The 130,029-nt window shown below is 36.1% G+C and overlaps 1 protein-coding gene across 1 annotated transcript; it reads left to right on the top strand.

Annotated features, from left to right (window-relative positions):
• Positions 1-29,630: 29,630 nt before the first annotated feature.
• Positions 29,631-90,967, top strand: VAChT (Vesicular acetylcholine transporter). Its single transcript, XM_067763289.1, has 2 exons — positions 29,631-30,363; positions 85,660-90,967. The coding sequence occupies exon 2, from the start codon at positions 86,326-86,328 to the stop codon at positions 88,117-88,119; it is 1,794 nt and encodes a 597-aa protein (XP_067619390.1). The 5' UTR covers positions 29,631-30,363; positions 85,660-86,325; the 3' UTR covers positions 88,120-90,967.
• The last annotated feature ends 39,062 nt before the right edge of the window (positions 90,968-130,029 follow it).

Genomic DNA, 130,029 nt, shown 5'->3' on the forward strand with positions numbered 1-130,029 from the left:
TCGGACCATGACCTAATTTTCTGTTCGTTTGGCATTAAGTTTAATGACAATGATATAGCTTCTAGTCCGCCCCTTTTCTCAGATTACCGAATGCTGAACGTAAACAATATATTAAATGACATTGCTCACATTAACTGGTCGGTTTGTTGGGGTCTAAGCTCGGTACATGAAACATTAAGATTTTTGAACGGTATCCTGGGAAATCTCTATACGGCTCATGTTCCGGTACGTGCCTATCTGGGTAAACCATCTTGCCCTTGGTTCAACAGATCAGTTCGAACAATGATCATCAAGCGTAATAAAAGATACTCCGTTTGGAAAAGGAACAGCAATGAAACCAATTGGCGTAAATACAAGCTTGTCCGGAACGAGACCACTGCTATTATAAAGCGGAAGAAGTGTAAATATTTTAGTAAAATGTTGGACACATCATTGCCGAATTATGTTTTGTGGCGTAATTTAAAACATCTTCGTGTACATGTAAGTGACAGTTCTGATTGTTCCCTCTGCCCCGACCTCCTAAATAATGCATTTGTTTGCCGCGTCTCCCAGTCTTGTGTTAGTACTAGTACCCCCTCTTATACTTCCTCTGTCGTGCCTGTGTGTCGAATCTTTGAGTTAAAAACTGTGTCGGAATATGATGTGGCTAGATGCATTTACAATATAAAATCGAATGCAATTGGTGAGGACAACATACCAATTAAGTTCGTGAAATTGATTGCACCTTACATTTTGCCAACACTCACCCATATCCTGAATTACAGTATCACAACTTCATGCTTCCCTGATGGGTGGAAAGTTGCCACGATTCGACCCATCGCCAAAACTAAGTCTGCATATTGTCCCAGTGATTTTCGGCCAATAAGCATCTTGCCTGCTCTCTCAAAGGTCTTCGAGATATTGCTGTTCGAACAAATACTTGACCATATTAAAAAGTTTGCCCTCTTGTCACCATATCAGTCAGGCTTCAGAGCTAGGCACAGTTGTTCCACGGCTATACTAAATATTTTAGATGACATTAGGGGATCCTTCGACAAAAATCAACTGTCTTTACTATGCTTACTTGACTTTTCAAAAGCGTTTGACTCGGTGAATTATGACTTGCTTTGTATGAAGCTAAACAACTACTTTGGTTTTAAGGATTCCGCAATGCATCTCATGCGGAGCTATCTGACGGGTAGATCCCAGCGTGTCAAAATGGGCTCCGAAGCGTCTAGTCTAAAACCGTTACTCACTGGGGTACCGCAAGGATCTATTTTGGGGCCGCTACTATTCAGTATTTTTATTAACGATATTTTCTATGTATGCCAGCATGTACACATGCATGCTTATGCTGACGATATACAGCTATATCTATCCGGGAATCATGAGGACACAGGTGATATATGCTCGAGATTTAATAGGGACCTAACATCCATTTCTGACTGGGCGACGAAAAATGAACTATGCCTAAATAGTGATAAATCGTATGTGCTGCCCATAGCTAAAAAGCGAATAGATTTTCAAAATATACCACCTGTGTACATTGCCGACAAAAGCCTAAAACTAGTACCCAAAGTAACCAATCTTGGTTTCATTATCAATACTACTTTGACTTGCAACGACCATGTGAACTCTGTGGTTAGTAAGGTGTATTATGTTCTGAGGAACCAGAGAATGTCTGCAACCTTTTCCCCCGCTAACATTAGGAGAAAGCTTGACATACAATTAATTATGCCGATACTTTGCTACTCTGAGCTAGTGTACAGCAAGTTAAGTTCCCAGTCTGCACACAAAATTGATGTAGCATTCAACCATGTCACCCGTTATGTGTTCGGATTAAGTAAGTTTGACCACATATCTGGTTGGAGATCGCGTTTGTTGGGCTGTGAAATTTCTAATTACCTGAAAGCCAGAAACTGTATTTTTGTCTATCGACTTATTAGTTATAAAGAGCCAAGCTACTTATAAGATAAGTTGGTTTTCCCCAGATCTGCCCGAATCAACGATTTAATACTTATAACTATTTAACTTCGGCCCGGCTATTCTTTGTCAATGCTATTCGTACATGGAACTCTATTCCAGCACCTATTCGAAGTAGTCTTAATAAAAGAAACTTTATAAATATTATTTATACTTATTTCAGTTAACGTAAATATGTATATCTGAGTTTTCGCTATCTACACTATCTTTACTAGTCAATGTGAATGAGCTTTCCGACTATGTTATTCTCAAAGTGTAATAATTTATTTATTTATTTATATATTAACTATAGATACTAGTTTTAAATAGAATTTTCCTATTAAATTTTTTTATTTATAAATTTGAGTTTGTTATTAAGTTTGACATAGTTCGACTTATTTTATTATTTTTATTATTATAAGAGTTATTCATCTTGGTTGTACTATAAAATATCCTAGATCTTATTGTACTAATAACTTGTCAATAAATACATACATACATACATACATACATACATACATACCTGCGTCGTTAGCATAAATAATGCCAATTCTACTTAGTAGCCGAAAAGCATACCAAATTGAGTGACTTTTTTTACATTTTCTCATTCTTACCATTTCCTCGCTAAACCAATTGAGCGTTAAAAAGTTCTAAGAAAGTAAAAGGTAGCAAAATATTTAGATACATATAAATAAGTATGTACAAACCCAAGTTAAAATGAAGGTAGAATGAACAAAATTGGAAAACGACATAAGCCAACCAAATAAATTATGCAATCGGGTTCGGAGTGTAGTAAAACTTCGGCAGAAGCGGAAATTTGATGTCAACTAAAATGACACATTACTTGACAGGTAACATCGAAAAGCGCTTATACTCATACAAATTTTTATGTAAGTAAGTAAGTGATATTACCATTTTCTTATATTTTCAGCGCAATGTACGAGTTCATTGTTCAAGGATGAGCAAAAAATCAGATAGGAAAGTAAGAGAACGAGAAAAGCTATGTACAAAGCGCGAACTCATTCATATAAAAGATAATGATATAAGCGCCAGCGGTAGGCGTATCAAATGAGCCATGAAAAACCACACGCAATGCTTGACGTAATAAACTTTTTTTACTTAAATACATAAGCAATTATTAAAAAAAGTGTATGCAAATTGGGGTATTGGGGTATCTCTCTTTATAAACATCCAACTAATTAATTATTTAACTAAGAAAAAAATCAAGATTGATATCATCAATCACATGTGAGATTCGACCAAATGTAAAGTGCTGAAATTCGCAAATTTCGATGTATGAATCTCATACATAAATATATTACAGCCACTGTGGTGTGGTGGTTGCGTGCTCCGCCTACCACACCGAAGAGCCTGGGTTAATGCAAAGCTACATCAAAAATTTATAAAGAGCACGAGCGATGGCTGAATAAATTTTCAATAAGGCGCTTAGCTAACAGTTAAAAAACCTATCGGTTTAACAGAGTAACGAAAAAGACAACGCACTTATAATTATTAATCACCAAGGCTTAAGGCCCTGGGGCAGCTTGAGCGTAGGCCGTATGACCATAACAGTATAGCAGCGCCTTATATACGGCAACTGACTCTGAGACCCACATTAGCGTCGGAGGGTGAGCGCAAGGGCGCAGAAGCGGCAGAAAATACTATAAATTTATATAGTGATGGTTCCAAGGATAGATCGGGTCATCAGTTTACTGTGTCGATGCATAAAAAAATGGATATTATAGGCTTTCAGATCACTGTAGTGTTTTTCATCATTTACATTGATAGTTAGGCGGCCATTAAGCCTTCACAATATTCTGTCAAAGAGTGTTCTGGAATGCAAACAAGCATTGGAGAGACTTCGCTCAGACCGGACCATACATCCGTACTGGGGTTCGGGTCGTAAAGGGGAAGAAAATGAAAAGGCCGATGAGTTGGCAAAGGACGATGCAGCACTCGAGGAATCGACGGTAGACGTCCCAATTTGCTTGGGGGGAAATCAAAAGGAGACAGGTATTGCATATCATCTATCAAGCAGGAAAGGCGTTAGGATAGCTGCAGATTCTATGATACTAGATTTACAAATATATATCATATCTTTATGGAGCGAACATTTAAGGCTCATTATGAGCTCATAAATAAGACTGTCTTCTGGCATCACATGCTAATAAGTTAGGCTTCGTCAGTAACAGCAGACGTAGGCGGTGCAGGCTGCAGGAAGAAACGGTTGATGATGTGTTGTGTGTTGTCTAGGCCCTAGAGAAGTTCTAGTATTTGCAAATAGGATAGAAATAATTTACAACATAGATACGTGGACACCTGCAGTCTAAGGGAGATCTTTATTCAATCTAACCTATTTTATACTTATAAATATGTAGCTATACTTTTTTGAAAAATGAAAGGAAGGGCTCTCAAGCCCATTGGGAACGGTTACTTTCTAATCATTTTAATTTGACTAATAATACGAACTCTATGGGTCTTATAAATCGAGCGCAAACAACTTTAGAATAGTGGGCGTTCCACCTCTGTATCACTTTTGAGTTCCTTTCGTTATACTTTGGTGACGCTTACATAATAATTTTTGGTTTATTTACTTGTTGACTTGAAACCATTAAAGCCGCATTTCAGGACAGTTTTTAAATTGTTTTCGGGATCATCGGGGTCTGGTCAGTTTCAGGATGATTTCTGTATCATTTCGGAATTGCTTTGGGATCATTTCGGAACACTCTCAAAATCATTTTGGAGCAATTTTCAGTATCACTTCTATCTATCAGCTCTTAGATTATCATAGGATAACTGAAGACAAGACCTTGGTATAGAAAGCTCGTATAATTTAAAATAAATCAAAAAATATATACAGAAATATTTAACACAACATAAATCTCAGCTTTAGTAACAGTTTCCTGTGCCACTTTTGCTATCAATAATTTAATAGCTAAGCAAACATACATATGTATGTAGGTACGTATGTATATTTGCATGAATATTTGAATATTTTTTATTTACTAGTGTACATTTAAATATACGTAAGTTAATACATATTTACCGACTTGTTTGTAAATAAATGCAACCCTGAATCCGAAATAAGCAAATATTTATTCATTACTAAAAATAAAAAGATTACACAAGTAAATCCAAACACAATTTGTACAAACACTCAGTGGGAGGCCGTAGTGACCACCCGCACCAATACTATCACACGCAACAAACATTATGTCTTGGAATGTCAACATATTTGAATATTAGGCGTGAACTACCCACCGTGAAGCCTTTAACCCTCAACGAACTCAACATTAAAGGGCTGGTGCAAAAACAAAAATCAAACAAAACTAATCGAAAGAACTCTGATTTTGTGCCAATCGATTTTTCGTGAATTTAAATTCTTTTTCTTATCGAAAATTACAATCAAGATTTGGGTATTTCATGTATGAGCAGTTTTGTGGGTGTGAAAATTGCTTTGTACATACCCAGCGGGAACTGACTTGTACCTTGGTGTTTTAATGTATTTTGAAATGTTGGCCTTTTATCCCTATTCCGAAAGGCATCTGAAAGGCAGATGAGTTTTCACTGGGAAGCTTTCCATGGTGTTGCTTTGACCCGGGCACGAGCCCAGAATCTTCGGTGTTGTATGTGGAGCGCGCTACGACCACAACACGGCGGCCGCCATTTGTCATTTGCAATACATGAATCTGGCTCGCTTCGGTACTAATATCTTCCGGTAGAAGAAGCTGCCTCGCAGCTGAAATCTTCAAGGCACGTAAACCTAAATTTTAGATAATTTATTGGTTTAAGCAATTGTTCAAAATTTTTTGATCTTAATAAGAATACTTTAAATTTACTATGATGTTTATTAATTTAATTCCGTTTCAAATATAAACAACACTAAATTCTTAAAATTGTTTTAAAACAAAACCTAAAAAGTTGAAACAACACCCAAAAGATTTAAAAATCTTAAAAAAAACTCGTAGACACTTCTGGTTTTTAAACAAAATCTGAAATTTTAAATTTTAATATGCCGGCTCTGAGTGACTGACAATTGTTATAGAAAATTCCAATCGTTGCTATAATTTGTAATGTTTTAACGAAAACAAAACTGTAACAAATGTTCATAATCGAGCGCCAGAATATGGGTGTCAGTAACATTTTGTTCGTAAATCTGCTACAAGTCATAGATTATATTTCCAGACGCGTAAATCGGTGGTAAAAGTAAAAGCTAATTATATGGGAATGCAATTCAGCTGTTTTTAAAAGGTGCTGAAAATTGTGAGTGATCAAATCTGCGAGAACATTCTCAACTTTCAACAACGTAAAATCAACTTTTAATTTTCATATATCGTGATACGGTCTTATGTTCATTGATACTTACATATATTGTTAACTGATAAAGGTTGTTGTTGTTGTTGTTGTAGCGATAAGGTTGCTCCCCGAAGGCTTTGGGGAGTGTTATCGATGTGATGGTCCTTTGCCGGATACAGATCCGGTACGCTCCGGTACCACAGCACCATTAAGGTGCTGGCCCGACCATCTCGGGAACGATTTATGTGGCCACATTAAACCTTCAGGCCATCCCCTCCCTCCCCAACCCCAAGTTCCAGAAGGAGCTTAGGGTCGCCAGAGCCTCGTCTGTTAGTGAAACAGGATTCGCCGCGGATAGGTGAGGTTGACAATTGGGTTTGGAGAAGCTATATGTTGCGCTGGCAACCTGCAGGGTTGCGCTACACAGCCCCTTGAATCTGGTATTTTAGTCGCCTCTTACGACAGGCATACCTACCGCGGGTATATTCTGACCCCCCCCCCCCCCTAACCCGCTGGGGGAACTGATAAAGGTGAAAACGTTCTATGAAACTGTTAATGTGCACACTAAAATAAATAGACTACAGCCATACATATCAATATAGCACTAAAAATCAGCGTAGCAATGCAACCACCAAATGGTTTTTGTTGTACTTGTAGTTTAAAAGTAGTCAAAAAACCAGAAATGTGAGCGAGTGCTTCAATTTACAACGCTAATTGCCAAAAGGCGCGTTGAAGACGAAATATTTCACCTTTTACCATTCTGAGCTAACACCCCCTACCCGTTCACTGCCTCCTACCACTTTTTTACTCCCACTTCGCCTTTTGTGCAATACACATTTTACTTTGTTGTTATTTTCGTCATATTCACTTGCTATTTTAGTTTTGTTTTACAGTTTCAGTGTCTTTTGTATTACAAAATTCTGGGACAAGGTGGTGGGTGATGATTTCTTATTTGGCGATTGTTTGGCGGTCTTGTGCTTGCTATTGTTGCAAAGGTGCTTCAAAGTTATTAATTCCATTTGATTGAAATATAACTACACAACTACGTACATGCAGACAAAAATAGATAAGCAGTTCTGTACTGCTGCTAAGTTGATTCAGATAACGATGCTCAAATATCAAAGTCTTCATTGTGGTTAGCTAACAAGAAAATTATAATTGAAAATAAACATGGCATAATTGATATTTCAACTAGCGATGACAAAATTGTGTGCAAACATACCCAAAATAAGAATGTATAAGTCATACCAATGTTCTGAAGTTTATCTGAAATTAAAAAGGCAGTAATTTCGAAACTATTTAAGCACTGTTACACGATTGCTTCGAGATTGTTTTGAGTATCATTTCAGGAAAACTTAGGAATAATTTCAAGAATTTTTCGGGGCAATTCTAGGTATAATTTTAGAAAGTTATCCTGAAATTGCTCTTAATTTGTACCGAAATGGTCTCGAAACTATTTCGAAAACAGTGTCGCAATGATACAGAAGTTTTCCCGAATTAATACCTAAAGTAAGTAATTCAGAAGTGTGCCTAAAATTATTCTAAAATGGTCCCGAAATAGTCTTCAAAAGATTCCGAAAATAGTCTGTCCTAAAATGGTTTTGGAATGGTCTCCTGAAATAATTCCGAAGTCACCCAAAATTCATTTCAATTTCGAAAATAATCTCGAAGTAATCCTGTAACTGTCCTGAAATAGTTTCATCTGAAATAGTTTTATTCTGAAATTGCATGGAAATAATTTCGAAATGAGCCTTTAAATAACATCGAAGTGTTTCTGAAGTCATCGCAAAATGTTCACCACACACTTCCGAAGTAGCTCCAAAATCGTCCAAGAATACACAATGCCATCACCTTCAAAATTTGATCGAAGTCCATCAATCGGTTACTTATGAATATATAAAGGTGGTATTAAGGTCCATATTTGTTTATATATATACATGCGCATCCCCCTTTACTGAATAACATGATGTTCCACCTTTTATTGAATTATCTAATATGTATTACTCTTATGAGTAAAAACGATGTGTCATAAAAAAGGCGATAATCTCGTTTTATTGCCTTTTTTCTTTAACGGTACTTTTACGGATATGTTTATAATTTTCGCTTTTATTAATTCCCGCTTCGTCTTAATAAAATCCCGCTTTTACTGCCGACCGCTCATCAATTATTATACTCAGCTGAGCACAGCTCACAGAGTATATTAACTTTGTTCGCATAATGGTAATCAGTAACGGCCTAAACTAATCGAGATAGGTATAGACTTTTATATATCAAATGATCTGGGCGAAAAAAGAAATTCATTTAGCCATGTCCGTCCGTCCGTCCGTCCGTCCGTAAACACGATAACTTGAATAAATTTTGAGGTATCTTGATGAAATTTGGTATGTAGGTTCCTGAGCGCTCATCTCAGATTGCTATTTAAAATGAACGAAATCGGACTACAACCACGCCCACTTTTTCAATATCGAAAATTTCGAAAAACCGAAAAAGTGCATTTTATGACGATAACTGTTTTCTGTGGATATGGGCGAAATCGGTTGAAGCCATACCCAGTTTTTATACACAGTCGACCGTCTGTATTGCCGCTCGGCCGTTAACACGATAACTTGAGCAGAAATCAACATATCTTTACTAAACTTAGTTCACGTATTGATCTGAACTCACTTTATCTTGGTATAAAAAATAGCCGAAATCCGACTATGACCACTCCCACTTTTTCGATATCGAAAATTATGAAAAATGAAATATCAAAAAAGAGATGAAACATGGTAATTGGATTGATTTATTGACTCAAAGTATAACTTTAGAAAAAACTTTGTAAAATTGGTGTAACACTTACCATATTAAGTAGAAGAAAATGAAACAGTTCTGCAGGACGAAATCAAAAGTCCTTGGAATTTTGGCAGGAATACTGTTCGTGGTATGACATATATAAATAAATTAGCGGTACCCGACAGCTGATGTTCTGGGTCACTCTGATCCACATTTTGGTCGATATCTCGAAAACGTCTTCACATATACAACTAAGGGCCACTCCCTTTTAAGACTCTCACTAGTACCTTTAATTTGATACCCATATCGTACAAACAAATTCTACAGTCACCCCTGGTCCACCTTTATGGCGATATCTTGAAAAGGCGTCCACCTATAGAACTAAGGCCCACTCCCTTTTAAAATACTCATTAACACCTTTCATTTGATACCCATATCGTACAAAAAATTCTAGAGTCAGCCTTGGTCCACCTTTATGGCGATATCCCTAAATGGCGTCCACCTATAGAACTATGGCCCTCTTAAAATACTCTTTAATACGATTTTTCGTCATCCCTTGTCAAATTTGGTTTTGAGACAAACCGGTTTCGGCGTGGTGCCATCATCAGTGTCCGTAGCGAGATCTTAACTAATTTGCAGGAAAAAAGGCGTAAATTCAAAATATAAAAGTTAGTAATGGGAAAGAATTGCAGTTAGACTGAGGAATGACAGTTTTTTCATAGCTGAGTCTGGCTGATAAGTTGGTTGGTGCGCGTCTTAAAGCGATAAAGCACTTGTTAAACGGTTTTAATTAGCTTGACTCTTGAATTTTGTAATTGAAATTTAAACAACTTCCCGATAAGCAACAAGCTTGAAACTTGGAATATAGTTCAGAACCCGATGACAATGCAATAAAAAGAAAAAAAGCTCCGCTAGGTGGCGCAAGGAGCGAAATATTCAAAAAATTATATTTGTGGTGCGATTTGGAACAAATATTATTAACGAACGCACGGTGGGTATTTGATCAATCTAGCTGGCCAAAAGCCGATTTTTCAAAATATTAAAATTTTTTTTTAAATATACTCCCTGGCGTTCCTAGATGTCCACTGAATAGTATACATACCCCAAAACCCATCTGCAACGTCAACAGAGCTAACCGCGCACATCTAAAGTTGTATAAAAATTGTGTGCCGTTTAATGTATTTTTGGATTAAAAAGCAATATACCCTTCTAACCTAAATACTTTTTCACTTGTTTAGCCTTAATCAAATCTAGTTACATTTTATTTTAGGGCAGGTAAATGTGTTTTTAATTCATATGTTACATTTTTTTATACCGCATGTTTTAACTGAGTTATTCTACTTGTAATACTACTACTTTTGCAAACAAAAAGATATATCTTTTTTCATGGCATGTCATGTCAGTAATTTTTTGGCAATACATAAGTTTGTGTCTATTTCAAAGTTTAATAACAAAAACCGCTGCGCATACCTGCGATTTTTTGAGTGGTGATCAATTTTGTAAGAGACTGATACCTTTATTGGCAAAAGGTGGCAACCTTGTTAAAACATCCTCAGTGGCAACACCTAGATGAAAAGTCTTAAAATGCAATACTATATCGATGTACCAAAATTAGATTGGTTAAGCCGTTTCCGAGATGGTAGTGGATATACAAAGAAATAAAAAAAGAAGGTGAGGTGGCAACCCTAAGTCGCAACCCTTCTTAAAAATGTCAATATAAATGCGGAGTAAAATATTTTTCCTTTGACACCCATATTGACATATCTCATGTAATACCAAAAAATTACCCTCGGTCCATCCGCAACCGGAGGTCCGATCCATAGTAATTCTGCGCGGAACACCGTGAATTTATTGTCAAATAGCACCCAAAGGCTTCTTCCTACAGCCGGAATTTCCTACTCTGCTGTTACTGATGAGGCCTAGTTAATATGCATGTGAAGACAGCGTTCAGTTTGTATCCCCATCAAGAGCCTTAAGTCTTCTCTCTGCAGAGTTAAGGGCAAATTTGTACGTCTGGTAGTGTTTACCATAGATTGTTTTGTCAACTCGTTGGCCTCTTCGTTACCTTCTATTCCTTTATGACCGGAAACCCAGTATAGATACATGATCCGGCCTGAACGAAGTCTATCAAATGCCAACATAGCTCTTTATCCATTCACGGAATATTTAGTAGAAAATGAATTACAAATTTATTATCACTCCTAATATACTACTAAAGGTACTTTTCTACTACAATTTTCGCCGAAGGGGATTGAATTATACGCCGTTTTCCTTACTTCGTAAAAGCAAACCGTCCAGATTCTTAAATTTGGGAGTGTCAAAGCTCTGCCATTATTGGAGAAAAAAACCTCTAGTAATTGAATCATAGTTTGCAGTAATAATTTGAAGCTCAAAACTGCTCGCTTGAAAAAACGACAACAAACTTAGGCGGTTATGACTTATGACCACAGATAGACATACAACATATTTTATGTACATATGTATATGAATAAAGGCTACCTATGTGCAACAAGGACAATGCATTTTATAATAGAACGGAATGAGTTGAATATTAATTTTGTATTGTGTTTTGTTACAAAATGTGTGTAATTACATTCTAGCAATCGAGAGAATTGAAATTAGAGAAAACAGTGAAGTTTTGACGAGTTTCTATTCATGATACATTATGTACATTGTCTGAAATAAATATGACCTCCCTTAACCCTAAACTGTTTTTAAGCAGAATTTGTATTTAAGAAATGTTTTTAACATTTTGTTGTTTTTCTTTTTTGTGATGTTGACCCTCATATTCAGGTGAAGCAGGCATTCAATATTTGTAACAGAGAGAGTGGGCAAACCAATTAAATGTGGGCAAACCAATTTTCCGACAGAATGAATTCTGGCCGGTACTTACGCTAGTAAAGTATAATAAAAAAAAAAAACAAGTAAGGACGGGACTGTCTTCGGATGTGCCGAAGACTTCATACCTTTCATGAATGGGGCTGAACAATAATCTTATCCCGTTCGTAGTCTCCAAATAATCGGATGTATAAGATAAGAAATATATAGTGAACAGATGTACATACCTAAACGATTTTTAAGATAAATATAAAATAAAAAATGGCAAAAAAACTTATCTGAACGATCGGTTGTATGGGATATATATTATATATAGCTCCGATCGAAATGATTTTTACTGGAAATCTTCTATGATATATTAAAATATATATCACCGAGTTTCACGTTTTTACATAACATAACATTTATTTAATTAATTTCATTGTACAACTAAGACTAGTCAGTCTTTTATATGTACATCAGCAATGGGATACATTCTATTATTTAGTATTTATATTTAAAAAAAAAAAACATTACTTAAAAGATAAAATAAAATATTTGATTCAAGCTTAATACTAATGCAATGGCACTTAACAATTTAAAAGGCAGTAAGTGATATAGATAGTAAGTGAAATTTAGAAAATAGAGAGAGACAGAAAATAGAGATTAAGATACTAGCAGCTTATTTGTATTTACGAGGCCAGCGTCATATCAAGGTCACTAAAATATTTGTATATTAGCTTTCTGAAGTTGCTTCTATTTAGTTCTGATTTTAAATTTTCTGGAATCCTGTTCCACATTTTAATTGTCCTAATGAAAAACAGCCGGCTAGATGTTAGTGTACTATATTTCGGGATTATTAAGCTGTTTAGTCTCTGAGATCTGGTTAATTTAATCTTGTCATACAGATATTTAGGGGTTTTCCATTCTAGCAACTTAAACATGAAAATACAGTTCCTGGCGGCCAAATATTGCATAATACTACAACCCAAAATTTTGTCGTGCCATGGTGATATGTGAGCATAACGACTTATGCCATAAACATACCGTGTAACATTGTTGAAGGCTACATTTACCTTATTTGCTGATAGCGAGTCAAGTTTACTATATACTAATTCCGCGTACGTAAAATGGGGCACAATCAATTGTATCGCGAGTTTTTTACGTGTCTCTTGTGGCGTTAACGCTGCAGACATTCTCAACCTACGCAGAATAAAATAAACATTGCTTACCAATTTGTTAACATGATCACCACAGCTAAGTTTATTATTTATTAAAAACCCAAGGTTCTTTATTTTGTGAGTGATCTCAAGGGTGGATGTACCGATTACTAAAGGCGGTATATCATCAGGGTCTATTTCGGTTTTACATATGGGTACAACATATGATTTACTTGCATTTAAACACAAAACATTTTTTTGCGCCCAGCACAATATAGCAGACAGATCGTTATTTACTTTGTAACATAAATCTTCTACAAGACCGATACGATTTGAAAGATATAACTGAATATCATCAGCATACGCATGCGCACTAACATGTTTACACACTGAAAATACGTCGTTAATAAACATACTAAACAAGAGCGGGCCAAGTATTGAGCCTTGCGGGACACCTGTTTTGATAGCTTTGAACTGAGATGAGGCATTACCACATATAACACGTTGAACCCTTCCCGTTAAATAACTTAACAACAGTTTCGAAGAGCTATCAGAGAACCCGAAAAAATGCCTTAGCTTCCAGCATAACAGAGAATGGTTGACTGAGTCAAATGCCTTAGAGAAATCTAAGAGGCAAAGTATAGTTATATCTCCTTTATCAAAAGGCGTTCTTATGTCATCTACAATTTTAAGCATAGCAGTAGCACAACTGTGCCCAGGCCTAAACCCAGACTGCAATGGAGAAAGCAAATTATTCTTTTGAATATGCACCGCAATTTGGTCAGCCATCAAATTTTCACACACTTTGGAAAATGATGGCAGGATACTAATTGGTCTATAGTCACTCGTGTTGGACGCAAGAGGTTTTTTAGGAGTCGGAAAAATAATTGCCTTTTTCCAAGCATCCGGAAAATAGCCACTTGTGAAGATATGGTTAATAATGTGAGTGAGAGCTCCTACCATATACGGAAGTAAAATTTTAACAAATTTCATGAATATACCATCATTTCCAACTGCGTAAGACTTGATCGCCATTACAGCTTTGTACACTTCATTTTCGCTGACGCAGATGAATTCAAAGGGGTTTTGGATTAAAAGTTGTGAGGGCAACTCTGTGTCGTCACTAATACTGACGGAGCTTACATTCTCAGTGAAATTCTCAGTGAAATAATCGTTTATAACATCAGGGTCAATTTCACATTGCACATTATTCTTTCCATGGATGTGCAGACTTTTCAGATTGCTCCACAGCTTCTTAGATGGGAGAGACGGATTCAATTTTAGTTGACAGTACCATCTTTTTGCTTGCCTAGTAACAACTGTCGCCGAGTTGCGGGCAACTTTATACTCACACCATGATGCATTCGTCTTTAGTCTTCTCCACTTTGCATGCAACTTATTTCGTTTTTGGATTGCAGCACTAACTCTCTTGTTAAACCATGGGCAAGATTTATTTATGACTTTAGCACTACGTAGGGGCACATGTCGATCAAAAAGGAAAGTCAATTGACTATTAAAAAACTCGAGCTTTGAGTCTACCGACTCATAATTCCAACACTGATTCCAATAAATGGCGTTACAATCAGAGAACAAAGCACTGGTATCTATAGAACGGAAATCACGGTACGAGAAAGTAACACCAGCAGCAGGACGTTCTAACACTACATCAACAGTACAGAAAAGCAAATCATGGTCCGATATGAAAAATAGTTGGTCAAATTTAAGAACTAAGGCCAGATCAGTGGTAATAAAAAAATCTAGAAGGCTTGGCCTAGCGTTATTAGCGTTTCTTGTAGGTATATTCTCATTAACAATAGTTAGTCCAGCTGCTGATATTTGATCACGCAGTTTGATACTAATCGAATCTTTGACAAGTAAGTTTACATTAAAATCACCACATATAACATACCACTCATACTCAATAACATGAACAGATAAATCAGAAAAGTAGCCATCTAATAATAAAAATTTATTCGGGTTGTATACGCATGAAACAAGTATTTTGGTGATACCATCTGTAACTTCTGAAATAATATATTCAGTACCACAACCTTCAGATTTAACCAGAGTTTTGATTTTAAGCGATTTTCTGCAATATATAGCTACCCCACCCCCTTTTTTGTGCTTTCGATCATTTCGCACAACATTATAGTTGCTAATGCAGCAATGAAGGTCAGTGACATGTTCACCGAACCAGGTCTCAGATATACAAATAATATCTACCAACGAATTATTAAAAATATATCTAACATAGTCCATCTTATCAGAGCACAGGCTCCGTGCATTAAAGTGAACTACGTTAAGACCATTCGATTGTTTACACAGTATATCCAACATCACCTTGTGTTTATCATTAGAGCCGAATATTTGTTGAACAGTCACGTTAAATGATACACAACTTCAATGAAAACATTTCTAATCAGCAGTAAAACAAACATGCAAATTTGCCTAGTAATACAAGTAAGGTAAAGATACGCCAACAGAGGGCAAGTGAATAGTACAGGAAAAACAAGTGTAAGAAGAATTGAAGAAGTAAACAGGAAAAAGAGGAAGTGTAAGCAAAAATTAGAGCAAATAAGAATACAGAAAAAAGCAACACCAGAGATTGAAAAAGCAATAAGAGATGTGAGAGAAAAATGCTTAGTGAAACTTAAATTAAACATAACAAATAAATCACTGCATGAGAGAATCATTCTTCCTAATCTATGATGTGCCGACAATTTCATCAATTTCTTGTTTACCATTTACACAAGTCGCCTTCTCCCCGTCTCTTTTACGTACAAACACTTGCCCGCGTATCGAGAAAGCAGCTGCCAGATGTTTTTGGCGTTTGAGCTGGGCTGCATAATGCATTAGCTCACGTTTTGCTCTCGACAAACTTTCGTGCAGGTGAATGTTCGCTGCACCTTCAACAGCAATATCATATAAAGTAAGAGCTCTCTTATTGGCTTTGCAGTAGCTAGCTACTGACATGAAGAGTCTACTGCGAGCGTAAGACGAGTGAAGTTTCACAATGATGGGTGAGGAAGTCGACGTCGAAGTGTGTGGGGAGCTGCTGCCACGGTTTGATTTCGTATCAGGTACTCGGAAAATTTCTCTTACTGCTGACATCTCATGTTTCACTGCTTTGCAAATATCAGAAAAGATCTCCAAGCAACTCTTATTTGAACAATTGGGTACGCCGTTAATTATAATGTCAGTAGCAGCAGCTGCGTTCTCTTGCTTTGCCAACTCATTTTTCAGCAAAACCACCTCTGCCTTAAGCGCGGCAGTTTCTTCACACGCTGCTTCTACAGCAGTCAACCTCACATCAAATAGTTTGACAGTGGTCTTAATACTTTGCAACTCTACTGCAATGTCATTGAATCGCTGCATAAGTCGCTCTTCGCTGCTCTTTATGTTTCCACTTATATTCGCCACCAGGCTCTCCAGTTTACTCTCCATTTGTTTCATTTGTTTCAGCCATTGCGCCGTTTGTGGGCTCTCACCGTCTCTAACTTTGCCATGAAGCGGGGTATTACCCTTCGGCGGGGATAACTTTGTGCTTCTTGTCACTTTTTTATCAACCGTAGACATTAGAAAAAATTATGAAAATCAATATTTACGAGCAAAAAAGTTAACTATAATATAATATTTCAATGCCCGAAAGACAAACAACAGATTAGCACTCAGTTTTTGGCTACTTTACGTGCATATACAAATTATAATTACAGGAAAAAGTGACAAAACCAGCAGCACAACACAAACACGTCTACACTTGCATATTATTATATATATTGGAAACTAAGGGAGAAATGACCAAAAATCTTTCTATCTGAACGATCGGTTGTATGGGATATATACTATATATAGCTCCGATCAAAGTGATTTTTTCAGAAAATCTTCTATGATATATTAGAATATATATCACCGAGTTTCACGTTTATACTTTCACAATTAAGGGAGAAATGGCCAAAAATATTTCTATCTGAACGATCGGTTGTATGGGATATAACTATATATAGCTCCGATCAAAGTGATTTTTTCAGGATATCTTCTATGATATATTAGAATATATATCGTCGAGTTACACGTTTATACTTTCTAAATTGCGGCAGGAATGACCAAAATCATCTTATCTGATCGATCGGTTGTATGGGAGATATATGTTATAGTGGTCCGATCCTACCGGATTCGACAAATGTCTAATATAATACAAAAATACATCCTTGTGACAAATTTCATTGCGATATCTCAAAATTTGAGGGATTAGTTTGCGTTCAAACAGACAGACGGACGGACGGACAGACGGACATGGCTATATCAACCCAGTTCGTCGCGCTGATCAATTCGGTATACATAATGGTGAGTCTATCTTCTATATTTCTCAACGTTACAAACATCGGAACAAAGTTAATATACCATTTCATGTTCATGAAAGGTTGAAAATGTTGGAAATTTTTGTACTGAATTTGTAAGATAGGTCTTGATTTTTGATTTACTTTTTCAGTTTGGTCGTTGAGCAAACTTCTTGGGACAGCCCTTCATTTTACACTTTAAAGGACAATATGGACAAAGGACAAGATGTTTCAATGCTGCATTGTAATGAAAGGAAGTTTTCACGACGAAAATCCTATTTTAGAAAATAGCAGCAAAATGTGTTTCTGGCAGTTTCTGATATGAATATTTTGAAATATAAAATAGTACCCAAAACATTATGTAACCGAATATCGTTATCAGTTCTTTTATCCGCTATTCTGGCCCAAGTGGTAACGCTGTCATCACCGAAAAACTCACCAGTGTCTGCAGAGAAATTTGAAAGGTAGTTTTCTTCGCTTTCACGGTTGCCACTTTGGTCCATTTGGACCAAAAATGGTCCCTTCCAACCCCATTTGGTCCGCTGGTCCCTTTTCTTCAATTTGGTCCTTTTTAGGCAGTAGCCACGACTGGTACTTTTCTTTCTTCTTCACTCAGGTAAAAATTCACAATATTGCCCAAAAATTCGCCCACTTTCGTTAGCCCCCATATAATTTTGAATTTACTTCAATGGAAATCTCACCATAAAAAATTGCTCAGTCAATAAAATGTACCAGAACAATAACATTTCACCTAGGATGTAATTTATGCCAGGCATTAAAAAGAAAAGTATTGGCAAACAAATTGTCGTTAAGTGTTGATGAAATAACCGATTAATCAAAAAAAAAAACTCTTCTTTTATAATAATATTAGCTGTGTTTTTTTTCACATCTATATACGTTTACGCTTAAACTTTATATGGACTGCTAAGCGACAAACTTTAAATACACCTCTGAAATTGGTACGCATAAAATTAGTACTACTAAGTTTCACGCATTATACTCAGATGTAACTGAAATATGTGTCTATGTTTCACCCTCTCCACTAATTCTATATATGCTATGCGCGTCCACTATTTATCACAACTGATTCAGCTATATGTTATACTCAGAAATACAACAGAGGGTTGTGTCTCCGCTTTTCGGTACACCCTGTGCTGTAGCTAGTTGTTTAACCACTGTCGCTAGATGGATCTCCTAAGCATTATCTAAGCGAGAATAGGCGTTTTTTTTTCACGCGCTAACGAAACGTATACGCGTGTAAAAAACACGGCTATTAATAACAGCTAGATATTTCGATCGGTTATACAACACTATGTAAAATATATGAAAATAAAAATTGCTTCTCGCATAGCATAGCTTATGGCGAGCATTCTGCCGTGAGCCTAACACTTTCAAACTTTATACAAAGAAATTCCATGCATTACTTCTCATTTGGCACGTTGATATTTAAATCTTTCTCACCCAGCTGTGAGCAATGAGTTCAAGGAATTTCAGGACTATTGTGATGTTAAGCCACGCAAGGTAATCGAAAACTAAGTATCTTTGCGCAAGAAATATTTTAACTCGAAGAGAGAAGGAAGCAAATGCAAAAGAGATTTGATTTCGGAAGAAATGTTTTGTACAAAATTATTCCCGTAGGTGCTAGCAGAACCCCTGAAGCCTGGGATCAAAACTCAAACTTACTGAATCTAGGCTCTGTTATGAAGTTTAAACGTTAAGGGAAAAAGTAAGCGTCTAAAAAATAGCACTGACAAAATTGCCTAGTTTCATTTAGGATTTACTGAGTTTTCCACATACATAGTTCGGCAACACCAGAACGCAAATTTTGAACCGTTTCAATGCTACAACCACATAATGCTAGAACCAAGAGCTTTGTGACCAAAACTAGGTTCACAACGTTTGGTTGGTGAAAGACATAGACTTATCCTATGTCAAAATATAGTACCATTTTTGGTTGTCTGTTCAGCTTTAATTAAAGGAAAGTCTTCACTATGTTTAGTAAAATTTTAAATGGAAAGATCCTAAAATTTTGTATTTTATACTAATATAATAAAACAAAAATTTGTTCCTTTTTTTCGATGAATTTTGGTTCCAAATGAAAACATGGTGTGGCAACCGTGTTCGCTTTACCGAAATTGTAGATACGAGGAGGTCAACGAATAAACGGGACGATGTGTATATGCATATTATGCATGAAAAATTTGTACATAGGTATATTGTAATTTATTCTGTGAAAGTACATAATGTAAACAAATATGTATAGCAAGAGGAAACACCTTTTTACTATTATCTTTACTTATTTGCGCTTACAATTCTTTATTTTTCAGTTTTGTCTTTTTCTAAACAACAGCTGTTGTGTGGTTATTTCGATGTAACCACCTACTTTTGTGGGTAAAAAATTATTCGGCTACTTTCGCGGTTAGAATACCAGAAGGGTGTAAAAGTTGCCACATGATTTCATTACCGTGGTGAAGAATGTTGTTACCACACTAGAATCGGGGCGTAAATGAAGGGTTATGTACGTTTTGATTAAAGTCAGACCATATATATGACTTTTCAAACTATCTCGATCCGTGCGCCATTTAGCAGAATATTTCCAATTTATTTAAGCCAGTGGTGGAGCACCTACCACACAGAAGGCTCTGGGTTCAAGTCCCGGCCTATGTAACATCGAAAATTTAGAACAAAGTTTCTTTAATTGGAAAGAAATTTTCAAGACGGCAGTGGTTTGCAAACTTTCTGAGTGTATTTTTGCCATGAGAAGCTCCTCAGTGAAAGTTGATCTGCAAGTGAAGTTCAGAGTCGGCATAAGGGGTAAAACTTTTAAATTTTATTCTTCTAATTAAGCCAGTGCCACACCCTTTTCCAAAAATCTTACTAAATTTTGTGCTATGGGTTGACCATCCATCCCTTACATAATTGGTATTTAGTGATTGAATATCGAATTTTTCGCCCGTTTTCAATACAAATCTATTCTGGGTGCAGATAAGCCAGTATACCGAAATTCGTTAAGATCAATCAGTTTTTACTCAAGTTATCGTGTTAACGGAGGGAACCACGGATGGATGGGCATTTGTTTGCTGATAATTCTGATATATATAGAAGTCTGTTTCTATCTCAATTCCTTTCTGCCATTACGTGTAACCGTTAGCCAATCACAGTTATAATAATAATACATTGTGTACAAATACAAGCTGGGCAAAAAATTAAAAAAAAAAAAATAAAATCCTGTGAGATGTGTTAAATTATTTTTAACAAAGTGACTCGAAACTTAGTTAGCTTGAGATTTGTGCAAACATTTTGATTTGACAAATAACCATCCTGATGCATAATAAACTAGTAAATCACAATAATTGATGATGACCACGATTTGGTACTAACACAAACTTTATATTGAATTTTATTTATCATATTTATTTATATACAAACAAATTAAACCACAGTTTATACATATTTGTTAACTTTCGGCTGGTCGCCTTCCACATCATTTGCATGTTAGCTCATCATTTTCTTTGCACCATATTCTGTGCCATTGGTGCATAGGTACCTATACTCTCGTAATTCATTACACTGACCTGTAATTTGTAAAAAAAAAAAATTACAACCTTGTTGCTCTGCACTTCAAGTTAAATGACTGAACGCATAAAACGCTTTAATAAACGTCGACCACTTACCATGCCACTCGTCCTCGCATATGTCATCTCACACTCTTCTAATTTACTCATACGCCACGTGAACACGGCCACCTGCCCACGTTATACATACATATATTACACAAATTCAGGCATGTACTACACATATCTATGTATATACATACTTATGCAGCTTTGTGAAGTAATGTTTGTACAAAGCATGTAACATGTAACATTCGTAAATGTACTTACAAAACATTCGTGTACGAAAGAAAAGTCCTTTGAACGATATCGATCCATTTTTTCGGAAACGACAAGGAAATGGGCATCCTTGGTACGCGCACATGAACTATAAAAGTGAATGAATGAATGTATGCAGGTTTGTACATATGTACATATGGATATGTGATTGCTTATATGTATACTTACGTCAATATATATTTTTACTGTGCTAGTATGTAACTACCGAGTTTCAATAGAAAAACATTCTTTGCATGTTCTAATTCCCTGAAGGCAATCTTTTATTTGCTCTAAAATTCTAGAATTGATTGATTAAAAGGTTAAGCTGAATATATGTATGTATATACGTATCAGTGGTGTGGTGAGGGGGGCGGTAGGGGGGCATCTTGCCCCGGACGCTACTCACAGGGGGCGCCAAATGCTCCGCAAAGCAGAACTTCCTTTAATTTGTATTTTTATTATTTAATTTGTATTTTTATTATAATTGATTTCTGGAAAAATTTCTATAGTAATGCATGCATAAACACTTGCGACAGGTTGTAGAATAATTGAAAACATACATAGTTTTTTCTCACGTTCAACGTTACGATGGGAATTATTAAAAGATGTTTTAACAAAAACTGTCAAACGTGAATCCGAAACACGATGGTGCGCCAGAATACAAGCGGTTAGCTTTATCGTCGATGGGCTAGAGTATGTAATAGAACACTTAGAACAATTAGCAGAGGACACTAACACCACAAGTGACACCAGAAGCAAAGCTACAGTTCTGTTGCGAAATATACTAAATTTTGGTTTCATAACATTAGTTCATTTCTGGTATGAAATCTTAAGGAGGATTGATCGTTTGCAGCTCAGATTTCAAGATCCGGGGATGATTTTTAGAGAAGCGTATCATGATATAAAATCATTAGCGACTGAACTATCCGAAATTCGAGACACTCTCTGTGAAGAAGCAATAGAAATAGCGAAGTCTCTTTTTGAAAAATGTGATATTGATATAGTAAAACGTGTAAGAAGGCTCCGCAAAATGCCCGGCGAATCGGCAAGAGATATTGTTCTTTCCGCAGAATGTGAAATTTCTAACGTTATGAAAAGTGTTTTCGATCGTCTCCAACAAGAAATACGTACAAGATTTATACGACTAAATGACCTTAATTTTAAACTTTGATTTCTCTCAGACGTTGGAAATTTGTTAAACAAGGATAATAACGACTTAGGAAGAAATTGTAAGAACTTGGTGAATTTTATAATACAGATTTCGATGGAACACAACTTTTTATCGAAATATGTCACTGCAAAATGTATGTTCGCAGTAGAAAAGGTATTGAACCTAAAACTTCGTTAGAATTACTTACTTTTAAAATCTCGTATGGAGAAGATGTGTTTCAAAACATGCAAGTGGCACTTCAAATACTCTTGACTACCTCAGTATCAATTGCTAGCTGCGAACGTTCATTCAGCAAATTAAAACTGATTTTGACATATTTAAGATCAATGATGTGGTAAGGTTGCCTAAGTGACCTAACATTATTAAATATGGAAAAAGAAAAATTTGTAATTATAAAGTTTAGTGATATCATTAATATATTTGCTCCCTCAGAGGTAAAGAAAATTTGCACATAGATATTAGTTTTACTAATGGTTTATAATCATATTATTATTAAATATGTATGCCAAAAAAATATTTGCCCCGGCCGCAAGAAAACCTCACTACGCTACTGATACCTATACACTCGTTTCTAATTTATTTTTCGAACATGCAATGAGAATATGTTATCCACTAATTTTTACAAAAATTATTTCTATCAGATGTGGTTGGATAAGCACACTTCCATTCACTCACACAAATAAAAGGTACTTAACTTCCAGTGAATGGCTTAAGAGGAATCGGTATGTCAAATTCTTATAAAGCATATTTAATACTGTAGAGAAATTAAGGAAATTCTCGATGATTGTGCATCTTCTATTATCACGAATCGCTGAACTGTCAAATAAATAAACGCAAATGTACTGTATATTAAAGCTCTTTATTGAACAGCAATATTATTGTAATAGATCTTAACAATTTAATGTATATTCGCGCATTTCACTTATAGCGTGTTAAAATCATTGATTCCTATCACATGAATTGTGCCGTTTTATACTCTCAGTTGCTTCGATCGCCTATTTCAGCGTCTAGACTTTTCGCGAACAGCCTTTTCGATTATTTGTTAATTTACTTCTTTCATTTGAGGCATCTCATATTTGCTGTATACATATGTATATCAATAGTTTATTTAAAGCAGAGCCGGCCACACAAATACTAAAACAATTGCATAAGTGTGTGTAAAAATTGAGTGACAACTCCCTACAGTGTGCTAATAGAAAATGTGGACTGTGAAGTTTGAAATTAAAAACGACTTTGGTTTTTTGATTTCAAGCTATATTTACTTATATTCGTATAACTAAGAACGCGGAGGTCGAGCTAGTCTGATAAAACTTTTTTATAAAAGAAGGTATGGTGTTTATTCAATGCAAAATTTACTTAAAAGAATTCACTTTTTCATTAAAAGAGAACTATAAAACACAAGTAAATGTAAAGATAGAAATATATGCTTTCAAAACATAGTTATTCAATAAAAAAATTTATGATAATTAATAAAACTAAGTAGAACGTATGAAAATATATTTATATTAAATTGTCAATATTTATTAATAATTAATTAATTAATTATTAATAATTAATATTAAAATTGTCAATATTAATATATGTGTTCAGAGGTACTTAATAATACTAACTAAAACGAATTAAAAGTCACTTTAACATTGCAGCATATCGTTTTTATTATGTGCCCAAAAAGTAGCATGGACTTTTCCTTTTGCATTCACTGTTGATTTTAGTGAGTGAGAAGCGAAAGCAAACGATCGTGATCGCACATCGTTAGTGTCTGTGTGAAAATACGAACTCAAATTGCACAATGTGCAACTTTTGGCCGGCTCTGATTTAAAGTAATATGCGCTCTTGGCTGCTGTTTAGATGTTTGTGTGGCTGTTTTCTATCCCATCTGAATGCCTCGCTGTTGTTGTCCAGCATTTATTACTAAAGGCATAGGGGCGTATCGAAACTGTTAATGTTCGGCATAATACGTATGTGAATGGCTACATTGCTAGTACTCGCTATGGACCAAGCGAAATATTTACAGTAAAAATGTACTAAAGCGGTTAAATCGCCTTGTTTTATATAAAAGATTTTGTAAAAGTGCGTAGGTGCAGGTAATAACCTATTTCTAGTAAAAGTTGGAAAATTTCCTTAATAACCCTGCCCTTTTTTGTAATAACGCTTTTTCGTACAATGGTACTTGCGTGTTTATATTTATTGTTCTGTTATATCTTTATTTTAAAATAAACAGTAGTGAAATTCCCATATCTGAAGGAAAACTGCATTATTTCCCGCTCGATGTCATTGGTGTTAGCCTCTGTATCCTTTTTGCTTCTTTTAAACGAAAATTAGTTCAGAATAGAACCATATGTATATGTATTATTGCGCAGTCTTGTAACACTATTAAGCACACAAAACAAACAACAACAGCATTTCAAGTGTACAGCTGGGTATGTAATGTTCGGTTTCACCCGAACTTAGACTTCCTTACTTGTTTAACATAAATTCAACCCACATTTCAAGTCGTATAACTTAATCGATCTTTGGCAATGAGTTATCGCGATTTTTCCATTTTCCAAAATTTCGAAATTTCAATATTGATTGTTTTTAAGTGGGCGTGGGATTATGTTAATTTTCACAGAGTTCGAAATTTCAACTAGATGTCTTTAAATGCTTTTTATTAATGGCTAAAAAAATCGTTTACATTACCTTCTTCTAAATGTAGGTGGCGCCACTCCTGTTTTCCAAATGTCATCAAATTTATATTTCTCATGATAGCGTCAATAAAAATTTCCGTTTCATCACTTTATCTGTATTTGGTAATTAACTATCGCATTTTATCCATTTTTCGAAATTTTCGAGATCGGCGTGGTAATTTTTCGATTTCGCCCATTTTCAATACCAATCTATTTTGGACTCAGATAAGCTTGTATACTAAATTGAAGAAAATTGTTGAGGAAAATTTTCTCTAAATGTTATATTCATAATACAAGGAAAGGGAAAGTCAATTGTGGTCCTAGATTTCAGTTATAGCTTTTCCCCATTGCCGACGGCAGGACCAAGTCTTCCTCCAGTTGTTCCTTTCAACTCAGTAAGGGTGTCTTTTTTCCTTTGCTTACAACCATGGTTATCGATAGAAATACTTTCTGGACCAAAGTTTCTTCATCCGTACTCATACCACGATCTGGCCAGCGAAGCTTTTGGGCTTTCATTCATTGCACTCTGCTTAAAGTTCATACATCTCATCATTAAACCTCCTTCCATACACGCCGTTGCCTTTACGAATGAGGTTATACATTTCAGGAAAAACTTTTCTTTTAAAAACAGGTTAGATACCGTGAGAAAATTTAAGAGGAGGATTTTGCTCCGCTACAGCGAACTTCACTTCTTAATTGCTTTGGTACGAACACTAATGATTATTCTTTTCATTTCAAGCTTACATTGTTTTTCCATTTAGTTCTGGCTCACAGATAGACGATGTCCTGTACAGTTTCGAATTTATTTCAGCCAACAACTGCGTGGATTCCGAGATGCAAACCCTAATTCTTTGTTTGGTGTTAGCAAAGCACTGCTTCTTGTCCTTGTTCCTGCCAGATCACGTTTTTCGTCTTATTACTAAAGCCAGGGAAGGCAATATCAAACGCCAGTAGTTATGGTACCCTTCGTTTGGGATTGTAAGTTTCTACAGTTATTGCCGCCGGCATTAGGTTCAAAAAGTTGCGTGCGTGGGGTAGGCAGATGAAATCTTACATGCCTTTTAAAAATAGTCCACGTTAGATGACTTCTCTAAAATATCCGTGAAATCTATTACTGGCTATTATATAACACATCCAGTATTTACTGTCACACTTAATGCAAATCTTAATGCAAATCCTTTTGAACATTTTCCTATTAATGTTGATATATTAGCACACTTGTAAACAATTGAGTATTGATGCTAAAATATTAAAATTCATTACCAACAATTCAGCAAACGTTTATCTTTGGACCTTGTACGAAATCTAATCATGACAAATGTTGTCACAAACGCTGCCCTTTTGATAAATTACACCGGAATTGCAAAATTATGGTACATTTGTTGTGCAATTTGTGCTAATTCACTAATACATACACGCAAGCTATGGTCAGTCGATTTGATACATGGACTGTGCGTAAGATAGGAAAAAAAGAAAGCTAATATTAAATGTCGTTTCATGCACAAAGACGGAAGAAAGCATGTGGGCGAATAAGAAATAAATAAATGTATTATACTAACATTTTTACATAATTTTTTTAACACGTTTATATAGAGGAAAATTATAGATATAAACAATGAAATATTTTTCGGGCCTGTAGAAAAGTGGGAATCATATTTGGTGACCAGCTCTACCGACTTTTTTGGTTGTTAAATCATTTTTTTTTTTCGTATATACAGCAGAAATTGTGAGTGACGTCTCTACGATCCAGAAAGTATCTACATCCGCTCTTCTCGACATTAAATAGTTAGGATATTACTAGGATATACCTACTTCGACAGTTTCTATCCCCTCATTTCCTTCATCATGAAGCCGTCGATGTAGTCTTGTTTACTCGCAGGCTGGAACCATAGTATTATTGCTGCCCTCAAACTTCATTTTGCAAAGATAATAACGTGCGGACATTCACCTGATATTTCTGTAGTTTTTCCAAAAACCTTTCCACCACGCTTTACGCAAGGGGCATCCTGTCACCCTTGCGGTGGAGCTTGGAAGTAGATGAACTCCTTTAAGAAGCTCTCACGGAACGGATTTTACTCTCAAAGGTTTTTTTTACGAGGAGGAAGCATCGAAAGCCTCATAGTCAGTGTGGGACTTTAACCGCACTAAACCTCCTACCGTCTGAGTACCATTTACCCCCCGGTACTATCTTCAAGTAGTTCCGCGGTATTCGCACGCCCTGCTTACGACCTCAATGTGCTTGACACATACCACTTCTACGAATATTTCCAAGCACACCTTAACACTGTGCATTAGGGTGGGTCGATTTGTATGGATGAAAGTTAGCCAATTTTACTGTCAGAGGTATTGGACAATATTGTCCTAATTACAAGATTTGAGAGCACTATTTGTGATTGGCATTGAAGTTGACAAAAAAAAAAATGATGCATAAGGCAAATTGTAATTGATGGACTTCGGTTGGAGCATGGGACTGAGGTGAGGCACTTGGGAGTCAATTTTGAAGCTAAGCTAATGTAGAGAAAGAACGTCGACAAGACTATATCAAAGGCAAGAACGGACGCATAGAAGGAAAATCCTGTGAGATACAGCCCCAATATCCGAAGGTAGATGTACACGCGTGGTAGTTAGACCCATCATAGTGAATGGAGCAATCTAGTGGGCATCAAGAGAAACACTAGTGATTGTATAAAAATCATTCACCAGGCTCCAACTCTTAACTAGTGCCTGCATTATGCACATGCCCAACGCGATGATGAAGGTGTTGCTCGAGCTTACGGAACAAATTGCATTAGATGAAACAAAGTTGATTAGGTTTAAAAAGTATTTAAGAATAGAGAGCACTTGCCGACAAAAGGCGCTCCACCACGATCACACTCAAATATGATATACTGATGGCTCTCATATACTAAAGGGCATCAGAGAGTGGACCTTTGGTCCCAGAACCAAAATGTTCATACTACTCCAATAAAATCTGAGAACTTTTCTGGCCGAGGCTGTCGCCATAAGTCGATGCGCAGAGATCAACCTGCAAGAAGGTTACACCAATGAATTAGTTGTTATACTCAGCGGCAGTGAGGGCGCGCTCAATGCAATATGAGATAAGATCAACAGTGCTTAAGTGCCATGAGGAGTGGATGGAAACAAGCAGCAGATGGGGTGTTGGTCCGGGACAGCGAGAATAAGACTACAGAACATATTCTTCTCGAATGTGTTGCCCGTCGAGAAGAAGAATAAAATTAGAAACTAGACACATACATACACTCTCTAAGGCCGATCACCATTATCGATTCCTTTAGGAAGCTTGGTTTAGACGAGATGCTGTGAAGTGAATGAGGGCACAATACCCCTATAGGTAGCAGTGCATAGCCTCACAACAATCTACCTACCTATCTATTCTACCCTGGCAAGTTTGCCTTCCGTTAATATCAGTAACACTCCATCCAGGTTCGTTTAATTCCTATTATTTGCGCTTCTTGCTCATGGTATTCCGTACCCTATAAACTTATGTCAAGTGCCTGTTTTGATGATCTTGTCCATGATCATGATTCATTAGGTCTTTTTAAATGTAAATGCCCTCAACAGAAAATGTAATCTAAAATATGAGTCGATAGGCCATAAGATATCGCACCTTTCGCTAGTATGTAGTTGTAGGAAATACACAAGTGCTTATACTTTCCTATGTATCAACTATACAGTTCTCCTTTTTTTGTAAAAAGTCGGACGAATTGAATTGCATCGAATTTATGTGCGAGAAGAACTGAATTCACTCATTGATGACTGCATTAAAAGTCGCAATAACACTGCATGTGCTCAACAAAATTATCACCAATTGCGAACAGGATTATAGAGGTATTCATACACCTCATACATTGCACACACACACACATACACACGAGTTCACGTAGATGCAGGATGATGGAAATTAGAAAAATAAAATAATTTCAATACCATTTTGTATGAGAACTCAACTGAGCGTGAGTAATATGCATGTGAAATAACGGTGCTAAGGTACTCACAAAGCCAATTGGATGGACGTACGCATTTATATAAGAACCTACATTTACATATGTACATACTTACACTCTGACATAACCGATTAAATTGTAATAAGAAAAAGGAAAAAAGTAAAAGAAAACTTTAAACGCCAGGATGCGCATGTCACGCAGCTGAAAAGCGAAGAGAGCGAATTGACGCGCGCATAAGAGTGCTTGTGTATGTGAAGTTGAGTGCAGAGTGAGAAATGTTGAACAATTTCAATTACTTGCCAGGTTAAGCATGCACACAAAAACACATATAGTTTAAAGACAACAATAAATCTAAATGAATTACAACAAATACACACTTAATATTGAGTGAGTACAAAGTGCGCTCCTTGGAAAGTCCAAAAAGGGACTGTATGTTCCGTTGGATGTCGCATTTTGCGCAGGGTTGAGCGTTTGCGGATTTTAAGCTTTCTGTGGAGCACTCACAGGTACTTGCTGCCGCTGGAATTCCAGGCTGCATAGCACTACACAAGCGCCAAGGTATACACAGGCATGTTGGTTATGCATTAGGCGAGCGCTGCCAGACAAAAGTTACCTTTGCTCTGGCCTGGACGATGCACGGAGGTCGTCTGGTATAGCAATTTTTTTCAACTTTTCAAGTGTGTGTGTGCAGGATTTTTTCAATAAATATTAAAAAATAGGCAAAGAGAATTAAAAAAAAAATGTCTATGAAAAAAGTTTAATTTCGCTTAACAAACAAAACGAATGTACATAAATTTAATATAAAAGTGTATTAAACAAATGAAGAAATTTAACTTTTATTTTTGCGGCAAATTTGAGTATTTCTAGAAAATTTCACGAGCAGTGGTTTAATTAAGTTTAAAATTGCATAAGCAAATGGAATTGTGAATTGGTGTGAAAAAAATTGCCGATAAATCCGGAAAAAAGTCGAACATTTTTTAGAGCATACATTTTGGCGTTTGCTCGCAACAAAAGCACTTAGCTTTCATGGAATAGAACTTGAATAAAAATAAAATTAAGCATCTTAACTAATGCAGTTGCAAAAGTAATTTTTAACTACAAGTAATATAAAAAAAGTTTAAATTTTCGCAAATCGCCAAATTGCTTCACTAATTCAAGACAGTGGCGTCGAACGCGGGTGCAAATAATAGCGCTGCAGGCAGTGCTGCTGATGGTGGTGCTGGCACAAATGGTGAATCGTCCGCACTGTTCTTCAAATTGCGAAGTTTCCCCATCGGCAGTGGCCCGAATTCGCCACAACGCGTAGTCTCAAATCTACGCGGTTATCTAACGAATCGCTTTGGCAATATAGCACAGGGCGATAAAGGTGAGTGACGTTAGCAAGTTTTTTTTTGTAAATTTTCAAAAATACTTATGTATATACATATTTGTGATTAACTGGTGCTTGAATTCAAAATCAAATAACGGTGTTCACGAATGCAATTAATTTCATACGGATCGTCAAAAACAGTCTTGATTACATCATTGATTGAAAAAATATACGAATACATCCTTATAAGAAACGCACATGCATATACATACATACATTGATCTGGTAACCTTGCCGTGCGCGGACGTGTTTTTGATCGCTCTTCGAATTGTTATTCTTTTTACTTTGTAAACAAGTTTTATCTTTCATAAATATTTATTCATAGAATAGAAAACAGTTTAAAAGTTTAATTTCGTATTAAATCTTTACACAGTGCAATATACATAGTGGCTTTTTGTGCAATTTAAACATTCAGTCTGTGTGTTCATATATCATAGATTTTCACAAAAATTTGTGATAACTGCATACCTTTTTGTTGGTAGCTGCTATTAGCAAGTCATTGTGTGCCCTTTTTGCTTTGTGTTGTGTTCGCTGCTAGCTATACGCTGTCTTGCGATTTGCATCCAGTGCTCCAAAATAACTCTTGCCCATAATTTCTGAACAGCTGTTCAATTTATCTTACACTTATAGTTTCTTTTGCCTATTTTTCTTTTGGGTTTGTTTAACTTTGCAATTATGTTGGATTGCTGTGTCAAGAAGTGCACCAATCAAAAGAAAATTTCCCGTGGTGATACTTATGTTTGTTGTTGGCTCTGTGATAATATGGCTCATGTTATCTGTGCCGGTTTCTCTCACATAGGTGGTCGGGTTGTTGACCTAATATCCAGCAAAATTGGACTGAACTGGACATGTCATGATTGTCGTTCTGTAGAAAATGACATGCGAGCTTTTATGAGGCAAACTCAGAAAGAGTTCAACAACATTTTTATTGGGTTTCGTGACCTTAACGAAAGATTCAAAACGATGGAGGCTCACTTTAAAAAATTGAAAGTGATATCTGAATCCCCAAAACGAAAGAAATGTATGCCCAACAATGACGCCAACTTGTCTTCGAGTCAGGGGCAAAGCTGTCCTCCTACGAATGTCGCTTCAACCGCGTTGACTAATACGAACAGGCTAACCAAAGACGTTATGAACAATGCAGCTCAGAAATCTCCACAAGAATCTCCACAAGGTTGTGCCGAGACTTCCAGTGAGACGATCTCTGGCAAATTAAACGATGCACGAACTAATAGTGGTACCTTTGCGGCTGTTTGTTCTACGTCACCAATGTTGATTTCGCTGGACTCCCCAATTCATCCTACACCTCCACCGGTATTTTTAGCTCCAACAATAACAGTTACCGATACTGGGGTTGTTGCTAGCGATGCAAGTGTACCTGAAAAAAATAGTACGGGCTCGATAACCAACGCTATAACGGCCGCACCTTCCCAGCTCTCTGGTGCGCTATCCGCTACTCCTTTGCAGGTGACTGCCGTGCCACCTCGTAGGGCTGTATTTGTGTCCCGATTACATGCCTCGCTTACCGAAAATGACATTGCTCATTACGTTTGCTCTAAACTTGGTGTTGCACCCACTAGTAACATCAATGTGTATAAATTTAACTTTAAATATGAGAGAGACATCTCCTCATTTAAAATATCCCTTTCAGATGAATATTTCGATAAGGTACTTGATTCCTCTTTTTGGCCCAAGCATACTGTGGTTCACTTGTTCACGAGAAAGGTGAGGGCCGAACCTGTTTTATTACAGCCAAAAAACGGTATGACGAACACAGTAATAACAACACAAAGGTAATTGCTGATCTGTCCCGTCTTCTCATTAATTATCAAAATGTTCGTGGTTTACGATCAAAACTTGTTCCATTCTTCCTTAATTCTTTCAACTTTTCTGCACAAGTTGTAGCTTTTACGGAGACCTGGCTAAAGCCTGATAATTACAATTCTGAGGTTTTTTCAAATAAATATGCTGTTTATCGGCGTGATCGCATCTCTAGAGCGGGAGGTGTCCTTATTGCTGTTGAATCTAACCTATCGTCTGAGTTGATTTCGCTGGACAATATCTCCCATATCGAATTCATAGCAGTTAGGCTTTCATTCGGTAGCTATAGCGTAATTGTTTGCTGTTCGTATATACCACCTCGTTCGGATATGGATGTTTATGCTAGTCATAGCTCGGCCATCTGTGATTTGCATTCGCAGTTGGGAGATAACGATAGACTTGTTGTTGTTGGTGACTTTAACTTGCCAACAGTTAGTTGGGTTAATATAAGTGATTCAAACTTTTTAACTCCCACTGCTCAACATGAGTTTCTCAATTGCTTGTTAGACTCATCTCTTTTACAGATTAACAATGTTCCAAATAGTGGAAATAAAATGCTGGATTTAGTATTTGTGGATGGCTCGGTGGGTACTGCCCTTACGCAAATACCACCTTTATCCCTTCCAGAAGACCCTCTTCACCCTACGCTAGAGATATCACTTGATATCAGCCTACCCCGTAGGATTCAAGTACAGTCTCGTCCCCGATCTAGATGCTTCTACAAAGCGAATTTCATTATGCTCAATGATCTGTTGGCTTCCCATGATTGGTCGGATCTCTATGCTTGCACTGATGTCGATTCGGCTATCTCTATATTTTACAGTACGCTTGATAGCTTCTTTGATACCTGCATTCCTACTCGCTATACCCTATGTTCGAATAAGCCCCCTTGGTTTTCAAGGCAACTTATCAGACTTAATAACATCAAATCTAGGCTTTATAAGAGGTTCAAGAAATCTGGAGCATCTGCTGACCTCTCTAAATATCTAATAGCTCGTTCTAAATTTCACCGTCTTAATCAGCTTTGTTATAAAAATTACTTGAGTTGTTGTAAAGCCCATTTTTTTAGAAATCCAAAAAAGTTTTACAGTTTCGTAAATTCAAAGCGGAAAACTTCTGGGTATCCTTCCTCATTAACCTTTGGAGGTAAAAAAGCTTGCACTGATGACGACGTTGCTGAACTATTTTCTGAGTTCTTTAAGTCCACGTATTCATCCAGTGGTTTACATTCTGGTCAATATCCCTATCGCTTAGATAGCTCGAATTACATTAGGAATCCTGCTATTGATGGTAATATTGTTCTTCAGAGTCTTCAATCTTTGAAGCCCACCTTTTCTCCGGGACCGGACGGTGTTCCTAGCTGCGTGCTTAGGTACTGCGCCGAAAACATGTATGAGCCTATTTTAAAATTATTTGAGCTATCTCTGGGATCTGCGTCATTCCCGGCACTTTGGAAACAGTCTTTTATTATACCCCTGCATAAAAAAGGTAGTAGGTCAAAAGTTGAAAACTACAGGGGTATTGCTAAACTTTCAGTCATTCCTAAAGTCTTTGAACAGATTGTCACCAATCAACTGCAATATCAGTGTTCTAGTCTTTTATCTCCATGCCAACACGGTTTTATTCGTCAAAGGTCAACCACTACAAATTTGCTTGTATTCACCTCTATAGTTATGGAAGGATTTTTAGCGAACAAGCAAACGGATGTCATCTACACGGACTTCAGCAAAGCATTTGATACCGTCAACCACGAGTTGCTTATTCATAAGCTTGATTTACTGGGCTTTCCGTTTCACCTATTAATGTGGCTGAAAAGCTATCTTTCTAACCGGACCCAAAAAGTCCTGTTCAAGTGCAATCTGTCGGAATCGTTCGGAGTTTCCTCTGGCGTACCCCAGGGAAGTCATCTAGGCCCTTTGCTCTTTGCCCTTTTCATTAATGACTTGCCACAGACAATATTATATTCCCATACTATAATGTATGCGGATGATGTAAAACTTTGCTACACTTACTGTCCTACCGATTTGAGTTCCTTGGATCTTCTTCAGGCCGACTTGGACTCGTTCCAATGTTGGTGCACAACAAATTTATTAGCTTTAAATTGCTCTAAATGTAAGCATATGACATTTCACCGAGTGAAGCCAGCATTGAAATCTTATGTAATAGATGGTACGCCTTTGGAGCGTATATCTATTGCAAATGATCTAGGTGTCCTTTTTGATCCGAAATTGAATTTTAACATGCATATTTCATCTATAGCCAACAAAGCGTTGGGTTTACTTGGATTTGTTAAAAGATGGGCTAAAGAGTTCGATGATCCGTACCTCACTAAGGTTCTTTACACATCGCTGGTTCGTCCAATACTCGAGTATTGCTCATGCGTTTGGTCCCCTGTTTCTCAAAAGCATATAAAGCGTCTTGAGTCAGTTCAAAAGCAATTTTTGATATTTGCATTGCGCGGCCTTAATTGGGACTCAAGTCTCCACCTTCCTCCATACAGAAGTAGACTTCTTCTTATTAACTTACCCACTCTGGAAAATCGGAGAATATTACTGGGGGTATTGTTCATCCATAAGCTCATTATTGGAGAAATTGATTCCGCGGACCTCCTCAGCCGCTTGTTTTTTGCGGTTCCCCCTAGAGTATCCAGACACTACGTTCCTTTCTATTTACCCCTTTGTCGACGAAACTTTGCTAAAAATAATCCTCTTCTTATCTGGTGCGCGCACTACAATGACTTGTATAGCTGCATCAGTCTTGAATGTACTTTTGCCACTATACGTAATGCAATACTTGCCTATCTAATTTAAGAGATACAAGCTAATTTAATTTGCCGGCATTTATTCCTTCGATAAAAAACAGGAACTATCTCGCTTAAGGATGGAGGAACATTTATCAACATGTCTCATTAAGAAGGAACAAGACAGTACTGTGTTGATTGGAATCTGGTGCATTCCAACAACGTAAAAAACATGCTTTTTCAAGAGTCACTGACCGGAATCGTATGCATTCCGGCAGTATAATCTTATGGGTCAGGCATCGAGCTGATTGGAATCCGGTGCATTCCAACAACACAGGTCATGTTACTTTTTTATGCCTTGTGATGGCGTATCCTCATTACACTACTCTTAGCACTGCCGGATTCCCATGACATGCTGATTGGAATCTTGTTGCATTCCAACAGGGAGATTGGAATCCACTGCATTCCGAAGTCATGCTGAGCGGAATCTGATGCATTCCGCCAGTATAAGATTTCGGCATAAGATCTTATTTCTGCTCATACTTCTTATTATTATTATATTCTGAAATTAAATAGTAATGTTCATTAATATTTCTTTGTTTGTAATATAACATTGTTGAAAGCTCGATATATCTTAAATTTTATCTTTTGAGTTGTATATTTATATATCTTTTATATTATGCAGTCGACCATAGTTTGTCGTCGACTTTAAATAATAAATAAATAAATAAATAAATAAATAAATAAATAAATAAAATGTTTCAAATGCATGTGTATGAGTGTGTGTTAGCGCATCGCTGGAAAAACTGTGAAAATCGTTCGTTTTTATGGGGCGAGCAGGTGTCGGTTACATAAATTGTATCTACCTGTGTGAAATACAAGCTTACAAACATACATACATGCAAAATACATACAAACCTTCGAAGTTATCGCTAAATTTTTAGCTTGATGATGATACGCTTTATGTATGAGGTATCTTTTTGCTTAATGCATTTCGAAATTTTAATAAAATTACCCTCGTTAACACAATTAGTAACTCCCAAAGTAATTTGAAAAGCTTCAATCGCATATTTTTTTCGAAGCTTGGAAATCTACATAAGAACTTATTAAATGTTTTTCAAAATAAAAATTTTTTTCTCTCAATTAAACTTTTTTTAATACAATAATAGTAAAAGAAAAATATATTCGGTATTATGTAATTTTTTTAAAAATTGTTTTCTGTAAAAATTATTTTAAGAATGGATTTCATAAAATAAAAGAAAAAATGTCTCAATTATTTATTATATAACGAGTTTTTCCTTGAAAAAATATCCAAAAATTGATTTAAAAAATTGGAAAAATCTCAATGGAGCTTGTTTTCCCTTTTTAAGAAGAATTTTTTTAAAGAAATTTATGAATGAAATAAAACAAATATACTGTGTACTATTTTTTTCTCTCTTAAATAATTTACTTCCTCTGCGAGTGCCCAGCCATCGCAAATTTTCGGTCCCGAACTCTTGGCAATTATGTGTTGCCGGACTTAGGGGCGATGTCAAACTGCCGCATCAAGGACATCAGTAGGTATATTGTTTTAACCAAGTGGTTTGAGTAAAACTATACGCAGGCCTGAAAATTTAATTGTTTCCAGCAGAAAGTGCAACAAAATGGCGCCTAGAGCGCTACTTGGGCCCGACTCCATAACGAATCTAACGATTTTTGCTTAAAAAAAAAAACAAAATTTTAAGAACAAATTCCATAAAATATTTTTTTTTTTGGAAACTCCGAGAAAAACTAAGAATTGCACCGTCCGACAAATTATTTTGCCTAAAAATTTGCCTCATTTTGCTTTTCTTCGCAACGAGTGGAATAAAAAAAGTAAATATCAATATATCAGAAGTGTAAAATTAACAAGTAAGGACGCGACTGTCTTCAGTAGTGCCGTTGAAATTTCAAAAAATTCATAAAATCTGATCAATGAGTTGTTATATGTAAACATCTTGTGGAATTTCAAGCTTTGTTGAAACGAGAAAGGAATTACGTTAAATCTCTTATCCGAACAATAGTTTGTTTTGGATATCTGATATATTTAATCAATCTTCTAGTGGTTAAAACGCGGAATAAATGACCAGAGGCCTCTTTTTCGAAAACATTTTCGAAGTTTACATTCAAACAGACAGACAGACGGGCTTAGCTAAATCAGTTCTACTCGTCATCCTGATCAATTCGGTATACTTATTGGTGGGTCTATCTTGAGATTCGTGACAAACTTAATATACCATTTCACTTTAATGAAAGGTATAAAAAGTGTTTATGAGGAAAATGCTTGAGCTTTGTATATGTAGTTGTTGTTATTGTAGTAGCGATATGGGCATTCCCTGAAGGCCTTGGGGAGTGTTATTGATGTTGACCGACCATCTCGGAAACGATTTGGCATGACCACATGCAACCTTCTAGGCCATACCGCCCTCCCGCCCCTACATCCATCAGGAGTTCGGGGTCGTCAGAGCCTCGGCTGTTAATGAAACATGATACGCCACGAGTAGGTGAGGTTGACAATTTGGTTGGAGAAGCTATATATTGCGCTGGCAAACCCTTGAATCAATTGGTGTTTTAGTCGCCTCTTACGACGGGCATACCTACCGCGGGTATATTCTAAGCCACCTAACACGCTGGGGCAGCTTCGAATTTTTTAATGATAATTAGTTTTCTGGAAAAATTACGTACCGAATGGAACCGAAAAATGTGATTTTCGTATCGTATGTGAGAATATCTCGAAAACAAGAACCAAATTGAAAAATATGATTCGGTATTCAGATTAAGCGAACCGAAGACCTTTCGAAAATTAATAGCTCAATTGTGGGTGTGGACCTTTTTCAAATTTTTTGGGGTTGTGTTATTAGTTTCCCAATTATACCGATTCAAATTTTTTAAAACAGATGTGGCGACTGCACGCAATTTTTTGATTCGATGTATTTCAGAAACGGTGGCTTTTTGGAAAAAATAATTTATATCTTTTTTGTCTAAACATTTTTTGAATGAAATCATTAGAAAACCATTTTTTAAACTTTTTCCATGTACCGCATCAATGGGCAATTTTGAAGTCTTATTTTTGATTATGCTGTGAACATTTTTATTCTTTTACAGCTTGTTGAGATTTATGTAACATCGAATGTCTATATTGACCGGTCTATGAGGTTAGGTTAGGCGGTAGCTGCCCTGATAGGGGAGCAGTTATAGCTACTTATAGAATCGTAACATGGCAATCATATAGTTTACAACGAGGCCGATCTCAACCTTTGATAAATCCTCCTGAAATTCAAGTGAGTAACGACGAAATACTTTCGTCCAGCTCAACATCCTTCATACAGCACCATTAGGACGGGGCTTCCAGTATATTGCAACGTACCGCATGGAAGCCTTTGGATAGTGCCTCGTCAAACCCCCAACTATTTCGGCAGACCTTGCTACCCTGTAAGAGCTGAATCGAGGCCCATCTATGCAGGAGTAGACCACAGATAGCCAACGAAATCCCGAAATCCCTAAAACCATCTGCCCAGATATTAAAGTCTTTCAAATTTTATGAACTATATGCAGTTCTTCAGCAAAGCTAGTATACAAGGTTTTGCATCAGCTTAATTATTTTTGCTATTTTTCTATAAAAATTTCTATCAATGTTTAATGAGACCAATATAAGTGAAATTTAAAAACTTTACTCAAAATTCAAGGAAATTCGACGAGTAATGTGTGAGTCCTAATCCCCAAAAGGACTACTTATTTTGGCAATTTTTTTCTACACAGTTACACAGCGCCTTTGATAAAAGGTTGTTGAATTCCTCCAGCTCATCTACGGTGGCAACCTCTTTGGATTATCCAAGTCTTACTTCGACACGTTTCTGAAATTAGTATGAGGCCGTTTCTTTCCAAAGTTTTTCCCCATCTCTTTAGCTGAATGCTGACGGTGATATATGCATGGTCTAATAAGGATGGCGCGTCAAGTGCGCAGAACTCATACCCTGTTATATCTGAACCCAATGTAATATCAAGAACATTACTTCACGTCGGCCCATCATACCCCTGGTAGAAACCTTTAGGTTATATGTACTGAAAGAAATGACGTTGGTGAAGTCAACAAATCAGATTTGTCGTTCTTGAATTAACAGACATTCAGAAAAATGGATCTCATTATTACCAAAGAAAAACTTTTCCTCTCAAGCTTACAATTAAATTAATTTACAATACTCTTTAAAAATGTTATATACTGAAACAACTGATTAGTCATTTCAATAAAAAACAACTGCCAATATTATGCAAATGCATCAGCTTATTTTAAAGAGATGCCAACGCTCATGGTGCTTACAAATTTGTTCTTATGCCTATCGTGCCACAAAAATCGCTGTCATATCAATCGCCACTGTTCTAATATTGACAGCCGCTACATAGCGGTACCGCTTTCGAAGAAACCAAGCCTTAAGCATTTCCATTATATCTTAACCTTTTTATTAAACTAAGTTTTCATCTAATATTGGAAGAAAAAATAAAATAACTTGTGTGTGATCTCTGAACATCAATGCCGTGCGGTTGACTTTTTAACACTAAAAGCAAAGAAGTAATAATACTTCAAATTCTTACTCAATTACCTGCTTGCACAAATATGAATAAGCGTATCTGGGAATTTGTTGTTTTTAATTAAAAAGAATCTTAATTGATTTTTTATCTGAATACTGTGGCTACGAAGAAAAATATTATGAATTAATATCACCGTCCTTTTGACAAAAAGCAATAAAAAAGCTCATGTCGATGCCTGATAAGAGCTAATAATACTTTATAACAAAAATTTTACTCATTCAAGGTTCGAATCGAATAAAGAACAGATGTAAGCCCAAGTGATTTCTCAAACCCTTCTCATACGTACATATATTCTCAACTTAAGTATGAGGTAAAAAACATTTCAAAGGAGTGTTTATGCCTCTAGAACCTAAAGCGTACTGATGATGAAGGCTTATCACCCTTCGAAATTGATCTATCTGCGCAGCTATGGAAGGTTGTCTGAACAATTTTCTACTTACTATTCCAAAAACAAAATACAATTTTTCAAATTTAGAAAGATTAAAAAATAACAATAATTATCATTAGAAAAAAATTATTGTTTTGGCCTTGAGCTCGATTCGAACCTTGAATGATTTATCAATAGCCCGATAAAAACAAAAACAATTGTTTACAAAAATTTTACGCAATGTATCTACGAGGAGATCAAGGCCGAGATTTTCATTCAATTTGAGGCGTGCTTCATATAAATTTGTTTCTATAATTTGGCAAACCGAAGAAGATTTGACGATGAGCTGTACGAGCTATATGTAGACATCAACATGGTCCAGCAGCGGCTGCGCGGGCTAGGCTATGTTATGCGAATGAAAGATGACGCTCCGGCCAACAAAGTGTTTCTATCGGAGCCTGCCTATGGAAGAGGGTGGCCCCCACTCCGTTGGAAGGACGATTTAAAATCCCTTGGTGTGCCCAATTGGCGTCGGTTGGCAGAGAGAAGGAGCGACTGGCGCACCTTGTTGGACGGCCATAACCGGTTAAACGGTTAAACGCCAATTACGTAAGTCAATAAGTAATTTGGCGAACTTGCATATGTTTGTACTTTATGCTGCCACCGAAAGTCTGAGTTTTCGTCGAGAAGCTTTTATGGCAAAAATACATTCGGCGTGTTTGCCGAATTACGGCCGAGAGGCTATCTCGCTGTGAAACAACTTTTTATATATTTTTGACTTGAGCCCAGGATCTTACGTGTGTCAGGCGGAGCACCCTACCACCAGACCACGGCGGCCGCCACGGCTTAAGAAGTATGAAGAGAAATATGGCCCAGGTAGCCCCAAATTTTATTTAACACAAAATGTAGATCAAAGGCATGCCTCAAATTCTCACTCAATCATAGATTTTTAGAAGTGCGAGATGTTGGACGCTTTCAGCGAACAGGTTGTAAACATGTTTTCGTCAGTGGAGTGATAGAAATTTTGTTTCATAAAATTTTAAGCGAAAGTAGATGCCTCTTAAATTATTATTCACACTTCACCACGACATTATGAGGAACAATTTTATTCATAGCCAACATTTGAAAATGTCACAGAATTGCCAGCCAGTCGAATACACGATTCAATCACTAGAGGTTTGTTCTCCAATGATGACAGAGCTTTGACATTTCCAAATTTAAGAATCTGGACGGGTTGCTTTTACGAAGTAAGCAAAACGGGAAATAATTCAATCTCCTTCAGTAAAAATAGTAGCAGAAAAGTACCTTTAGTAGTATATTAGTAGTGATAATAAATTTGTAAATGCCAACAGGTTTCGGAGGAAATAATTAATTTTCTACTAAATATTTCGTGAATTGATAAAGAGCTATGTTGGTTTGGTCATTCTTTCAGAATTTGTTTGAAGAATGCCATACGTTACAATTTTATTCAAAAATTCACTATTTCAAAATTTGTTTCTAAAACTCCCTATCAGAACATCAGCTCAATGCATTTGGACATAAGGGGGAGTTAATGAAAAGCATTCTGAGATAAGGCGTTCGTCAATCTAATTATAATATAGGGCTTTTTGTTACAAATCATGAAATGAAAATTTTTTGAAAAATTCAAATAAATTTTGTTACCAGAAACAGAACTATAAATTCTCGCAGATTTCGACATGGTGCACCCAAATCTGGTGTCGGAGCAGTCAGGCACTTTAAGATTTCGTAATTGGTTTTATTAGAAAATTTATAGAAGTTTTTTTAAATTATCTTAAATATAAAAGGAAGAATTTTAATTCACGAAATTTGGTAACAATCGTTACTGCTATTTTCGTGTACGCTGCTGTACTTACATACAATGGCACTGAAATACAAAATGTCATAAATCAATTTTACTTACTATGGTATTTAGCTTTTCAGGTGATGATATGTATCAGTGTGTATGTTATTCTAAATCCACATTGTGAGCATTGCTAGGAAACGAAACAATAGGATTGCGGCTCACAAAACAGTTGGCGCCACGGACGGAAAATAATAATTTTTTTTTTTTCGGAGTCGAAAAATTTCGGGTCAAAAAATTGTCCTAGGTGAAAATTTTTGAGTTCCCAGGTATCCCTATAGCAATATCATGTCGAATCATGCATCCTTTTTATTTTTCGAACTTTTTCCATAAAAGTCCACATATAAAAGTAAAATCTGTATTTTTATTTTTTTAGTCCGATAGAACTAGTTAATAATAAAAGTCCTGAAATAAAAGTTGAATCAAGACTTTTATTTTTTAAGGCCGAAATAAAAGTCCCGCTTGATAACAAAGAAACGGCTTATCCGAATTAAAAAAAAAAAAATTATTTCGGATAAGCCGTTTCTTTCTTATCAAGCGGGACTTTTATTTTTAAAAGTCCGAGTTTAGCTAGTTCTATCGGACTCAAAAAATAAAAATCCGAAAATAATTTTTACCTTGATCCAAATATATTTAAAGTCCAAAATTAATAGTTTAGCAAGGACTTATATTATAAAAGGAATAACAGTTTCAGCCCCTGGTTGGCGCATTGCGGTAAAAATCCAGTACTTGGTAACTGTTTGCAATTTACTGTTATAACAAACTTTGAAAAGCGGAAAACGGATCTATGTTTGAACAAATTAAGCGACAAAAAACTTTTTGTTTTCTTTACTATTTTCTCAAATGTAAAACGTTGTCATCTTTGCCTGAATTATCAAAAGCAACATATTTTCAAATTTTTCGGAGTTGATAAAACCAAAACGATGGTGAACTTGTACCACGACATAGCAGAGCATAGACACCAATATTTTGTTGCACTTCACCTTGATTTTACTTATCTAACGTAAATGGCTTGCTGCTATGTTTTTTTCAATTTTCCTAATGACATTAGAGGGTTTCATATTTAATTAATTTTCTTCATTATGGAATGTCGTAGCTCGTTTTATCATTTCATACGATAATCAGTCAATTAATTGCGGAGTATGAGTAATTCGATTATTTATAACTGTTTAAGTAATTTACTTTGTGTCGCTTAGTTAACGGAGCTTGGCTGCAAAGTGTTTTGTCTGTAAAGAATGTCGGTAATATTAAAGAATAATTGGTGGTCTTGTAAAATTAATTAATTTCGGTGAGGCGAAATTGCGTTTACGTTTCAGTTATCTTTAGCATGTTTCCTGTATGAGGTGGCGCTTCGTTTTTTCTTTGACATACAGCAGTGAATAGAAAAATAGCAGTGGTAATTTTTAATAAATTATGTTAACCTAGTAAATCCTTTCTTCAGTTACGATATATAAAAAAAGTCTATGAATTTTCCGATTGAAACTATGCAAACCAATCTCAAACCCGTTTTTGAAAAAATTCGAAAAGTCGAAAAAATTTTACGAAAACTTCGAGTTTTTTATTTAGAGCTTTTTGATTCTTTTTGAGTATGCAGTTTTGTAGTCTAATAAGTTTTAGTCTAACAAAGTACAAGTAATAGGTTTGTCAAATTCGCACTGATTTTTGAGATTTTTTTTCGAAAGGAGTTTTAGATTTTGCCACGTATAAAGTGTTTATTTTTTTTTACATGGAGGAAAATCTAAAACACGCTTTGGAAAAATAATATTTCAAACATCAATGCGACTTTCGAGATACCTAATACATTTACTTTGTTATACTAAAATTCATTGATTAACAAAACTGACCCCAAAATTTCAAAATTGTTTTGATTTTTCGAATTTTTTCGAAAATGTTTTTGCATAATTTACGAGGTGATAGCTGTTTCGATTATACCCTCTAAATCTCTTCAAAGCCAAGAAAATCCAACCTAATTGACGAAATTTGAAAAAAAAATACCACTGCTATTTTTCTGTTTGCTGCTGTAGGCCCAAATGAGCCTTAGCATCTGCGGTCTGGGTTACCTCGCTTTCCTGGCAGAGTTATTGCCCAGTGTTTACAGATCTAATCCAGAGCACACTACTACTGTCCAGCGGAACTGGAAATCCCTTGAGCTCAAATAGTGATTCGAAGAATCTGCGCCGAGTACTATGTGAAGTTGTAGTGGCTACGTCAAAACAATTCGTGGCTATCGAGTGCAAGACCAAGCATATTCAAATCAGCCTCTGTTACACGCTATTAAACTGATCTGAGTTGAGATCAATATTCTCTCGCCCTTATAAACTTTCGCGTGATGGCAGAGGCTGTTTTGCGGGTTCGGGTAGAAAATGCCAAATGTTCCATAATTGTTGCCGTCGAAGCAACCGTGCATCCGTGGCATTAAAACGTACCCTTTCCAAACTGTCGCCTACCCCGGTACTGCTGTCACATAAATTCATGTAGCATTTCGCCTTTCTCGTGTTTTAAGAGCCTTCTGTTGCTCCTGCGTCCATGTTCTCTTTTTTGCTCCGAGTGTTGCTTCTACGAAGTGGCTGATTTGTTGCCACTCTTTTGGTGCGCTTGTTGTTTTTATAGCGATAAGGACACTCCCCGAAGGCTTTGGGAGTGCTGTCGATATTGATGGTCCTTTGCCGGATACAGTCCCGGTATGTTCCGGTAACACGCACCATAAATGTACTAGCCCGACCATCTCGGGAACGATTTGGTATGACCACATGAAACCTTCGAGGCCATACTGCCCTCCCACCCCGTAGATCCATCAGGAGTTCGGGGTCGCCAGAGCCTCGGCTCTTAATGAAACAGAATTCGCCATGGGTAGGTGATATTGGCAATTGGGTTGGAAAAGCTATATATTGCACTGGCAGCCCCTTGAGAGGTTTGCGCTATATTTTTTGCTGTAACATTATCGATTGTGATTTGACCGACTCTTTGCTGGAGTATATGTCGGTTCGAAAGAAGGTGTGTAGCAGCATTGCCTTCATCTATATCTCTGTACTCAGGCTAATAGGATGATGTGGATTTATATATGTGGATTGCTTACATTTCCGCTTGATATACGCTACAATAGTCGGTAAGGCGTACAAATATATCTTGTTCAGGCTGTGGAGAAATTATACCTTATTTTTATCAACCTTAAATCTATCGGTTTCGGTCGGTCTAAACAGCATTTTGTCTTTTTGTCGGGTGAGAGTGTACTAGACATGCAAAGTGAGTTTTGGTATTGAAATGAGGTGTTGTGGTGCTCAAAATCGTTGCACAGCCATTTCATCCCTGTTTCGCGACAAATGACACCCATATCAGTGGAGGTATCCCCCTTCCTCTGCTTCCAAATACGGATACCGACAGGACCATACATTTCTGCAGAAATTTTATCCCGAATACTACGAAAGCCATACCATATTCCCTTGGCATCGGCCATGATTCACAACTTTACATTCCGAACTTTTCTTTTCAATTGCCTACTCTTTCTAAAGTAGTATGCTGAGAAGGCAATTTCTGTTGAATTCCCAGACAACGGATGCAAGCCCGCCTATCCGGGAACTAAGGGCACGTCTCCGTAATAATAACTATAGATTCATTAGAAAGCCCTTAATCTCATAACCATGCGCCAGTTTACTTGGATTTCCATTATGTATCTATATTGGGTCCCAGGCATATGGGATTAAAAGGAAATGAAAAACCGGATGAGCTAGCTAAAAGGGGGCTTGCGGCGTATATCACCAAATTAGATTTGGTGAGATTAAAGGGCGGCGAGAGTTCCACATGGTTGCACGTGGGTGCAAAGTGTCTTAGCCTAAAAAAGTCACCCTTATCATTAAAAAGAGGGAACTAGAGCTATAGGCTCATGATATGTATTCTGAGAGGACACTCCCTTCCGGCGTAAGATGCTTTTAAATAGGGCCACGTGAATGATAGAAGATGTAGGAAATGCTCGTGCCCTCCGCGCGACAGGCTAGTACTCCATCTAAAAGGAGTGATACAGCTATGATATCTAAAAGCAGTAAGTAGCATAAGTCCTAGGATGCTTCTAGAGTTTTTATTACACAGGTCCTGGTTTATGTTTGGTTCTGGCTTTCAGTTTGGTCGATAAACAAACTTCTTGTAGTACAAAGGAATAATTTAGTCTATGTAAGGTCCTCAAGGACAGGCCAATATAACCAAATCTAACCTCCGTTAGAGTATGTGGTCCCGTTTATTAGATAGGGCTAAGCACGGATAAAATAACAGTGCCGTATTTACATAAGCTAAAACTTTACACGAAAAATGGATATCTGTGCTAATGAAGTTTTAAAATAAGTGATGTGCAAAAGTACAACAATACAAAATTAAGCAAACTCACTTTACCTATCTGTGCTCTTTACGTATGGGCCCATTATTATGTACAAATGTTTTATACCCGCAAAGTTATTAAACCCACAACGCCTCCCAAACCTTAACAGCTCAATTTTGTTTGGGATGACAAAGGCAATAAATACATATAAATTTCACTGTCTAAAAAAGAAAAAGAAAAAAAGGAACTAACATCAAACAACAATAACAACACAAACACAGTGTGAATAACAGCATCAACATTAGCATTACCAGCACTTCTAAAAGTAGCTATAATTCAACAGAACCCCCTCGAACAGCAAACTGAAATATTTATGTATATGGATGTAACAACAACCCACAGACATAATCCCATATCCTACATCCCCCAAAACCAATTTTGTTTGCATGTAAGTACTGAGTGTTTGTATATCCTTGTTGTTGTATCTTGATGTGTTCATAGCGGTTTTATGTCAAAACAAAAGGGGCATAATCACCCTGAGCTATTTATGTGTGTATGTATGTGTGCTTGTGTGTATGAAGTTGGAGACCTGGCGAATGATGCTACAAAAGTTACGCATTTTTCTTCTTCGGAGATGCTAGCCAGATAATATTATTTTGTGGAAATTTGTTTCCTGCCTTGGGGCATGTCAAGCGTGTCACTCACACACACACACGCATAAAGTGAATAGATGTTGCGCTCAAAGGAGGATTTTTATTAGTGATTTCGTTTAGAACGATTTTTGTTCGACAATGCAGGAACATTTGGCAAATATCATACTAAAACGAAAAAGGCATTTGCACCATTTCGTGTTAATGGTTTTGATGATTGGTAACGATACGTGAACGTAAATTATTATGAGTTTTTATGCCACGCTCTATATTACATATATATATACCTACATTATGCCTACTCAACATAGCCAGATGACAAGCCGGATGCTGTGCAGAATATTAACGTAAACATAGATGAAACTGGGTGGGCTAAAAAGGGGAGAAATATTATGACCACCATATAACTAGCATTAGAAAATCTAAAAACAATAATTTCTTATTTATACTTTATTAAAAAATCTGCTTTGTTAATTATGTTTATCAGTCTAATAAAAAGTTTATTCTAAATTTTTAGATTGAACTTAAAAACTGGAACTGTGGCTCGGTTGGTAAGAGTACTGTTATCGTATTGGTAGTGGTTTAGGAAAGACGAATGCACAGTCTCAATTGCCCTCTCATAATTTTGGGTCAAGGCTTTGTTAACTAGCTTGCTGTTTTAAATATAATACGTAAATATGATATCAGAATAGTATTTATAGCATTAATCCACCAAAAATGTTGTATAAAATATATTGCTTTCAGCAATTGCAATAACAACCCATACTTGGCGCACGGGTTGATTTATTTTAGAAATTTGTTCAAAACTTAGTAGTGAAATCTTATTTTCAAACTGGGCTAAGATAGTTAGTAGGCAGATGCCCGGAATACATCCAAGTTCCGATCACATCATGGTCATACTCTTAAAATAGTTCGAAGTTATTGCAAACGAGATCAGCCACTTCCATAGCCGCTTTCAAGTCGGTGCTAAATTCCGTTATCTTAGTAGCACTGAACATCATCCGGTTCACTGCTATCTAGGGTCCTACAGGTCGCTACGTCCGGTTTAGTTGTACCCATGTGGTCTAAAACAGCCGCATGACAGTTTTTCGGAATACAACTATGGCCCGATCCCAAGGTGATCATAATTTTAAAACAAATCGATGAATTCGCGAAAGAGGTGAGGCAGTTTTATAACCGTCCATATCATATCTCGAAAACTGAGCAACAATCGGGCCACCGCCCCTTACTTGTGATATCTTCAGCATAGACATCAAAGTTACAAATAGAATATATCATCTGATTTTCAAATAGGCTATCGATCTTCATTTATCACCCGCTGAAGGTGTATGCATCGCAATATTGTCCATTCTAACAAATTGCTGCCAAAACGCTAAAAAGTAGCAATATTGAACATTTTATCAAGCAGTTTACGGGTAAGGTATCACACTGGTTCGGAGCTCGATAATAATGCTGAGATAAAAAATGCCAATACGTAGAGCATGGATCAAGATATTTATATATAATTGGTCGGCATTTTTGTCTTAGTGTTATTTTTATTCGTTTTCGTTGTTTATGCGTAAATTTTTCCCCCAGCGGTTAAGGAGGCTTAGAATATACTCGCGGCAGGAATACCTGTCATAGGAGGCGACTAAAATACCCATATTATTCAAGGAGTTGTTTAGCGCAACCTTTTAAAGGAGTTGCGACCGAAATTAATAGTTTCTGCAACAAAACGGTCAACCTCACCCACCCGTGGCGAATACTCCTTCTTTAGCAGGCGAGGTTCTGGGGTTCCCAATTTTCTCATGGAGCTAGGGAGTGTGTGCGGGATGACTTAGAAGCTTCAATGTGGTCATATTAAATCGTTCCCGAGATGGTCGGGCTTGAACCCTAATGGTACAAGTAACCGGCACGTACCGGGTTCATATCCGGCAAATCTCTTAGGGAAGTGTCTTTATGGCTACACCAGCAGCAACAACAAGTGCAAACTTGTTGGTGTTTATAAATTTTTGTTACTGCTGCTTCTGTTTGTATTGATTTTGTAGATAATGACTTAATAACAAGAGTTCTTGTAGATTCCGAATATCTACTATAATAAAAACAAAAAAAATTAAATACAACAAGTAAGGAAGGCTAAGTTCGGGTGTAACCGAACATTACATACTCAGTTGAGAGCTATGGAGACAAAATAAGGGAAAATCACCATGTAGGAAAATGATCCTAGGGTAACCCTGGAATGTGTTTGTATGACATGGGTATCAAATGAAAGGTATTAAAGAGTATTTTAAGAGGGAGTGGGCCTTATTTCTATAGGTGGACGCCTTTTCGAGATATCGCCATAAAGGTGGACCAGGGGTGACTCTGAAATGCGTTTTTACAATATAGGTATCAAACGAAAGGTGTTAATGAGTATTTTAAAAGGGAGTAGGCCTTAGTTCTATAGGTGGACGCCTTTTCGAGATATCGCCATAAAGGTGGACCAGGGGTGACTCTGAAATGCGTTTTTACAATATAGGTATCAAACGAAAGGTGTTAATGAGTATTTTAAAAGGGAGTAGGCCTTAGTTCTATAGGTGGACGCCTTTTCGAGATATCGCCATAAAAGTGGACCAGGGGTGACTCTAGAATTTGTTTGTACGATATGGGTATCAAATGAAAGGTGCTAATGTGTATTTCAGAAGGGAGTGGGCTTTAGTTCTATAGGTGGACGCCTTTTAAGATATCGCCATAAATGTGGACCAGGGGTGACTCTAGAATTTGTTTGTAAGATATGGGTATCAAATGAAAGGTGTTAATGAATATTTTAAAAGGTCGTGGGCCTTAGTTCTATAGGTGGACGCCTTTTCGAGATATCGCCATAAAGGTGGACCAGGGGTGACTCTAGAATTTGTTTGTACGATTTGGGTATCAAACGAAAGGTGTTAATGAGATTTTAAAAGGGAGTGGTGGTAGTTGTATATGCGAAGATGTTTTCAAGATATTGACCAAAATGTGGACCAAGGTGACCCAGAACATCATCTGTCGGGTACCGCTAATTTATTTATATATGTAATACCACGAACAGTATTCTTGCCAAGATTCCAAGGGCTTTTGATTTCGCCCTGCAGAAATTTTTCACTTCCTGCTACTTGATATGGTAGGTGTCACACCAATTTTACCAAGTTTTTTCTAAAGTTATATTTTGCGTCAATAGACCAATACAATTACCATGTTTCATCCCTTTTTTCGTATTTGGTATATAATTATGGCATTTTTTGCATTTTTCGTAATTTTCGATATCGAAAAAGTTGGCGTGGTCATAGTCGGATTTCGGCCATTTTTACACCAATACAAAGTGAGTTCAGATAAGTACGTGAACTAAGTTTAGTAAAGATATATCGATTTTTGCTCAAGTTATCGTGTTAACGGCCGAGCGGAAGGACAGGTGGTCGACTGTGTATAAAAACTGGGCGTGGCTTCAACCGATTTCGCCCTTTTTCACAGAAAACTGTTATCGTCCTAGAATCTAAGCCGCTACCAAATTTCATAAGGATTGGTAAATTTTTGTTCGACTTATGGCATTAAAAGTATCCTAGACAAATTAAATGAGAAAGGGTGGAGCCACGCCCATTATGAAATTTTCTTAAATTTTTATATTTTATTGCAACATATCATTACTGGAGTCGAATGTTGACATAAAGAAAGATATTAAATTTTTTGTTAAAATTTGACTTTAAAAAATTTTTTTAAGGTGGGCGTGGTCGTTCTCCGATTTTGCTAATTTTTATTTAGCATACATATAGTAATAGGAGTAACATTCCTGCCAAATTTCATTATGATATCTCCAACGACTGCCAAATTACAGCTTGCAAAACTTTTAAATTACCTTCTTTTAAAAGTGGGCGGTGCCACGCGCATTGTCCAAAATTTTACTAATTTTATATTCTGCGTCATAACTGCAATTCACCTAGCAAGTTTCATCGCTTTGGTAATGAATTATCGCACTTTTTCGGTTTTTCGAAATTTTCGATATCGAAAAAGTGGGCGTGGTTATAGTCCGATATCGTTCATTTTAAATAGCGATCTGAGATGAGTGCTCAGGAACCTACATACCAAATTTCATCAAGATACCTCAAAATTTACTCAAGTTATCGTGTTAACGGACAGACGGACGGACGGACATGGGTCAATCAATTTTTTTTCGATACTTATGATTTTGATATATGGAAGTCTATATCTATCTCGATTCCTTTATACCTGTACAACCAACCGTTATCCAATCAAAGTTGATATACTCTGTGAGCTCTGCTCAACTGAGTATAAAAATCAAAACATCGATCAACTGAAAAAATCGCAATGTTCACAAAACGCGAAAAACTGACTGCCCCATCCAATTGTCGGAATGCAGTTTTTATTTTTTACAAAGCCTTTTCTGGCTAATAAGTAAAGGGCGTTAATCAATCGAGTACACAATTCTGTTGTACTTTTAACAAGGAAATTCAGATTTTTAATAGCTCCCTTTTGTACGATATAACAATGACAGAATCATAAGAAGGTGGCGGCAGGCGTTATGCACTGAAAGCTAAAAACTGATATTTATGGCACTTTTGATCTATCGCAAATAGTTGAATCAACTAAAGTCGAATCTAAAAATAATCTTCATCAAATGTAAGCCACTGTTCTGTTAAAAAAAAGGTACAAATAAAAAGCTTTTCTCAAAAGTTTTTGATGTTGCTTTTCCAGGTTTTGATCCCAGGATTTTCAGAGTGAATTTTGCATAATATTGGTGTTGTTCCCTTTTAAAATGACCAATGAATTCCATTAGATTAATTGAGAATCTATCATTTTTACAGAATATTATTAAATTTAGAGCAATAGTTTCTTTTTTGCTGAAATAATAATTTGTCCTCTTCAATAAAACATCGTAGAATCAAATCAAATCAATTATGTTATGAATTTTACTGAATATTTGCTAAATCAAGAACAACAAACTTTGATTTGTTGATTTTACCAGCTTCAGTTCTTTCGGTGTAGTTTTTTTAAGCGCGAAACCCATAAAATTACTGGAAAATATATTTGTGGCATTTGTGGCGTGGTTTAAGAAACTAATAATACTAGTTTTTAGTTTAATACATTTTTTTGGACTATTAACTTACATCTTAGAGTCCATTCGGGAAAAAATAACGAGAATTTTGATAGCTTATAGATAAGTGACTAAAGTGAAGATGGTGAAAATAGTCCCAAACTCAAAAAAAAACAAAAAGCTCTACCTCAAAAATTGTGCTTGAGCGTTAATGAAATAAGCTCTATTCTATGGCACATGAGAAAATATTGTTACGAATATTAGCAACACTAAGGGGTACTGTCATCTCTAAGCCGATGCTAAGCAGTGACTGTATGCACATCAATAGTTCAATCATTATGTCTACACATATGTACGTACACGCAGCGGAGAAGCAACGCACAAACACATGCAGATATATTATCTGATTTATGCAATTATAATTGTGGAAGTGTCGCTCACAAACACACGCGCATGAGCTGTGAGAGAAGCTATAAAAATTGTGCATCTGTAGTTATAGCTGAGAAACTTATAGCAGATAACCAACTAGTAGATTCTAGAACAGAACCGCGTAGAAATGTCAACGAGGAAACCAAACACTATAAAAGGCAGCAACAGTAGAGGCGCGAGAATCTGTTGGATTTAAGACGCTATCTAGTGAGCAATGGCAGTATTATCAGTTTCATTTAAGCAAGCTATTAGTTGAGAGTTATAAGAGTTATTGTGAAGTACTTTAAGAAAGGCCATTTTGCATTATTAAATATTGGAGTTATTTATTCAACAGTTTAGCGATACGAACGTTAGTAGAAGGTTGCGAATAAGAGGATTTGCAGTAAATTCGTTACAATATGTTTTCCAATCAAATTAAACTATAGGTGAAAGATTTTTCTACGGCATTTTAATTATGTATATCGAAACCTAATAACAACTTAAGTGTATCCAACAAAAATAATATTGGACAGGAAAAGGTTTTCCACGCGCTATACTTTCAAAGGGTAAAAAACCCAATAGAAAAAGTGGATTTCATCTCGACCTCTTGTAAGGTAACATAATTCAAAATTTTTTCCTTTGAATAATACGACTTGGAACTATGACGTGGCACTTTAAACACCTTTTCCTGCAAAAATTTCCGAAAAGATTTGAGCGGTTGTTTCTAAATTTTTAATGCTGCTTGGCCCGGGATTTGAACCCAGGATCGTTGGTATGGTAGCCGGAGCACGCTACCACCACACCAATTTTGCTTTTAGTGCTGGGTATGTATGAACACGACATTTATACATTATGTACTTGTATTTTCAACTTTGATTCGATTTAAAGCGGATGATTTCGCCCACTTAAGGGTGTAATATAATTGCGTTTCAAATCAAATCCTTGTCACTTATCTTTAAAAATTTTGAAAATATATTTAGCTAAGCCATTCGAGCATAACTTTTTAAATTTCGTATATCTTGAAAATTTAGTGCATATTTTTTCGAAGCGATTTCCCCAAATCTTCAATTAAGTGATTTCACATTTTTACATCCCTTGGGAATAAGCGTAAGTTTTTTGTTGCCCGTATCAAACAACAAATGTTGAGGAAAAGCCAGAAACACTAAAAACTTTTGTGTGCGTTTGCAATACACAATAATCTCTGTGGAATAATTCAAAATAAAATAAATTTAACTTACAATGCGATTTTCAGTGTAGAGAAAGTAAAATTTATTCTACTTCGCAATCCCCCAAGGACATGAACGTGTGTCCAAGTAGCTGGTTTAGATGGTTTATTTTTACTTCAATTTATTTTGCAAATTCGTGTCTAAGCTACATACATACCTACAAGCGTAAATATTCATGTATGCTGGTTTGCAACCAAGGTTACTTTAGTTGGAAATCAAGAGCTGCAAGTAAACCTGCACACAATCTTACTCACATCACATCACATCACTTCATGTGGACACGCATGTTTTGTACAATGTCGTACGTGTCGATTTTCGGATGTGATATGACTCCCAACGTAATGCATCACATTTCAAGGATGAGTGAATGTTTCACGCTTAAATCAATAAAATTTAGAAATAAAAAAATATAATAAAGACTCAAAATTATAAGAACCATTGAGAAAGAGACACGATAAGAATTTTTTTGATGAAAGGTAAGCGGGTACGCTGTTGTTGTCAAAAGCAAAAGAGGGTTCTCCGTTTTAACAAGTACAAACCCAAGACCTGACACGCACCCTTCTCTTATCGGCATAAGAAATAAAAGTGCCGCGATTTTCATGAATTTCATTTAAAAATTTTTATTTAGCTTAGATGGAATGTAGGTTGAGATTAAATGTGAGAAAATAATATATGTATGTAAAAGTATCCTTTTATAACTCAAGAATATTCACAGACTATTCTTGCTGCTTGCCACTAATCATATTTGACCATAAGCTCGTTGTACCCATACATTTTCCATTACACAATCTATGCTCTAACAACAAAATAAAATCAATAAAATAAAATAGTGTGTATTACAAAATAATTCTAGTAAATTCTGCAGTGAAAGTCATCACACCTGGTTAAGCTCCCACTAAGCGCTAAATTGTCAATTAGCCTAACCCACTTTTGTCCCACTTTGATTCGTGTAATCGTCTGTATTGAGCCGCACTTGAAATTTGAGAGCAAACGAACAACGCTAAGCAAGAAACATGCAGAAACATACAGGAATTCTTGATAAAGTGGCCAGCTACTGGTAATACGTAAAATCATTAACACCCGGCTGGTATATATAACCTGTTACTTCTATACAATAAGACAGTAATACTCTCCGTTAGGGAGCGAAATGCAATTTTGGACAAACAATTTCTGTTAAATTCCCAGAGATGGGAATCGTAACAGACAAATTACTGATGGGCCTCCCAAAAATATAAGAAGGCGTCTCCGGTAGCCGTCGTTGTGGGCGCAGCATGCTACGCCCATCAAACCGAAGATCCTGGGTTCATGTCTCGAGCAAAGCGGTATCGAAATTTTAGAAAAAAGTTTTTTTAATTAAAGGAAAGTTTTCAAAACGGGATCGCGCCTCGGATGTGGTTTGGTAAGCACTCCAAGTGTATTATGCCATGAAAAGCTTCTCAGTAAATCTCTTGCAGATGACATTCAGAGTTGCTTTAAAACATGTAGAAAAAAGTCAAAAAGGACCACGATGCAAAGAAGAGAAGCTTGAACTAAATTCCCTCGAAGTAATAGTGCCAAGATTTTTTCAGAAGTTTGTACTAAAGAGCAAAATAAAGGCCCGTCAGCCTCATTCACACTGGGTCGATGGAGTCTTATGCCCATAAATGCCTGGACCGGGGTTCGCGGACTCCGGAAATCTGGATGTTGGAATCAACTCTGACATACACAATGTGTCCTATCTTTTCATTCGTAATGTGGAACCAACGGCTCTGACACTAATGTCTTTCTGGTCCAACGCAACGCCTTGCACTTCCGTGAGAGGATATTGATGACAGTTTGTGAATGATGGCACCTGGAGGTGAATCAGCACTTCAAGAAATAATTCTAAAATAATAGCATTCCGCATCATGCTATCTTTATAATAGAACTTTGAGCATAGCTCTTCTAAACACTCGTTGGAGTTAAGTTGTTAACTCGCTGCCTTATAAAAGAGCACCTCACGTCTAATTATTAAGCGAGTCGCTGCTTTCTTGCCATTACGTTAATGATAAGCCATACCTTGATCCTAGGCGTTTGCTCTGGATAGTCGAATGTGTCCTAATAAGGATATTTACGGCTCGTCCTTGCATAAGTTTAAAAGCTGTGCATAAATTTACTTCTTATGAAGTTTTCACCTCGCAATCCTCCATTCAAAGGTCTTAAGGCACACATTAGAAAATGGGCATTAAGCACTCGAATTACCATCAGTAAATGAACACTGGCATCCCCTTATTGTTCCGCAGAATGCTTATAGTCAAAAACTGCAATAACGGCACCTCGTAAGAGATATTTTTGTGCCCTGACTTCAGTAAATTGTTATGAAACGTAATCGAGCAGCATAAATCCCCTTCTTCCTCCCAGTCATCTCGTATATATTAGATTCATCCGTGACCGTGAAACAACTACATTGTTCTTTCCACCTAAACTACACAGAAGAAAACCTACTCACCTTATCGCACAGAAAATAAACCACACTACCTTTGCAAATGAAGGTAAAAGTACACCACCTTTCTGCGTACGCCTTCTCACCTTTCTCTGACCCGTAGTTCACCCAACTCCGCTGTGACTATTTTGCCACTTAGCTGATAATAAATTCTGTGATGGGTGGACACTATCCATCTAAGATCTCTATCGACCGGCCAGTTCAACATAAACATCGGCAGAGGAATTAGTGTCTTTCTTTTTCAAAATTGGCGTCAGTTCTCTGCTGGGTATAATTTATATAAATATCTTTACTCTTGGACTTGTTGTTTCTGTAGTTAAAAGCTTGCTAAGCCAAATTCAGAAATGGATTAGCACATGTTGAAAAACAAATGCACATGTATTCGTGAGCATGTATGTATATGTGTGAATGTTGTTAAGAAATAAAGCGCATTGCATACAATTGCACTTGAGCCGCAACTTGTTGAAGTGCCGCGGCTATAAATGAAGCTTAACCTATGCTACCAATTGTAAAATACAACAAATACAATACAGAATGAACGGAAATTTGTGTCACAATGAATAGAGAGACCCGACATTGTCAAGTGTTTGCAGAGGCTACGGAAAAGCCATTCAAATTGAAAAAACTCCGCTCAAGCCAAGAGCTGACGAGAGAGCATTGAAGTGTAAGGGATGTGACTGTAATAACAATACGTGTTTTATGGGGTTGTTTGGCATATAAATATACAAACACAAAGATGTACAAACATAACGAAAAAGAAAACAAATTCAAGGTTAAGGGGGGAATTATGCACGCCTACGCTAATGAACTGCCATGCGGATGGGCTGTTCGAATTTATTGGATGTTGTTGTTCCACAAGCTTGATTGCACAATTAGAAATAGCAAATTTATATGAGTTTTTCAGAAGGATATGCTTGGCTGGTTGTTGCCTTACTACAACTTTGGTTTCATATATACATTTGTACAAACGTATCGCAAGAACACTGTGCGAAATTCAAAATATATACTTCGCACGACATAGCCCAAGTTGTAAGTATAATCAGGTACCCCGACTTTTTCATACTTTTCAGGTTTTTTGAAAAAATTGGTAAAATCTGGACTTGGAAGTAAAAAACTCTGCTACAGAAGGTTTTAATTTTGGGGTGGCATAAAGTCAACGACCAAAAGGTCAACTGATGGCCATAAGACTTAATGACCTTCATGAATTTGACTTTATGGCTATTATCGACTTTTTCGTTTGCCGTTATAACCATTGCGGAAAAAAGATCATAACCATGTACAACGCTCTAAGATCAGCATAAAAGCGAAAACATTCGACAGGATTTGTTGGACGTTTAGTTAAATGTGTTGTTCTTTTATCCGGCCATTTTTTCCCCGATTTTTCATTTGACTGAACAAAAATATATCGAAAACAAGTAAGGAAGGCTAAGTTCGGGTGTAACCGAACATTACATACTCAGCAGCTAAATGACAGCTTGCAAATCTTTTAAATTACCTTCTTTTAAAAGTGGACGGTGCCACGCCCATTGTTCAAAAATTTACTAATTTTCTATTCTGCGTCAAAAGGTGAACCCACCTACCAAGTTTCATCGGCTTATCCGTCTTTGGTAATGAATTATCGCACTTTTTCGGTTTTTCGATATCGAAAAAGTGGCCGTGGTTATAGTCCGATTTCGTTCATTTTAAATAGCGATCTGAGACGAGTGTTCAGGAAACTACATTAAGATACCTCAACATTTACTCAAGTTATCGTGTTTACGGACAGTCGGACGAACGGACGCACGGACGGACGGACATGGCTAAATAATTTCTTTTTTCGCTCAGATCATTTTGGTATATAGAAGTCTATATCTATCTCGATTAGTTTATGCCGTTACGGGGTACCGTTATGCGAACAAAATTAATATACTCTGTGAGCTCTTGAGAAACAAAGGATTTACTTTATGACGGCCATAATGTCAATATTGGTGAAATAGCAACCATTCGAAATTTTTGTGTTTCATATGGTCAATGACCATTGGTCGTTACTTCAATTGAACTTATGGCGATTTTAAGTGATCATAAGTCAATTTACGTCATGTAAGTTGAATTCATGTCACCCCTCCGTTTAAATACCAGTGGTTAATTTTAAGTCTTTGCCTCTTAACACCTGATATTGTTTGCTAGATTAGGCTTACAATTCATGTGACACGTTTTTTGCTGCACAGTTTAATATGGCCAAATATGCACGGCATTCTATTAATATTGGCAACTATCAATGGAATAATGATAATCTCACCAAAACTACACACAGCTCATTAGAATCACATTTAATTGATGTTCGATTTGTTCCGAATCATTTGTAACCTTAATGAGTCATACATAAATATATGAGTGAATGTTCGTTCAGCATCTTATGAAAGATGATAAATCATCTTACCGAAGGTAATTTATGTACAGAAAATGGATCAAAGTAAAACAGTCAACATTAGCAAGTTAGCCTTTATGTGAACTCAGGGACTATACCTTTTAAAACTGATGTCCAGTTAGAGAATAGCTCGCTCAGACACTTGAAAAATTCCTTACGGAGAGTCGAGTAAGTTTCGACAGATATATTTACGGATGGACATCCTTTTGATTGTAGAAGAAGTGTTTAGTGCTCTACACCAAACTAAAACACCATAGAAGAGAATCAGCCTGACCAACATGTTGCACCTTTGGAGAGTGTTTGCCAATCGCCGATCGACCAAGCCTTGCTAGCTCTGTCTTACACATTAAGTTTCCATAAGGACTGTGTATTAAGATTCACCACAAGGAACTTAACCCTCTCAGATAGGGCCAGCGTAGTCCTCGAACAGAAGGTGGTTCAAATTCGAGAATCTGGCACCTCCGCTTAAACAAAATGTGTTCAAATAAATTTTATCATACATTTAAAAAGCAATGAGGGCAATCCCCGCTTAACTCATACAAAATGAGCTCAGTTTTGTTCGGGTTGATAGCTTATCAGCATGGTTCGGATCACCTGGTCACAATAACCAGGTTACCCTTTAAGGCATTCTTCAGTGTATTTAGAAATCCACCCCTGACAAAAATTGCCAAGTCATCGGCGTAAGCCACCACTTGGCAGCTCTTTCCCTCAAGGTCCTAAATCAGTTCGTTCGTTACCACGATCTAATGCTGGGGATAGATAACACCCCTTTGACATGAAGCTTGATCAAAGAAATATATATATACAAACCCACCAAAACACAGAAACTTCTTAAAATAAATTCTTTTGACTTCCAGCTTCAAAACTCCAATTAAATTTAAAGCAATTTTTCATATGTATGTATACATACCAATACGATATAATATAAAACCTTCTTTTTTTACAAAAAAGGAAAAAAATAACATTGTAGTAATCTCAATTCGTTTCATATTTCAAATAAGAGTTCGCACAAATATTTGGACATCACTCAGTGTTTACTTTCTTGTTTGAGAGTTTTGCTTGTCGATTTATGCTACCGTATCTATAGAGACGACTTGAGTTCAAAAGCAAATTAAGTTGATTCCAATTTCAAGACAAACTTTAAAACTCACTAATGTCAGTGCTTCAGATGAGTTAAATGTATTACGAAAATTACCAAAGACCTTGTCCATTCTTACTCATTGAGTAACACAAAATGAAACAAAAATTTTCCGAATTCGAATATGTAATTGAAGGGCATGCTTCAGAATGTTGATAAGTATTTTAGTCATCGTTAAAATAATAAACAAATAGAAAGCAAGAAATAAATAAATAAATGGGATGAACTAGAAATATTTGCACAGCATTTGAGCGAAGTACAAAATTCAAGTGGCTATAATTGGAATGGTCGCGCATAGAAAAGTGCATGCCTTCAATAAATCTTATTGGAACGAATTTTGGGGAGCTGCTGATAATTCTTCACCAGTTACTAACATTCGAACCGCTGCACTGTCGAATAAATAGCTCCAATATTCGGTATTGGAAAATGGTCTTAATTTAGACTACTTTGGGGAATAGTACTACACAATTATACTTCACAACTAATAGCGTGTTTAAATAAAATTGATTGATTATTGCTCAGCTTGCGCTGCTTGTATACTCTCTGTTGCCTCGTTCGTATATTTCTCCTGAGGTCTAAACTTTTCACGAACATGGAACAGTTGTATCGCATACTTGATTATTTAGCTATATGCGTGTTCATGTGTGAGTAACAACTCTGCTCTTAGCTGATGACTACATGTGTGCATATGATCTCTTCGCTTCGAGTTGCTGATTATGTGTGTGGAATATTCTTCGTTGCCCTCTACATAAGTGTAACTTCTTGCTTTAATGTGTACATGTACCTAAGTGTGGCTCTTGCTTTATTGTTGTTGTGCATTTATTTAGTAGCAGCATATAAATGTTAATATTCGCCCCATTATATTCATTATATTCAATGGCGACAGAGTTTCAAAAGAATTTTTATGCGGGCATCCTAAAAATTAGGATCAACGTCTGTTCGGGTCGCATGGCAGTTCTTTCAAAGTCGCACGGCGTTCGACAAGCTGGTGTTAAAACTCAGCTTATTCCCGCCCTCACTAACTACGTCTGTGTATTATTACGTCATATATATATACAAGTAGTTACGAGATATTAAATTTCATGTATGGATTTAGTTACTACGATGTTTGCTGCTTGTTTTTCACACCATAGAGCAAGTGTATATCGCCAATGTGTTGGTTTTTTAAAGGGGTAGGATGGAGAATGCAAGAAAGCATGTTTTGGACGATTGGAGATGACATACCTCCAATCCGGGCAGCGTTATAGGTCTCCAAAATACCCGTTCGCATTTTTTTTAGTTTTCCTGCACATGAATTATTTTTATACCCAGCTGTTCTTTTAAACAGGGTTAGGTTAGGTTGAACTGGCCGATCCATGAGAACCTCACATAGACTTATTGAGTCCGTAGTGTTACCAGAAGTTTGTTTTAACGACCAAACTGAAAAACTCTATCAAAAACCAGGACCTATGTTATAAAATAACTTCGTCCTCTTGGCAAATACTAGAAGCTTCCTAGGACTTAAGCCACTTGCTCTTTCTAGATCTGACAGCTGTATAACTCCTAATACCTGGAGTCTTAGCCTAGCAAGTGCAGGGCACGTGACGCCGCCAGAAGGCAGTGTCCAGTCAGAATACCCGTAATAAGTCTACAGTCCTCTCTCTTTAATGATAGAACCAACTTTTTACACAGGGTATTCTAACTTTGATTGGATAACGGTTGGTTTTGCAGGTATAAAAGAATCGAGATAGATATAGATTTCCATATATCAAAATCACCAGTGTCGAAAAAAAATTGATTAAGCCATGCCCGCCGTTAACACGATAACTTGAGTATATATTGAGATATCGTCACCAAATTTGGTACACGAGCTTATCTGGACCCAGAATATATTGGTATTGAAAATGAGCGAAATGGGATGATAACCACGCCCACTTTTTATATATATATTATTTTGAAAAACACAAAAACCCCGATTATTTTGTAAATAATACACATAGGATGTTGAAATTTGACATGATATGAGAGACTGATATTGAGACTCTTGATACAAATTTGAAAAAAATTTTTAAAATGGAGGTGGCACCGTTAAACCTATCGTAACAAAATTCGGCAGAGAGGTTGCCTTTGCTTTAAGGAATGCTTTCAAGAAAAACTAACGAAATCGGTTAAGTACCACGCCCACTTTTATATAAAAGATTTTTAAAAGAGTCGTAGAGGAAAACAATAAGCTATATCTTAGCGAAAAAGAGCTCAATAGAATTTTACTTTCTAAATTGAATTATAACATTAAATTGGAAAACACAAAAATTTTTGAAAATGGGTGTGGCACCGCCCCTTTTATGGCTAAGCAATTTTCTATGTTTCGGGAGCCATAACTCGAAGAAAAATTAACATATCGTAAGGATATTGTGTACACATATTTTCCTTATAGCAGAAAATATTTCTAGTAAAAATGGACGGGATTGGTTAAAGGCCACGGCAACTTAGATATAAAACAAGTTTAAAAGGGTCGCAGACTAGAATAATAAACTATAACTTAGCAAAAAATAGTTTTGAATCAATGATATTTCATTTATCAAGTTTTATTGTAAGAGGAAGTGGGGAGAAATTGTTTTCTAAACGGGCGGTGCCACGTGTTATATAGAACAGTAACGGTGAGCATATAATGTTCGGTTACACCCAAACTTAGACACCTTTACTTGTTTTATTTTATGGAAAGATTCAATGTTTATGTTAAAAAATACATTTTTAGAATTTTCGTCAAAAATGGCAAAATAATTTGGTTACAGATGCTACCCTTTAACATATAACATAAAACAATAGTGGGACATCAATAAAATTTTTCTGTGTCCCACTTCCTATTTAAAAAATTATAAGTATAAAGTTCCAGCGAAATCGGTAGACGTTAACACAGCTTTTAGGGGGAAGCACACTGTATTGGAGTATGGTGAACTTAAATTTTTTTTATGAACACAGCAAAAAACTGGCACAGAGCTTTACATTTTGCTATGTCGCGAATTCAGTTTCAGAGATACAAAAAAAATATTTGGTGTGGGTATAAAACTGGACCTGTTCTTCCTATTGCGCTTTTTTACACAAAATAGGAATCGACCCTTGACCCCATTTTGCACGCAACTCCTCAATTGGTACTTAATTTTAATTTAAAATTTTCGAAAACTATTGGAATATATAGATGACATGCTGGAAAAATGGGACACAGTCACGCCGAGCGATAGTCTTGCATTACAGGTTTACTCACAACCTCGAATACACGCATAACAGTTGATAGCCACACATGTTATTAAAAGTTTAAGTCTGAGATATATATGTAATTTATTATTATTATTATATATGTATTTGAAATAATTAATGAAAAGCCGCGTCTATTTTAAAACCACCCATGACAGACCCAGTTAAGAATGTGTTTAAAAGTTCCACCCCCCCTTGGGCGATTTTTATTTTGTACGATATCAGAGCATTAAAAGTATCAGTTGAAAGCACTGCGGGGGAAAACAAAATCAGAATTAGTACCGTCTCTTAATGCGATAATCCTACGCTAGTTCGGAATAAGTCGATTCATAGGAACCTTTCAGAAAAAAGGGATAAAAATCAATGCGCATTTTGAGAGACTTGCAATTTTCCACTTTATTAGACTTAAACGAATTAGACTATAAAGCTAAATATTAATAAAAATGTTTCCCAGAATTCTAATTGGTCTCGAATTTTTCAAATCTTTCCAAACGCGTTTTCTTATTGACTTCGATAAATGATACATTGTTGAAAAGGATTCCTTTCAGGGCACAATTTGTCCAAAGAAACTATGAATATATCTGGCTACGTTGGGTTTTCATGTACCTTTTTCTACGTTAGGACCCTGTATTCTAGCCATCAAAAAAATGAATACAGTTAGAATAAATTCAGTTAGCATGTACATGTCATTGTGTAAGTAAATGAGCTACCACTTTAATACCTCTTTAATATTTACCGCAGTGCAAAAGTGGAAATGGAATAAACATAGGGAAAAGCTCCATTTCGCTGCTTTACATGGTGCCGAAAATTAAGTAATCCATTTACACACGAACATAGAAGGCGACGAAGGATATCTTACATACACATATGCAGCCATCAGCTCAGAGTAGAAGCTGTTACTCACACATACACGCGCATATAGCTAAGTAACCAAGTATGCGATACAACTGTTCCATGTTCGTGAAAAGTCTAGACGTTAGAAGAAATATGAGAACGAGATAACAGAGAGTATAAAAGCAGCGCAAGCTGAGGAATAACTAATCAGTTTTGATGGAAACACACTATTAGTTGTGAAGTATAAGTGTGAAGTACTACTCCCAAAGTGGTCCAAATACAGACAACTTTGCAATACTGAATATTGGAGTTATTAATTCAACAGTTCAGCGATTCGAAAGTTAGCAGAAAGTGCATAATTAGCAGGAGCTCCCCAAAGTTCGTTACAATATCTAAAGAACCCCTCATAATGTTAGTATTGAAACAGCGGAGGCACATTTCAAATCTTTTTTACTCCATACATAGTTATACGCTTTAATGTAAATAAATAAAAAGGCGTTTTTAGTTTCATTGTGAGAATATTTGCAGCAGACATTTCTTTTGCCGTTGTCAGCATTTTCCTGCTAACAGGCGTTACACCATTCATAGGATTTGCACGCCAGCGTCAGCATTCTATATTTCAGCGCTCCTTTTAGTCGAAGGAAGGAAACGAAAAATTTCGCTTCACGTCCGCTTCTTTAATGCAAATGGAAATACAAATGTTGTTATTATTACGCAGCAAAGTTTATTTGATTGCAAAGTTGTATCTACATACAATTTCACACAATAAACTTAGAGTGTGTTTATATCTATTATATAGTACTTGGACGTGCAATCCTACATAAGGCACAATCTTTTGAAAATGAGTTAAAAAAATTTTTTTTTAATAAAAGCACGTACACCAGAAAGCCCTTCTTAGGCTTATATTGCAGGAGGCTTGTTATAAGACTCCTCTTGCCTTTTGTTGCTCGTCTACCAAAGAGAGCAGCCACCCATATGTGCATACATATATACTGTGAGTAGATATTTATACAATTGCTCTGCACGCAAATAGTTACAAGTTTTTCCTGGAAATCTCTATGGTTATTTGGCTTGTCGGTGTTTATTTTGCAGAATAAGTATTTTTAATGCTTTACGGCAAACACCTGAGCCGTTTGTTCAATTTCTGGTTCGTTGCAAATGAAAAAGTTGAAATTAGAAATTTACTGGCTTTATTTGTAATATATGGGTGTAGAGGGAATGAATATCTTTAAGAAACCAAATGCATTATGAATTGTATGAACTGCTCGCTTCAACTTCGCTTGCAGAATTTCTTATGTATTTTTTACATATGTACAAATGCAGTCAATCATATCGTGTTTTGGGGAAAAGTTAATGTAATAAATTTATGAACTGAAGTAAGGTGGAAATTGAAGAAACTATTTATAGGAGAAGGCTGAAATGCAATTGAAAACATTTTCAGTTTTTAAATAGTGGGCAGATTAATAACAGAATTGGTTAGGAGAAGAATTGTTTATGGCATAACAATATGGCCTAGAAGGTTTAATGTGGTCATATTAATCGTTCCCGATATGGTCGGTAATTTTATGATGCTTTGTTACCGGAACGTACCCGATCTGTATCCGGCTAAGGACCATCAACATCGATAACACTCCACAATACCCTCGGGGAGTATCTTTATCGTTAATACAACAACAACAGCTAATCATTAACCCTACTTCGATACACCGCTTTGTCATTACGAATGTGGCCATAAATCTTCCCAATGACTCTTTTCTCCTTCGATATTTCAAGAGCTACCGCACATGTTTCGAAGGTACATATCAGGACGGGTATAATGATTGACTTCTACATTCTATATAGTCCAAAGTAAAACTTGTTGGCAGAAGTGATTCTCAGTTTGATTTATATGTAAAAGTAAAGATAATTCCCAGGTAGACAAAAATTTGAAAAACGTTCTAAACACTAGCAATTGCACGTTTTTATAAAAAATTGTACCATTGCGGTTTAGATTTCTAGCTGGGTTGAAGTTATCGCATGATAGCAGTAACCTTTTTTTGAGGCCGCATTTGGTTTCGAACAGGTCGGAGAGGTATTTCCAATTTTAACGCAGTAGATGGAGTTGCGCAGGGAACACCAATTCAGTGCTGGGAGAAAGGTGGGGGAAGACAGTTATCGCAAAACAGGAATAGCTGGTGTGAATTGTTACGAAACGGCCAAAACCGCTTAAGCTGTTAAGCGCCAATTAATGATGATGACAAAATAAACAAAGAGATGGTGCGAGTCTGTTCCCTTACTGTCAGTTTGCTCTGGTCGATAGTAAAAGTCTGAATCTGCATGAATTGGTTTATTTTTGCGTTAAGTCCGTCAGATACTCGTCTTTCTTGTGAATAGCATTGAGCACGTTTAAACTCTAATCTGCGTAGCGAAGCCTGTTACAAATATAAATGTAAAACACACATATTTAGCATGCGAGGCTCTTTAGAGTCCGAGCTCCTCCCGAAAGAAGGGGTATGATAACCTGGTCCTATCGAATCGTTCCCAGGACGGTCGCACTAGTTACCAAATAGCGCTAAATAGTTTCCGGAACGTACGAACACCATCGAGGACTGTCCTTTTCGCTACAAGGAAGAGACGAAGAATATTACTTGGTAAAGAAGACTATTTCTGCCGGAAAAATATTTTAGCTTCGTTTTAGCTTCTATAATCCTATTCACTTTATCGCTCTCATAATGTCTGCTTTCATTCCAAGTACAAGTACAAAGTTTACGGTCGCCGTCATTAGGAAAAAATATTTTAATGCGAGGTTTCCTTACTTGTTTCTTTGGAAAAGGTTTGTGTGTGGCCTATAGATAAGTACTTACACATTTATATAGTGAGCTACATGATTCAAAGCAGATGTCGGCCCTTCACAGCCGCACCTCATAATGAATCGCACAATTGCCACAACTAAATTTGATTTCTAGAACAGATAGAAAGCACGATTTGCTCATGTTCGATAACGGTGCAATTTATTTAACGGGTCTAGCGTTTCAAAACGGAAAACTCACAAACATTAACCAAAAACGATAGGCAGAACGTAGGTAGTGGGTGGCCGCCGAGCGAGCTATGCAACCAACCAATTTTTATGGAAAACTAAATGCTGCCAGACGAAAATTAGACAAGAAGCGCGGCCTTAATCTCCTAGGAGGTATATCGCCTCAAGTATTTTAATTTTTTTAGTTTTTGATAAGCAAAACGTGTCTAACAGGGATAAAGTTCTTTAACGACCACGACGTTTAAATAATTGTCAAACTTGCCTTAAGGTAACGCAAATCGATTTAATTATTTCCGACCGCTGAGAAGGAAGTTCTCAAATCGTTACAATTCAGTTTATAGTACTTCTATTGTTGTATTCAAGGACTTTTACGCACTTATATATTCCAGTTTCAATTATTTTTGATGATTACACAATGCTACAAAAATATTGAGCCAAAATCGTATTGTATAGTAATACAATATTGTATGGTAATACCGTAAGTACGTACCTTCAAACAATTTATACAATTTTTTCCGCACGTGATCTCAAGCGCACTTGACTGTTGTTGTGACGAAAAAGGTGGTAGCTTTCTATTGTAATATGAAAGGCCAAGCAACCACCATAAAATATTTACTCTTCAATGCAAAGAAACAAAATAAAATAAATTGGTTACCCAATAAACTTTCCAAAGAACTGTAACGAGTTTTGGGAAATTCATGATAATTATGCTCTTTCTGCTAACGTTCGAATCGCTGAATTGTCGAATAAATAACCCAAATATTCAGTATTGCAAAATGGTCTTTATTTGGACTACTTTGGAGTAGTACTTACCAAATTCAATTATACTTCACTACTAGCGTGTTTAAATCAAACTGATTACCGATTCCTCAGCTTGCGCTGCATTTATACTCTCTCGGCTACCTCGTTCGCATATTTCTTCTTACATAGGTCTACACGTTACACGAATATGCCTTCTAGAAAAATTATGGCTCATGCTTGTTTATTTAGGTATGTATATACATGTATATCTGTATTTACGCTCTTTTTCTAGCCATATGTTTGTGTATGTGTGAGTAACAACTTCTGCTCTTAGCTACCCTACATAATCTCTCTGCTTCAAGCTGCTGGTTATGTGTATGGAGTATTCTTCATTGCCTTGTACATAAGTATGGCTGCTTACTGTTTTTGGTGTTGTGATTATTTACAAACAGCTTAGTGATGCTAATAATCGCCACAACACTATTAGCTTACTTTGAGAAGCAAAAGTTAACAGAAGGTTTGGAAAAGTTGTGAATAAACCACCAATATATTTTTTTAAATAAAACAATTTGGACATGAAAGTTTTTAAAAACCTAGTAAATTTTTGTATGGAAAAATGTACATAAAATTTGACAGAACTTGAACGACAATATTGTTATTTCTGTCAGGGTATTAAGTAATTGGACAACTTGCCTGATCGTTTAGATCAATCGAAATTTAACATTTTAAAAGTAGTATAATATTTTAAACATTAGGGGTAAGGCCATGTTTACACATGCACTAATCTACAATAAATCCAACTAATGTCCCATTCCTAGGAACAAAACTCTCAAACTTTTCGTTCAGAAATCTTGTTTATGCGTGGTAGAAATAACTCCCAAAAGATAATGTTAGATATGGGAAAAATGTAACTGTTATCGAAGGAATACATTTGTATGAGAAATTTATGTATTATTTATCGTTTAGAGTTTAGTACGAAAATTAAGATAATCTTGTTATATTTTAACTTCTAAGTTAGCTTCTAACAATGTTAATTGGGTATATTTTGCTGCAAATATACTTCAGCAAATTCATTAAATGTACGTAAATGTATATGTACAGGATTTATTAGAAATATTCCGAAACATATTTACGAGCACTTCAAAAAGGTGATCTAAGTCTTGCAAGTGTAATTATTATTATTGCTTTACGGCTTAAATCGTACACCCACACTACCATATTGTGTTGCATTCCACCTCAAATCGATCAATTTTATGAAATAATTTTCTTCTAATTTGGTGAAGTCATATCCAAGCTTTGCATTTCTTTTATAATTTAATGGCTGTTCCTATTTGTCCAAAAAATTTAGTACTAAAATTTTTCCGAAATTTTGTGCGGTTTATTTTTATTAAATATCCTTAAAAAATGGCGGCCAACCAATATTTAAATATTTCTATATCTGTACTATTTTTAAAAACCCGTTTGAAAGTTTTAGAAGGAAAAGTACGAGTTAGCTGCATCTAGGTAAGTTATTAGGTACTATAGCTGTGATCCGCGGCACCCAATTAGTTATTTGAAGTTTCGTTTGAACTCGTCTTAACCTTTTTAATATCAGATCAAATATATCCTAGAATCAGCTAGATCCTTTAACAAAATGAAGAATATTACGAATCCTTACTTCAGATAGCCTGTGGCCGCGGTGGTGTGGACTTAGCGCGCTCACCTACCGCACTGAAGGTCCTGGATTCTAGGCGCGGGAAAATCAACAAAAAAACCGTTTGAAACAAGTTTTTCCAATTCGAACACATTTTTCTAAGTGGGGTCACTTCTCGGCAGAGGCTTGGCAAACACTCCGAATATGTTTCTGACATGCTTTCAGATGCCGTTCGAATTTGTATAGGTATATATCAGCTTGTATTACTTTTTAATAAGATTTTCACAAAAAAAGGATTTCCGACAGATCTAAGGCGTATTCTCTCTGGAATCGGGTTTCTAGGTTCTGTAATGATCATTATACGGAATACCAAACTTTTCTGCGAAAGGCCCTATAGCTCAGTGACAAGTGTATGTGTTTAATTGGGTAATATATAAACTGATCGGCAACAAAATCAGTTTCTCAATATACATAAGTATAATACCTGGTTAAACTGTACAGAATTTTCACGTAGCATGCGCTGCTGAGGTTACCAAAGCAAATCAACAGGGGCTTTTCCCAACTGCATGCAGACACTTTGAAAGTTATCTTCCAAAATGGCGCACTGATCATTTATTGCTGTTATGGCGCTTATTGTCACACAAGCTTCTTCAGTCTGGTGGACAAAGATCATTCAAAGAAAAATAATCAATGAGCCAAGCAAACTGCGTATACTGGAGCTGTGCCGAACTTCAAGAAATCTATATTAATAAGATGTGACCCTACTCTCCTTGAGTCAGGAATCCATGCGAAAAAAATTTGCGAGGGGAATACCTAAGAGTACACACATTATTTCAGACAGTCTGGCAGCCTTGATTGCCGTGAAATATTACACAACTAGTAAACTGATAGACGACTTAGGCTCTAACCCTCAAAGTTTTGTTAGAAAGATTTTCCAGGCACGAGGGATAGACCATCTTGCCAAACAGAATGCTCCGCAGCCTTCTATGGTCCAGAGCCTTCTTTGAGGCAGCACTCCAATTATTGCTTAGGGCAAAGGCTGGCCAAGTTATTTATACTCCTTTCAGAAAATACCATCATTCAGACTCAATAATTAAGAATTAAGAAGATTATAGCCTACAATATCGCCTTAATATGTAAGTTTAATCTATCCGATATATAAAGCTATCGCATTTGTGAACTGGGCGATGAAATGCTGGCTCGCATTCTCGGCGAACGCGGTCCTTCAGCATGATAGAGAAAATTCGATGTAGATGAAGTGACTCGCAATTCATTTGTAATATGGAGTAAAAACTGATAGTAATGGTAGTCGGCTCTGAAGACTCTTTGTCCTTCTCTCAACGCAACCTAGCCATTACCCCGCTTTGCACTTTTTCATTTTAGGTGTTTCTTTCGTTCATGTAAATATATCTAGTTATTCCTTGGCCTCTCCTTAGGTATAACTTCCTCAACACTGGTAATGCCCTCTTTTCCTTCTTTTGAGTCCTCTAAAATTCATTGCATGCCTTTTAACTTTGATTTGTTATATGGCGCAGCTTTTGCTTTATTGCTGCCGGTCCTCAAGTGATTTGCAAGATTCCCAAATTACGAACATTTATATTTATAACAGCGGGTTAAGGGACATAGAATGTTCCCATGGTAAGCATGTCTGTAGTATAGCTACTAAATTCCAAACACCTGAAGGTTCGAGTGGTCAAAATCGTTCCCGAAGCTTTCTGCAAGTAGCAGAACGTGTTAGTATCGGTGCGTACACCCAGCGTCAAAACGGTGAAGCGCCCTAAGTTTCGAGTAATATTTTTGAGGCTATACAAACAACGGATATTCCAGGCTGATTTCAGCCCCACCCTTAAGTATTCTTTGTAGTCGTCAGTTTAGTACTAAGGGAATTTAAGTGTGATTTCATCTTAATTGGGGATGGCATATGAAATTATCTAAATACGTGAGTTTAAAACTATAGAAAGCGGACTCGCTGATCATATCAGAAATTAAGAGAGACAAACAAGGGCCCCTTTAAGCCATTTAAAATGGCAACAGGTGGTACTTTTGGTTATATCGCCCACCTAGATAAAAACAAGTAAATAATAAAAAACGGCAATATTTAGGAAACGCTAAGAAGTGGCTGCTCCTTCCATATCAGCAATTTTGTATTTATAAAACCTTTTCTCGCTGATGAGTGGAGGTAGGTAATATCAAATTTATTTTACAGTTCGCAGGTACTCCAAACTTCGAAACATTAGATTTTAGAGTTACTAATTCAAACAATTTTATTCGAAAATGGTACACTTCATTCATTGGTCGATTACAGATAAAATTGCCCATGTGTATACAAATACACACATGTACTTTCGCTGCTATCTACATAACGAAACTCTATTAATGAACAAAAAAGTAAATCTTTAGTGGAGGCGGAAATGGAGACCGCCAGGCAGTGCCCAGAGCAAACAAAGTATGCATAGACGTATATTTAGAAAAATATAAAAGCATAGAAATAAGCGCACAAAAGTCCACTTCACTTGCACGCGACGCACATTCGAATAATTTTAGGCATTGCATATGTATAGGACTTACAAGAGCTCCCCCAAAAACCCACCTCCCTTAATTGCATACTCGTTTACAGTTGGCAGTCAACACAGCTTTCGGTTCGAGAGCCACTGATGCGAATGCCGTTGCGTCATTAAATTTTCATGACCATGCCGTGCGGGCGCTCCCTTCCTTTCATAATATTTTAAAATTTTTGTTTTGTTTTCAGAACTTTTGTGTGTTTTAAGTTTTTCTTTTATTCAAATTGTATATTTTTTTATGGTGACTGTGTTCAAGCCAGGAGTATAGCGTTGTTTGGTGGTTGTTGGTTAATGAGCTTGTCGACCTCAACGTATGTCGTGCACTTGAGTCAATTATGAGTCGTAGCAAAGGGGTGCGGTTATGTAAAGCGGTTGTAGTTTGAATGCCTACGGCTTATGTTTATTAGGAAATGCAGTTTACTTGCAATTTCTACAGATGAAGCATACCATTGATGTGGATTTGAACTTTTTCTGCTGATTGTTTGAACGGTTTTTGGATTAAGCTTTGTATCTTGTTGTTAAATAAATGATCCCAAATACTGGGCTTTTTCATTCTTTTGAGGAAATCTGTCCTAGGCCGTGATCTCTAAACGAAACAGAAGAATATCATTGCATAATAACTGGAATTATTTCAAACAAGCTGGTATCTCTGGGTCAAATTTCCAGAAACCTTCAATATTGAGATTCTACCTATTATCTTTGAGACAAAAATCCATGCAAACGAATTTTGCAAGGGAGAATAGCTAAGAGAACGTTTATCCCTGAGGCTGATGCATACTATGTCAGTCAGCCATACAGATTTGAGTATCTTAAAATCTTACACAAATACCTCTTAACTAGAATATAAATTTGATGTTAGAACCCTCAATGGTCTCTAAACGAAAAATAAGGCTTCGTTAGTGCAGTGTTACGAGCATGAGGATGCACAACGAGCAAAAGGATGAAACCATAAGTAATTGTGAAACAAAACAGCTCAGAAAAACTGTTCTGTCCACTTAGGGCAAAGACGGCCCAAATTATTTTTACTTCCATCAAAAGGAATATCAGCCAAACTCATTAATTTGAGTAGAGGGAATATACGAACTATCACCATAGATATTATAGTCTACGAAATCACCTAAATATGATTTAAGGGGTTGTGTATCGCAACGCTTTCATGAGACCAAGAGCTTTTAAAAAATTATGCCTTATTAGTAAAGAGTTTCAGACAGTTTTGGGTTTGAAAAGTACGGCTTAGGTTTTGAAAAATTAAGCAGTTTTGAACGATTTGGACTTTGTAAATAAAATTTTCTTGGTATTAATAATTTAAAACATTCCAACCGGCTTTTGAGAAATGCAACGGTTTCAAAGTACGGTAATTTCGAAAATGCTACAGTTTTGACAACTTACAAAGTTTCGTATATTTAATTAGCGGGACAATCTCATATTGCTTCATACAATTGTTTATGTTATTGATATTAAAGAAAAACAAGTAAGGAAGGTTAAGTTCGGGTGTAACCGAACATTACATACTCAGTTGAGAGCTATGGTGACAACATAAGGGAAAATAACCATGTAGGAAAATGAACCGAGGGAAACCCTGGAATGTGTTTGTATGACATGTGTATCAAATGAAAGGCATTAAAGAGTATTTTATGAGGGAGTGCGCCATAGTTCTATAGGTGGACGCCATTTAGGGATATAGCCATAAAGGTGGACCAGGGTTGACTCTAGAATGCGTTTGTACGATATGGGTATCAAATGAAAGGTATTAATGAGTATTTTAAAAGGGCGTGGACCTAAGTTCTATAGGTGGACGCCGTTTCGAGATATCGTCATAAAGGTGGACCAGGGGTGACTCTAGAATGCGTTTGTACGATATGGGTATCAAATGAAAGGTGTTAATGAGTATTTTAAAAGGGAGTGGGCCTTAGTTCTATAGGTGGACGCCGTTTCGAGATATCATCATAAAGGTGGACCAGGGGTGACTCTAGAATGCGTTTGTACGATATGGGTATCAAATGAAAGGTATTAATGAGTATTTTAAAAGGGCGTGGACCTAAGTTCTATAGGTGGACGCCGTTTGGAGATATCGTCATAAAGGTGGACCAGGGGTGACCCTAGAATGCGTTTGCACAATATGGGCATCAAACGAAAGGTGTTAATGAGTATTTTAAAAGGGAGTGGGCCTTAGTTCCATAGGTGGACGCCGTTTCGAGATATCGCCATAAAGGAGGACCAGGGGTGACCCTAGAATTTGTTTGTACAATATGGGCATCAAACGAATGGTGTTAATGAGTATTTTAAAAGGGAGTGGGCCTTAGTTCTATAGGTGGTTGCCGTTTCGAAATATCGCCATAAAAGTGGACCAGGGGTGACTCTAGAATGTGTTTCTACGATATGGATATCAAAAGAAAGGTGTTAATGAGTATTTTAAAAGGGTGTGGGGCTTAGTTCTATAGGTGGACGCCTTTTCGAGATATCGCCATAAAGGTGGACCAGGGGTGACTCTAGAATGAGTTTGTACGATATGGGTATCAAATTAAAGGTATTAATGAGAGTTTTAAAAGGGAGTGGTGGTAGTTGTATATGTGAAGGCGTTTTCCAGATATCGACCAAAATGTGGACTAGGGTGACCCAGAACATTATCGGTTGGATACCGCGAATTTATTTATATATGTAATACCTGGCAAGATTTTAAGGGTGTTTTATTTCGCCCTGCAGAACTTTTTCATTTTCTTCTACTTAATATGGTAGGTGTCACAACCATTTTATAAAGTGTTTTCTAAAGTTATATTTCGCGTCAATAAAACAATCCAATTACCTTACCATGTTTCATCCCTTTTTTCGTATTTGGTATAGAATTATGGCATGTTTTTCATTTTTCGCAATTTTCGATATCGAAAAAGTGGGCGTGGTCATAGTCGGATTTCGTTCATTTTTCATACCAAGGTAAGTGGGTTCAGATAAGTACGGGAACTGAGTTTAGTAAAGATATATCGATTTTTGCTCAAGTTATCGTGTTAACGGCCATGCGGAAGGACAGACGGACGACTGTGTATAAAAACTGGGCGTGGCATCAACCGATTTCGCCCATTTTCACAGAAAACAGTTAACGCCATAAAATCTATGCCCCTACCAAATTTCAAAAGGATTGGTTAATTTTTGTTCGATTTATGGCATTAAAAGTATCCTAGACAAATTAAATGAAAAAGGGCGGAGCCATTTTTAAATTTTCTTTTATTTTTGTATTTTGTTGCACCATATCATTACTGGAGTTGAATCTTGACATCCTTCTCCGATTTTGCTAATTTTTATTAAGCGTACATACAGTAATAAGAGTAACGTTCCTGCCCAATTTCATAATGATATCTTCAACGACTGCCAAATTACAGCTTGCAAAAGTTTTAAATTACCTTCTTTAAAAAGTGGGCGGTGCCACGCCCATTGTCCAAAATTTTACTAATTTTCTATTCTGCGTCATAAGTTCAACTGCAAGCTTCATCGCTTTATCCGTCTTTGGTAATGAATTATCGCACTTTTTCGGGTTTTCGAAATTTTCGATATCGAAAAAGTGGGCGTGGTTATAGTCCGATATTGTTCATTTTAAATAGCTATCTGAGATGAGTGCTCAGGAACCTACATACCAAATTTCATCAAGATACCTCAAAATTTACTCAAGTTATCGTGTTAACGGACGAACGGACGGACGGACGGACGGACGGACGGACGGACATGGCTCAATCAAATTTTTTTTCGATCCTGATTATTTTGATATATGGAAGTCTATATCTATCTCGATTCCTTTATATATGTACAACCAACCGTTATCCAATCAAACTTAATATACTCTGTGAGCTCTGCTCAACTGAGTATAATTACTAAATTTGCTCACAGCGACGCCAGCAAGGCATGTTTCTGAATTTCGCTTCTTCATAGGCGAGCTCAGGTCCCGAATAACTAAAAAAGTTTCGATTTTGAAAAAAACGGACCGTTTCAAACCATAGTGATTTTGAAAAATTGAACGCTCTTGTAAAAAATATAAATATTTCCGTTTCTGAAAATAAACTGATTGCCGTTTTTAACATTACAATTTTTGGTTTTAAAAAATATAACCACTTAAACTGGACTCGCTTTTGAGGAATGAGAAGGTGCCAAACGGTTTGTTTTTGAAAAATTAAACGGTTTCAAAGCATTTTGGTTTTGAATGCTGAGTGTGTGAGTATCATATCTTAGTAGCATTTTCGAAAACACCCCATTTTAGCATACGTTTGAAAAACATTCTACACTTCACGGGTTTTTTACCACAGTATTTTATTTAATAGCACCCCAATTAGTAATCTGGTTGATGAACGCCTATCCCTGAATTTTATTTAGATGGCTCGATTCGAACATAAATACAATATATTTTGAGTTCAGATTAGGCACTTGGGATATTCTTCAACCGAATTAAGAAATAAAGCTATTTTGAAACAAATTCTGAAGTAGGGAGTTCTTCAATCAAATTCTAAGTTGTGCCTTTTTGGAAAAAAGTTTAGAAAATCGACGATTTCCAACTGGCAGGCGAGATTAACTGGGTGAAAAAATGTTTTGTATTTTGAGGGGTTTGTTTCGGCATTTTGTGTCCCAGATTGTGTCTTGTCGAGGTTTGGTCGTATCTGAGGCTTGTTTCATAGAAGTGGCAAGGGCGAAAACTGTGTTTTCTTACTTACTTACTGATTTGGCGCCTAAAAATTTAACCTGCTTCCAGAGGCGGGTTCCAAGCCATCTGATGTGTTTAGGGGCCCTTCCTCTGCACCATTTAGTAGGACGGGTACGGCATAGTCTGGTCGATAGTAGATTTAGCAGATCTCAATCCGCATTGTTAAGGTCCAGTCAAGCGATTCGATTCAATCTTTCGCTCAAAACGCTTGGCAGGACCTTATATGAAGAAGGCTGAGTCAGCGAATTGGTGCAGGATCCCCTTTCTATGTACTGAGCAAAGAAGACCAAGATTTAGTTTTCCGGTTTCATGGATACCTGGGTACAGCTACGGCAATACTTTAAAATCGATAACGGCGAAATATAAAACTGTCGGACAATATTACTGACAATTGTCTGTCTGACGAAGTTGTCGTGACAATAATTACAAAACTACATAGCTCTGTAGTAAGCAAGGGAGTATAACTTTGCAAATTATCTTCCATGATAGTGGCCCGACATATGTATGTATAAATTTTTTAGCAATTCCATTGTGGTTGAACCTACAAAAATTTTTTAACTACAGTTTTGAAGTCCGACAGGCACAGTTTTGTTACTTTTTCAATAAAATTTAGCTTATAAATAATTACATCTTGAAAACTTTTTCTATGACAAAACAACAAAATTGTTTTCGTGAGAAATTTTGTCTTTTCAATTCTACTGAGCAGGCTTCTTTAAGTATTTCGGGACTCTGCAAGTCGGGATAAAGTTATACACCTTCTTTCTTCTACATTTTCTGACCCATTGTTGTGTGCTTTTTGAATACAAAATAAAAATTTGAATTGAATTTAACACAATGAATAAAAACCCAAAAGCATGAAATTTATACCTCGTCACACCTGCATAGTTTCCCAGAAGTCTTATGTAATGGCAAACACACCCACTCATTCAATAGTATTTATATACAAGTGAAATACCCTCTAGTAAGCTTTCTTTTCAAGTCATTCTTATAACAAACATGCCAAAGTAGGAGGGGAGGTTGTGCGTTTTTGGTATAATACAATTTCAATCTATTTACGTTGAACTTATTTGTGCGTTTTTATTTTTTTGTATCTTCTCTCCACCTTACCACTGGTCTGTCATGCATACATGAGCAACAACAATGCCCTTGGGCCTTAAGCTGGCTGCTTGTTATTTTTGAACCATAGCTATCCTCGAGCTCTTCCACCTTTAACTTTCACTTTAATATTTCTTCAGCATTGCGTTTCGTGTAGACATACATATTATCATGTTAGATGCATATTTAATTTACTGTCTAATAAATCTAACATAAAAATGTACAATATTGCTGATTCCATTCATTATCCTTGTATTTTTTTCTTAGTTTTATTCACTACAAATTTATGTTCTCTTAATAGCCTTTTCAGTACTTGCGCATTGTTTTGCAATCCGAGAAACTTTTTGTTACATTGCTTTAGTTATTTATTTTATTTGAACCAGTACTCATTGTTGTTGTTTCTTAAGCTATGCGATTGTTAGTTAGCTGTTCTTTTGCTTGGTTTGGCTTTTCGTCGAGCTAAAATTTGTTTTCAACATTCTGCAGCAACGGAAGTTAATTTAATGAATAACTCGACACGATAATGAAGCGCAATTAAAATCGTTAATTAAATTCCCATTATAAAAATATTTATGCACTTGTTTATGTAGAGACTTAACTCAACTAAAGAGTTCTCTTGAATTTCGCTATTCATTAAATTTAAAAAAATTTAAGTTAACTACAAAAAGTTAGTTTTAAAAGCTCATTCTAATGAAAGACCATAAACATAAACATCTAATTAGTAAAAAAGTTTGCTTTAAATATGTTAGGTTAGGGTGAATTGGCTGGTGCGTGAAGATCTCACACAGATAGAATGAGTCCATAGTGTTACCAGAAGATTGTTTAACAACCAAACTGAAAAGTCCTCTCAAAACCAGGACCTATGTTATAAAATAACTGAGTAGAAGTAAAATCACGTTCTTTTTTTAAAAGCCACACAACTACTCGTACACCCAAAAACGCCAGTACCAACTGGAAAGACGAGTACCGGCGCGTATACGTAACATTTGTGTTTTATTATTCGGTATTAAGGACAGTTGCATTCATATTTGATTCAAACATATGTATCTACAAATGAAGCTAATATAAGCGTGTTAATATATGTTTACTAGTACGAAAGATTTATTGTCCTGTCCGTGAGCCGACGGCGAGTATCGGAGGCGGTATAATGATGAGCTATATGAACTTTACGCAGACATGACGATAGTGCAGCTAATAAAAACCAAAAGCTTCGCTAACTAGGTAATGTTATGCGCGTGGACGAAGACGCTCCGGCCAAGAAAGTGTTTCGGTCGACACCGCAGGTTGGAGGCAGAGGAAGGGGGAGACCTCCACTGAGTTCAGGGAGACAGGTGGAGGAACACTTGGCCTCCCTTAGTGCTCCCAATTGGCGTCAATTATCGCGAAACAGGGATAGCTGGCGTAAATTGTTACGAAGCGGCAATCGCTTAGGCGGTTAAGCGCCAATTAATAGTCTGGAAGCCATTTGTTATAACCGACAGAAAGATGAAGATTTGGTTTATGAACTGCCAAAAATGTGATATACAAATATAAAAATATTCAAAGCGGATATAAAAATATAGCTTAACTAAAACATCGAAACAAATAAAATAATTAAAAAACAAATTTTAAGTTAGACGGGTTTATTGAAAACAATCAGTGGCGGATTTTCAGGAGTGGGAAGGGGTTCGGGTTCAAACCCCCCGTGGAGATGTTGATAGAAAGTACCAAAGTTAAAATGACGGCGTTACGGTGTTAAAACTTAAATAAATTTACGTATGGACTTTTATTACGAATATCAACACTGGCCGATTTTGGCTACTAACCAATTTTTATATCGTAAAAAGGTACGAAAAATACTTTAAATTTGCTTCAGCTTGTAAAATGAGCATCTCAAGCTTGATAATTAAAAAATTGATGAAGATGGTGTAGATGTGAGGTATTTTTCGTACCTTTTTTATGACATGAAAATTGGTTCGTAGCCAAAATCGGTCAGTAAAATATGGCTGTATATTCAAGCTTTAAACACATACAGCATAACGAAACTAATTTTTCACATAACTATTTCCCAACAATCGCCTATGTCTTTTGAAAAACTCTTCTAGTACTTCGTTTACAGAAAGTGGTATATCAATATGGATCTTCAATGAAGCGAGTCTATTCAAACGTTGTTGATTGATTGTACTCCGCAAATTTGATTTTAACCTTTTGAGGGCAGAAAATGTGCGGTCTGGTGTTGCTGTCGAAACTGGTAGAACGGCTGATATGCGCAATATTTTATTTACATGTTCGAAAGCATTTCGATTCACCATCTGGAAAAATAAAATAAATAGGAAATATAGCATACAAATTTTGTAGGTAATCATCAAAATTATACCCACCTCAAGTGCATTAAACACGTTTTTAAAATTCTGACCATAGACTCTCCTTCTCCACATTTTGACTTCCATTGCAAACTCAGTTATGGAACAATTCACAACACTTTCATAAAATTCATGCAGTTTATTGAATTTTTCAGCGTTGTATTAATTTTTGAGGAACAAACCACCGAAACTTTAGAAAATTAGTTGGTGTTTCTTGTAACGGCCCTTGATATGAGTTATGAATGCATCAAGGAATGGAATATAGAATGCGATTCTATAATAATCTTCGACGCTCTCAGTATCAACGTAGTATCTATTTAATTGATGTTTACTGATGCGTGGTTTCTTGTATAGCCCAACTCTCTCAAGGGGTTTCCAAGCCAATTGTCAACCTCACCTACCCGTGGTGAGTCCTGTTTCATTAACAGCCGAGGCTCTGGCGACCCCGCCCTCCTGATGGATCAAGGGGGTGGGAAGGCGGTATGGCCTAGAAAGTTTCACGTGGTCATAACAAATCGTTCCGGAGATGGTCCGACTGGTACCTTTATTGTGCTTGTTACGAGAACGTACCGGATATGCATCCGGCAAAGGAGCATCAACATCGATAACACTCCACAAGGCCTTCGGGGAGTGTCCTTATTGCTGCAACAACAACAGCAACATTTGGAATTGCACGCTAGAAATAGTTTTGTCGTTTTTCCCTTCTGCTATCTTTTCAAAGGCTTCGAATATTGCCGGCTGAAGTTCAAGGTAAGTGGATACCGCATCATGACATTGGCCCATCTTATTGGGCGGACGCTTTGCAATTTTTGTCTTCGCCTTTTTTTATACTCAGTTGAGCAGAGCTCACAGAGTATATTAAGTTTGATTGGATAACGGTTGGTTGTACATATATAAAGGAATCGAGATAGATATAGACTTCCATATATCAAAATAATCAGGATCGAAAAAAAATTTGATTGAGCCATGTCCGTCCGTCCGTCCGTCCGTCCGTTAACACGATAACTTGAGTAAATCTTGAGGTATCTTGATGAAATTTGGTATGTAGGTTCCTGAGCACTTATCTCAGATCGCTATTTAAAATGAACGATATCAGACTATAACCACGCCCACTTTTTCGATATCGAAAATTTCGAAAAACTGAAAAAGTGCGATAATTCATTACAAAAGACAGCTAAAGCGACGAAACTTGGTAGATGAGTTGAACTTATGACGCGGAATAGAAAATTAGTAAAATTTCGGTCAATGGGCGTGGCACCGCCCACTTTTAAAAGAAGGTAATTTAAAATTTTGCAAGCTGTAATTTGGCAGTCGTTGAAGATATCATGATGAAATTTGGCAGGAACGTTACTCCTATTACTATATGTACGCTTAATAAAAATTAGCAAAAAAGGGAGAAGGACCACGCCCACTTTTAAAAAAAATTTTTTTTAAAGTAAAATTTTAACAAAAAATTTAATATCTTTACAGTATATAAGTAAATTATGTCAACATTCAACTCCAGCAATAATATGGTGCAACAAAATACAAAAATAAAAGAAAATTTCAAAATGGGCGTGGCTCCGCCCTTTTTCATTTAATTTGACTAGGATACTTTTAACGCCATAAGTCGAACAAAAATTAACCAATCCTTTTGAAATTTGGTAGGGGCTTAGATTCTGGGACGATAACTTATTTCTATGAAAAAGGGCGAAATCGGTTGATGCCACGCTCAGTTTTTATGCACAGTCGTCAGTCTGTCCTTCCGCATGGCCGTTAACACGATAACTTGAGCAAAAATCGACATATCCTTAATGAACTTAGTTCACGTGCTTACTTGAACCCACTTTATCTTGGTATGAAAAATGAACGAAATCCGACTATGACCACGCCCACTTTTTCCATATCGAAAATTACGAAAAATGAACAAATGACATAATTCTATACCAAATACGAATAAAGGGATGAAACATGGTAAGGTAATTGGATTGTTTTATTGGCGCGAAATATAACTTTAGAAAAAACTTTATAAAATGGTTGTGACACCTATCATATTAAGAAAATGAAAAAGTTCTGCAGGGCGAAAAAAAAGCCCTTAAAATCTTGGCAGGTATTACATATATAAATAAATTAGCGGTATCCAACAGATGATGTTCTGGGTCACCCTGGTCCACATTTTGGTCGATATCTGGAAAACGCCTTCACACCACTCCCTTTTAAAACTCTCATTAATACCTTTAATTTGATACCCATATCGTACAAACTCATTCTAGAGTCACCCCTGGTCCACCTTTATGGCGATATCTCGAAAGTCCACCTATAGAACTAAGCCCCACTCCCTTTTAAAATGCTCATTAACCCCTTTCATTTGATACCCATATCGTGCAAACAAATTCTAGGGTCACCCCTGCTCCACCTTTATGGCGATATCTCGAAACGGCGTCCACCTATGGAACTAAGGATTACTCCCTTTTAAAATACTCACTAACACCTTTCTTTTGATACCCATATTGTACAAACAAATTCTAGGGTCACCCCTGGCGATATTTCGAAACGGCGTCCACCTATAGAACTAAGGCCCACTCCCTTTCAAAATACACATTAACACCTTTCGTTTGATGCCCATATTGTACAAACAAATTCTAGGGTCACCCCTGGTCCACCTTTATGGAGATATCTCGAAACGGCGTCCACCTATACAACAACCACCACTCCCTTTCAAAACCCTCATTAATACCTTTAATTTGATACTCATATCGTACAAACACATTCTAGAGTAACCCCTGGTCCACCTTTATAGCGATATTTCGAAACGGCATCCACCTATAGAACTAAGGCCCACTCCCTTTTAAAATACTCATTAACACCATTCGTTTGATGCCCATATTGTACAAACAAATTCTAGGGTCACCCCTGGTCCACCTTTGTGGCGATATCTTGAAACGGCGTCCACCTATGGAACTAAGGATTACTCTCTTTTAAAATACTCATTAACACCTTTCATTTGATACCCATATCGTACAAACGCATTCTAGAGTCAACCCTGATCCACCTTTATGGCTATATCCCTAAATGGCGCCCACCTATAGAACTATGGCCCACTCCCTCATAAAATACTCTTTAATGCCTTCATTTGATACACATTCCAGGGTTTCCCTCGGTTCATTTTCCTACATGGTTATTTTCCCTTATGTTGTCACCATAGCTCTCAACTGAGTATGTAATGTTCGGTTACACCCGAACTTAACCTTCCTTACTTGTTTATACACAGCTGTACTTGTACATATCTGGACCCAGAATGGATTGGTATTGAAAATGAGCGAAATCGGATGATAACCACGCCCAATTTTTATATATATGTATATCATTTTGGAAAACACGAAAAACCTGATTATTTAGTAAATAATACATCTAGAATGTTGAAATTTGACGTATGGACTGATATTGAGACTCTTGATAAAAATTTGAAAAAAAAAAAAAATTTAAATGTGCTTTACACCGCCCACTTGTGATAAAATCAATTTTACAGCGATTATACGGAGAGGATTTACGGCGAATAAAATAAGCCACATCTTTGCAAAAAGAGCTTTATATCAATGGTCTTTCATTTCCCAAGGGGATTTATAACAATAAATAGGAAAAACTACAAATTAAAAAGGGGCCTGCCACCGCCTCTTTTATGACTAAGCAACTTTCTATATTTCGGAAGCGATAACTCGAAGAAAAATTAGTTCAGAATAGAACCATATGTATATGTATTATTGCGCAGCCTTGTAACACTATTAAGCACAAACAACAACAGCATTTAAAGTGTACAGCTGGGTATGTAATGTTCGGTTTCACCCGAACTTAGACTGCCTTACTTGTTGCATGATCGAAATTTTTTTCCGGAGAACGTTTTGCCTTTTTGGCCATCGGTAAAAGTCAAAATAAATACACCATGCCTACATCATGTTATAATCAAATATACGACATAAAATTATGAAGTAAGGTTCAGTTGGTCTTACCTATCCATATATGAAAATATGATTTGTAAAGATATGAGCGGTTGACTATCAATAGAAATTTGACGCGACCCACGCTTTTATTTATTTGTCTGATCAACGCCCTAGATTGATGAGAAGTGTGATGACTAGTAACTAGGACCTACCTAATTATTTTCTAGCTTTTAGTATTATTATTAATTAATTAAGTATTGTTTTCAATAAAACCGTTTAACTTACAATTTTTTTTTGAACTATTTCAAGTTTTAAGTCTTTATTTAATTGCCTATTATTTACCATTCTATTTAGTTCATTTTGTGACTCATTATTACAAGGATTCTTTTCTAACAATTTGTTACAATCTAAGTCCTCAATACACGTGTGCTTGTCCCTCCTCGTACTTCAAAGTATTTTGACGTCACTTCTACCGGACTGTATGTAATATTTGTTCCAAATATGAGCCGATCGAACCACAAATACGATTTTTTTGAATATCTCGATCCTTGCGCCAACTACCGGAGGAAAGCAATCTCCCCAATAAACGCGCGTCCCTCTAGCTCAACTTCGATCCGTATACTCTTACTTATCCAAAATCAATGTATGTAGTGCTTGTAAGGTTTACCGACATGACACCAACCATCTTTTTAATTTAATGTGGAAGTAACGCCTCTAACACCCCTTTCTCTCTGGTTCACCCCTGTTTAAACTGGAACTTTCTTTAGATGTTCAAATTGTTACCATAAATTATGGTAATGCGACGAGTGGGAATTTTTAACGCTAGATGCAAGTAAAAAAGGTTTTTTTTGTTTATTTTAGTGATAATCAAAGTAACGTTATAAAAATGAATGTCTGAGCTGCCCCAAATATAGGGGCGTAACAGCTTAATTTATACTAATATTGGAATATCTCAAGCAATCGTTTGGCAAAAAACTCAAATATTCTAAACCAACAATTATTATATGCTTCTTTCTCAATTCCCTGATTTCAAGTGATGTTTTTTAATACTGACTAGTATAAAATACTTCAACAAAAGTTTTAAAACGAAAAATGGCAAAAAACTTTTATTTAAAGAGAAGTAAAATATTAACAACAAAATAACTGTTACATTGCGATTTATATTATAAAAGCTATACATTTAATGGTCCTTGGTACAAGACTACCTAAGAAGTTTTTTAGATATTTTAGTTTTAGATGCACGTTTCTCCCTTCTTCACCTTACCCATACATTCTTTCATATTAGCCCAACCCATTCCATTTTAGTCCAACAAAGTAAAATTTGTTTAGTATTTTAAAAGTGGACTTGAATTTAAAAATGTTTTGGCTAAAATTTTTCCCAAATGAAGGATTATACATTTTCTTTATATGGGGAAAAATGCACTATGTCTTCAGAAAAAAATCTAAAAACTTGAAGCCTTGCTTTAAAATGCATCAATCTGACTTTTACATTTTTGATATGGGGCCAACGTTTAACATATTGAAAAGTTGGTCGTTTCGCATCAATAACGAATAGTTCGTTTCGCAATAGATAATAAGACATTATTATTACTATAGGGCTACAAAACAGTTGCATCACTGATTTTGGAAGTTTGCAAATTTTTCGAAAATTCAAAAATTATGTTTCGAGCTGGTATAGCCCATCAGTAACCCGTGCGTAGGTGACTCAACTAAAACCCATAGCGAGTAGTTTGTAATTAAATTATGATTGAAATGTGTGTCATTAGTGGAACGAAAACATAAAACATTTTACATTTATACAAAATAATTGTCATTCGTTGTTGTTTTTGTACCAATTAAGTGCTATACAACATAACGTTTTTCAGCGCATCACACCAAATTTGTTGAATTATTAAATTAGTTATGCACAAAAATTCAATGAGAATCAAAATAAAAAAATTTATAAATTCTATTGAACTAATTGCAAACGCAATCAAATTAAAAACAATGGACGTCCTTACGCTTCACAGAAACAACATTTCAATCATAAAATTATATGCTATTCTTTGTTCTTGAAACAGAAATAATTTCAATACTTTTTTCAAATACTCGAAAAGAACGTAATAAAATTTAATGGATTATCCTCTAACTATGAATATTTTTAACTCAAACTTAAAGTACCACTCGACATTGAAAACTAATGGAAATCTTGTTTCTGTGTCGTTAAAGGTTGTCCAGACGATTGCCACAGATTCTACTAAAAATGTGAAAACCCATACACAAAGCAAGAGAATGAAAGGATGAAGAAAAGCAAACAATTTGCAGAGCGGAGCAATTTATAGAAACTTTAACAGTGGAGGGGGACACACATACACACAAAAATAAACTTCCAAATAAGTAATGCAAATAAAGCAAACACAATGTGCCTGTTAGAAACAACAACTAAACAAGAAGAAGAAAATTAAAACCACACAAGCTAATGAAACCTCTATGCAAAGGAACGATGCCGAGAGCGTCAGGCACTAGAAACTGAAGCAAAAGTTTTAAAGTTAAACGCAACAACAACAAAACGTAAATCCACAAAAAGTAACGAAACAGATCAACTGGACGAAAGAAACATGAGTATTAAAAATCTTAAAATATACAAAAGGGTTTGACTTACTAACGAGAGCAAAAATTAGCAAAAAACAAATTATACAAGGCAAGAAGAAACTCAACAAATAATCAGCGCGGAGTCGTATACAATTTGAAGGTAGAGAGCAACAGTAGACCGTTACAAGTAGAGTGAAACCGAGGAAGAGTTAATGCAATATCCCAAAAGTACAAAAGGCAATAACTGCACGTAGACATCACACAATTTTATCAAAAAAGCTTTAGCGAGAAAAGATTTACAAAATGGCCGCTTCCTTTCAAATACCCCTCATCAATTTGGAGTTGCGTGAAGTGAAAGAAATTTTATGGGAGAAAATTCATGAGCCAGTAAATCAACGTCGCCTCATATTGGTAATAGTTTCAATAGCACTTTTACTAGATAACATGTTGTATATGGTGATTGTGCCCATCATACCTGATTATTTACGTGAAATAGGCACTTTCGATGATGATGACGCAACAACACCAGTGCCAATACGTGATAATCGCACTGGGCGAATTATATCCGTAGTGCATGATCATCACGGACAAGACTCTGCTACCGGCATACTCTTTGCATCGAAAGCCATTGTACAGCTAATGGTTAATCCATTCTCTGGCGCACTTATCGATCGCATCGGTTACGATATACCCATGATGATTGGTCTAACAATAATGTTTTTGTCCACATCGTTATTTGCGTGTGCGTCCAGCTACAGTGTGTTGTTCTTCGCGCGTTCCTTACAAGGTTCCGGTTCGGCCTTTGCAGATACTGCAGGTTTGGCTATGATAGCTGATCGTTTTACAGAGGAAAATGAACGTTCGAAAGCATTGGGTATTGCGTTAGCTTTTATAAGTTTTGGTTGTTTAGTAGCGCCACCTTTTGGTGGTGCGCTTTATCAATTTGCCGGCAAGCCTGTGCCTTTTGTTGTTTTAGCGATAGTCTGCTTGTTGGATGGTCTTATGCTGCTGCTCGTAATGAAACCAATTAAGGAACAAATTAGACAAAGCAACGAAGTGAAACAAGAATCAATACCTATATGGAGACTGCTAATGGATCCGTATATTGCAGTATGCGCGGGCGCATTGACTATGTCGAATGTGGCGTTGGCTTTTATCGAACCCACCATATCACTGTGGATGGAGGATAATCTAACAACAGAGAATTGGCAAATTGGTATGGTGTGGTTGCCCGCTTTCTTTCCGCATGTACTAGGTGTGGTGGTGACCGTAAAAATGGCGAAAAAATATCCACATCATCAGTGGCTGATGGCTGCCGTTGGTTTGGCGCTAGAAGGCTTCTCTTGTTTTCTTATACCCTTTTCGAGCTCCTACAAACAACTTATGATACCCATTTGCGTAATTTGTTTCGGTATTGCACTCATCGATACCGCTCTACTGCCTACGCTCGGCTATCTTGTGGATGTGCGTTATGTATCGGTGTATGGTAGCATTTATGCTATAGCCGATATTTCATATTCGATCGCATATGCCGTGGGCCCCATAATTGCTGGCGGTGTTGTGGAGGCAATCGGTTTTACGGCGCTCAACTTCATTATTGCCTTCTCGAATTTATTGTATGTGCCGGTATTGCGCAAGTTACGCAATATTTATGATTTCAAACCATTCGAGAATGAAGCTAATATACTCATGCAAGATCCACCGAATAAGGAGTATCAAACCTATGTGATGCATGATAAGAAACCAGTTGATGGTAATTTCAAAAATCATCTAGAATATGGACAACATTATCAGCAAGAACATGAATCGAATGTGGATGATACAAATTATGATTATCAGCAACAAGTTGCAGGTGGTTATCAGCAAGCTAGTGATGGTGGTGGGGAATTGGGTTATCAGCAGGCTCAAGGTTATCAACAACAGAAACAATATCAACCTGGCTATCAAGAGCAGGGCGGTAATTATCAACAGGAAACGCGACATCTTCCACAACAACGCGTTGCGAATCCATTCCAACAACAGCAACAAATGGGCAATGATAGTGCTGTAAGCAGAGGCCCTGCTGGTCCTGCGAATCCATTTAGACAAGGATTTTAAAATTTTGTCTTACACAAAAGTAGCGGTAATCTCTGTTTGTTTATCTATTCTTGAAAGTTTATCATTTTCGTTAATTTTTATTTATTTAATGTGTAACTTGTTGTTGTGGCTAATAGGAATAAATTTAAATATTAAACATATATAGGGTAGAAAAAATAAAAACAACAGCAAATTATTAAAGCAAAGTGTATTGCACACTATAATCTCATGCATATAATACATGCATACAACCACACATGCATACATATATACATACATATACACAAACATAAATCATAATCATATCAAAAATAGTTATGTATGTATGTTAAAAAGTTAGATAACAATATAAATTAAAAAAGTAGCTAAAAAATATTTCAATGCCAACACTACAAATTTTGTATTATACACTGCAAGAAATTGAATGCGTATTTCGCATTTATGTCTATATATATGGTATATATATAAATGCATACATATAAAAAAATCACAATATATGTTATACATATAAGACAGCAATATACATATATACACATGTACGTTTAAGTAAATATATACATATTACAAAGCTACATATATGTACATATATAGATACATATAAAAATAGTATATGAAGGACATTGTGTGAATAGAGCTTTGCTAAAAGTTAGCGAACGATTTATTTAGAGAGGCACAAATTATTTTTCTAAGTATATATATCTCCATATAGTATAATACCAACAAAAAAACATCAACGATAATTTTCTAACTGTTATATTTTTCGTATTTTGATATTATGTACTTGCCTGAACTTATGAATTTTTTTTGTCACTTTTAACAAAGGCTCTTGTGAATCAGCTGCTTCATCCATTGACCTAGGAAAGATAGAAGGAGCTTCCTTTAAGGGCAATTCTTAATTGTATACAAAATTTTCAAAAAATTTACTGAAAATGAAGGAATTATTTGATTGCGTTAATCTTTAAAGAATTAAGGCTTGACGGTAGATATAAACAGGCATTTTGCAAACCTATATGAGCTGAACGATGGCGTATACATACAAGCTTCCTCTACTGAAGCTGCTAGAGTGAGAAAAAAGATAAGCTGATTTGTCCTTTTCTGTGTCGAAGTCTGTCTATCGAAGGTACGGGAAAGTGATATTTCGCTTCTGCTCAAAAGGGAACGTAATTGGTTCAATAGGTGGTATGAGCTCTACGCACACATCGGCATAGTTCAGTAAATAAATACTCAGCGGCTGCGTTGGTCAGGCCATAATGTGCGAATGCATGATAGTACCGTCCCAGCAGGTACTCTCATCGGAACCGACCTATGCAAGTGGAGAACGGTTGGGGACGAGGGATGCTACCTTGGAAGCTATAATTGCCGGCAAGTGACAAAAACAGAAATGACCATCGCGATTTATTAGACCACCAAAATCGTTTGGCCAAATTAGTAAACTGGTAGGATAGATTATGATGGGCGGCAGATACTGCGCGCTTTTGAGGCGTGTATAAATGGTTTCAAATTTGAGAAAAATTACAGTAATCAGAAAGTATGACAAAAGAAAAGTATTTTGATTACAAACAATTTCCGGTAATCTCAGAAGTGATTTTAGGCCGAGCTTCTCTTCCAATTTGCGTCGTGCCCCTTTTTAATTTTTCCTAGGAATTGGTGGTATGACACTTACATGTTTTATGCCGACTCCGAACGGCATCTGCTTGCTTTTCATGGCAGAAATACAATGCTTACCAAATCACTGCCGACGGGCGACCCCGCTTAGTTTGTAATTGAAAAGGCTTGTTTCTAAATTTTTGATGTTGCTTTGATCAGAGAGTGAACCCATCATCTTCGGTGTGGTAGGCTGACAACGCTACCACCACACAACGGCAGCCGCCCTTTATAACAACCAACATTTGGATGTAAATAACCAATGTGGTAGACAAAATGTGTTTTTTGGTTATGAATAACCAATATAACAACCGGAAGATTTTTTTGGTTATATGTAACAAGAAATCAAAATTTTCTCTTTTTTTTTTGTTAATTAGTAACTAAACAATAAATACACTTTTAGATTTCCCTAGATTTTCTACGTTTAAAAATAAAAAGAGCTTATTGCTTGAGAGGTCTTATCCTAGCAAACGCCCTATCTGAGCATACATTCCATATTTCTTGACGTAATATAGGGTGCATTTGAAACAAATTCTTCAACGGAGCTCTGAGATAGGGCGTTTTTGAAATAAAGTTTTCCGAGATATGGTGATTTTGAAACTGCAGCCGATGGATAGAGTGATATTCCACTGAGACATAGATTTTCATTAAAGATATTTATTTTTTTATCGGCATAATAAAGCTCGAACAAAACATCAAATAAGAAGCAGTTATGCATTCTTAAACATTTTTTCCAGAAGGCTTCTTATTTTTAGTAGATAAGCTTCAGTTACAGTTTCAATAAAACTATCAAACTAGTGCAACTATAATTTATTAATTTTTTTCAAATGCACATCAATGTTTATTTTGTGTTCGTGTAAATTTGATAGAAACGAAAACGAAGCTAGCAAACCAAAGATTACTTGATAGTTTAGCATAGAAACGTTAGCACCGCGAACAACGTCATAACATATGAGTGGCTATATGAAAGCAGATATAAAAATATGAAAAATATATACATAAGTAGTTATACATAAATGTACATAGAACAAAAGTTCAGCGAATTCTCAATTCGGTACGACAGCGGCTGCACTCAAAGCACACGGCATCAATATCGCTTACATATCAAAAAGTTGCACAAAACACATTTCGGATGTCGATGTGCGGTGATGCTGCGGTACCCAATTGATAATGCGCCGCCATAGATTTAGCAAAACAAAAAAAAAAACAAAAAAAAAAAACAAAATATTTAAAAAAAAAATGAACCTCAGTTCAATTAAGTGCTTTTAGTTTAAGTTTGATGATATATCCTGGCATTGCAAAGGTCAACGTCGCGCTTGTCTAAACATATCAATTAAAGTTGGACATGTCAGCGATTGAAGCTCAAGCAGTCGTCGGTTTATCAGAAAAGAATTCTTAAACATAAGACACAACCAAGGTAACGATACATATCAGAGTCGAATGGCTCGCCTGTTAAAAATTACCACAGTGATATTAATTATTGCTATTTAGCATGTAATATACAAACATATAGATCTATACATATATATAATTATCATAAATATAACTTTATATCTTTACTCATATATGGGTACTTGTGTAGTTGGTATCTATTTTAAGTTAAGCAGCTATATATGTATGTACTTATGTAAACTTACATACATACACTCATGTACTTATATACAAATAAAATTAATTTTAAATGAAACCCTAACATTTTTATGTATTGTACATTATTATTTATTTTAGGCGCGTATTGTATACATTTGTACTATTAAATAGCTTGCACATATGTTCATAATTATTAAAGAAACAGTATTTGTTATTAAAAAATAATTCTAAAATATACTTACATTTTTATATATTGGAATATTATAGTTGAATAGCAAAAAACACTGTCATACATTTACTCTTTAATTTGGTAAACATACGTGCAAATAACACAAATAGTTTAGAAATCTTCAAAAAATACAAAAATTTCCCCTCTGGTTAAACTTTTTTCCAATTTTTTGCAAATTTAAGATACTTTCGAATGAAATCTTTAAAAAATTACCAAATAAGTTTTGTAGTCAAAGCAGCTACATATTTCTATTAATATCAATTTTCCTACACATACATAAATAAGCTTATATGAAAATAGCAGTGACAGTTTTCATTAAATTTCAGCAATTTAACTCTTCTTTTTTATTTTCAATAATCTAATTTATTTATTTTCAATAGATTATGGATTTGCTTTAATCCCAGCAAACACAGTTTCTAACGTTAGAGAAATATTGTAATTTTACATTAGAATTCTAATAAAGTTCTCTAATGCATTTCGAATCGAAAACTAGGTTAGAATTCGACTGTAAAACAATTCGAATAACACTAGAAATGCGATGTTATGATTATTGTCACAGTTGTAGATTATTTGCACGATATGATCACTCATCCTCAGTGTTAAAAAAAAAAAAAAAATAAATGTAAGGCGCGATAACCTCCGAAGAGATCTAAGGTCGAGCTTCTCTTCCAATTTGCGTCGTGCTCCTCTTGATTTTTCCCTACAAATTGGCCGGACGGGACCTACATGTTTTATGCCGACTCCGAACGGCATCTGCAAGGCAGATGAGTTTTCACTGAGAGCTTTTCATGGCAGAAATACAATCGGAGCGCTTGCCAGACACTGCCGAGGGGCGACCCCGCTAGAAAAATTTTCTTCTAATTGAAAAATCTTATTTCTAAAATTTTGATGTTGCTTTGCCCGGGAGTTGAACCCAGGGCATACGGCGTGATAGGCGGAGCACGCTACCATCACATCACGGTGGCCGCCAACAGTGTTATACAAACAAAATAAAAATGGTGAAAAGTTGTGTGGAAATATTATAAGTTGCGAAATAAGTTTTTTATTTATAATAGTAAGTACTAGTAAGCGGAAATGAATCAAAAAAGGAAAGCGAGCAGATTATTGAAGTGCTATTTGAATGACATGAAGAAAACGCTTCCTCATCCGTACCTCAAACCAACGCTGAGCTCAATATTTAAGTACGGTTTTAATTTATTATAACAGAAAAAGCCTTTGAAATATGTTCCTTCTTAATACATAAGCTTTTAACCAAATCAAAGTATTTGATATAATGAAACAATGAAAATTTCGCTGATTAGATCGTTAGAAATCCATTAGAAATTGACTTTAGTATTCGATTAGAATGCTAACCCTTTTCTCGATATCGAGACCGACGTCGCCTTTTTGTCGAGAATGCTATAATTCGCGACAGTTTCGCAAATCGTCCTCCGACCTTCTACATTAGATAAATACATTAGAATCCGATTCGTCTTCTAATCGTTTTCCGACCTAAACGTTTGTTGGGATTCTGTAAAAAAATTGTTTGTCAAAAACCAGTTAGTGTTGTAATAATAATATTAATAATAACAATAATAATAATAACAGCCAACGGATTAATACCCTTCAAAGCCCGCCCGACCGGCGCGAGGGGCGCATTCCTATGACGCACGTATTTGTTTTTGTTTTTGCCGAGTTGTTGATTGGCGGAGGTTTATTAAGCGTCGAGATCTAAAACTGCTCAGCTACAGAAAAAAATCAACAGATGAGTACTGTACATAACAGTTAGAAATTACATTACTTATTACATACTACATTGTTCAATTAGAGAACATTTTTAGTTTATTCTATTGTTTTTTTGTTTTTTTTTTTTTGTTACGAGTTGAGATAGGATAAGACAGTTTTCTTTATGGTAAAAACTGAATCCGTTATATCAAATTAATTAGAATGAGTGTTAAAATCATGACACAAACACCGAAAAGGTTCATTCAATTCGAAGTTAGTTCTACACTGCCTCAAAAGAAGAGGTTTGTAATGTTTTGACACTCGTGATGGGACGTTAAAGTTTACTTCGTTTAAAAGAATTGGACGATAAATCAATCCATTCAAGATCTTAGTCATAAATATAACGCCTAGCATTTCTCTACGACTTGCAACAGTTGGAAGATTGATAAGCTGCAACCGACTAGTATAAGGCGGAAGATTATACGCAGAGTCCCACTGAAAATTCCTTAAAGAGAAAAGTAGAAATTGCTTTTGTATTGATTCAAGTCTATCTGCATGAATTCGATATTGTGGATTACAGACTTTTGATCCGTATTCTAGTATCGGTCTAACTAAAGTGATGAAAAGCGCTTTAGTTACATAAGGGTCACTAAATTTTTTAGACCATCGTTTCACGAATGATAGAACACCTCTAGCTTTATTGACAGTAGCATTAATATAAAGGTTGAAACTAAGTTTAGCATCTAACATTGTTGTATTTGTACTTTTTTTGACTTAAATTGATTGGGCTGAAAAACTGTGCACTCAAAAAAATTCAGAGAACTCCCAATAAAATATTTGAAATTTTCGTAAAATTTTCACGAGTTTTTTCAAAAACGTTTATGAGGTTGCTTTGCAAAACCCAGGGAGGTTTTCGCTTAAATTATTGAAAATAAGAAAAGTAGAATTGAACTAACGAAATTTGCTAAAAACTGCCAGTGCTATTTTCAAGTTCATAATATACATATAATTTATTATATAGAGTAAAGTTGTGTAATATGGACTACTACTAAAAACTAAATATACATATTTATTTTGCTTATTTTAAAAGTTTATTTATCGTATCTCAGAAAAAATTGCAAGAACACCATATCTCAGATTTTGTTTCAAACCCGTCATATCTGAGCTCCAAGTTTTTACTTGTTTTTACAAGTTTTCTGAGATACGGCAACCGAGATGGGGTGATATGCCTCCTAGCAGTCGATATATTGGATATTCGAAAGTTTGTGAGTTAATACGCTTTCACTTGTTTTCAGATGCCCAGCAAGGGATATATATTTTACATACCATTTCAATATCATGTATAAAAACTTCTAATGAATGGGTGTTTTGAAAAAGTTATTGGTATTTCACCGTTTTATATAGTCCTTTATACGTCAGCTGGCCTTTTTCAAGTAAATTTCACCCAGACCTCTGTGTGCCATATCAACTGGTTTCGGGAATATTAACAAAACTAAGTAAGATAAGCCAAAATAGATTCCCAATTTCGGAAATATCGCTCAAAATATAATAAAAACTTTGAACATATTTATAAGTTCCGCAGCTTAACCAGTTTCAAAAATATAGATGTAACGAAGACGACCAGTTTCGAATATTCCGAAAAAATTTGAATTTTGAATCAAAACACTTATAGCAATGTGAGAGTGGTGTTGTTGTTTTTGTTTTAACGGTAGACACATTAAACACTGTAGCTCACAGCACCCCACCCAGAAGTAACGTGAGGAAGCTTTGCAGCTATCAAGCTTTGCATTGCGTTTAACAACCCATTAAATCTTATTGGATGCGGCGAAGCAGTGTTAACACAACAACAACAACAACAACAACTTGACCAGTACTCCATATTAACAGCAGAAATAGTTATCACTATCTGGTCAGAAGAACATTTAAGTTTATTTGGAAATACCGAATTTGATTGTAATATTGGTTTTATTTAGTGAACCATTTACCAAAAGAAGATTGGTGGTTCATATTTGCCTACTTTACTCTAAATTTTTCGAATGCTGTGTACAAACATACATACATACCATATATCCAAACTGCTATAAAAGAATATTGTATATATAATAAACAAATTTTGTTATAAATTTTAAACAAAAAAAGTATAAATATTTTCTAAAACCATTTTTTATAGCACTATGTAACAAATCTAGATGTCAATTTAGGTAATTTGTCAATATGTATTAGAAAACAAAACTCGTTTATATATTTAGTCCTAAAAAAATGTGTGTGATGTAAACATATTTCGAAATTTCAAAAAAGGACTTCTTAGGCCCGGATGGATTTTCAGTGCGAGTTTGACTACAGATAAAGTTGACTAGGGCTTAACTTTGCGATTTTGTTTCTAACATAATATTTTGCCGCTCATCTTAACTTAAGCGGGCGAAGTAGCAGGGTTAAACTCAAGTAAATTTTACTGGAATTTAAACTCGCACTGAAAAACCGAGCATTAGTTATATATGAAACCAAAAGTACTCTTATTTACGTAAAAAATAAGCTAAATGTTAAAACCGTAAACATATCAGAAAATACGGCCATTTAAACAATTTTTGTATTACTTATATACAAATATAGATCTACAAATCATATATAGAGGTTTATACATAAATAATAAAAAAGGGCATCAATTGCATTATGTAAAAATACATAATTTCTAATACCTTCCCCAACCCGTGTTTGAGTTTCTGACTGAAGAAGAGCCAAAGCAATAGGAAATCCACTATTTCATAGGAACTTGACATGCATAGTCTGTATTTGTGTAATAGCAGCGACTAACGCATTGACTTAGAAGAAGCCGCAAACACTCAAATGAAATCTACTACTAAACTGACGACTACGAACGGCATTAAATTACATTATGTTGGTGTTGTACCTATAACCAGCTAAAGCCAAACTTCATCCAAATAACTATGGCTGTTGAGTTATAGTCATTCGCCGTACGTAGTCTTCAGTTTTCAGTTAGGTGTTCGTCTGACTCACTTTCATTTTTCATGTGACTTCTTGCTGCTTAAAGTGATAGTCGCTGTTATGACACAAATAATGACTCATGATTCAATAACAAAGGTTTTGGATTAACATTTTTCTTGAATGTGCCACCCCACATCCATGGTTGGTTTTTAGAAGAAGAGTAAATAAGGGGAAATATAAAACCCCGTTTTCCAGAAAGGTTCTTAAATTGGACAAAAAGGTGTGCATTATAGTGAGCAATATTATATTAAAATTTAAAACAGCATTTCACATATGTATATAATAAATTGAAAGGCATTTAAGGGAATCAGGGGCACAGGACAATGGGGGAATACACGCATACAGCAAAGAGGTTAAAAGTTATATGTGAGCAAGTTTTAAAATTTTCGATGAATATATAATTCTGTAGGAATGTATATTCCACAAAATTAGCAATCCCAAATGAATCAAGCGGAAAATGGTCCGAATAGCACGAGATCCATTACCGAGGACGATAGAGTAAACACTCTGTAAGCAACCCACTTTCCTGCTATGACAAAATCTGACGGAGCTCGAGATCCAACATGCCAGGTCGTGAAATTCAAACTAGCTCCTCGCAAATGAATAATAGAGTTTTTAAGCGTTAAAAATACTCAGAAGCAGCCGATATCTGTCCTTCATTTTTGTGACAGTGGGAACAACTACACTCTTGGGTACTAAGAATTATGAGGGACAGCTTTGCGTTGGCCTATAAATCAAAGACTTGGAGAAGAAAAAAGCGCGGGACTCAACGCCAAAATATGAACAAAGGCTACTCATTTGTGTATTCTCTTATCAACATATTTTGTTTTAAATGTTATGGGGAAATTTTTTAACTGCGGGATCAGATCAAAATTTTTGTAGCGAATACGTTCCAGGCAGGATACATGAACTTTCTCACATAAATGCACAGAGCGCATTCTAAAACATATTTGGTAAAGGCAACGTAATTAAGTGACAATGCAACCTCAAAGCCTACATGCGCAAACGAACTATATGGCCTAATAGATTATATCGCTGCTGAAATGGGATGTTGTTGCGAAAGAAGGACGTTCTTGTACATATGGTGCTACGAAAAGAAGCAGGTACAATTGGCCAATAAAGCTTTGCCAATCAATCTATTCTATATGTAAAGTAGCAGCTGGATAGAGAAACGGTATCTGCAAAAGATGCGTGCCAATTTTATTCATTTTTCAACGACTATAAATAATAGAGATAAATAAATACTAAATATGTAATTGTACCTAAATAAAGATTCTTCTCTGAAAACTGAAACTTTCAATGTTGTTCAAAATTTAAATTAACTTCGAAAAGAAATAACACTTTTTATTTTAAGGAGCAAGTTGTGAGTTTTTAGTGTGAAAGGCATAGGGTAGCACAGTGCTACATAGGTAACCTCTAGTAATTAAACCATGAGAATGACTATGCACTGAAAATGAAATAGTTGAAGTTCCATCAGTAATGAGAAAATAATTTAAATCGGGGCTGCTTGGAATGACAGTTCAGAATTTAAATTGATACGTCAATTGAAATTAAGAAATTTTCGTTTTTATTTTAAACAAGCAACCCAGAACATATTCGAAGTCAACAATTAGTCCGAACTCATTTAGGAGAATGAATTATATACGATATGACTCCTAGCAGGCACATAAGCAGCTCATAGTTTACCGCTAATATGACTCCTTCCTACACAGGCCTTATTGGCCTCATAAACTGCTTACTTTGAGTTCAATTATGACACAATTCAGGGCTTTTAGGAAGAATTATTGACACATATCCGAAGCGGAAAATCTAGGAAAACAATTGTTGTAATATAACTGCCCTGAAATTATCCTCTTAATAGAAATGAAATAAGTTTCAATTGAATTCAAATTTTATTTAGAACAAATTATCACAGAAAAATTTCTGAATTTTCATTCCTGGGCTGCCTAGTTTAACAATTTTAATATTTTTTTGTTCATAATTTCATCAAATTTCAGTCATAACAGACTCTTAGATGATAAAATTTCTGAGGCTCATATTTTTCACATATTTATAGACTCCAGAATTTTAGGGGCTTCGAGAATATTTATAGGGTACAAATATTTACTTATACAAAGCTACCCTCAAACATGCTCATGGCGCTCGTAATTTAAGGATCCAAAATGAGTGGTAAATTAAGGAATCAGAAAAAGGATCATTTGACAGCCTTTTATGACTCCGATATGATGGCATGCCAAATATTTATATTTATCAAAGAAAGTTTGGAACAAATGTTAATATTTTATTAGGACAATTTTTCATTAAAAAATACATAATTGCTACCCTTGCTGTTCAAAATTTTGTATTTGCATCGACGTTTCTTCACAGCCATCTAAATCTTAAAAATGTATGTGTTTTGAATATTGTTTAATGTGACGGGAAAACTTTCACGCTTTGTCCTGGTGTGTCGAACTTGATATGACACCAACAAGCGCTGACGACGGTGTGCCCTACTTTTTACGGTTTCCTCCCAAATATTTTGTTATATGCATATTGTTATTTACGGCCAATGTGTCATTTATTTTTAACATATCTCCATTAATTTTCGTATATGCAATCGAAATGTCTAATAAATACGCCAAATAGGTGTCATATAATAAGAGTTCATTAGAGATATAATGACGCTGGAAAGAGTTACAGAAGAGGCTAAATGTGAGCTGTTTAAAAGTTTTTTAAGATTCATATCTTATTTAGGTATATATGATATTTGAGAATAGGCTCATATAGGACGACCGTCGCAAGAAGGTCGTTCATTTCGGTCTCCCAAATAAGCTCATGACTCACGACTGTAAATGCCCTGATTTAGATATGTTTTCTGGCTCGTTTTTGATTTAAAATGAAAATTAAAATTTTTGCAACGGCATGGATTATAGAGTACAGATTTTTAGAAAACGCTGGATTACAGATGAAAACTAATTCAACCGATAACAATGGACAACTACCTAACGATTTTGTACATTTTTGATTGAATTTGTGTGTTTCTTTCCCATATTTTCTAAAAGATAATTTATACCCCTCTTTTGGGTAAATATTTGGGTATTTACCAATTCTTACCATATATAACCAATTTACCGGGTATTTACCATTTGGGTATTTACCCCTTTTCCATCTCTGTTCATTACTAAGGTTCTTTAAAAGCAATTCCCTGTACAGTATTTTCCCAAAGAGATAGTAGCTTATAGACAGTGAACCCTTTTAATGTGATACACCCATCTATTAAAATTTTACAAATGAAAAACGGTTAAGATGCACATTTGCTGTTATTGTCCCACAAATCATTTCCCTGCAAAATTCAAAATCTTAAATGTATCGCCTGTTTTAATAAATAATAATTTTTTACATCTACATATATATATATTTTTTTTAAATTTATGTATGTATATAAACACCTTCACTTGCAAATACATATTCACATATACATATATATACAAGAATTGAAGAAAAAAAAAAAAATCACGACAAAATCTCCCATCAAAATGTATCAATTAACAAATTAATAGTAAAGAGAGGACAAAACCGTTGAAAAGGCTTATGTAAACATATATTAATTTATGTACATATAGTCAAAAAATTTTAAAAAATTTATATAAGTAAATAAACCAATAAAAATAAACATAAAAGGTTTTCGTATTAAAAACAAAAATATATCCACATACATATAATATAAAATAAAAATAAAAAACCCGAAGGCTAAATAGAGCTACTGTTATAAAAAAAATTTTAGGCTTAAGTGTACAAAAAAAATTATTTCAATGATATAAAAGATAAACAATTTTACATGGTAAAACTTACACAGTGCTGGGAGCTCATGAAATTTTTCAATTACATAAAAAAAATTCAATTATATTATAATGTAGCAATTATAATTAAAAATTCAAAAAGTAACGTAAAGTAAAGTAAATTATTTAAATTAAAATTAGAAAAATTAAATTGAGAAAAAAACATACTTAATAAAAGAAAAACTTTAAAGCAATATTTTATATAACGCAAATTTCATAACATAAATATTTCCAAAAAAAATCCTAAAATTAATGATTACTTTTGACGAACATATATGTTTGTATATACCATACAGCTGGAAAAATATGTATGTTAATACATAAGACATGTGTGTATATAAAGTAGACCTTTCAGCGTATAAACATAAATCATAACAGTCAATTTATTCTCGATATTCAAGCTATTTTAACACAATTATTCCGAACTGATAACTAAACAACAGCTCCATTGCCTAAAGCTTACTACTTTGAGGATGATTGTTGTATCAAATAACAATCAGTGTTCTTGTAGGGAAACAAACAAGTTCCCTGCTGCAGCTAGGAAACCCAGCCAAACACATTAAAATATCCTTTCTTTCTTTGCAGTACTAAAATTATAAGGAAATAATAAGAATAAGGGCGTCGTGGGTGTATGGCACAGAAAAAATTTATCAAATAAAAGTACCTTGTAGCGGTTAGTTGTTATAAACTAATTCTTTTCAAGAAAATCTAAGTGGCATTTTAATACGATAGTAAACATATGTGAAGCATTTCCGAAAAGTATATGATGAGATCTAATAAAAAGTGTACCGCACACCCTCAAAGTTAGTCGATATATTTTTTATAAACGCTCGCCCGAAAAAGACATCAATCAGCGCTAAAATATCATTTAAAGAATCTATGACTTTACTTCGACCTTGGTTATATAACAGGATAAAATCTAACTTATTAGAACATACATACAAACATTATTTGCATGTGGAGCTACCTGCATGAAGTGTTGGCATAAAATTTAGCTAACAATTTTCATAATAAACGTTCCGAATCAGTAAGGTACTTAACGGTGCGTTTAGAAAGTTCTCACTCAATAATTGAACCACCACTTTTTTTACGTAAGCGCTCATTGCCTTGACAAAAAGCCACTGAAACACAATTTCGATCATAATGTTATGATGGTGGAAGATTTGACAGCTGTCATATCGAACGCCCTTAGCTCCCGTTAGCTCCAGGTTGTATTTTGGAAGTACACGAGAAAAGGGGCATAAAAGATGGCCCCTTTTTGAAATAGTACTTAAATTAATACTTCTTAAACACTCATAAAATACAGAAAGAAGTGTATGTAGCTTGATTATTGAGCAATTTTATTATAAAAATTATGAAATGAAGATTGTTTTATTAAATTTTGAGACGTTTGCAACTTATAAACTTCTTGTTATTGCATCAATTTTGCTGGTAATACTTTAGGACAGAAGTGAAATGGTTATAAACGAGCAAAAATGTCGGCAGAAGTATCGAAAGATGGTGTTTTTAGCTCGGTATTAATAACCAGAAAGTATATATTTTACTGTTGTCAAAAGATGTTTGCAAAATTAGCGTTGAAAATTCTATGCACAAAGGTGTTCTACTCCCGGTTTTGGAGCGGCCAGTGGTTGTTGTCCGGATTACTGATAACGAGGTAAAAACGTGTCTTCTGAACTCTCTCTCGATATTTTTGGGCGTGTAATAATAGCCTACTCCTGTCCTGGAGTATTAAAGAAAGTAGTTTTTAATATATTACATCAGGGGGAAATGTTATTGAACACACAACAGTAGGACGGAGCAGGCAGCAGGTAGATACATTTGGTGGAATATTATTTGGGGTTTTGGCTTTAGTCTTGATCCCTATCATTGAATTCGACGCTGCGCCAACTATAGGTAGGGGGCCCCAAGCCGAAGAGAGTATGTACACGTCTAGCCAAGCCTTCGCTGACAGTAAAGATACCAAGCGAGTAGCTGCAACTTTTCAGATGCCCGTTCTAGGTCATAGCACCCTCTTCACACAGGTAGAAAGCTTCTGACAGCATTCAACTGGAAATAAGACCATCATAGGCGGCTGACTTATAGATCAATGGTATCACTATACAAAGGTGTAATGTAACAACGACCAGGGCGGGGATCCTACCATAAAACGACATTAATACAACAAGTAAAGTAGACCTACTAGGTCTAGAAAGGGCGTGTAGCTTCCTATTAGAGAATCATGTAAGCGGCGGTAAGATATGCCTATACTCACGACAGCCGAGCGATAGATTTACCTAACACGTTCATACTGGGTGTATCGTTAGACATCTATGTGGCAGTAACGGACTGTTTTCGTCAAAAAAGGGCGACATACTCCCCAACTTCAAGAAAACGACAAATCACAATTGGTTTTCTATGGAAACATGTAAAACCACCAAGCAAACAACCAAAAACCACTATTGGTGCTGACCACGGCAAAACTTTTAACCCATGCAATTTGATCTCTGTCCTGCTGGTTAATGTGTTCAGCAAGAAAACGATGAAAGCATCGCCATTCAATATACATATTTTTGCGATAGACAGGGCAAAAAGAAGCGGTTGAGAAACCCGTTGCTTAGATAATTACATTGCTAAAAGTTTAACGAGTACGGATCTCTTATTGAGAACTTTGGCCAAGTTTTTGACCAATCTGGTATTATATGACATTTAGAACAGTATTGCTGCTGTTCGCTTGGCCGAAAAGAAATATTTAGCGCGATATACCTGAAGAGATTTACGCCGGGCTTTACTTCTAATTTTTGTCGTCCAACTTTTTAGCTTTCCATATGAATTGGCGGGACGGAACCTACATGTTTTGTGCCTTCCCCGAACAGCATCTATAGGAAGATGCTACTTCACAGGGAAATTTTTTATGGCAGAAATACAGTCGGATTTTTTGCCAAACTTCTGCCGAAGGCGAGCCAGTTTGGATGATGTTCTTTTTCCGAGACTGGACTTGAAGCCAGGACCTTCGGACTGGTAGGCATATACACTATTATCAGACTACGCGGCCGCCACTTGACCCAATCCATCTAAAAATCAAAGTATAGGGAAATAAACTTGCTAGTGCTGGTATGTTCCAGCGGTTGGCCAAGAGTTGGTAGGTAATACAATGCCCGGCTACGTTGTCGAAGGTTATAAAAGGAATGAGCTGCAAAATCTATAGGGCCGAGTCGGCATATATTTGGACACATTTCCACTATTCTAAAAAAAAGAAGTTGTAGCCGAAATTTCTTTAAAATAGGTAGAACTAATTGCCACTTTTATGTTCAAAAGGATATGGGGAAAGGGTGACTTCAATTTGGGCATCAGTAAAAAGTCAACGCAATTGACTAAGTTCGTCATCACATTGTGCTAGCTGTTACAATTTGCCAATAATCTGTAGGGGAATTTGGTTGTTCATGGTCCATAAGGTCGATATTTGCTTTACTGTTAAGTTGCGTAATGGTGGGGAAGAGATATTATGCCGTGCAACATATCACAGAATATAAATCAATTCAGTCATGCAATTCCCGGTTATTTTTAGATTTCATTTCTGAAAACATATTTCAAAGAATAAATATCAATTAGAAATCTGTTTCTTAATATCCGCAACAAAACTCACCTTGATTTAAAGAAGTAAACATGCAAATTTCTTTAGTCCTGCAATTAAATGAAATCTTTTTCTGAATTGTCACAGAATTTTATAATAGAAAAGTCAGAGCAAAACAAAACTGAAGAAAAAAGTGCTGCCGTTGCAATTTTTTAAACAAAATTTGACGTGTGTTGTTTTTAGTACACTTTTTCCACTGAATAAAATAGGAGTTTTGTAAAGCAACAACATTCTTATTTCTAAGGGCGTTCAAGACGGCGGCGTTAGAGCGAGAAACTGCTTACATCCGCCATCTTCTATAATTCCATCATGATTTCGATCTCCATTAGATAATATTGTTAATTCAACTTTTTCAACTGATATAAAATAAAGTTTACAAAATTTTCACATGGCAATGGTGACAACCAATGTCACTTATTATACCGAAAAAAATTCCACAAAATTCGGAATAAAATTGTATCTTAGTTTTGGTACTAAGTAATTTTGCTTTGATATATCAATTTTTTTGTTTCTATATTTTTTTAATCCAATCATAGTTCGTTTCTTTACATATCCTTTCAATTAAAATGTGATAAACCAAATTTTGAAATAAATTAATTAATATTGTGTGTCTGAAGTTATTCCGTGCAAATATTTTAGTGTAAATAGTATTTTATTTATGACTAGTCTTTTTTACAATATGATGTCAAGATCAAAATGGTGTAAACAATTTCTATAGTTTTCTCGAGCGTTGATTTACGTTATCAAATTAAGCTATCGAGCATGATATAAAGAGAAAAATATCATTAAACCATGAAAGAATATATGGCAGAGGTTCTGAAGAAAAATTAAATAAAAATTGTCAAGGCATACTTAATATCTAGAGACAAAAAAAATATAGTTCCTTTAACCTCATGAGAGAACCCTCCTTCGGCCAGCTGCAAATCTCAAGATATTTTTCACTTTGTAAAAAAAAACTACAGTACTTTATTAAATCGTCCGTTTACAAATGACTACAACGGCTTTTTCTACGAACAGGAATGTCCCAGGTTTAAGTTAGAATTTCAACTTTTTTGTTGCATAGTAAGAACAAACTATTTACTTTAGAAAGAGAAAATATCATGTAAGTGTTCTGATAAGTATATTAGCGATTTTTAAGTCTTATTGAGAAATCCTGATTACCCCAAATAGTGCGAGATTGTAAATTTTGAGAGCTGCAAATATTAAAATTTTGCAAAATAACATTCCGGACTAAATTTAATGTTAATTTATTTTAAAAAAAATCGTGTCCCTAAAGAAATCTGTATAATCATAGTTAGACTAGAACACATTTCATGGTTCTCCCATGTTAGTATAAATATATAATCGATGTTAGCAAAATGTGCCGGCAAAGTGTAATACCAAAACATTGCATAAAATAAAAAACTAGAAATTATAATAATTCCCTGATTATAGAAATGAGTACTAAGAAACATGTACATAAGTATGTATGCATGAAAGTTCTTTTAAACGCGAAAAACAAACAAAAAATTATCTGAACAAATTTAGATAGCGATCAACTCAAAAATCGCAAATCGCCTTCCTTACATGGTCAAATGCAATTTTTAGTTTTTACGAAGTATTTTTCTGCTTTCTAAAATCGAGTACACATTTCGGTAGGTATTGAATCGGGAAACCCGAAGAGACTCAAAACCTCGAAATTTAAGATTTTCGAGTTAGCTCTCTATTGATCTAGGTGTGCAATATATTCGTTGAAGAGAGGATTCATGAATACATACATAGAAATGCAATAAATTAAAATAAAAAAGTATTATTAATCCACATTTAGGTATAAATAGTAATTAAACATTGTAGAATGAGAAGTGGTCATAAATAGTGGACTGCATATTACGAGTATATTTCGGATTACTTTGTTTGAATGTAGATATCTGATTCTTAGAAGATGTTGCGCATTCAATATGAATAAAATATTATTAATAATTGATTTATAAGTAAGAGCTATAAATTAATTCTTATCTGAAATTTGAGCATGTTATATCTTCACAAATTACTTTAACTTGCAGAAAAGAAATTCCAAAATATAAAAGATTTTTTGTGTTAGTAAATCAGTACGAGCACCTTGGCAGATTATTTTATTTTTCTCTTTTGATCAGCAGCTGAGTTTTTTATGACAATACGAGAGCTAAGTATTGAATGCAGATCGCAAAAACATCTACATATAGTATTTATCTAGTCCTTCCGTAACTACCCGTGCATACCGCTGGAAAGGTCATTAATCGTTTAATAATGTCAAATTGTATTTTAGATAATTGTAAACATTGCAATCTACGATTACTAATCATCTTGTGTGATTTTAATACTTTGTGACTGCAATCAAATTTAACTGCAATATTTCACAGCTCCTAGGTATTATTTGGTTTAACACAGTGTGATCAAAAAGCGTATGATTGAATTCTGTTTTGATTGAGATTTTTGTCGTAAATAATAGTGACTTATTTTGCTTTTACTTTATGATATAAATCCCTTAATTCCAAATACCACATTAGTCAATCGCTTACTAATCATAATCGAAGCTACTAAACAGGGCTGTTTAAATGAGTAAATATTATTGTGTTCGCCTTTCCTGAACTTCAATTTAATAGTAAACATTAAAGTCACTTAAATTTAATAGTAGCCATTAACGTTAATTGTTATTGTTCAATGATTTCAAGAAAGTAATGGTAGTAATTTTGAAATCCTCTTAATATCTCGTTGTCTTCTTCATACACCTATTAATAAAGCTAACTCTAGTTGAACTGTTTAGAATCATTGGAGTTTTTTATGTATTAGTTAATGAACCCGATTTTTAAAAAAAATTGTTCAAAGCCTTAAAGCTAGTTTTCTTGTTTCCACTAAACTACACTAGTTACACATAAAATATACAAAATATATAATAAAAAAATAAAAACAACAAAATAATAAATTTTTAATTTAAATTTAAGTGTTGATGTGTTGATATTTCATTGATTAAAAATAAAATGACAAAAAAAAATCACATTTAATAAATTCCGTATTTGTTGTAAGTTGATACGGAAAAAATAATTGAATTAAAAAGTAAGTTAATTTAAAAAAAATACATAAATCGTTCTATTGCAGTTTTTAATTAAAGACAAAACCTCCAAAATTTATCACTAGACATGAAATGGATGTAATGAAATCAATAAACATGCACACATACTTACATAATCATAATTGAATGCAATATGGGGACTCACTTAGTCTTGCAAGGAGCACGGATTATTTACATCCTACGACAAAATTTTCAACAGCACGAGAGCATCCCATTGCAACGTTATATCATACATAAGAAAGAAGTGTCAAAAAACTGGCACATTAATTAACAAGATATGACCAATTATGTGAAAAATAATTTCTCAATATTTTTCTGAGCGAAATAAGAGCATTGAGAGGAATACCGTTGAAGCAAGGTTGATTTTGATTTTTTTAATAATATGCACGGATTTGAGCATACTATAAATTGCACATATTGCATGCAATTCTTTGTATGTATTTTGTTGTTGTGACTTTACAATCCGTGTATGTACTGTTTGCAAGACAAAACGAGTCCCCCTAACCATGATATAAAAAATGGAGGTAGTTCCATTTAGTGTGACGTTAGCCACTTGACTTTTGCGGGGACAATGACAATTTCACCAAAAAGAAGCTACCAGATTGAAAAATGTTACGAATTTTTCTAATTTTGATGGATTTCATATTAACGAATACGACTAAATTAATTAAAATTAATTTCGTAGTTGTTTTAAATAAAAAAAAAAAAGTTTTTCGAAGTCCCGAAAATTGTTTTGGTCGAAGAAACATGGATCGAAGTATGCAAAGCAAGGAAATATAGACTTCATAAGTGTCCGTACGTTTGCTCACATTTTGACAAAACATGCCCATTTGTCAATTTCTTGCTCAAAGGAGGTCCTTATAAATCGACACCGCAATTTCTTGAAATTGGCTACAAGTCCTCATTTTTTATTTTTTTATTTATTGTATAATTCAAGCGTTGCGCTTTAAGAGGGAATTGTTAAACATTTTTTAGGGATAACATTGCCCTGTAGCTCTGCATGTTAGCCACTAGTTATGAGAGTGTTTTTGCCCGTTCTACCAGGGGTCACCTTGGGGCAGCCCCGCCTATACACATTCTGTGCCCTTTTAGCATTGACATAGATGTGCAGACTTTGGAAGTACACTTTTTCTCAACATGCCTTGAGAATTGTTCACTGTAGAGGCATGACAATATGGCCATGCTAGAACAACAGGATTTTTCATATATTTTTTTCTATCTAAGGATCAAGCTGCCATAAAGATATGAATCATTAACCAATGTATTAGTCATTATCCACTATTTTTCAATAAAATTGCATGTTTTACTGTATTCTCAATCGATTTGTATGCACATAAATCGTGCTACAGCATATTATTATTGTCTCAAATGACCATTGCGTTTTCATTCTAAAGGAAATTTCCATCCCAAAAAAGCACAATTTCGTTTTAAACAGTAACGGTATGGCAACGCTTCTGGCAAAACAACAAACATTATGAAACTTCAAAAATCCCCAAATACGTCAAAAAATTTTGAGTGGAACTACCTTCTTTTTTTGTATCATTCCCCTAACAAAGTATACAAATAAAAAGCTAACAATATGAGAGAGCACGTGCAATTATATATAGATAGTTAAATGCATGTAACCGTATATAATTAGTTTAATTCAAAATTATATAAAAAAGCGCGTCATTAATGAAACTTATCGCATTTATATAAAAATAGTACATTTATGTTTATAACAAAATATGCATTAAGCCATAGAAACCTTTAAACATAAGCATATACACTGAAAACATATATACATACATACATATGTACATCCTGTCACAATTATTATGAATAAATATTTAATATACATATATAATCAATAATATATAATGCAAATGTTAAAATACAGCAACGTTCAATGAAAAGTTCTCAAATTATTGAAATGCTTTCTAACTAAAACATTTAATATCAAAAATAAAAAATAAAAAGAAATATACTTATATACATATAAAAGAAGTTAAAAAAGACACCGTGAAATATATAATTGATTAAATAATAAAAAACTGTAATTGTATAATATCATTATAAGGAACTACAACAAATGGAGTAAACATACTATTAAAATATAATTGTTAATCCAAAGAAAAAAACCAGTCTTTCATTTGACAACTTCATTGAGATTTTGGAGATGGAGCTTGAGTTCTATAGAGTACCAACATTTTCTACATATTTTCTAATTCTGCAAACATAATGCAACATAATTTAGACAAATAGGTAAAGTCAATATTATAAAAAGGTCACATTTCACAATACTCGCACTTAAAATTTAAAGTAATGCTTCTAGATTTTTTGTCAGAATCATAAAAAAAAATACTACATTATATTATAGCATTTATGAAAAAACACACATATAGCCAAAAAATCACATAAGTTGAATAACTAGATTCGAAGTTAAAATATATCAATTTTTGTAATTATTGCGTTTTGGTCTGAAAAAAGTTTATTATTGTGTTTTGGTTCAAAATTTTTGAAACTATTGTGTTTTGGTTTGAAACTTTTTAGATTTTGAGCGCTTTGGTGTAAATAGTATTTGCTTTTTATGGAATGAAAGGTTTGGTGCCATTATTCCAGCGACCTTGGAAAAACTGGTTGGATCATCTGTACCATTTTTATCAAATTTGTACTTCAATATAAAGTACTTGACCTAGCTGCAGATTGGCTTGTGAATAGTACGTTAAGTAATTTTTTGGAAGGAGTATTGCTGGCAGAAGTAGGTTATTCTGGCCTAGGCCATTGTAATGCAAATTAAACCACATTTTTCATATCAATGAGAATTAGTTAAAGATTATTCGTATACGCCTTAAATACTCTTAAATTAGTCCTTAAATCGACCCAAGGTGTGTACCAGTAGTTCTACCTTATCCTCATTCATATAGATTTAATAAAAGTTCAAACTCAAAAGATGTAAAAAATGGATGAAATTATATTTGTCATGTTCAGAATGACAAAATTTTCTGTTATATATTTAAGGTTTAGGTTTTAGAAAGTTTAAGAAAGTGAATTAAAGTCTCACTCATACAGTTATATTGTCACCTTTCTTCAGGCTAGTTTATCATAAGGTTGCAAGTAGCCTCGAAATATCCTATAATTTTGGGTTGGAAATTAAACACCTTTAATTTATAAATTAAAATTGGATTTTATTTCTTCAATGCGTTCAATCTCATGTACATTTCCAGACTAACTTATTCTCTATCTATTTAACATAACCTTAGTATTCTTCTGTACCTCTTAAATTAATGTATATATACTTATGTGCTTATGTCTCTATTCTTAAAGCGTTATCATCAAAGTTTAAACAGGTTTTGAGAACAAGCGTTTGGTGATAACGAATTAAGCAACACGTGATGCTTGATGCTCAACGAGAAGTTGTATTTGTATATACATCATATGTATGCGTATAGGTCATATCTATGTATACCCATATGTGACTATATCTAAAAAAAATTAAAGGTGCGCTTATTACTTTTTGGTTTGGAACTCCTCATTTCTGAAATATGAACTGAAGTAAAGGTAAATAATGTAAACGGCCTGTATTTAATTTTGTCAACGGGAGACATTTGATAACCGACGGAAATGAATGGCCTGATCTTTAGAATATATCAATAAAATGCGGAAGAGTATCTGGGAGCGTTATAGCACGAAACTTGACATAGACAGTATAGGACCTCAATACCCAACATTTAGCTATGCAGACTAAGCATCAGAAGGTAGGTAAGGCGAGAGATGTAAATGGTATAAACAAATAATAGCGGCAGAGGTTTTATAGCAAGGGAGTGCCACAAAATCCCAGAAAAAAAAATCCCCAAAGAAAAAATCCCCAAACATAAAATCCCAGTGCTATGATAAACATCATGACCGTTTAAAAAAATGCAATATCTCTTTCCTCTTTCATTCATATTTATGTATGTATAACTATATATTCAAGTTTTGGCAATACATATTTTTACTTATCCATATATAGGATTAGCGACTAGCAGCGCTCTAATTCGAACAAGCTAACAGAAGGATGTACTACGCTGAAGGACATCACCGTGGCGGGAGCCACGGTTATACCACACACCCGGACTTGGCATGGCGTAGCCCAGGGTTCTTTTTTATAAGCGCGCCCGAAGGCCGCCTATGCAGAAAGTTGGTATGGATTATTAGCTTTTTTTGGGTCGTTGTCCCCTATACCAGGCACTTGCCACAAAGTGAAATAAAACCTTTAGAACCTTATTTCACATTTCAAGTGAAATAAGACCTTATTCTTAATAAAGGCTTTATTTCTCAATCGATAGCGATATAAGGCCTTAAAGCCTTATTTAAAAAGGCCATATTACACCCCGCCGCTCAGCTGCTAGGCATCTGTAAACCTAATTTAAATTTTTTTCACACATAAAATGTTGATTTTGATTTTGGAGATTTCGATTTTGGGGATAACGTGGTAGACCCTTATAGCAAGGGTGCTTCAAAAGACCAGAGCTTATAGACTTACCTAATGGAAAGCAGAAGATTTTCTTAAACGATTTTTATTTTTTTACTGGATAAGCCTGGAAACGTGTAGAACAAAATGAAATACTTTTAGCCCTATGATTAAAGCCGGCAGCCGTTATTCTGGATGAACATTTATTTACCTCAAAAACTAAAAACCAAACCCTAGAACATTTTCTATACCTTCACGAACCCATCCTCCATCTCACCCTCGCTTTCTCCCTCTCAATTTCTCTAACCTCTGCGTCTTTCCCGTTTACCTTAATAAACCTACCCAATTTCAGTATTCTGTTTTGTCCTTTGTAATTTTTCTCCATTTCCGGTTACTCCTCCGGTTCTTCCTTTTATTTGAGCCTCACTCTTACTCCCACTGTTACTCTCAGTCTTATCTTAAGGTTATTCTTTCAATTCCTATTTACGTCATATTCCTAATAAAGTCTATACCATTTTTCAAAGTTTTACTCTCCCAAATATGTTTCGCAACTATTTAAAAATTTTACCGGAGGATTATTTTAATATAACATACCAAAATCTGTGAAAAACGCAGTTTCGAAAAATCTGTTTGTTAATTAAACTAACGGTATATATCTTTATCGTAAGTGCTGTTTTAATGAAATTTTATTTTGAAAACCATGATATAACTTAAACTTTATTCAATGTAAGTTTTGGCACAACGTGAATTTTATTTACATAGTATATACTCGAAATGAAAACTAGAAAAGAGATTGTACTCCAATTTAAAGAGGAGCATAATTTTTAGAGTGAAATATACAGACAAAGAATGAATGTACATCATTATATTTCACTACTATCCTATACGTCTGAAGTCCCTAGGTCGGACCCATACGAATCAATGAATTGTTTTATCGAAATTTAATTCACAAACATAAAATGCATAGACCAGATTTACTTACGTTTCAACGGTTATGGCTGACAAACAAGGTTGCTTCTTCGGTCTGCTAACTGACGCCAATTGGTCACAGAAAGTGAATATAAATCGTTTTCCATCTCAGACTTCCAGTGGAGTGAGGACCGCCCTTATCCTCTACTACCATAGGCAGGTTCCGATAAAAATACTTTTTTAACCAGATTTCCACAAACTCTAAAAATAATATGTAAGTATCTCAGATTAAATTCTAAGTATTTTAATAACCAAGCATTTTCCAAGAATAAAAATCTGCCCATCTTTTCAACCAGATATGTAAGGTAAATCCCCCCATATTAAGCAATTTCTGTTGTTTTCCTCTGACGAAAATGATGACAAATTGGGTAACGGAGAGAATGGCGCAAATTTTTGCTCCATATCCGTTGTGAAATATCAAAAAAGTAAATAAGTGGCGGAAATTGGAAAAATCAACATTACAAATTAATACAAGCACAGTGGTAATGGTGTGAATGAGGGGACAGACTTATGTATGTTCAAAAAGGACTCTACTAAAGCAACCCTACTAACCGTGGTAAAACAGATGTATGTACATACATACACACATTTTGATTCCCAAGCCATGTTTACTAATGAAGTTTGTTTTCAGCGAAGCGAAAACTTCATACAAAATTGCACCAAGTACACATAAATAAACCCAGCAGTAAAACAACAAGCAAGAAAAAGAGAATATAGAAATTTGAGACTGAAAGCGAACTTCATAGACTGGAAATGGCCAACTCGTTTAGTTTGAGACTCCAGGGACTACGCATGTCACTATTTTTCTTATTTGCAATATGTGTTGTTGTTGGTGTTATAAACACTACAAATGGGCAGCCTTTCGCCGAGTATGAATCCAGCTCACTACTGTACTAGCACTTGGTGCTTGGCCAACATCGAATCTTACAACAGGAATTTTTTGTCGCTTGGCTGCGAACTCCATAAAACATGGATCCCGTACAGAGGAAAAATCTGATAGAAGCTAATTATTGGCTTTGATGAAATACCCCAGCAAGTAACTACGCTTCTTTGTTCCAATCCTCTAAAGGCAACGCACGAACGCGAGGATTGAGTGGAAACGCAGATTTCCGCGATAACAAAAGTCAAAGTATGGAAACCATACGTGATACAGTCGGAGGAAATGCGGCGCCTTCTACACAGTCAGAACCCGAATATACTGATACAGGACTGGAAGGTACTGGAACACTGCTAAAAAAAGCGGCAAAGATAACAATACTAACACGGTAAAAGTGGGCGAGGTTGAAAAGGAACTCGTAAGCTTTATAACAAGGACACAAAAGAAGGACGCGAACGTCACGACTAAGGTGTCAGATGCGGATAAACAGCGAAACAATGCTGTGAGTCTTGCAGAGGAATCTCCAATACCGGAGCGTACTAGGGAAAAGAAGTCCCTAAGCTAACAATCTCAACATGCAAAAAGCGGAAGGGTTTGAAGAGGACCTCGAAAGCCTTAATCCAAAATGGAAAGACAACTGGACGTTGAAGTCAGGACTAAGGTATTGGAAGGAGACAAACAGCTTGGTTCTGCTAGTCTTACAGATAAACCTGCAACACAGTAAAGTGGCGCCGAGCGAGCTCCTTCCAAACCTTGAGAAAGGTCCGTTCGACGTTCACCGATATAGGTGAAATGGCTCTCTTCGGGAGGAAAGTTTTCTGTGGTCAGCGCTAATCAATATGAACTTAAAAATATGATTTTAATCACCCGAAATTATAAAATTTGTTTAAGGTAATGCTACGTTTACACCAAATGCGTCATTTTTCGTGAAGAATACCAAATGTGAAGCACTTTATCCCATTTGAACTGCAAATGCGATCCACAGATGTCTTTGACATTTCCTTACAAATAGAAACCCTGCAAGAATATAACGGTTAAACGACGTATTATAGCCTTAGTACTGTAGCAGCGTTACAAATAGCAGTTCCCACTAATTTTTTTTAAGCTAAACTGACAATTGGCATTTTGTTGCGATGAATCTATGTCCTGGCAATCGAGTCCTGCTGGGAAGGTTTAGCGAAACGCAGAATAGGTCAATGAGAATGATTTTAGGTGGTAAGATTAGAAGTACGCATTTTGTGCGAGTATAAATGTAGGATAAACTTTTTTATAGAATATACCGATATAGGGTACAATTTAAGGCTATATTCAACATGTAAATTCCGCTCTAACCTTTTTAACCTCCATTACTATACAGAAACAAAACTGGTTTAGTTTAGGGCCACCTTCTATATCATTGCGATGATTTCGATCGCGAGAACAGTCGATCCTAAGGCCACGTTCATATAGGAGCAATATCACATAGAGCTGTTATTCAAGCTGTGAATCAAGTGAAGAGTGATACATGGTGTTTCATGCCCTCATTTCTCTGTGACACTCACAGCCAGCAATGTAGCTTCAATATGAACGCAGCCTAACACTTAACGGTTATGCCAACGTTTTAAAACAAACTAATCTCGTTTGAGAACATAACTCTAATTCAACTAGTTGGTGGTGTAATTTTTTAAACAAATATTTGTAGCATACATATGCACACATTCGTTTTTAAAAGCAAATGCAAATGAATATTTGTGAAGACCCGTTTGCAAGTCTAAGTCCTTTAGAACTGCTCTACAGAAACTTCTGCGACAACTTAAGCATAAATGTATGCATTTTTGATAGTTCAACGTGAAAGTTTAATGATTTTTATATCTCTTCCGGTGTGTGCAGTTTCTAATGCGTTTTTAAGATTACATTTTCGAATTTATATTTTCATTTCCAATTAAACAAAGCACTACAACTTTCAATCATTTCTACATATCGCCTGCGGAAGCATGGAAATCATTGACTTGAATCACTTCCGGTATACTCGCCAAATCCCAAAACACCACTAAAGCACATCTGCTATCATAGAATACTGATGAACCTGCATTACTTACTTTAAGGTCAATTTCCTTTTGCAAACTCCAGCAGTCGGCCCAAGTTGTTTTTGTTTTTAGGTAATATCAGCTTACATACATACTTACATATGTACATAACGAATTGTACGTGCTTTCATCATCTTCATCGAGCAACCCTTAGTAAGTTAATCAACGAAAATAGTCTCGTCATACCCACAACACACTACCTATTTTGGCTACAAAAGCAAAATTTGCTGCAAACATCTGACGAACATGAAATCGTTTTCAACGCCCAATATTATGCTTGATATGTAATTTTCGTACCTTAGGCCATTTTCCTATTACCCACACACACAAGCCAAATTGGCGGCCTTTACCTCAGTTATTTATTTATATCCCAGCAGGCAAAGCAGTGTGTAGTAACGTGGGAAATAATCAGCTCGTTTTATAAATTCTCAGTAAGTTTTCAAGACAAAGCAACAATAAATTTACTGAAATTCTGAAATGTTACAGTCTTAAAATATTTGTATATTCATACCCTTTAAAATTTGTAGTCAATATTACGTAGTATGTATGTATGTACTGCATTGTTAACGACCACCTATACCAACCAGCTACCGTGGATGCAATGATAACTTCAAAGGCCACGGAATACCCCACACTCGCTGAAGATTTTCCTAGGAAGCAGTTAATCCGTAAAATGAAAACAGATGAAAATGCAGCTTGGAGGACTTAGCAAAAAAAGTATAACAACGATGAGAACTGCACTAATCATCAAACATCTTCAAACACCAGGTTACTGGTCACCTCTCCCTCAGATTTCAACAACTGTCGGCTAGTCTCCCATATTGATTATGAATGCTAATATCTTAATAAGAATTTACTCAATATGATTATTTTAAAGTAGGTTTGTCACAATGGAGGGCTGTAACCAACCTTTCGCATATCCAAAACCAAATTCCTACAACAATTTGTCGATCTTCAATAATGCTACTACAATAATGTGACGAATATTACCATCTCTAAGGTTATTAAATAAAGGCACAACAACAGCATGCTACATAAACACATTAATCATCATTTACCCACATATATACAAGGCAACGAAGAAATAACTCACATACAGATGTAGTCATCGGTGGAAGTAGTACTAACATATACACGCGCATATGGCTATGCGAGAGGCTATAAACGCGTATCTGTAGTTTATAGCTGCTAGCTTATCGCTGGTAACAAAGTAGAAAATTCTAGCAGAAGAAACGTCTAGAAAATTGGGCACACAGTATAAAAGCAGCGAAAACTGAGTAATCTGTAATCAGTTTGCATTAAGCACGCTATCAGTTGGGAAGTGAAGTTTAATTGCGAAGTAATTTCAAAGTAGTCTAATAAAGACCATTTGGTAATACAGAATATTGGAGTGTTTTATTCAACAGTTTAGTGATACGAACGTAAGCAGAAGGTTGCAAATAGGCGGAATTTCACTAAATTCGTTGCAATAAAGAGTTGTGACTAACTTTTTCCATCAAAGGTCTGTTAAACAAATAATGCTTCTCCTTTCGAGCAGATATTACCACTTGTACTCCCGTCAAGAACCCATACACTTTTAGAAATCATTTATTCACTTCGCAAAACATTTGAGGGTTTTGAGCAAAAGCTTTCTTTGAAAGCTTGCTATCACTGAGGATGAAAACGCTCCTGCCTTTCCAACGTTTCCTCGCAGAAAATTTAATCACGCTAACTAGGAGAAAAATGAATAAAGACTAAGTCAATAAATTGCATCGGGGATATCCAGATTACTGAATCTCGTCAGTAAAGCCAATCGTGGGATGGCATCTTGTGGCGTTGACATGTCATGACATTTCATATCCCCTGATAACATCCAACTCGCCCTACTCCGTGATATATCACCGTACATTACTTTCAATCCTGCATTTAACCTTAAAGGCAGCTGCACACATAAATACCAATTGTGTCCATACGTGCCACCGAGTTCCCGTTCAGTTCACAGTAATGGGTACTTCCTGGATAAAGGAAGGGGCTAGAAGCTCTTACAGAAGCTGTTCTCCAATGGCTTAAGCGCGAACTCGATTTTCTCGTTAAATGTCTTTTAATTGAAGTCAGCAAAATTACAACGCCTTGCCTTTTCACTTCCAAACGAAGAGCACTTCCGTATTAGATGTTCATGCTTTTGATTGGGACTTTATTTGAAATTCCATATAATGAAAATTGTATAAAATTTTTTTGCTCTGAGTATGTATCAATACATCAACATATACACACATACTACATACATACATATATCACATTGATCTATCATGTGTTAAATTACCTTCAGAAACACCACCACCAGTCCAGGTGGGGTAGCAAACCAGTTTTCAATGTCTCACACCAGCACATAGACAACTTCGCTTTTATACGTATTTCATCATACGACTTCAGACGCTTTAAATGAGGAGCATAGACATTTTCAATTTCTTAAATATTGCATTAGCTTACTTTAGCGGCAGCACATCAAAGACTTGATGAGCTCAAGATTTTTTAGTATCTCACGTTTTATCATTTCATAAAGCAGAAAATATTAAAATTTCATACACAGCACGGATATTAGTTAAACTGATTGTGCTCCATGGCGTATACTTAATTTGGTTGTATTAAATTGACAGTTGAAAGAGGAGATATTGAGCAAACACAAATGTCGTAGAAAAAGCTTACTGATTTCCTTATACCAGAAAGACCAGAAGCCGATCAGCTCACATAGCTCTTTATCCAAATGTGTCCTGGAGTGCAAACTGTAGTGCACTAGAACGCGCTCAAGGCTGAACGCAAATCTATACCGGGGTCCCGGTTGTAAGTAGATAAAAGGTAATACAAAGTTTAATGTGATTGGCAAGGAGGGAAGAGCAACCGAAATGAAATACATGAGGTAAACTCTGCTAAACCGCCAACTTAAGGTCTGTTTGGGCATTCCATATGTGTTTTAACCAGAGCAGAGAATCTGCCAAGGAAGTGTACAACACTTTCCAACTCCTCTTCGACCCATTGGCACCGACAGGAATCATTCGCAGGGATCCTCATGAGGAGTAGGATATGCGGTATACTGTGCTGATCTGGAAATAAACAAATCCTAAGGTTGCCAGAAAAAACAACAAAACAACAAGGCCGTGGGCACTGATGCATTGCCTGCGGAGCTATTCAAGTACGGCGGCGAGGAGTTGGTAAGGCGCATGCAGCAGCTTCTTAGCAAAATATGGGCGGACGAGTGCATGCCCGACGGTTGGAATCTAGGTGTTCTTTGCCCAGTCCACAAGAAGGGGGATACTGCAAAATGCACAAACTACCGTGGAATCAACCTTCTTAATATCGCATATAAGGTCCTTTCAAGTGTATTGTGCGAAAGATTGAAGCCCACCATGAACCGGCTGATCGGACCTTATCAGTGCGGCTTCAGACCTGGTAAATCTACCATCGACCAGATTTTCACAATGCGCCAAATCTTGGAAAAAAACCCGTGAAAAGAGAATGGACACACATCAACTCTTCGTCGATTTTAAAGCCGCCTTCGACAGCACGAAAAGGAGCTGCCTATATGCCGCTATGTCTGAATTTGGTTTCCCCGCAAAACTTATCCGGCTGTGCAAAATGACGTTGAGCAACACCATCAGCTCAGTCAGAATTGGGAAGGACTTCTCCGAGCCGTTCGAAACTAAACAAGGTTTTAGACAGGGTGACCCCCTATCGTGCGATTTCTTTAATTTGATACTGGAGATAATTATACTAGCTGCAGAACTTAACCGCACTGGAAATATATACTACAAAAGCGTGCAATTACTAGCATATGCTGATGACATTGATATCATCGGCCTAAACACCCGCGCTGTTAGTTCTGCTTACTCCAAACTGGAAAAAGAAGCGGTAAAGATGGGTTTGATGGTGAATGAGGACAAAACGAAGTACCTGCTGTCATCGAGCAAAGAGTCAGCGCCTTGGCAACCACGCTACTGTTGGCAGCCATAATTTCGAAATAGTAAAAGACTTCGTTTATTTGGGAACCAGCATCAACACTAGCAACAGCATCAGCACTGAAATCCAGCGAAGAATCAATCTCGCCAATAAATGCTACTTTGGACTAGGTAGGCAATTGAAAAGTAAATTCCTCTCTCGGCGAACGAAAATCATATTCTACAAGTCACTTATCGTACCTGTCCTGCTATATGGGGCAGAAGCATGGACCATGACAACAGCAGATGGAGCGGCTTTGGGAGTGTTCGAGAGAAAAGTTCTTCGAAAGATTTATGGACCTCTACGCATTGGCGATGGCGAGTACCGAAGAAGATTTAATGGTGAGCTGTACGAGCTATACGCAGACATCAACATAGTCCAGCAAATGTGGAGAGAAAGTGGAGCGTGACTGATTGGTGTGGAATACCAATACCAAAGCTTTTTATTGCCTACCATGTCGTCTATTAAGCACCAATACTTTAAATCGACCTAAAATTTGTTCTGCGGATATTCGAAATTCCAGGTATGGAAGAAACCATACGATAAACTGCCATCACACGAAAATGCTCAAAATCACATTAAATGATATATGAATATTGGACTGGTACACAGACGACACGGATTGACTTCAACAATGTATGTGTGTTGATTTCACCTGAATGACTGTAAAAAGATCTGTAGCCAGATACTTAAGGAGGGAGTAAGATTCTGTGAACATACACCACTGCCAACAATCCCATTCAGTTTGGAGCCATGCGTGTCCTTGATACCTATAAGACTAGCAATCTCATTCTTAAAAAGATAAAACGTGAGACTTATGACTTAATTTAAACTCAGTCGAAGAGACTTCTTAATTCGAAACACAAAGATTTTACTCAAACTTCATTATTCGCTAAATCAAGTCTGAAAAACTCTCACAGCGCTCAATCACCTAAATCCATCTAAAAATCGACAGGTGGCCTTTTCATTTAACGTTTTGTTGTCAATGTCAAATATTCAAAAAATATACATAAAATTTTGTATGAAAAAAAACTTATTTCCTCAGTCTAACAATGCTGAAAATTCTACCAACAATTGGAAAAAACCATTCATTCATTTGGCAAAAGACACATAATCAAATTGAAGCTGTAGAAAAAATCTTTGTACGTCAATTCAGGAACTCTTTGACGGTCGCTAACAAGAAGCAACGACATGCAGCAGAATCAGTACAGAAGATTAGTCAGAAGAAGAACAGAAAAAACACCAAAAGCAACAATAATGCGGAAGCTTTGCAAGTGTCAGCGGAGCAACCTCTTGCGGTGCGGCAGAACTCGCGCTCAACACCATTGTACGTTAAATCTGTAATGGATTTACGGCTCAGTTCTGATGCTCCACATACACTATCCCGCACAAATTTCGTCTTAGTGCCGTTCAACTATTCCGCAACAAAGCCATGCATGGGTAAGAAAAAAAATACAATACAAAATTGAAACAAAAAATGACTAGAAGCAGAAGCGTGGTAGGTGTAGGGGTATGCGAAATCTAGTGCACGAAGTTGTTGAGAAAATGCAAAACTCAAAGAAAGAAATAACGAAGTCAAGAAACACAAAAAGCACGCCTAACCAAATAAAACCGTATTGTCCGCTTTTGAAACACTACCATCTCACGCGCCTTTACTTCTCCTTACCCCCTTATCAAACACAACGAGACAATTGGCAACGCTACAATAGGGGTTGGTTAGCTAAGCTATGTAGCAAGTGACGGCGTGAGCGTGAACTTGGCATGTGGCAGCAGACCACCCGTCGAGCTATTTAGATTTCATTTTGGGGTTCACTTTCTATAGTAAGCTGGTTGCTGCGGTTGTCGCTCACCAAATGCCAGTTGCTGGTGTTGAGACAATAGATGTGGCTGGGGCTGTGGCTGTTTCAGGATGTTGCTGCTGGTCTTTTATTAGGTGCGTTACAAGTTATTGTACATTTTTGTGTTTTTTTTTGGTATGCAACGGGATTTGTTTTGCCATTTAAATTCTTTTCCTTCATTTGTGCCGGTTCGCAGCGAATTTGGTATGGTCTGTGGTTTGATTGTGCTATGCGCACATTGTGCGGCATATGGGTGGGTGGGGGTATATTTATGCATTTGACTGTTGTTAAATTAGAAACGTCGCTGTTGAACCAAAGCAATATTTTCTCGTCAGGATTACATTTTTATCGTTTTTGTATGACAAACAGCAGCCGTTGCTTGTCGTTTAAATAGCGCGGGGGGAATGATGTTTGCGATGGGTGGCAATACTAAGCATTCACCCAGTTTAGTGTATGGGGCAAGCGTGATTTTTGCCGCTTAATCATGTTCGTCGGTTTATTCAAGCATTTTATAGGTTTTGTGTAGTAAATGGCGGGGGGGGCAACAGATATTTTCACGTTTAATTAGCTTTGCGCCTTAATATTGATATTATTTATTGATATCTGATGACATTGTTGCAAATTTTATGAATAGCTTTATGATTTAACATCTCCAATAATTACTTAATAGTTTGGGCCTCCACATGACTCTCGCTCTGATTGTTGTTTGATATTCCTCTGATTTCTAACTTTCATGCGTTAAAACAAAGAGTGGAGAATATTTACTGGCGCATTCAACAGAATAGTTTGGACACATCCGTTTGATTGTTTACGTGCTCCGTCCACCACACCGAAGATCTTGGGCTCAATTTCCGGGAAAAACAGCATCAAAAATTGGAAAATTGGAAAACAAGTTTTTTAAAATATAAACACGTTTTTCAAGCGAGGGTTTCTTTCGGTAGTGATTTGGCAAACACTCCGAGTGTATATCTGCCATTAAAAGGTTCTCATCTACCTTGCAGATGTCGTTCGAAGTCAGCGTAGAACAAAAGTTGTGGGAAAATTTAAAATGACCACCACGCAAATTGGAAGAAAATCTCGGCCTAAAATCTCTTCAGAGGTTATCGCGCCTTGTAGAGCAAGAGCCCGTGACTGCGAGACCTTCGTCATTTTATAAAAGTTGAAATTTCGTCAGTGCATACTTCCAACTGAAGCAGGATCGTTTGTCTATTAAAAAACTTGAGTCATAGTGGCTTTAACAGATATCGTGCAAAAATTTTTCTTTCGTCATTTTATAAAGACTGATTTTCATATATGGTCTTCGTCACGATATAAGAAGCCACTAGCCTCATTGCCAGACACTTTCCATAGTGGCACGATATCTGATAAAGCCACTATGACTCAAGTTTTATAATAAGTCAACGATCCTGCTTCAGTTGGAAGTATGCACTGAAGAAATTTCAACTCTTATAAAATGACGAAAGTCTGGCAGTCACGGACTCTTAGACTATTGTTTTCTTTTATTTATTTAAATTTATTTAATTTGTTAGTGGACGTGGTACTGGGGTGCGCACCGCAATACCTTCAGCCATACAAGGCACACTCATCCAATCAGCCAAATGACTGTCACACTGGTTGTTGTGCAAACTCCAACTACCTACTATTGTAGCTTTTTCCCTTTTGCACTTGGCGATCTTGGTTTGCAAATAATACATCCGTCACTCATATAACTAAGCACCTTTTCGATATGGAGAATACTTCGCTTATTTTGAAAAAATTGAATGTTGTTATTAATTACAGATCGTGAAAGTACCGGGGGGTTAGCGGTATGATAAGCTTACGATTATGACTGATTGTGTTTTGTTAATTTTTCGGTAGGGTGGATAACCAATATCCGTGTTGTGCTATCTTCTTTATCATACTTCGTTCCGAGAACGAAGGATGACGGAACATCGCACCAATAAACGTCGAGATTATGATTGCGGTCTAGGCTTCTGTGACGGTTGTGGGCAAAGTTTCGGGTTGGAAAAAGACAAAGTAGTTAAAGTTCGCTGGTATTCCGTAATTCCGAATTAACGGAAGGGCTTGTGTCTGGTATTTACTTCGCCGATCCAGAAATAGGTAGATCCTACAGCCTGCCAGATCACTGTAGTGTCTAGCGAAAATTCTATTCCTAAAGAAAACTTGAGCTGTAGTCCCGTTAATATATATATTGGTAGTCAGTCGGCGATTCTGACAGCAATATCATGCAGTAGTTCATAAAGAAGTGAACAGGTATGCAAACAAGCATTGCAGAGACTTCGCAAAGACCGGGCCCTACATCTATACTGGGTTTCCGGCTATAAAGGGATAGTAAGTAATGAAAAGGCCGATGAGTTGGCAAAGGAGGCTGTAGGTCTAGACGTCCCAATCCATTTGGCAGAAATCAAACGGGTACAGAAGTTGCATAGTATCTATCAAGGAGGAAATGCGTGGACAAAACTTCTAATATCATTTGCAAATCCTACGGTATTAGACTTACAAAGTTGCTCATATCTCTAAAAAGAGAAGATTTAAGGTTCATGGTGGGCATACTAACTGAACTTTGCCTTCTGGCATCACATGCGTATAAGTAAGGACTCGTCAGTAACAGCAGATGCAGGAAGTGCGATCTGCAGGAAGAAACGGTTCTGTGCTCGTGTCTTATAGTCGCGAGGTCAAGGCACCAGCTACAAGGGACGGCAGAGTTGCCATATCTCGCAGCAGCAATTAAGCTAGGTCCTAAAAAATTACTAATATTTGTGAAGAGGACGGATTTATTTTATAACAAGAGTCCTGGTACCTAATTGTGGGTTTCGTTGTCAAACTAATTCTGATAACACTAAGTATGAACACATTCGTTTCATGAAATGAGCTTCGAAAATATATCAACATGAACTCATGAGGCCTGGGCTACTAAAAAATATGAGGATCAATATGCCGACACCGGATACATCCTTAATAGATAATATATTAAACCATATTAGCTGCTGGATGCATTGGAGTCGAGATTCCAAATCCCATCAATTATTGGTTGTGATATATGGAATGGTAGCGGAACGTTAGTCGGTGTGCAGTTGACATCATAACAGCTCAATTCATAGAAAACTCAATGAGTTAGCAGAACTGAGTTAATGAAAAAGCGCATCTCGATAGGGATGTCTAACATAATCTCGACTTATACGCTTTTAGTCCAGCTTCAGGATGTAATGTTGCGACTTTGCTTTGTTGGGATTTGGTAATGTCGGGATTGTGACTTGTTGGGATAATGAGGTGAACCTACCGGTGGAAGTTGGCCGTTAAACCAACTTTTAAAAGATACTCTCGAATCAATTAAAATATCGATAATTTAGTTTGCATCCAACATCTTTTTTTTTTTTTGAAGTCACAGCCTTTGGAATGAAGGTCACTTTGGACCCCGTTTAAGCAACTAGTGTAACATATTTTGAACCAATGGCAGGACATTACATTTTGAGCAAGCATAATGTCATCCTACCTCGAAGACGAGTAAGCTTTCTCTCAGAGGTGAGCATCAATCTGTGGCGTACAGTTAGAGATTCTTCCGCTACCGTACCAGCAGACAAATTGTTGTCAATTCGAAGTTGAGAGATTTTCGCTCAGACGCCAGTGATCCCTCAAATACCCTTAAGGAGCAGGATTCCTTGAATTAAATTTTGAAAGCATCGTGTAATCACGACGGGCTTCCACGTTTTTGCCGAAGCTTCTCCACCAATGCGGCTTCGCAATCATTTTGTTAGATTTAAAAATCCTTAAACCCAGCGAGTACAGCTCGTTGTCTAAGGGTATTTTACTTCTCCAGGCTCTATTGACGAGCCGCCTACTGGACGTTGTAAGGTCGTAGTGAGATTACGTTCAACAAGAGGGTGTCAACTTATCTCAATAACTTTTCATTGACCAGCACTCTTGTAAGGCGCTACCGACCTCTCGTATTGGTTAATGCTACGGTAAGCATTCGTATCGGCACCAACAATTAAGTCGCCCCCTCACCGCCTTGCTTCGGCAGTGACCTTGCAAGATACTGCCACGTTTTATAACCATTGGACATATACGCCGAAATCACCAGAGTGCATAAGAACCATGATTTATTAGTTCTAATCAATCCAAATCCAATACTGTGACGTGAACTTCTCATTACAAAATAAATGCTCGGAAGTATGCCAAGACCATTTTACTTCAGTCTATCAAATTGAATTATGGATTGCGCATTTCAAAGTCATTGAAGTGCATAACAACATCCTTTATTGGAATATATTCATAACATCCAAATACAATTGTATTACACAAATAATTCCTAAAAATAAAAGATTATCTACCTATTGTTATCATTTTATTAGTCAAATGGGTTTCCTGCGACTAACCCAACAAACCTACATTCTACCAACATACGAATTAACCCTCATAAATTTTCAAGAGTACGCGCAAGTCCAGCACAATGATGTCAAATTAAATGCAATTTATTATAATTTTTTTCATCATCAACCTAACCCGTACAACAACGATGGCATCACTATAACAATAGAGTCACGTGGCAGCAATTTGAGCACACGCCGCAATCCATATTTTTGTCCTCTGCCCTTTTAGCAACCCAATTGCCTAGGCTTCTTTTCGCTATTGTTACAAAAATATTCAACTAGACGAAGAAATCTTTGCTCGAACAAACCCGAAAGCGGCAAAGCGACAACCACAAACTTGTACTTGTATCCAACGGAAGCGTATTGCCATCATTAGACCCTCGTTATCTGATCTGTATTACCGTGTTCCATACATCATAACGATTCGCTTCGGTGTTGGCCTCTGTTTTGATAGTAAATTAATGTTTTGAGTTGGCGGAGGGCGGCTCGTTTCGTTGATGGGTGCGTGTAAAATGTGGCTTAAGACAACATTGACAACACAGCTAACAATATCAACAACGTAAAATAAAACCAACAAAACAACAACAAAACTAAGCCCTACGTAAATTAAGGGAAAGTAACCAAAGCTATAAACAAGTCACAATGAACGCAATCTGTAGAGGAAGTGGAAATGGCAGCAAATTCAAATTAAGTAATTAATATTGTTGATAGTCTGTGGCGGAGCAGACGGAATACAAAAGTAAATAGAAATATGTAGCAGAAGTAGCCGCCGCTTCCTTTTATCTTTACAGGCCGCAAACAGCGAAGTAAAGCCTCGTTTTCATTATGGCATATATGTCGTCAAATGTTGCCAAAATAATGAAAACGGGCTGCCAAATAGTGTCAGTTGCGTTTGCAGTCAGGTTTGACAGCTCACTGTCAGACAAAATGGCATCCAAGTGAAAACGACCAAATTTCAGTTTGCCAGCGCTGTTGGAAACGTTTGACACACAAAAAAGATTTGCCAACATGCTGGAAAATTTCTCATTAAACGAGCAATTCTTGTTTGTTTGTATAGCCGAACGATCTCGGGAACGGCTCAACCGATTTAAATGAAATTTGGCACAGAGATAATGTACTTCGGTGTTGCCACTCAGAATGTCTCACAAGGTTGCTACCTATTCGAAATTAAAAAAAAAATTGCATGACGTGTACCGATATGGGTATCAAATGAAAGGTATTTCACTCCGCATTACAATAGGGACATTTTTTAATAGGGTTGCCATTTAGGGTTGCCACCTATTCTAAATTTAAAAAAATTGCATGAGATATGCCGATATGGGTATCAAACGAAAGGTATTTCACTCCGCATTACAGTAGGAACATTTTTGAGTAGGGTTGCCATTTAGGGTTGCCACCTATTCGAAATTAAAAAAAATTGCATGAGATATGCCGATATGGGTATCAAACTAAAGGTATTTCACTCCGCATTACAATAGGTTAATTTTTGAGTAGGGTTGCCATTTAGGTTTGCCACCTATTCGAAATTAAAAAAAAAATGCATGAGATATGCCGATATGGGTATCAGACGAAAGGTATTTCACTCCGCATTACAATAGGGACATTTTTGAGTAGGGTTGCCACCTATTCGAAATTTAAAAACATTGCATGAGATATGCCGATATGGGTATCAAAGGAAAGGTATTTCACTCCGCATTACAATAGGAACATTTTTGAGTAGGGTTGCCACCTATTCGAAATTAAAAAAAAATTGCATGAGATATGCCGACATGGGTATCAAACGAAAGGTATTTCACTCCGCATTACAATAGGAACATTTTTGAGTAGGGTTGCCACCTATTCGAAATTAAAAAAAAATTGCATGAGATATGCCGATATGGGTATCAAACGAAAGGTATTTCACTCCGCATTACAATAGGGACATTATTGAGTAGGGTTGCCACCTATTCGAAATTTAAAAAAATTGCATGAGATATGCCGATATGGGTATCAAAGGAAAGGTATTTCACTCCGCATTACAATAGGAACATTTTTGAGTAGGGTTGCCACCTATTCGAAATTAAAAAAAAATTGCATGAGATATGCCGACATGGGTATCAAACGAAAGGTATTTCACTCCGCATTACAATAGGGACATTTTTGAGTAGGGTTGCCGTTTGGGGTTGGAGTAGTTGGAGGACGTAATGGATAAGTCTGCTTCAAATTCTGCAATTTTCGTTCACCCAGTCGGTAGTACCACTGAAAAAAGGAAGCGGTTGAGAAAACTGACTAAAAAATGGACAGCCGAGCAAACGGAGAGGCTATTTCAGGAAGTAGAGGTCAGGGAGGGGACCTTGAATTTTCTTTCGTCTCAATACAGGGGCCGGAATTTGAGGGAGGCTCAATGACAAGATGTGGCGGATATTTTAAAGATGTCGCGATTTGAGGTATCTGCCAAGTGGAACAGCCTGCGTTGCTCTTTCCGCGTGAGTTCCTTCTTCTTTATAAATATAATAGCATTTACCCGCGGCCCCGTCCGCAAGGAGAAAATGAAATGTATGGGCTATTCACGTTAGCCTGCTTGTCAAGTTATCTGTTTAAACATTTTTTTCTGTCTAATGCACTTTATTTTTGTAATTGAGTAAAAAAAAAGATCTATATGAGCTGATATTCTGATAGGATCCAACAAGTGATCCCCAATTTATCCAGAAAAAGCCACGAAGTGACCCCGACGATATCGCGGACGGATCCCGAAAACCATCCAGAAATGCCCCGGAAGGGTCTCCAAAAGTTCCCGGAATAGTCCCAAAAAAACCCGAAATGACAACGACACGATTCTAGACTTATCCAGAGAACCACACAGAAATGATCGCTGAAGGGTACCAAAATGATCCCGAAATAGTCCCGGAAAAGTTCCGAAATGACCCTGACGGGCTCAGGGACGGATCTCAAAAACCATACAGAAAATATCCCTAAAACCCTCCAGAAATGATGCCGAAAGGGTCCCCAAATGATCCCGTATTAGTCTCGAAAATGTCCCGAAATGACCCCGACGGAATCCCGGACGGATACCCAAAACCATTTAGAAATGATGCCAGGAGATACCACAAATTATCCCGAAAAAGTCCCGAAATGGCCCTGATGGGATCCGGGACGGATCCCTAAAACCCTCCAGAAATGATGCCGAAAGGGTCCCCAAATTATCCCGTATGAGTCGCGAAAAAGTCCCGAAATTACCACGACGGGATCCCGGACGGATATCGAAAACCATCTCCCGTAATGACCCTGATGGGATCCCGGACGGATCCCTAAAACCCTCCAGAAATGATGCCGAAAGGGTCCCCAAATGACCCCGTATTAGTCTCGAGAAAGTCCCTATATGACCCCGACGGGATCCCGGACGGATACCCAAAACCATCTAGAAATGATGCCGGAAGGTACCCCAAATGACCCCGAAAAAGTTCCTAAATGACCCCGATGGGATCCCGGACGGAACCCGAAAAGCAACCAGAAATGATGCCGGTAGGTACCCCAAATGTTCCCGAAATGACCCCATCGCTGTCAAAAATATTTACTTAACGTTTGACGTCAGTGGTGAAAACTGGATGTCAATCGACTGACATCACAATTTGGTAACAGTCTTTGGCACACACTGCTATATCGACTTCATGCCAGTTTTTAATATGTAATGAAAACACAATTGACACAAAATCGCCATGGTGACAGTTATGTTAGTATTTGATGTCAGTGATTTTGACATAGTGAAAACAACGCATAAGATTGTCAGTTTAAATTATTTTGCATTCCCTGGGATGTAATAATATTTTTAAGGAAAGAATACAGAATCGCAGGCATGCAGTATGGTGGGGTGACATAAGGTCAACGGCCAACAGATCAATTAACGCCATGACGCCATGATCACTTCAAAATTCAGAAAGGATAATTTTTTCAAATTTGGTTGACTTTAAGTTATGAAAACTATGCTTAAAGACAGCGCCTTTATAAAGCCTTTTCACAATTTTATGCGACTTGTTAGACTATGGAGATGGTTTGACCTCGAATTTCACGCTTTTCCACGAGAGCCTCTAAACACCCTTTCAATGATTGATACGTGAGCTAAAGAACTTGAAGATACACATTTTCCACACGGTCTCTTGGCCTATAAAGAGGTACCGCTACTCTGCAGTCTGCCAAAAAGATTTCCGCACTATCTCAGAATTGTTTTGAAAATCGCAGTACATTTATAGCTGATATTGGTCGGTTTTAAAACCGGTACCGAAGTAGAAAGTTGGTGAAGCTGCTGCGCGTAAAATTCCATACAAATCATCCTGTTTTTTAGGTACAGGGTATTCTGCCGATCATAGGGCAAGTTGTCTGTAAGGTTATCAGTATAATGCTTCGTTTTCACTGGGTAAAATTTCACCACAACCTTCGCCATATCAACGAAGACGGCTTGTCATGCGACTTGAAATGCGTTTGCCGTCCGTTTTGCAGTTACAATTAAAATAATAAATAATGGGCAATTGCCCAAAGATGTGGGAAATTTAACATCAAAATTTTATTTGACAACATTTTTAATTTAATATGCCACAGCAAGTGAAACGACGGGATGTAATAAAACGGGTTGAGAAATAAATAAAGACAAAACTTGAGGTTAGATTTTGACAATACACTGCTTTTCCGACTTCTAGTCAGTTATGTGACGTAATAGAAACGAATTTGACCCCAAATGATAAGCTGGT

This window comes from Eurosta solidaginis, chromosome 1 (genome assembly GCF_040869045.1).
Source record: "Eurosta solidaginis isolate ZX-2024a chromosome 1, ASM4086904v1, whole genome shotgun sequence".
Classification (NCBI taxonomy): Eukaryota; Metazoa; Arthropoda; class Insecta; order Diptera; family Tephritidae; genus Eurosta; species Eurosta solidaginis.

Coding starts and splice junctions, on each gene's coding strand:
- VAChT (XM_067763289.1), top strand. CDS start 86,326: ATGGCCGCTTCCTTTCAAATACCCCTCATCAATTTGGAGTTGCGTGAA.